The following is a 121,896-nucleotide window of genomic DNA, read 5'->3' on the forward strand; positions in this document are numbered from 1 at the left end:
AGTTGTTGGGTTTTTTTCATCTGCTTTTGTGTACAGGGTTCAAGTTGGGGGTTGGCTGGTGGTGCTCTGAGATGGTTCAAGGCAAACTTCTGACTGGGTTCTTTCCTTAATTGGGTTACTTTTGACCCAGAAACAAAGCAGGCCACATGCAGTGGGCGCTGGGGTAGCTGGGCAGTGGTGGCCATGGCTCACTTTTGAGTCCTCGGCCACCTGGCTTGAGAAGCAACAGTCCCTGTCAACTGCAGGACTGAATCTGGTGGTCCAGGCAGCCTTTGAAACTACATTTGCAGGGCAGAGGGTTCCCCAGCCCCCCCCCCGCAGGGGGGGCTGTGGGTGCGTGCTGACCGCAGGGTGGGTCCTCTGACAAAGGGGGCGCCTCCTGGTGGGTCTGGGTGTTTTGGACCTTGTGCTGCTTCCCTTCCCTGCACACTGGAGTCCTGGAAATCTGCTTGTGTGTGCGTCATAGTCCATCCTTTCCTGAGCAGGTAAAGCAGGTTTGGCCTCTAAAGCAGAACTGGTGGTGAGCCCAGGGCAGTGTGCCCGCTGGGCTGGCTGGCTCCTGAGCCTGCTGTGCTGGAAGGCGCCGGGGAGGGTTCTCCGCGCTGTGGAAGGCTGGTCACTGGTTGACGGTGACGGACAGGAGTGGGGTGACCGGCCCACCGTAAGACTTGGGGCTCCAGGCAGCCTTGGTGGGTGAGCGCCCCATCCACACACCCTCAGCTGTGCAGTGCCGACTGCCCGTGTCCACTGATAGTTGCTCCCGTGCCATCAGGCCAGAGCCAGCAGCCTGGAGGGACTTGTAGGCACAGCCACCAACCTGTGGAGATGGGCTCGCCCAGCACGCTGTGGGAGGAACCAGGAGCCCGCCCCTGGGGTGGGCGCCAGCGTGAGGCCGGGGCAGACAGGAAGGCCTGGGTGAGCGCCAGGTGAGGGTGGGGTCTGCTCACCGACGTGTCCCCGAGATGGAGCAGTCTGTTTGGACGCTGGGGCTTCAACTGGTGCTTCCTTGTTGGGCCTGTTTTGTCACTGCACTCAGGTTAGGGTTTGGGCAAGAACGTTCTCTAATCCCGGCCTTGACACCCGCGCCTTGCTCTGAGCATTCCAGAGGGACTCTGTGGCCAGAAAGCTCACCTTGGACGCCGACAGGGAGGCATCGTCCCCTGGCCTCACTCTGACAGTCAGCCGGGTGGCACAGACCCTCCCTTTTCCCGTGCTTCTCTCCCTGTGCCTGTCTTGGCTGATGAACTTGAGAACACAAAGGGAATCTTTGCGCCAGAGCTGCTCCCGCCGGAGTGAGGCCCTGCCTCTTAGCTTTGCTTGTCTGCTAAGGTGCCTTGTAAGGTGCTGGGTCCTGCCTGGGAGCCTGTCTCCTTTCTGAGTTAAAACCAAATGGGGAGGGGGACTTGGCGGTGCAGTGGCTAAGACTCCACGCTTCAGATGCAGGGGGCGCGGGTTCGATGCCTGGTTGGGGAGCTAAGATCCCACATGCCATGCAGCACGGCCCCCAAAAAAATCCCCCTGGGAGCACAAAAGGAGGGGCACCAGTGGCCGGCTCTGCCTTGCATCTCTTTCCTCCCAGGAGTTTGCCCAGCAGTCCGGTCTCCGCTGCCTTGAATGCATAACAGCTTTCCTCTTGGAAGGAAATGCCGAGCCTGGAGGTTCTGGGGTGACCTCGCTTCACAAGCCTTCCCTGGTACCTATGCGTGCGGCCCCTCGTGCAGCCGCTGACCAGGCAGCTCTGAGCCCCGCTCCCGGCGGCCGCCTGGTGTGCGCAGGGCGGGGGCCCCCACTCTGGGGACGGCACCTCCACAGAGCAGCTGCCTCCAACCAGCTCTTCTTTTCCCCACCCCTTCCTCCTAAGGGTGAGCCTGGCGGCCACAGACTGTTACATCGTGCATGAGATCTACAACGGGGAGAATGCCCAAGACCAGTTTGAGTACGAGCTGGAGCAGGCCCTGGAAGCCCAGTACAAGTACATCGTGATCGAGCCCACCCGCATCGGTGACGAGACAGCCCGCTGGATCACTGTGGGCAACTGCCTGCACAAGACCACCGTGCTGGCGGGTACTGCCTGCCTCTTCACCCCGCTGGCGCTGCCCCTGGATTACTCCCACTATATCTCCCTGCCTGCGGGTGTGCTGAGCCTGGCCTGCTGCACCCTCTACGGCATCTCCTGGCAGTTCGACCCCTGCTGCAAATACCAGGTGGAGTACGACGCCTACAAACTGTCCCGACTGCCCCTGCACACACTCACCTCCTCCACCCCGGTGGTGCTGGTCCGGAAGGACGACTTGCACAGAAAGAGACTGCACAACACGATAGCACTGGCGGCCCTGGTGTACTGTGTAAAGAAGATTTACGAGCTCTGCGCTGTATGATCGGGGCAGAGTAAGGGGAGCAGGCAGCCCGGCAGCGAGGTGGCAGAATGGAGCCCGGGAAGGCATCTGGCTGCACGTTTGTTATTTTAAAGAAATAACAGATCACAAGTGTACCACGGGTTTTTTCAGCTCATCACACTAAGATGTGGATTCCCATAACCCACGGGGGCCTGAGGCTGTGGAAGGCTGACCAGGCAGCAGGATGTGATGGAAGCAACGCTACTGAGGGGATATGAACGCGCTTGGGGGGTCGTTAAGTATGTTGTTTAGCTGTACCATCCAGAGCCAACCAGAAGCTATTGACCATTAAAATTATAAGAATTTCATCTCCAGGTGTCTGCTCTGTCCGTGATGGTCCTGGTGGGAGCATGCAGGCGGCAGGAGGGGCACCACCTGTAGCGCAAACAGGCCCAGCCCCTCCCAGAGCGGCGTCACACCTCGCTCACCTTGGCCTTGGTCCAAGGCAGCGCAGCTCAGTGCCGCTCAGAGGTGTGGCAGGACAGGTAGGTGGCGAGGCCTGGCAGTCACTGGGTCTCCATTGGGCTCACCTGGCGAGCTGGGGCCTGGGACCTCTTGTCCAGATTCTGATTTAGGAGAACACAAACTAACATCTGTATTTTTTTTTAAAGCACCGAAGCTGTCCTGATGTGTCCTGAGTTCAACCTGCTGCCCCCTTCGTGTTCCACAGAAAAGGGGGCCATGCTGGCCCGAGGCTCTGCTCGGTCATCCCTAAAGGGCACTTTTCTAAGCAGCAACCAGACTGATGTTCACGTAGTTTTAAAGGATCCCTCAGGAAGATCAGACACCAAAGAGTAACAAGGGGTGCAGGGAAGGTGTCAAAAGGGTGTATGGGGGTGATGGGGCCATCTGTTCATAGGGGGAGAGCCAGAGATTTTAGAAGAGTGAGAAACTTTGACTTAATTCCAAGGGGCCTGGAAATGCTGGTCCCTCAGTTGGGTGCTGGGTGGCAAATGGTCTGGAACAAGGGTAAACTGGCAGTGATCCTAAACAGACCTGTCTTGACCGTGCAGTGCCCACCACCCTCCCGAGCCTGTTGGGTGGGACTGGGAGGTGTTTCTGTAATAAACAGGCCAGATTTGGAAAGGGAGCCTGTGATGTGCCTGCAGATCAGATTCATGGGTGAGGCAGCTGGAGACGGACAAGCTGTGGCCACCTTGGGGCAGCTGAGCAGAAGCTGTCACCAGAAACAAGCCAGGTGTGGATGGGCGGCTCCAGCACACTGAACGATGGGACACGTCGAGAAGCCAGTCACATGCTGATTGTTGGCCACGCTAAACAAGATGCTGGGGGACCCTGTGAACAGTGTTAAGGCGGCAGCAGCCTTCTCCCCGAGCCCCAGGGATGGGCTCTGCCCCCAGCGCTAGGTGAGTCAAATACGAGAACTGGGTCAGATGACAGGATGTCCTCTGATCTCAAGACCCAAATTCAAAGGAGGTGTGGTTCTGCCTGCCCTCAGGGATCACAGCTCCACAGCTCAACCCTTTACTTCACGTCCCAGAGTTTAGATCCAGCTGCATTTTACCCCTCCCCCCGGAGGAAGCCTGTCCTCCTCCAGCAGGACAGGCTGGCGGTCTGCGGGAGAGGCGTGACTCCCTCCCCCTCCTCCCCATGAGGCAAGAATCCAGTACAGTCCACGCAAACACACCTGTCCCTGTGGAGCAGCGGTGCTGCCGCGCCACCTGCCCGGACAGGCACTAGCAATGCTTGGGTTTCCGCTCCTTCCTGGCCCGGGAGGCCATGAGGCTGAAGAAGAGCCTGGGAGCCAGAGTCCGCAGGTAAACAGCCAGGGAAGGCGCCACATCGGCCAGGACCACATCCTTCTTTTTCTTCCCCACGGCAGCCAGCACATCTCGGGCCACCTGCGAGGGGTTTCGGCCCTGGGCCGTGGTCTCGTCCATCACTGAAATGAAACGAGAGACTCACTGAGCTCGGGTTCATGCCGAGTGAGGTCAGTCGTCAGTATATACGACCAACGCCCACGTGTCAAGTGGTTTAGTTTTAAACTTATTTTCTGAAAGAACATGAAAACGATCACAGAATCATCAGGTGGCTTTGCATAGAAGAAAAGCAACACCAGGGCCTAACCTCCGTACTTGGACCCGTCGGCCGTGACAGCGTTGAGGGAGAGGTTGGTGTGGATGTATCCGGGGCTGACGACGGTCACCTCGATGTCATGCTGCTCCACCTCGGCCCGCAGACAGTCGAAGAAGGCCTGGGTCGCGTGTTTGGAGGCCGCGTCTGCAAAGGTCGGTGGCCAGAGAGGCAGGTGAGTGAGGGGTGGGGACGCATTCGTTCCCTGAGTCAGAGGCGCCCAGTCTGGGCCCTGGACAGGCGCGGGGGTGTCAGGTCTCCTGCTCTCGTGTGGTTCAGGGAAAACACTGTACACGATACACTGACATACAGGTACGCTCACACACAACATGACACAGCGCACATGGTCAAATGTGAACCACTGGGAATGTGTAGGAAGGGTGCACGGGTGTTCTTTGTACTGTTCCTGCAAGGTTTAAGTGTGAAATTAATCTAAATTAAAAGTTTTTTTAGGGCCTCCCTGGTGGCGCAGTGGTTGAGAGTCCGCCTGCCGATGCAGGGGATACGGGTTCGTGCCCCGGTCTGGGAGGATCCCATATGCCGCGGAGCGGCTGGGCCCGTGAGCCATGGCTGCTGAGCCTGCGCATCCGGAGCCTGTGCTCCGCAACGGGAGAGGCCACAACAGTGAGAGGCCCGCATACCACAAAAAAAAAAAAAAAAAAAAAAAAGTTTTTTTAAAAAAAAACAATGCCTACTGGGTAAAATATTCAAATAGTTCAGGAGGAAATAAAGTAACCAAGTGAAAGTCTTCCTCGTGCCTTCCAGTACAGTTCCCCAGAGGGAGCCAAGCTGCCGGTTTCTCAGCATTCATTTCTCACATCAACCAGGTACCTACACGGGGTGCGACACAGGAGTCCTATTTGTGCGGACATGGCCTCACGCTGTGCCTGTTTCCGTGTCATTCCTGCACGTAGCTCTCTCCAGCGGGGGACAGACGGGGCGGCTGCCGTGCCCCTCGTGGTCACAGGCCACACTGCAACAGTGCGTCCAGGGAGGCTCCCTGCACGTGCAGGAGCGTGTGTACAACCCCACAGCTGGCCTTCTCACGTCTTTTGTCTGACAGCTTCCACAGGATGGCCTTTCATGTGGAAGAGCTGTCCGGGCCCCCTCCGCTCCCCAGCAACAGCCTCTCTGCACGGCGTCAGGTGCTCTGAGGGGACAGAGGAACCCTACGATGGCACTCCTGGGAAACGGCATCTCCACTGACGGTTTCCAGATTTGGAGTCCACACGTTCGAGCCTGAGGAAAGGGCATCCATCAGCCACTTAACTGTAGGTCCTGTGAGCAGCCCAGCAGCGTCCAGACTCTGCAGAGACTCTGGAGGAGCGGCCTGGCCAAACGAACGCTCTGCGGGTGGGTGGCTCGAGACACGCTCCTACCAGCCATGATTCCAGAGGCACGGCCCAGGCCAAGGCCCGAGAGGATTGAGCCACCTGGGGGCCTCCCTGACCTCCGGTCTCCACGGCTCTTGGGCTGTATGTAGGTCCTCGGCCAGGCTGTGCTAACCTAAACGCCGTGACTGTGGTCCCCAGGGCTCCACGTGCTCTACACACATCCTGGATCCTCCCACTCGGCCTCACAGCAGCCCCGAGAGGTACACGAAGCCACCCACACTTCACGAGTGGGGAGACTGCTGCCCGTTGGGTTGGCCGACGTGCCCAGGAGGCGCCGCCTTGTCTGGCCTGGTGGTTATAAAGCACCCAGAACAACCAAGTGTGACCTACGCAGTCACAGCCAAGGGGAGGACAAAACTCAGTGGCACTAAATCCAAGTGAAGTTTGGAAATAATTCAGTACAGGAACACTTTGCAAAGAACTCCTTTACCCTGCATATCCTTTTCCCTATTATTGCCTCATCTGCTCTGTCACATGTGATGCCTGCATATCTATTCCTCAGGAGGCTGTCCTGTTCCAGCGAAGTGAGACAGAGAACTGGCAAAGGGAAATAACCGCCCCAGAAACAAGCACGGATACGGCGGGTGTCTCACGTTGTCTTGAGCACGGCCATGGAGACTGTCGGATGACATGAGGGGGCAGTGTGGGCTCAGACGAGTCCCACAGCTGACCCAGCCACACAGCCAGCACCAGAAGGATGGCTGCGCTGCGTTCGGGCTGACAGGTGGTTCCCAGTTGTCCAGCTGGGTGTGCGTGGCTGTGCTTTCACGGTGTGGAGGCGGCTTCGCCCCTCCCCTCCCTTCCCGTGGCTACGTTGAGCATCTGGAGAGGGGGAGACTATTACAGCTGAGCATTTCCTTGCAGACGGTGGAGCAAAGAATGCAGTTCCCAGGACAGTTTGTGAAATCATCTTTCAGATCTTTAACAAAAGTAGAATAAGCTTGCTGGTGCTTGTGATGGCGCAGTCTCAACATTCTGGCGTAGCCATTCATGCAGGGAGTGAGAGTCGGAACTGAAGTCAAGCTGGCAGCGTTAATTTTTTGGTCCTATGTCCACTTTTCAGAACTAATCTTACTGAAACGCTCCCATGAGCGCCCAGAGATAAAAATACTGAAGGATGCTGTGCACAGCACATCACTGCTACCAGTCACCAACTGAAGGGACGCAAATCCTCATGTGTCACGAAAACTACTAAGGAAATTATGCCACATCCATTCGATTAATGACTGCATATCCACTTAAAGGAACTAGGTAAACCCATATGTGCTGATGCAGAAAGATACACTGCCAAATGGAATAAGCGAACCACAAAACCCCAGTTTTGCACATTTGATCCCATGTAGAAGAATTCTGGAGGCACATGTGGTTAAGTGGTGGCGGGGCAGCACCTGTGGGCCGACACTCGGGAGGCACAGCACGGGGGCCACGGCACAAGGTCGCACGTGGCACGAGGAGCAGAGCTGGGGCTGAGCTCAGGCCTCTGCTCAGGAGCACACGCTGATGACGCCCCTGCACGTTCTGTGCTGAGTGCTTCTCTAACGTCTGAGTTCTGGACAGTAAACGTGTTGTTTTTATAACAGGGAGAAAACAATAAAGGAAACGTGGGGAGGAGAAGGAAGTACTCACATGCAGATCGGAAAGGAACGCTGATTTTGCCCTGGATACTGCTGATGGCGACAATGTGGCCCTTGCGCCTTCTGATCATAGAGGGCAGGAGCGCTGTGGGGAGAGGGCAGAGGTTGCTGCAGCTCATGCTGAGAGTCGTGGGGGGGACTGTTTACTGGAACTCTTAGCCCCTGCGCCCAGGAGGGGAGGGAGGGCCTCTCCCTGGAGTGAGAACCGTGGCTGGACGTCAGAATGCCCCACTCTGTAGGTGTGCAGACAGTGGAAAGACATCACTGTGCAGATGAGGCTGTTGCTGAGGAGAACATCTCGATGTAAGACCATAAAGCAGTGGAAGAAAATGCAAATAAAAGCCCAGAAAAGCCAACACCCAGGATGTAAGGACACTACTGACTCCAGGGTCAAACGGATGGGACAGGCCAGGTCTAGGAAGAAGGAACCAAGGGAAATACAAAGAATGCCGACGTGCCTGTGCTCATCTTCCTTTTCACCCACAACCGTTACCTTTCGTCAGAGCAACTGGACCAAAGTAGTTTGTCTCCATGACTCTCTTGTCCACGTCCAGGCTGGTATCCACAATGGTGCCGCGGTAGCTGACCCCAGCGTTGTTGATGAGCACATCCACATAGCCAAAGCACTGCAGGATCTCCGCGGCAGCCCCCACTATGGCCCCAGGGTCTGTGAGGTCGAAGGTCACCGTGCAAGGCTTGTGAGTCTGCACCTGGGCAAGAATGACAGAAGCCAAACGTAGCTTCAGAGCAACGGGCATGGGAGCCACAGGCCCTGCTTCTCGGTGCTGGGAGGGCCTGGCCGTGAAGGGACAGGTCACAACACTTCTCTGAAGGATGTGACCTGGAGGAGCCTGCCAACCCTGCTCATACCTGACTTGGGCAGCCTTTCTCCTTAACTGACTGTAAATGCCATGGGGCAGGGGTCACGTATGATGGAAGCATGGCTCCCCTTGCCGCCCTGTGCCAGCCTGGCGCTGCACTGTCCTACGTTACAGAGCTGCTATCCTTCTCAGGCCAAATCAGTTTCATTCTTCATTCACAAAACGTTTTTTTTTTTTTCTTTTTGCGGTACGTGGGCCTCTCACCGCTGTGGCCTCTCCCGTTGCAGAGCACAGGCTCTGGACGCGCAGGCTCAGCGGCCATGGCCCATGGGCCCAGCCGCTCCGTGGCATGTGGGATCCTCCCAGACTGGGGCACGAACCCGTGTCCCCTGCATCGGCAGGCGGACTCTCAACCACTGCGCCACCAGGGAAGCCCCCTATATGCTGTCTTTAAGAGACTAACTTTAGATCCAAAGACATGTTGACAGGAAAAGGATGAAAAGAGATAGTCTATTTAAATAGTAACCAAATAGAGAGCTAGGGTGCCTAAACTAATATCAGACAAAAAAATACTTTAAATCAAAAAAGGTTACAAGAGACAAAGAAGGACATTATATAACAATGTTAAAAGGTACATTACAACAAGAAGGTATAACAGTTATAAACACTTATGTACCTAATAACAGACCCTCAAAATATAGGAAGCAAAAATCAACAGAATTGAAGGGAGAAACAGACAGTTCTACAATAATATTTTGATATTTCAATACCCCACTTTCAATAATGGATAGAACAACCAGACAAATCAATTAGGAAATAGATGACCTGAACAACACTATAAACAAATTGGACCTAACAGTCATATTTAGAACGCTCCACCCATCAACAGTGTAATACATACTCTTCACAAGCACACATGGAACATTCTCCAGGACAGACCACATGTTAGGTCGCAAACAAGTCTCAACAGATTTTAAAAGATAAACATCATAAAAATTATCTTCTGCAACCACAGAGTGATGAAGCTAGAAACCAATAACACCATGCAAACTGGAGACAAGGGGACATTAAACAACCACTGACTCAAAAAAGAAATCACAAGGGACATTAGAGAATATTTAGAACAAAATGAAAATGGAAACATAACATACCAAAACTTACAGGATGCAGTGAAGGCTATGCTAAGAGGGAAACTTATAACTATAAATGACTACATTAAAAAAGAAGGGGATTTCCCTGGCAGTACAGTGGTTAAGACTGTGCCTCCAGTGCAGGGGGTGCAGGTTCGATCCCTAGTTGGGGAGCTAAGATCCCACATGCCATGCAGTATGGCCGGGGGCGGGGTGGGTGGAAAAAAACTCAAATCAATAACATATCTTTAACATATCTTTGCATCTTAGGGAAATAGAGCAAACTAAACTCAGCTAGCAGAGGAGGGAAAGCAGATTAGAAAGAAGATAAACAAAATACAGGGGACTTCCCTGGTGGTCCAGTGGTTAAGACTCCACACTCCCAATGCAGGGGGCCCAGGTTCGATCCCTGGTCAGGGAACTAGATCCCACATGCTGCAACTAAAGATTCCACACACGGCAATAAAGATCCCGAGTGCCTCAACTAAAGACTCGGCACAGCCAAATAAATAAATAAATAAAATATTTAAAAACAAACATATATATAGAGAGAATAGAAAACAAAGAAAATGAATGAAATCACAAGTTGGTGTTCTGAAAAGATCAACAAAATTGAGAAACCATTAGCTAGACCAAAGAAAAAAGAAAAGATGCAAATAACTAAAATTAGAACTGAAAGTGGGACCTTACATAGATAAAAAAGATTATAAAAGAAGACTATGAACAACTGTATGCCAACAAATTAGATAACCTAGAAGAAATGGACAAATTCCTGGAAACACACAAATTACCTAAACTGAGTCAAGAAGAAACAGAAAATCTCAGCAGACATGTGACAGGTAGAAATTGAATCAGTAACCTAAAACCTCCCAACAGAAAATATCCTGAACCAAATTCACTGGTGAATTTTATCAAATTTTAAAGAAGAATTAACACCAATACTTATACTCTTCCAAAAAACTGAAGAGGAGGGACTTCCCTGGTGGTGCAGTGGTTAAGAATCCGCCTTCCAGTGCAGGGGATGCGGGTCTGATCCCTAGTCAGGGAACTAAGATCCCACATGCCACAGAGCAACTAAGCCTGCACGCTCTGGAGCCCGCGCAATGCAACAAAAGATCCCGCATTACGCAACTAAGATCTGGCGCAGCCAAATAAATAAATAAATATTTAGAAAACAAAAAAAACCCAAAGAGGAGAGAACACTTACTGATTCATTCTGTGAGGCCAGCATTACTCTGATACCAAGGCCAGATAAAGACACCACAAGAAAATTACAGACCAAAATCCTTTATGAGTACCAATGCTAAAATCAACAGAATACTAACAAATCAAATTCAACAGCATATTAAAAGGATTATTCATCATGAACAGGCTAAATTTATCCTAGCAAATGCAAGGGTAGTTTACCGTAAGGAAATCAATCAGTATAACCCACCACATTAACAGAACGAAGGGGGAAGGACCACATAAGCATCTCAATTGACGCAGAAAAGAGATCTGACATAACCCAACACCCTTTCATGATAAAAACTCTCAGAAAACTAGGAACAGGGGGGAAATTCCCCAAGGTATTTATGAAAAACTTACAACTAACATCATGTCCAGTGGTGTAAGACTGAAAGTGTTCCTCTGTGCTCCAGAACAAGACAAGGATGTCTGCTTTCACTGCAGCTATTCAGCATAGCTTGTTGTTCTGATCGGAGCAGTTAGACAAGAAAAAGGATAAAAGGCACCTCAACTGGAAAGGAAATGTTAAATGTCATCTTAACTTAAAGTGTCAAAAGTCACCGCCAGTCTCCCGGCTACCACCGCCAAGAGGTGAATAGGTATTAGCGGAGACATGGGGGAGGAAGAAGGCACTCAGAGGGGCCGCCCTCCCTAAACTCGCGGCGCTGCGCAAGTGGTGGATTTGAGCCCAGCTGGCCGACCGCGGCTGCCCCTCTTCCCCACGAAAACCACCCCTGGGCTCACCTCGGTAGCCCGGGAAGCAGCAAGTTCTCGGGTGAGCTCCTCCAGGGCCTCGGCGTTCCGGCCACAGAGCACCAGCTTAGCACCGGCAGCATGGAAAACTCTGGCACATTCTAGAGGAAGAAGAAAGCAGTGTGGCAGCTGGGGAGGCCCAGGCCTTCACCGTCAGCTCAGCTCCCAGCTCCCCAGCCCCAGACCACAGGGCTACTTCTTCCGCAGCCATCGGCACCGGCCCGCTGTGGAAGTCCGTGGGGCAGTTAGGGACCCGGCACAGGGAGCTCTGCTGTCACCACTGCGGAGCCAACGTCCGGGGCTGTGACAGACGTCCACGGGCAGGAGGAAGGCAGCAGCTAGGGGACAGGCTGTTAGGTACCAGGCTCAGAACTTTCCAGCATAACCTTTAGCTCTGATCCACCCTGCGAGCAGTATCTCCCCACTTTCATGGCGAGGAGCTCAGTGAGGCAAGGGATGTGCCCGACGGGGAGGCGGCGCCAGCTCGGGGATGCCGTTGCCTCAACACAGCAGGCACACACCTGCCGGGGCTGCTTCTGTGGTTCTGTGGACGCACGGGGGACACAGGACTCTGGTGAGAAGGGGCGGAGAGGCTCCCCCGAGGCCTGAAGCCCGCAGGTTCTTCCTCCCGAGAGTACACAGGCCCGAGGGCTCGTGGACACACGCAATGGGGACAGAACGTGGGGAGGCTGACAGCCTCGCGAGGAGGTTAAAGAGCTAAAGCATGCCGAGCACCCACGCAGCAGGGCGGCATTAAGGGTGGCATCATTTTTTTTTTTTTTTTTTGCTGCGTTGGGTCTTTGTTGCTGCGCGCGGGCTTTCTGTAGTTGTGGCGAGCAGGGGCTACTCTTCACTGCGGTGCACGGGCTTCTCATGGCGGTGGCTTCTCTTGGTGTGGAGCATGGGCTCTAGTAGTTGTGGCTCTTGGGGTTAGTTGCTCCGCAGCATGTGGGATCTTCCCAGACCAGGGCCTGAACGTGTGTCCCCTGCATCGGCAGGAGGATTCTGCGCCACCAGGGAAGTCCAAGGGTGGCATCATTTTAAAAGGTTCCCTCCTGCTGGGGGTTCCTCTGAGTCACTACAGCATCCAGGTGACAACTGACGAAGGCCATGGTGGGGGGGGTCCAGAACTATCTGGGCACCTCTCTTAGTCAATATTCTTTGGTGGAAGGAAAAGAGACTCAAGTCACCCGGGGCAAAGCAATAAGAGGATTTATCAGGATTCCAGGGTAGCTCAAGGATTAAGGGAAGGAGCTGAATGGTTCAGATGGGAAGGACAGGAGTGCTGGTGGCCCAGGGTCCTGGACAGTAGGAATCAAACTCTCTGAATGCTAGCAGGTCCCTTCCCCACTTCATTCCCAGCCTGGCCTCTCCACCAGATGGGGGCGGGCTGCAGACAGTGCAGCGTTCCCGTGGACACCACTCCCCGGCCAGACAAGGGTGCCCTTGGCCCGTTCCCTCGAAGCTCTGGTGTCCAAATCCTTGGGAGGGACCAGATCAGCCCTGGTGGGGGCAGCATTACTAGGACTAGGCCAGCCAGGGTCACGTGTGAATCCCAAGGCCACTACAGGAGGGGCAGGGAGAGGGAGGAAGCAGGGGCCGAGGTCCTCTCGCCCTGCCCCCAAACACAGCCGAGTGCTTAGTGCCCCGAGGCTCACAGCCCACGGAGAGCAGCACAGCCCTGCGGTCAAGAGGACGGACACGAGCGAGACTTCCTGTGTCCAACTCAGACTCCCAACCCTGACTGGCCCTGTGATGTGGGAAGTTTCGACCTCTTTGTCCCCACTTTCCTCTTCTGTAGGTGCAGGTCAGCAGCGCTAGGACTGAGCGGGTTACAGCGGCCAGGCCAGCACCGCGAAGAGAGAAAGCACTGCACAAGTGCTGCGTCGTGCTTCTAAGCTGCCTTCTTAAAATGTTCTAAAGACTGACTGTTAGTGCGAATGGAAACGTGGGGCTTAAGGGGGCATAGTCTGTCCTCACTAGAGGCTCTTGAGGTCTCCCTCAAGAGCAGGTGTGCCCAAGAGCAGGTGTGTGCGGCCCCCGCGGCCCCAGCTGACCATGCGGCCACCCCCAGGGCCCAGACTGAGCCTCGGGGGCCGGGTGCTCAAGCGGAGTCTTGGTGCCACGGGCTGCTAGGAGGGCAAGGCCGGCCCCAAGAGCCCACCAGAGGGTCAGGGATCCAGGAAGGGAGGAGGCTCGGGGGTCCAGGCGGGGTCCTTCCCCCACCCACGCCTCGAAAGCGAAAGCGAAGCGGTGAGAATGCCAGCGTCCCTCAGGGAAGGAGGGAGGAGGCTCCCTGGCAGCAAAGCCTTCTTTCCAGACGCGGTGCCTCCTGCACCTTCACTTGCTATCCCGGGACCGGCGCCTCCCAGCCTCACCCAGATGGAGCTTTCTGGAAGGAGGTTCAAGTCAACTAAACCGGTGCACTTCCAGGCGTGCGGTGTTGTCTCCTCTGAAGCTCACCCTGACCAAGGGCACAAACCCAGACGGAGCCACAGCCCCCGCTCTGGCCCCAGGGTCTGCTTGGGTCACGGCCCCCATCCCACCTGCCCTGCAGAGCCTCCTTGGGGGTGGGGCTGGGGGCAGGCACTCCTGAGGCCCGTTTCCTATCACTCCCGAAGCCCTGCTGGCTTCCTCACCCCATTTTGTCCCGGCCTGGCCACCACGATGGACATTCAGTGAGGTGCCACCAAGATCCAAGGTGGGGGACACACAAGTGTCTGAACAGCTCTGGAAACTGGTCACCCGCGTTCTGCTTAAGCTTTGCTTCCCAAGGAAAGCCAAGGGAGGAAATTAAAGTTCGTGTAGAGAATGACATAAATGCCAACAGGCTGAGAAAATTCCATTTTCATTTCTTGAAAAAAGGTGATATAGAGGCAAGAGGGTGGGGAGAAAGAGGAATACATTTATCTTGGGCTGTCAGCCGGTCCCCAGGCCACCAGCACTACTGGCTTATAAGTCCAATAGGCTCGTGGCCTCGGGGCCGAGACGTGTCCCTTCACCCAGTGTCCTGCCAGTCCACAAGGACAAGCCAGGAGACAAGGCAGGAGAGACACGAGAGCTGTCCGAACACTCAGCACGCCACCCAGGCCTCCAGGGAGGCCGACAGGGTGGGCAGAGCCATGAGGGTGGCCAGGGTCTCCTCCCCACGCCTCCTGGGCGGTCGCTGAGGGGTGTTTGTACTGAGACAGCCAGAGGGGGGAGGGATACACGCCCTCCTGGCCCTCCGATGGAATCTAGGAGATGGTGGAAAGAGCACGGACGCACACAGACAAGTGGGCTTTGTGTCTTCCATCCCCTTCCCGGCCCTGGTGTCACAGGAGGAAGCGCGGATGGAGAGAGAACAGCACCTCCGTCACGCGTGTGCACGTCGGCGCCGCAGTGTGCCTTTCCCTCACAGCCAACCCCAGACACACTTCAAGGACGTTAAAAAAAATGCTTCTCTCTGTGGTGGAGCAGCGGCTGCTGACACCCTATATTTAGCAGCTGAGTAAGGTCAGAGGCCGGCTATGGCTTGGGGCCTGGAGATCTGATGGCAGACCCTGGGTCACCCCGAGAGCTCACCTGAACGCCACGCTGGTGCACGCACGGACCCTGCTCCCCGCTCTCTGCCCAGGTCCCCTGGCAGCCTGCCGCCACTCCCCGTCGGTTCCTCTGTGTTCCCGCAGATCTCAAGTGCCAGCAGCCCCTGCATGACCCTACTGCTCACGGCCACCCTGCCCCCTCCCCCAGGGAGACAAGACGAGGGCTTGAGTCCTGGCTCCGCGCTCCTGCCTACAAGTCACAGGGCAAGTCACACCGTCTCTGAGCATCAGCTGTGAGGACTCAGGAGATAAGCCCAAGCCAGCACGCACATAGGTGCCTCCCCTGCCAGCCCGCTGGGAACACCCGTCCTGAAAGGGCAACACACGGAGAGAAGTCCTTCCTCTCTGCACAGACCACGGGCTCCCAGAGGGAAGGGACCCTGCCTCACATCCGTCTGTTCCAGCACCTGGCCTAGGGGCCAGCACGTGGCCCTGGGCCACACTGGCTGTACTCTCACCGGCCAGGAGACGCAGGAGCGCTAGGTGTACCCCAACTCAGGGCGCCTCTCGGCCTCGTTCCATGGAACTGAGCGTGAGCGTGCGGGGCATGCGGGGGTGGTGCAGAGCATGTGCGGAAGCTGATACACCCGCATCTGCCCTGGTACACTGCCACGGTTGGCACAGGCGCGTGGGGTGGACCTGGGACCCAGCAGCTCCACGTGGCCACTAGGTTAGATCTGAGCTCAACTGGAGAACCCGGCTGAGGAACAGCTGAGGCCTCACTGCTCCTGTCCCCACCTGCCAAGGTGCCAGGGCACGGCTGGAGGCACGGCCCCATGAGGGGACGGCAAGCTGGAGGTTACACCAAAGCCGTAAACCTGGGATGCTCGCTGAACTCAGGAAAAGGAACGTTTTGTTTGGCCCTAAGTTAGTGTCCATTTTTGAAAGTCTCCACATACAAGTGCCTGTTTCCACACCGACTGGCACTGAGGCTGCCCCACGTGCACAAGCGGCCCCCTCCCTGGCTTCCGCCTCCGGCCCCGGAGCTGAAGGTCAGGGCCGTCTCTCCCTGCGCTTAAGCTCTCCGTCTCCATCTGGACCAAGGGCAGTGCCGCCCTTGCCGCCCAGCTGCCGGCCCGCCTCGCGTGTCTGCACCCACGCCGCTGCCCCCCGCCCGGCACTGCCCCACCACCCACCTCGGCCCAGGCCCGACGTGGCGCCGGTGATGACCACCACAGCGTTCTGGACGCAGGCGCCCGTGCGCAGCCACCGCAGCAGCTTGCAGAGGCCGAAGACGCCCACGCAGCCCAGCAGCAGGGGCAGGATAGCCGTGGAGGTGATGCAGTCCATGACCCTCGCCCTCAGCAGACTCCTTCTGGAAGAACAAAGCAGATAAATTAGTGACAAGGTGGGACGACGCCAGGGACTCACCAACCCTCCTCCCTCAAGTCTGACACAGACCCCAGATCTCTCGTGCGGACCTCAGCTCTGAGTCTGTCAGTGTCTCCCCAGGCCCGCGCCCCGTGTGGACCGTCCAGCATGGTGGGACCAGTGTCCTCTCCGCACGGACACGAGCGGGCCGCAGGGCGCAGACGCACGTCGCCCAGACAGGCTGAGGACCAGCTCCTGAGGGGCGTCAAGGAGGCCCCAAGCCTCCTGCAGAAATCTGTTTCAAGGAACTTAATATCACCCAGTATCATTTTCAATTCCTGATATTTGTGAAACTAGAAAAGTTTTTCTAAAAACTTTTTTTAAAAGGAAAAAGGAGCCATACCGATCGATCTTTACACTCCTCCCTGGACAGGCTCCTCCACGGCCACAGGCCTCCGGATGCCTGGGGGACTCATGGCAGGGCAAGCAGCCCTCTGCCAAGTGGGCGCAGACTCAGGCCGTGGAGTGGAGGCCCTGCTGCACTGTGGCCCGTGCCCACCAAGTGCCCCTGGCGAGCTGCGTCAGCCTGACCAATCAGGAGCCCACGGGAGCGTGGTGAGCGCTACCATGCGGGGTCCATGCTTAGGAAACATCCGTTCCTTCTACAACTGCCCTTCCCTTCCTCATTCCCACCCTCCACGGCCCTGGGCCCAGAGCAGCAGCCAAGAGGGCAGACACGGGGTTAAAGGAACGCTGAGGAGGAGCTACGGGGGAGCAGCACCACACAGCCGCCTTGAGATGCCCACCCAGGCCCTCCAGACTATGATGTTAGAAGCACGTCAGCTTCCAGGGGAGGAAGGGGCTGGGAAGTAAGCGCACAGCTCTGTGAACAAGCCTGCAGCCTTCAATCACTCATCACACCGCGGTGACCGAGTAAAGCCCTCGCCCACCCCCCAAGCCCTCAACTCCGCATATTTAAAAGCATATCTCTGCTCCCTTCCCAAGACAGCACCCACTGTGTGGATACCGTGAAGCCAAGAACACACACATCCCAGCACGGATCCGCCTGTGCCCTGAGCTGCTTTGACTCTGAAGTCCAGGTTTGGGAGGGGCCGTCCCGATCTAAGTTAAAAGGTTCTGCTCCGGTTTGAACTGTCAACTAAGCTAGTTTAGTATTTAGCTTAATTTTTCACCTCCCTTTCCAAATACACCCAAATTCTTGATCACTATAAAAAATTAACAGCCTTGGACGAACATCTGCAAAAATGACTCTTTCCTATCAACCTCCACTTAATCTACTCCTGAAAGACGCCGGCTACTGTCTGCTAAGTGAACACATTTCCCTCTTACCCTACACTGTGCCAAACCCACACGTGGATGCCCTGGCAATCCAAGTGGATTGTGAAGTGCCGAGCTCTTTACCCGGGTACTACTGGCACCAACCCCTGCCCTCAACTGGATGTTCAGGCAGGGCCGAGTCCCAGGGGAGAGGTGAGAACCCAAAGACCCTTTGTGGACTTCCCTGGTGGTCCAGTGGTTAAGAGTCCGCCTTCCAAAGCAGGGGACGCGAGTTCGATCCCTGGTCAGGGAACTAAGATCCCACATGCCGCGGGGCAACTAAGCCTGCATTCTAGAGCCCGTGCACAACTAGAGAGGCCCGTGTGCCACAACTACTGAGCCCACGCACCCTGAAGCCTGTGCACTCCAACTAGAGAGAAGCCCATGTGCCGCAAGAAGATCCCGCATGCCGCATCTAAGACCTGACACAGCCAAATTAATTAATTGATTAATTAAAAAAACAAAAAGATCCTTTGTTTGGCACCTGGTAGTACTGAGAGAGGCTTAGAGCGGGCAGGAGCACCTCCGCCGTTCTGTGAGTCTGTGGGTGCTGCCTGGGGGCCTTCACAGGGCACAGCCCCTGAAGACGGCAGGCTGTGGGGTACATTTCAGCCCAGCGGGACAGCTGTGCGGGAAGAGCTTTATCCCCAGGGCAATCCCAGATCCTCATACCACGTAGGTCCCAAGGTGGACCACCCTGCTTGGCTCAAATCAGCCGGGGCCCAGACAATGCCCAGGAAGCCCAGGGAGGTGGGGACACTGCTCAGGAAAGGACAACCAGCTCAGCCTCTGGGTCTGTGGAGTCTGCCTGTCTCAGACCCATAACCTGGGGCTAAGTCAGAACTTCACTGAAGGCTACAAGGGATCAAGCACCAATACGCAGCCCTATTGCCTCTAAAAATTCAGAGGTTTCAGAGACTACCTGGAAAACACCAACTAATGGAGTGGCAGCACAGGGTCGCCTCCTGGCCGGGTTCACATCCTGGGTCAGGGCCGCACCGCTGAGGCCTCGGCACCTCTGTCGGTAAAACAGGTTCGTTGGCATGGCCAAGAAAAAGAAAGAAAGAAAGAAAAGGAAATGTGGCCAAAGAAAACCTAAAGTCAGCAGAAAGAAGGAGATAATAAAGGTCAGAGAGGAAATAAATAAAATAGAGATTAAAAAAAAATAGAAAAAAAAAATCAATAAAACCCAGAGCTGGTTCTTTGAAAGGGTAAACAAAAATTAACACACCAATGGCCAGGCTCCCTAAGGAGGAAAGAGAGAAGACTCAAACAAAATATGAAATGAAAGAGGAGAAATCACAACTGATACCACAGAAATACAAAAAAAAAACATGAGAGAATACTATGAACAATTATATGCCAATAAATTTGACAACCTAGAAGAAATGGACAACTTTCTACAAACATACAGCCCACCAAAACTGAATCAAGAAGAAATAGATAACTTGAACAGACCGATCACTAGAAGTGAAATAAAATCTGTAAAAACAAATGAACAAACAAAACTCCCTACAAACAAAGTCCAGAGCCAGATGGCTTCACAGGCAAATTCTATCAAACATACAAGGAAGAACTTACACTGATCCTGCTCAAACACTTCCAAAACATTGAAGAGGAAGAAACACTCCCAAAGACATTCTATAAAGCCACAAGCACCCTGATACCAAAACCAGACAAAGATACTATCAAAAAAGAAAATTATAGGCCAATATCTTTGATGAATATAGATGCAAAAATCCTCAACAAGATATTAGCAAACCGGGGCTTCCCTGGTGGCGCAGTGGTTGAGAGTCCGCCTGCCAATGCAGGGGACACAGGTTCGTGCCCCGGTCCAGGAAGATCCCACATGCCACGGAGTGGCTGGGCCCGTGAGCCATGGCCGCTGAGCCTGCACGTCCGGAGCCTGTGCTCCGCAACGGGAGAGGCCACAACAGTGAGAGGCCCGCACACCGCAAAAAAAATAAATAAATAAAATAAAAAATAACAAGGTCCTACTGTATGGCACAGGGAACTACATTCAATATCCTTTGATAAACCATAATGGAAAAGAATATGAAAAACAATACGTGTATCTATAACTGAGTCACTTTGCTGTACAGCAGAAGTTAACACAACATTGTAAACCAACTACAATTCAATAAACTTAAAAAAAATAAAAAAGAAACAAACAAAATGCGGCCAACACAACAGTCATGGAGGCCAACACAGCAAAGAGAGAGCAGACAAGGGCCACAATGTCCTGTCCACCCCTTTCTCATACCCAGGGGAGGAACAGGATGAAGATAAACCCACCCAGCAAGGCGCCCCACTCAGACAACCACAGCTCCATGCACCTGTTCAAAGCTCCAGCTGGCAACCCTTGATGTGAAGAAAAGAGAAACCACACACCGTCTTGTACATGTCTGGTATTCCTTGAGCACCTGACCCAACATCGCGAGCCAGCCTTGGTCTCCTGGCCCCAGGGACCACTCTGCCCGAGGCAAATATGGCACCAGGTTAAGGGGGTCCATCCTCAGCCCACTTTCTGTAAGGAGAGTGCATCTGCATTCAGTCTGGCAAGTTCTCACAGAATCAGAACGTAAACTATAAACCAGTGCAGCTTTGCCCAGTAACTCAGGATGATGGTGGGAAAAGACACCCCAGAGCAAGCCACTAATTTTAGAGTCAGGTTCAACTTCAGCATAACTCCCCTGACCAGGTGAAGCTGCTAATATAGACAATCTCAACTCTTTCTGGGAGTTTTTCAAATTCTTAAAGATCTCCCACCTGCCATTCTGCTCTGCAGTACACATCACCACACCGATGGGCCCCGGGCCTCCCAGACGCTCAGAGGTCGCTGTGCCAACTCCTTCCTGTCTCCCCCTCAGCAGTTATGATGGCCAGGAGAGCTAGACAAAGAAGTAACTCAGACCCACTGACTTGCTGTGGTGTCTGGGGGCCTTCTCCGAGCAAAAGGGGCTCCCAAGTGGAAGAAAGGAACTAAGTCTTGGCTGGCCACATTTCCAGATCAGGAAATAAATCTCCTATGTAAAGCAAGGTCAAAAGGGGCCTAGTTTTTTTTTGAAAATGACATATAACATGCTTATAAATTTTGTATTTTATACCAAAATGTTTCTTAAAACTGCTGGTTTCAGATATAACTGGAAGATAAGACTGGTGGTAAAAAAAAAAAAAAAGGGAGTGGGAAAAAAATCTTGCTCACGATTCCCAGCATTTGGAGATGAGCTTATAGCACAGAGGGACAGTCAGCCCAGCAGTGCTGTGAGCCAGAGCCAAAAGCAGGACAGGCACGTGGCGAGAGGGGAGGCAGGCTCCGCCCGCCCACACCAGCCACACCCACTCACTCCCCACACAGGAAGTGACCAGAGAGAGGAAGTCACAAGCCCAGGTGTCTGCTTGTGTTTTCTCGCAGCACACACAACGGAGCTCCAGACCTAAGTCAAAAGAGTGTGAAGGTGGAAAAGCACCTTCACAGGTGCCTGTTACTTGGGCCAGGCGGCCGGAAAGTTTGTGGGTCTGCACTGCTCTCCTACTTTCTACTGAGGCTTTTGAAACCTCAAACTAGAAACAAGACCGTCACCGAGAAACCAACTCGGAGCAGGCACATCACCTCTTATGCCATCTGTTCCATTCTCCACCCTTTAGCCAAAATTCTACATTGCATTTCACAGATGGAATCTGTTCCAAAGATTCCTTTCTTCTCTGTTACAAAAATAAAATAAATTGAACCGTCAATAAAAACAAGTTGTTAGAATCTACTCAGAAACCACACATATAAATTAAACCATTAAGAGCTACATCTGAAAATCAAAGGAGGGGATCTGAAAACCCTCCAAAGTGAAAAATGATAATGAGGGACTTCCCTGGTGGTGCAGTGGTTAAGAATCTGCCTGCCAATGCAGGGGACACGGGTTCAAGCCCTGGTCCGGGAAGATCCCACATGCCGCGGAGCAACTAAGCTTGTGCGCCACAACTACTGAGCTTGCGCTCTAGAGCCCGCGAGCCACAACTACTGAAGCCCACATGCCACAACTACTGAAACCCACGCCCCTAGAGCCCATGCTCTGCCACAAGAGAAGCCACCGCAATGAGAAGCATATGCACCACAACCAAGAGTAGCCCCCGCTCGCCGCAACTAGAGAAAGCCCACGCACAGCGACGAAGACCCAGCGCAGCCAAAGATAAAATTAATTAATTAATTAATTAATTAATTAATTTTTAAAAATGATAATGAGTTCAGGTCTGGAAGGATTAGTCATGAAATAAGCTGCCATGTTATGCACAAGAAAATCAGGCTAAAGGGCAGAGAGGGGTTCCAACTGGACGGCAGGACACTGAGGCCACAGGGCAAGGAGGGGCTTGGCAGCAAAAGCAGTCAGGCTCAGTTCCCACAGCCCACATCCACTTTTGTGTGTTAGCGCTGACAGCCAGCTGTTCTATTACAGGTGACGTAAGCTACAGGTCATGCTTATGACCCATATCTGAAAATACGTATCTAATTTCAGAAAGTAAAAGCAGAGTAAAGCCACTCTTTCTTGGTCTCAAGCGTATGAGAAGCAGCAGCTAAGGCCATCTCTGACTGAAAAGAAAAGATAGCATCCTACCTCAGACAGCAGATACTTCACCAGTGGCAGTTCCCAGCACCCATGTCTACTCTGGTCTTTTGACCCAGGGCAGAGTAACTTGGACCAGAGGCCAGAGGATACCTTCAGGTCAGCAGGCCCTCCCTGGAATGCTGGAACGAGCCATGAACGAGTGGTCTATGGGGTGTATTTTGGGATGCCAGCCTTAGGGCCCCCAGTTTAAAGGAGTGCAGGCTGGCATTAGTGAAGGCAGAACCAAAAGGAAAGCCTACGAGTATTTCAGACCAGGTCCTGAGCATCCAGTCCTGGAGAAGCGAGCACTGCTCTCCAGTAAGATGCTGGGCCCCTGCTGCACAGCATGCCCAGCCTGGGAGGGTGGGATGAGAGGTGCTGAGCACAGCTCCAGACCCTGCAGCACGGGCTCCTGACACGAGGACAGGGTGCTGGAGGCTAACGTTTATTATGGGCCAAAGTCTTTGTTCAGTTTTTAAAAACAGCACTTACGATAGCAACCTAGACACCTTGTCACAAAAAACAATTTTGGTCTTTTTTTTTTTTTTTTAGTTTATTATTTACTATTGGCTGTGTTGGGTCTTTGTTGCTGCACACAGGCTTTCTCTAGTTGTGGTGAGCGGGGGCTACTCTTCATTGTGGTGCACGGGCTTCTCGTTGCAGTGGCTTCTCTTGTTACGGAGCACGGGCTCTAGGCACGCGGGCTTCAGTAGTTGTGGCTCGCGGGCTCAGTAGTTGTGGCTTGCGGGCTCTAGAGCTCAGGCTCAGTAGTTGTGGCGCAAGGGCTTAGCTGCTCCACGGCATGTGGGATCTTCCCGGACCAGGGCTCGAACCCGTGTCCCCTGCATCGCCAGGTGGACTCTCAACCACCGCGCCACCAGGGATGTCCCACAATTTTGGTTTCTAATGTGCTTTATAAAATGAATTTAGTATTACTGGAAGATGCCTGAGTGATCTTGCCCTCTTTCCCAGAGCACACAAGAGGCCCAGACTCCTCGACGGAAACCACACAAGGCGCTCACCGTGGATGTAAAGCAGAAAAAGCACCAAGTTGGCACTGGGGAGCAGGGTTCAAGTTCACACTGTCATGTCCCTGCTGTGTGACGCAAGCAGATTTATTCTCTGCAACTAAGTGTTCTAACTTCAAAATGGGGGTGATTATTCCAATGAGAAACCACATGGGAAGCACTTTGTAAATGCTAAGGTCCTGCTGACTCATAAGCTAACTGAAAAAAAAGCAATAAAGCATTTCCAGAGAGGATCTCAGACAGGAACTGAGCAAAGGCAGCCAGGCAGGCAGCTGGGTTTTTTTGGCTGCACCATGCGGCATGTGGGATCTTAGTTTCCTGACCAGGGATCAAACCTGCGCCCCCTTCATTGGAAGCATGGAGTCTTAACCACTGGACCACCAAGTAAGTCCCCAGACAGGCAGCGTTAACAGCGTTTCGTAAAAAGACCAAGCTCCCTACTTTACATCCACACCTCACGTGCTGAGCCTCCTTTCAGCTCCAGGATGGCTCTGGCTCACCTGTTCACCTAAGGCACATGAGATGACATTCACACCGGGTGCTGGCGGGGCCGGGGTTGCAGGGCGATGGACCAAGAAGACGTGGGTTCTGACCTCATGAAGCTCACCTCCTAGACAGACAAAGTGGCGATAAACAAAGAAACACAAAAATTAAATGACTAGAATTGTGATAAGGTGGTCTGTCTAGAGGATGAGCCTCACCTGAAGCTTTGATTCAAAGTCAAAACCACCCAAGTTGGTGTGCTGGCCACATGGCACACAACCGGCCCAGGGCAGCCCTAGCTAGTGACTCCTCCGTTTTAGGAGAGAACACTTTCTAACCCATTCCATGAGACCAGCATTACCCTGATACCAAGAAAAAACACTGTAAGAAAACTATAGAACAATATCCCTTTTGAAGAGTGACACCAAACTCCTCAACAAAAAAAAACTAACAAACTGAATTTAGCAGCATAGTAAAAGGATTATACATCCTGACCACGTGGGATTTGTTCCTGGAATGCAAGGATCCTACAACATATGAAGATGATCAACAATATGCCACATCAACTGAAGGAAAAAAACCACACGATCAACTCAGTTGACGCAGAAAAAGCATTTGATAAAATTTAACACCCTTTCATGATAAAAGCACTCAACAAATAGGAATACAAGGAAACTACTCAACACAATAAGAGCCATACATTAAAAACCTACATCAAACATCAGACTCAGTGGTAAAGACTGAAAGCTTTTCCTCCAAGATCAGGAGCAAAGCAAGGATGCCAACTTTCATCACCTCTATTCAACATAGTACTGAAAATTCTAGCCAGACCAATTAGGAAAGAAAAAGAAATAATAGGCATCTAAATTGGAAAGGAAGAAGTAAAATTATCTGCAGGTGATATGATCTTGTATGTAGGAAACCCTAAGGACTCCACAAAAATGTGTTTAAAATGTGTTAGAATAAATTTATTCAGCAAAGTAGCAGGACACAAAGTCAACACAAAAAAATCAGTTGTATCTCTATACATGCAAAAACAATTCCATTTACAATAACAACTAAAAGAATTAAATACTTAAGAACTAACTTAACAAAGGAGGTGAAGACTTGTACGATGAAAACTGCAAAATATTGCTGAAAGAAATTAAACAAGACAAATGAATGGAAATACATCCCATGTTCATGAAGTGGAACACTTATTACTATTAAAATGTCAATACCAATCAAAGCAACCTGCAGATTCAATTCAATCCCTATCAAAATCCCAACAATGCCTTTTGCAGAAAGAGAAAAACTCATCCTAAAATTCACGGAATCTCAAAGGTCCCTGAATAGTCAAAAGAATCTTGGAAAAGAACAAAGAAGCTGGAAGAACCACTTCTTGATACCAAAACTTACTATAAAGCTAGAGTAATCAAAACAGTGTGGTGCTGGCACAAAGACAGACATAGACCAATGGAATAGAGAGGCCAGAAATAAATCTTTGCATATATGGTCAAGTAATTTTTGACAGGAATGTCAAAACCATTCAATGGGGGAAAGATAGTCTTTCCAACAAATGATGCTAAGAAAACTGGATATCCAGTGACTTACCTGGCAGTCCAGTGGTTAAGACTGTGCTTTCACTGCATGGGGCATGGGTTTGATCACTGGTTGGGGAAATAATACCCCACATTCTGCATGGCACAGCCAAAAAATAAAAAATTTAATTTAATTTAATTTTAAAAAAAACTGGATATCCACTTGCAAAAGAACAAAATTGGACCCTTATACAAAAATTAACTCAAAATGGATCAAGGATCTAAATGTAAGACCTAAAACATGTTTCTTACAAGAAAACATAGGCAAAAGCTTCATGACATTGGATTTGGTAATGATTTCTTGGATAAGACTCTATAAATGCACAGGTAACAAAAGAAAAACTAGATAAATTGGTTCATGAAAAATTTTAAATGTTGTGCAGTAAAAGACACTATTCACAGAGTAAAAAGATAACCCACAGGGTCGCAGAAAATATTTTCAAATCATATATCTGATAAGGGAGCAATATCTAAAATAGAGAACTCCTAAAATTTAAAACAAAACAAAAACAACCTGATTCAAAAATGGGCAAAGGGGGCTTCCCTGCCGGCGCAGTGGTTAAGAATCCGCCTGCCAATGCAGGGGACACGGGTTCGAACCCTGGTCCAGGAAGATCCCACATGCCACGGAGCAACTAAGCCCGTGCGCCACAACTACTGAGCCCACACTCTAGAGTCTGTGAGCCACAACTACTGAGCCCATGTGCTACAACTACTGAAGCCCGTGCATCTAGAGCCCGAGCTCCACAACAAGAGAAGCCACCACAATGAGAAGCCCGCGCACCACAGCTAGAGAAAGCCCTCACGAAGCAATGAAGACCCAATGCAGCCAAAAATTTAAAAAAAATAAATTAATTTAAAAAAAGATGGTAAATTCAAATTATGTATATTTTATTACCATAAAAAATTTTTTAAGTGTGTCATTCATAAAGGATTAAACATTAAATGCTGTCTAATTTCAAGTAGGCTCATGGTTGAAATCAGATTATTTTAAAATTCTAACAAATTAGTTTCCTCATGAATTTGGATAAATTATTTGCCTCTGCCCACTGTTCTCTCTCTTAGACAATTTATTTAGGATGATGGTTCACCCTGAGTTCCAAGGCTTTTTTTTCTATTATTAATTTATTTATTTACTTATTTGGCTGTGCTGGGTCTTAGTTTCAGCATTCAGGATCTTTAATGGCGGCATGCAAACTCTTAGTTGTGGCATGTGGGAGCTAGTTCCCTGACCAGGGATCGAACCCAGGCCCCCTGCATTGGGAGTGCGGAGTCCTAGCCACTGGACCACCAGGGAAGTCCCCCAAGTTATTTTTGGAACTGGAAAACATAATTGTGAAATTTAACTAGGAAATGCCCTTTACTCTGAAGCAGTTTTTAATAATGCTTCCACTTAAAACTTAAGAGTGTCCTGACTTTAATGCCAGAAAACACATGGAAAGGAATCTCACGTTCTGGAGGACTAAAGGAGGAGGGAAGCATAATAACCTGAGAGGGTTTTCCAGAGCCAACTTCTAAGCTTTCATTTAAAAATAGCCTAGCCGGTGACCTATCACTTTATCTCCCAGCAACCCCCCAAACAGCTCCCTAAGGACATGGCCACATCGCCTCAGGACATGTCCACAGTAAGCCATCAAACGATCTGTTTATTTCACCAAACACTGTTGGCAGATTTACTTTTCCGCATACATATTTCCCTCCTTATTCCTCTCGCAGAGCCTTTTCAGGATTGAAAAAAATTACTTGGAAAATTCCAGAGCCCATATTAAAAGAAAAAAAAATACCTTAAATCGAAAACGTATTTTGTGCATTCACCATGTTTATTGCTAGGGTATGTAATAGCGTAAAGGCTTTTTTTTTTTTTTCCTATTTTCTAAGTGCTTTTATTATAATGGGTATTGAATTTTTTGACAGGCTTTTCAGCATCTAGAGAAATAATCATATCATTGTTCCTAATACTTAATAATGCTGTAAAAGATACTAATCAGTTTCCCAATATTGAACCAACCTTGCATTCATGGAATACATCCCACCTGCTCATTTCATTTTCTTTGAAACAAAAGGAAAAAAACCACTCAAGGAGAATTAGGCAGTTACCTAAAAAAAGACTGCTCATAAGCCATTTCCCATAAATGAAATAGAAATCTTTGAGCAATCAAGTGAGTTTTTAAAGAATGGCTTTGACTTTTACATTATGGTAAATTAATGGGCAAAGAACAGTCTTTTCAATAAATGATGCTGGAACAACTGGATAACTTTATTAAACTGAAGAATAAAGTTGGAACCTTACAGAACACAATATATAAAAATTAACTCAAAATGATCAAAGACCTAAATGTGAGAGCTAAAATTATAAAATACTTTAAAGAATATTTAAGTGTAAATCTTCATGATCTTGGATTAAGCAATGATTTCTTAGCTATGACACTACAGCAAAAGCAAGAAAAGAAAAAGATAAATTGAACATCAGAATTTAAAACTTCTGTGCTTCAAAGAAAACTATCAAAAAAGAAGACAACCAACAGAATGGGAGAAAATATTTGCACATCATGTATCTCATAAGGGTAAAGTGTCCAGAATATAAAAAGAACTCGTGCAACACAAGAATAAAAGATAACCCAGATAAAAAATGAGCTGCTTCTTCTCTAAACTTTCTTTTCCAAAGAAGATATACTAGGTGAAAAACTGAAAGCATTTCCTCTAAGATCAGGAACAAGACAAGGATGTCCACTCTCACCACTACTATTCAACATAGTTTTGGAAGTCCTAGCCATGGCAATCAGAGAAGAAAAAGAAATAAAAGGAATACAAATTGGAAAAGAAGAAGTAAAACTGTCACTGTTTGCAGATGACATTATACTATACATAGAGAATCCTAAAGATGCCACCAGAAAACTACTAGAGCTAATCAATGAATTTGGTAGAGTTGCAGGGTACAAAATTAATGCACAGAAATCTCTTGCATTCCTATACACTAATGATGAAAAAAGGCTGATAACAGCAAACAAGTTCAAACTACTGGTAAGCAATGTTCAATCATTTCAGCTGCCATCAGCGGTCTCTCCCTCCAGTAAGCAGTTTAGTGGCCAAGTCTCAGGTTACCGTGAACTTAAGAAGATGGAAGGGATAGCTCAGGTAGGATCTAACGGAGAGTTTGTTGCATTTACTACGTCGGTGAGTGGAAAGCAGCTTCCAAGCTGAATTTACCTGCCATTCAGTCTCAATTTCCATCCCCACATTTATGACCTTCCAGAATAAATTAGTGGGGAGTTCATTTCTGCATTAAAATCATAACTTTACCTACCAAATATCTCATATATGAAGAACTGGTGTTAAAAACAAGAAAATATGCTCAAAGTGGAGTCACCGATGCTGAGCCCCACATCACCAAACTTCACTTAATTAGTTTCAGCCTCTCCCAGAAATGGAATCTTAAACCAGGGAATCAGGAATCGCCTGGTCAGCACAGTGAGGTCATCTGCCTGGTGGACCCCTGCATCCCTTAAAGGGGGGTGACCTTGCCACAACCAACCCGTTTTTTTCCCAAGTAGAGCTTCCTGTTCCCGCTCCTTCTGCCTGTAAAAGTCTTTCACTTTGTACAGCTCCTCGGAGCTCCTCTCTATCTGCTAGATGGGATGCTGCCCGATTCATGACTCAAAGAAAGCCAGTAAGATCTTTAAAACGTACTCAGTTAGGGACTTCCCTGGTGGCGCAGTGGTTAAGAATCTGCCTGCCAGTGCAAGGGACACGGGTTCGAGCCCTGGTCCGGGAAGATCCCACATGCCGCGGAGCAACTAAGCCCGTGTGCCACAACTACTGAGCCTGAGCTCTAGAGCCCACGAGCCACAACTACTGAGCCTGAGTGCCACAACTACTAAGCCTGCGTGCCACAACTACTGAAGCCCGCACGCCCTAGAGCCCATGCTCTGCAACAAGAGAAGCCACCGCAATGAGAAGCCCGTGCATGACAACGAAGAGAAGCCCCCGCTCACCGCAGCCAGAGAAAGCCCATGTGCAGCAACAAAGACCCAACATAGCCAAAAATATATATATATATTAATTAATTTTAAAAAATTTACTCAGTTGAATTTTATGTTTTTAACAATGGGTAGGAGTGAGAAATTACATTATTGACATTAAAGAGGACAAGTCCTGGAAGGGTTAACTACCAGAGACAAGAGCTCTGGCTGGAAACCAGCAGGATCTGTATCTATATTTTTCTTTAAATCAATGTACAAGAAATTATGGGCTAGATTTGACCACCTGCAGGCATCCTAACTATGCACAACTACATGGAACTCACTTAAAGATTATCTCCAGAACAATTCCCATACTGTGAGAGCTCCAGTCCAACATTTTACTGCACTGTTTAATTTTTTTGTTGTTGTTGTTACGCGGGCCTCTCACTGTTGTGGCCTCTCCCGTTGCGGAGCACAGGCTCTGGACGCGCAGGCTCAGTGGCCATGGTTCACGGGCCCAGCCGCTCCGCGGCATGTGGGATCTTCCCAGTCCGGGGCACAAACCCGTGTCCCCTGCATCAGCAGGCGGACTCTCAACCACTGCGCCACCAGGGAAGCCCTAAGTAAATTTTTTAAACTGACTTTTCCCTGTTGCAAAAAGGGAAAGAGATTTTTCTCTCTTTTTCTTAGAGCATTTCTTTGAAAAACCTAGAGTTTGTAAATCCTTCCTCTGTCCCTTTGGTATGTAAGCAAACCTTTTTAAAGGCTAAATAAGCTAGCTCCAGCCACAAGTAAAACCCAAGAATTTTTTTCTGAAGGGCCTGGGAGCCATCTCTCTTAAGGTAACATTGCGGGAGTTTAGCCTAGGCACCTCGACTACCTGCTCATAGAAATTAAGGATGTTTTATTTTTCTTTCAGAGAAAGGCAACTGACTAGCACAGACAGCCACCCCAATCACCAGGTAAATTCAGGATGAAAACACATACAGCAAATGGTGTTGTCCAGTCTTTATACAAGAGAACAAATTACCATTAATCTTGAGATTATGTATGTAATGGGCTGTAAATGGTGGGGTTTTTTTTTTCTTTCTGTTTTTGTAGTCTCATTTGCAGATTACCTGTGTTGTATCCCAGTTTCGGTTAATGCTTGAAAAACAGAATTTTTTTCTTTCCGCATTTGTGGAGAGCATTTCCTAGGTTGGCAGGAGATTTTATTTTTACCTTTCCCCAACATAAATGTGGAGAAACTCTACTCTCATTGGACCACCTCACGGGTCCCACCTTGACAGCTCCCTCAATAAGGAAAGGTGGGGACTTGCCTGGCGGTCCAGTGGTTAAGACTCCACACCTCACAGGTTCGATCCCTGGTCAGGGAACTAAAATCCTACATGCCCCACAGCACAGCCCCCCCCCCAAAAAAAATGGGAAAGGTGTTCATTCCTCTCTGACAAGAGTTTTAGAGACTCAGCCATTCCGGTCATGTGAGTGCCAGACCTGCCTACATCCCTGCCTTTGTGACACCCCACCGGGATCATTTCAAAGACGTCTTACTCAAAACTGAACTCATGTCCTTCCTCTGAGTTCCGATCTCAGATACACAGGCCAGAAAACGAATCAGCCCTGAACCTCCCTCTTCCATCTTACCCCAGAGTGAACCTATTACCAAGTCCCACTGATCCTACCTTTTAAACAGCCCTCACACCCATCGACTTCCGCCTCCGCAGAGGGAGAAGCCAGAGTGATCTTTCATAAACACACACCTGCTGGTTCTACTCCCTGACTGAGACTCTTCAGTGGCCTCCCACCATCCTTAGGAGAAGCCCCAGATATACTTGGCATGACCTGTGAGGCCTGCATGGTCTGACCCCTGCCTACTTCTCCAACCCCATCTCCCTGAGTCACTCCCCCTCCCTCTCCGTCCTCCAGCCCCAACTGGGAGCTTAAGCTCCAGGAGGACACAGGCCATGTCTATTTGCTCATGCTATGTCCCTAGCACAGTGCCTAGCACATAGTAGATGGTAAACAAACACATCTGAAGAACAATATTGTTAAAACAACTGTAGCATCTTAAATGGAAAGCAAATAAAACATGAATTAAATTAATAACTATCCTTACACGTTTGTATCCTAGGTAGCTAACATAGGACTTGGACCATCGGGAGACTAAAAAATGTTAAATAATTTTGCAAACCAGAGACAAATAGGGTGAAATACAATACAGGCACTCCTGTCTATTCAGCTTTGCCACGCAAGTAACCAACACTGAGCAAGTGTCACACTGAGGTCTCTGCCCCTCCGCACATCCGTCCCCACCCAGGGCAACCAGAGGCCTGACCATGTCTGAAGAAGGAGGCCGAGAGCTGGAACACAGACACAGTTTGTGGAGATGATTATATGTGCTGGGAAGCAAATAAACCCTGGGGCGCAGCACTGCTCGGATGGGATCCAACCTGTGTCCGTTTCTGCCTTGGACGCACTCTCCACTGCCGGCCACATGGGTAGCTCCGAAACTACAAGACACAGCGCCTCCGACCCTCGAGGCCTCACGTGCGTCCCTCCTCTTCACTCTTCTCTTTGCCCATTTTTCTTTTTTTTTTTTTTTTTTTTTGTGGTACGCACAGGCTCCGGACGCGCAGGCTCAGCGGCCATGACTCACGGGCCCAGCCGCTCCGCGGCATGTGGGATCTTCCCGGACCGGGGCACGAACTCGTGTCCCCTGCATCGGCAGGCGGACTCTCAACCACTGCGCCACCAGGGAAGCCCTCTCTTTGCCCATTTTAACTCCAACTCGGTCCTTATGGTCTCAGCTGACTACTATCTCCTCAGGAAAGGCGACCCTGTCCCTCTTCACCCGGCCTGCTGCCACTGACCCCATTATATATTCTTACAGCGCCCTCTACTGTCTCCTATGGCGGGTACCACGACCACAGCCAATATTTAGTTGGTCATTTTCTATTATCTGTGTCTCCCTTGCTAGACTCACTGCTTATGAATTGCTACTTCAACTCAAGTTGCTACCTGAAGACAGAGGCTGTGTCTGCTTTGGCCATCAGTGTATCCCCAACACCTAGCACCTGCTGGTACAGACCAGCTGTTCAATAAATATCTGTGAAGTGAAGGAATTAATGAAATACATAGACAAGCACTAGCTTTTGGAGTGACATGGAATTGGCTCTGCCCTTACTAGTTCAGTGCTAAATTTCTTCCCATCTCTGAGTCCATTTCTTCTACTATAAATGAAGACAGGACTTCCCTGGTGGCGCAGTGGTTGAGAATCCATCTGCCAACGCAGGGGACATGGGTTCGAGCCCTGGTCCGGGAAGATCCCACATGCCGCGGAGCAACTAAGCCCGTGCGCCACAACTACTGAGCCTGCGTACTGCAACTACTGAAGCCCGTGCACCTACAGTCCGTGCTCCGCAACAAGAGAAGCCACCACCATGAGAAGCCCGCGCACCACAATGAAGAGTAGTCCCCTCTGGACACAACTAGAGAAAGCCCACGCACAGCAACGAAGACCCAACGCAGCCAAAAATAAATACACTTTAAAAAAATATTTTAAAAAAATAAATTCTTGAGCAAGGACCTCTTCAGAAGCAACCCCTGTACTAGAATGAGTTTGTTTTATACAGAAGTCTAGTTTTTTTTTTTTTTTTTTTTTTTTTTGCGGTACGTGGGCCTCTCACTGTTGTGGCCTCTCCCGTTGCGGAGCACAGGCTCCGGACGCGCAGGCTCAGCGGCCATGGCTCACGGGCCCAGCCGCTCCGCGGCATGTGGGATCTTCCCAGACCGGGGCACGAACCCGTGTCTCCTGCATCAGCAGGCGGACTCTCAACCGCTGCGCCACCAGGGAAGCCCAGAAGTCTAGTTTTAAAAGCCTGCTTCCCTCACTTATTTGCTGTGGGTGCTCTCAGCACCCAAAACTGGGCTGGAAAATATGGTGATACCACTCACTATACTATACTCTCTCGTGCTAAGGAATAAGAGATATCTACAACAGTCATTTTGGTGGGTGCTCAAAAAAGTTAGTTCCCTGCCTATCCTTAAGAATTAGATCACTTTTGCTAATTCTATCCCTGTATCACCAAGTTGAGGATCCCTTTTTCTATCTGCCACTTTTCTAGAAACTGACTTCCTGTTTTCCCCATACACGGGTTGGAAGACGTGAAAAGCACTTCCTGGTAATTCCATTAAGAGAAGCAAGTATTATGTTCACTGAACACACGTGTATATGAAGCTCAAAAATTACTTCGTTAACTATTTCGTAACAAAAGTAACTCGTCAATTCTCAAATCACCATAGCAAAGGAAACTAAAAAGAGGGTTGTATGGGTACCATTTGTTGAGCACCTATTCTGTGCCAAACGCTTGCTGAGTACCACCCATGCGCAATCTCACCATGCTTCTCGACAAACTCATTGTGGGGGGGGGAGGCATTTTATTCCCAAAGTTACAGCTGAGGATACTGGTCCAAGCCGCACAGCTTGGGAACGGCAGAGCAAGGGCAGGAGGAGCAAGAGATGCCGTAGCCACACCGCGGGTACGCAGCAGGCAGCACCCCGCCCTGCCTCCGAACAAAGGTACCTGCTGCGCTAACTCTGCACCGGCCAGGTGCCGCCAGCCTCGCCCGCGCACGGCGTGGAATCGGGGAAATCGGGTCCGCCGCCTGCCTACACCCACTTGCAGCCGCGCAAACCGAGGCTCAAAGCTCAGCGAAGGCGCGGCTCCCCATCCAGAAAACGCTGAGCCCGGAGCCTCTCCGGGTCCGCGGCCTCCGCTCGGCCTCCACACCACTTCTCTCCCCTCAGCGGGCGGGACGAGCTGGAGCCGGGACCTGCCGCGCGCCTCAGCTCGGGGCGGGACCTCGCGCCCCTCGCCACCGAGGTTCCCCCGCCCGCAGCCCTACCTGGTCGGGGCGGAGGCCATGGCGAATCAACCCCATCCTCCCGCCTCTCCGGTGACGTATTTTTCCCTCGCCCAGTCGTGAGGTTGCGCATGCGCGCTGGGCGGGCGCGCCTCGAGGCGCAGGCAGGAGGGGCTGGATGCGGAGGTCTGAATTGCGTCCTCCAGCCTAAGTGCCGTCCTTCCATCTTCGGGGGGAAATTCGGAAGGTCACGGTTTGAGTTCCGTGCACTCTTCGGGAAGAGGGCAGGGGACACAAAGTTGAAGAATGTGTGCTACGGAGTATAAAGCCTTAGTAATTAAAGCGGTGTGATACTGGCCCAAGGATAAATAAAAAGATCAATGCAAAAGAAGTGAGAAGCCAGAAACAGACCCACTGGTATGTAGTTACATGTCTTCTCCCCACAAAAGAGCCACTGTAATGAAATAGAAGAGTTATTTTGAAGGAAAAGTGCTCGATCAATTGAATGTCCTTGGCGGGGTTGGGGGACGAACCGTAACCCCTACCTCACGCAAAAAAATCAATCCAAGCTAGGTTGTAGGCCTAAATGTGAAAGACACGACTCTGGAAAATAACAGCCAACAGCGGAATATCGGGGGTTTTTAGTTTTGTTTTGCTTGGCTGCGTCGCGCGGTTTGGAGGATCTTAGTTCCGGGACCAGGGATCCAGCCCTGCCAGAGCAGTGAAAGCGCCGAGTCCTAACCACTGGACCCCCAGGGAAGTCCCAAACAGCAGAATATCGTGACCGTGGGAGAGGAAAATACTTTTTAGCAGGACATTAAAAACTACCGACCTTAAAGGGAAATGCTGATAAATTGGTCATCGTTAACTTTAAGACGTGGAAAGACACCATCAAGAGAGCAAAAGGCAAGCAATAGAGTGGAGACGATATTTGCAATACGTATATCTGAAGATGACTTTTATTTAGAATATATAAGTAATTCTTGCAAATAAATTTTGTAAAGATGTCAAGTAGTAAAAGAGGAAGCATGGAAAGAGGATGTGGAGAGAGAAACTGGGGGGAATTCTCATGATTCAAAATTCAAGAGATGGCAAAAGTGTATAAATTGAAAAACCTCCCTTCCTTTTTTTCAGGCACCCCTTTCTCCTTCACCTTGGTAACAGTGCCAGCTGTGCTTGTCTTTCCAGAGCCATCTTATGTGTGGTCAAGCAATTATGTATATGTTCAGCATTCTCCCCACCGTCCCTTGTTATACAAACAACATAATACTCTACACACTGCTTTTATTCGCTTTAGTCAATTAACATACCATGGAAGTCCTCACAAGTATCCACAAAATCTGAAAACTAGAGCGAAATTTTTTTTTTTTGATGTTGGGGGTAGGAGTTTTTATTAATTTATTTATTTTTGCTGTATTGGGTCTTCGTTTCTGTGCGAGGGCTTTCTCTAGTTGTGGCAAGCGGGAGCCACTCTTCATCGCAGTGCGCGGGCCTCTCACTATCGCAGCCTCTCTTGTTGCAGAGCACAGGCTCCAGACGCGCAGGCTCAGCAGCTGTGGCTCACGGGCCTAGTTGCTCCGCAGCATGTGGGATCCTCCCAGACCAGGACTCGAACCTGTGTCCCCTGCATTGGCAGGCAGATTCTCAACCACTGCGCCACCAGGGAAGCCCTAGAGCGAAATTTTTTTTTTTTTTTTTTTTTTTTTTTTTTTTTTGTGGTACGCGGGCCTCTCACTGTTGTGGCCTCTCCCGTTGCGGAGCACAGGCTCCGGATGCGCAGGCTCAGCAGCCATGGCTCACGGGCCCAGCTGCTCCGCGGCATATGGGATCCTCCCAGACCGGGGCACGAACCCGTATCCCCTGCATCGGCAGGCGGACTCTCAACCACTGCGCCACCAGGGAGGCCCTAGAGCGAAATTTTAATGACAGCAGATTTTGCATTAGAAACCCAGAAGCCAGAAGAAAGTGACACACTTTTCAAGTGCAACTCAAAATTCTACATCCAGCAAAAGTATCCTTCAGGAATGAAAGGGAAACATACATTATCACATGAAGGAAAACTAAGAGAATCTGTCGCCAACAGGCCTACCCTACAAAAATGACTAAAGGAAGTGCTATAAACAGAAAGGCAATGATAAAGAAGGAATCTTAGAACATTAGCCTCTAAGATATAGAAAGAAAGAACACTGAAAGAGTAAAGATATGGGTAAACAAAATAGACTTCTCTTAAATTTTCTAAATTACGTTGAATTGTTGAAGGAAAAATTATAACACTTTCCAATATGGTTCTCAGTGTATGCAAAGGAAATATTTAAAACAATTACAAATGTGAAGGGACAGACATAAAAGGAGGTGAGCTTTCTACACTTCACTTGAACTGATAAAATGTAGACAACAGTAGACTGTGATAAGTTATGTATATATAATGAAATCCCTAGGGCAACCACTTAAAAAGTTATACAAAGAGATATACTAAAAAATACTATAGATGAATCAAAACGGAATCCAAAAATGTTCAAATAACCACGGGAAGAAAAAAAGCCAACAAATCAAACAAACAAAAATGGAAAGCAAAGAATAAAATGACACACTTAAACCTTAACATATTAATAATTACAACATTAAAAGAGGTCTAAATACAAAAAAAGAGATTGGCAGAAGTGGATAAAAATAATATAACCAAACTCTGCTAGCTACAAGAACCTCAATTGTATAGGTAGGTTGAAAGTACAAGGATGGAAAAAGATAAACTATGCAAAAGTTAATTAAGAGAAAGCAGGAGTGGCTATATTAATACCAGATAAAATTGACTTCAGAGCAGAGAAATATGTATATGTATAGCTGGTTCACTTTGTTATAAAGCAGAAACTAACACACCATTGTAAAGCAATTATACTCCAATAAAGATATTAAAAGAAAAAAAAGAGCAGAGAAAATTACCAGGGACGGAAAGGTACCTTACATACAGAAGAGTCAATCCCTAAGAAGACACAGCAACCCTAAATCTTTATGCACCAAACAACAGAGGTGCAAAATATGCAAAGAAAAATCTGAACTAAAAGGAGAAATAGACAAATCCACAATTACAGCTGAAGACTTCAACACACCTCTCTCAGTACTTGATAGAACAAATAAAAAGTCAGCAAAGATTTGGAAAGGCTTAATGATACCATTAACCAACAGGACCTAATCAAGATTTGTAGAACACCTGCTAACACCAGAGACAACACATTCTTTTTAAGCACTCACAGAACATAAATCAAGATAGACCATATCCTGGCCATAAAAACTAACCTCAACATATTTAAAATAATTGAAATTTTATAGAGTGTGCACCAACTACAATGGGATCAAACTGGTTATCAGGACTTCCCTGGTGGTCCAGTGGTTAAGACTTCGCCTTCCATTGCAGGGAGTGCGGGTTCAATCCCTGGTCAGGAAGCTAAGATCCCACATGCCCTATGGCCAAAAAAACAAAACATAAAGCAGAAGCAATAGTGTAACAAATTCAATAAGGACTTTAAAAATGGTCCACATCAAAAAAAAAAAACTTAAAAAAAATTGGGTATCAATAAGAGAATGATAACAAAATCCAAAAACTTGGAAGCTGAACAGCACACTTTTAAATAATCTATGTATCTAAAAGGTAGTCTCAAGTTAAAAATACATTGAACTGAATGAGGGACTTCCCTGGTGGTCCAGTGGTTGAGACTTTGCCTTCCAATGCAGGGGGTGAGGGTTCAACCCCTGGTTGGGGAACTAGGGTCCCACATGCCTTGCAGCCAAAGGGCCAAGAAATAAAACAGAAGCAATACTGTAACAAATTCAATAAAGACTTAAAAAAAAATGTCCACATCAAAAAAAACTTTAAAAAATAAATTAATTAAATAAAATAAATAAAAATACATTGAGCTGAATGAAAATGAAAATAGAATACAAACTACCTCACATAAAATAGATGAGCAACAAGGATATACTGTATAACAGGGAATTATATTCAATATCTTGTAATAACCTATAATGCAATATAATCTGAAAAAATATATAACTGAATCACTCTGCCATACACCTGAAACTAACACAATATTGTAAATCAACTATAATGTTTTAATAATGGAAATACTTAGGTATAAATAAAAGATGTATAAGGGCTTCTCTGGTGGCGCAGTGGTTAAGAATCTGCCTGCCAATGCAGGGGACACGGGTTCGATCCCTGGTCCGGGAAGATCCCACATGCCGCGGAGCAACTAAGCCCGTGTGCCACAACTACTGAGCCTGTGCTCAGAGCCCACAAGCCACAACTACTGAGCCCGTGAGCCACAACTACGGAAGCCCGCACGCCTAGAGCCCACACTCTGCAACAAGACAAGCCACCGCAATGAGAAGCCCGCACACAGCAACGAAGACCCAATGCAGCCAAAACTAAATAAATTAATTAAAAAATAATAAATAAAATGTATGTGGAAAGGCAAAGGAACAACAATAGCTAAAACAATTTTGAAAAAGAATAATAAAGTGGGAGGAATCACTCTACCTGATTACAAACCTTATTATATAGCTCAAACTCTGTGATGTTGAGGGATGGACACATGGATCAATGGGACAGAATTGAGGACCCAGAAGTAGCTCCACACAATTATGTCCGTCTGATTTTTGAAAAAGTTGAAAAAGCAATTCAGTGCAGAAAGGATAGTCTTTTTCAACAAATGGTGCTGGAGCAATTGGATATCTATAGGCAAAACATATAATAAATAAAAAATAAAGAACATCAATCTAAACCTCACAGCTTTTGTAAAAATTAATTCAAAATGAACCAGATTTAAATGTAAAACATAAAATTATAGGGTTTGGGGTTTTTTTGGCCACAGTGCGCAGCATGTGGGATATTAGTTCCCCAACCAGGGATGGAACCTGTGCCCCCTGCTGTGGAAGCACGGAGTCTTAACCACTGGACCGCCAGGAAGTCCCTAAAATATAAATTTATAAGACTTTTAGAAGACAGGAGAAAATTTGGCAGAACTAGGAGTTGACGAATTCTTAGACATGACACTAAAAGTATGTTCCATAAAAGAAAAAATTGATAATGTGGACTTAATTAACGTTAAAATCTTTTGCTCTGCAAAAAACCCTGTTAATGGGCTGCAAAAACCAATTACGGACTAGGAGAAAATATTTGAAAATCATATATCTGAAAAAGGATTCATATCTAGATTACATAAAGAACTCTCAAAACTCAACAGTAAACAAATGGACAATTCAATTTAAACACGGACAAAGAGGGACTTCCCTGGTAGTCAAAATAAGGTTTAAAATTAAAATTAAAATTATTCATTCCAAATAAGGTTTAAAATTTAAAAATAAAATACCCCACATGACAGATGTTGAGTTTCTTACCACCTGCAACCTCAGGCTTCTCAACCTAAAATGAAGATAATAAAGTGTGAGACTCAGAAGAGTTCTTGGCCTCCTTAACCAGTAGAAATTGATCAGAGGGCAGACAAGAAATTCAGGCAAAGCTTTATCGGGGCCGCTGATGCAGCAGCGGGGAGGGAGAACAAACAACAGGTTCCCTTGTTTGCCAGCTCCCTGAGAGGGAGCGGGCTTGTTCCTCACAGGGGGTGAAGGTAGGGGTGTGTCCAGGGGTCGGGTCAGAGGGGTGGCTTAGCTGTTTTGCCCACCCCTCAGGTGGTGTTGAGAGCAGGGGGCATGCGCAGTACGCTGTTTTTGCTCCTGGCTCTTCAAAAGTGGCAGCTGGGTTTTTTGGTCTCTTTGTATCTTTTGTCCAGAATTTACCCCAACTGTGCATGCACTCAGTTATATTTAGTCCTATATAGTTTCCTTGTATTTTGCTGCCGGAGGAGAGGTGTGTCCAGGTGCAAGCACTGCAGCAAAGGGTCCCAGGTCCCTGCCTGTCTGAAAGGCAGTTGTAAAGAACCACGTAAGCTGTGATCAGTAAACTGTAGCTGTTGCTTTGATTGCTGTTGGTGGGGTGATTGTTGCAAGAATACGAAGTTGCATAAGTGGGCTTTCCTCTGATGAGGGCGGAAAAGAAAACATGTTTTCCTGGTACCTACAGAGGTTTCCTGTAATTATAAGAACTTCTCTTTAGTGATGTGCTTTGTATGATGCTGCTTGGAACTGGGGGATGATGACTCGAGGCCCCTCCTCAGTGGTGTGCACGTGTCAGACCACCCCTTCCTCCCGGAAACCTCCTGCCCAGCTCCATGTTTTGCCGAGGTTACTAAATGGTCAGAAGAACAGGGATCTGATAACAGAAGAAAGCTGTTGCTGTGTCAGCCAGAGACACAGACACGCGTTCTGTTACTTGTGGTTCCTAGGACATGTTCAGCCTCTTGGCAGGAAGGGGAGTTTTACTGCACCTCACTGAAACTTAAGAGAAAAGCGACTGCTGTGACTCCCAGAAATAAGAAAGGTGATATTCCTTCCCTGGAAGGAAGGGTTGAAGACTTTTTAAAGTGTCCTGTAGTGTTCTGTTGCCTATTCTAACAAATAATATCTACACTGTATTTCTTCAAATCCTCAATCAGATGTAATATTCAAGAGGAATATCCATAAAGGCTGTGTCAAATGCAATGAACATTTTAATAAGACCGACTCTTCCACAGGAAGCTCGTGGCATCTAGGGCTAGAACGGTGCTGTCCAGGACAGTAGCCACTAGCTACCCATGGCTCTTTAAATGTAAATTAATTCAAAAAAATTTAAAAATTCAGTTCCTCAGTCGCACCAGATGCAGAACATTTCTACCACCCCAGAAAGTTCTGGAGGAATGTGCTAGATGAGTCACAGCGAGGGCACATTACCCTTGACAAACAGCCCTTCTGCCCTCTGTTATTTCCACCAAGTATCTCTAGTCCTGTGGGAGACATCTGCGTGTCAGACAGTGAGCTGTTGTCAAATGGAAAAAACTAAAAATTGGTCACTGGGAATTGAACCCGGGAGTCTGGCCCAGAGCATATCCCTGGAAACAGTCATGCCACCCGGCCCTTCCGGGAAGAGAGCGCGGCGCCAGGACGTGGCCGTCCCCACTTAAAGCCCAGGGAGTCAGCCCTCTGACTTGGTCCTGTGGACGCAGAAGCATCCCCCCAACACACATGCGCACGCACAGACACGCACACGCCTCAGGTGTGTGCAAAAAGTGTGGGAGGCCTCCTAAGAAGCCAACCCAATTTTACGTTCACCAGGAACAATTTGGGTTTTGTTTGAATCAAAATAAATCAATTTGACAGTTGCTGCATCTGAATCTTGGCTTCATGAGACATGGTCCGACTTGCTTCTCTCTCCTATATTCAGTCCCAGGACTTCCACTTTCTGAGTCTCTGGGTGTATTTAATAAATGGAAAAAAAAATCCCCTAATGGGATTACAGTACTTATGGAACACTTGTAAGTTTTCCATTTAAGAAATCACGCAATTTAACACGCAAATACAGTGTGATGTGTTTGTGTTATTTACAGAAGTACAGAATTCACGGGAAATCTACTCAAAGACAGCTGCCCCAGAGGCTGTGCTGGGACAGGAGCGCAGATGCCATGAGGAGCCACACCTGTCTCTGTCCCGTCAGTGTCGCTGTGACTCTGCAGTCAAAACGTGAGGAACTTTTGACTGTGAAGCCAGGACAAAGGCCTGGCCCGGCTGCCTGGGGCTCCAGCGTCAAGTGGGGCACGGTGCCTGCAGATGGTGCCACTTAGAGCGGGCCCATTCTTCTTCCACCGGCCACTAGGAGGCGTCTGTACTGAGACTCCCGGGGGAAGTTGCTAGTCTGTCCCTTTCTTCCAGTCTTACCAGCTACTCTTGCCAAGTGCCTCTCACTAGAATTGTGCATAAGTAATGCTGGCTACGCAGAGTAGACTCTTTCCATTCTTTATATTCTTCTAAAGAAACCCCTTCCTAAAGCAATTCCATTTCCCCTTCGCTGTTTATAGAGGACATTTAAGGAGGCCAAGGAAAAAGAGAGCTGCTCACTTCAATATTTCTCTATTGTTTTAGCACAGACTTATCCAAAAAAGAGACTTTATATTTCTAAGCATGTCTGTATTCCTGAGATGGTCACATCCCTCTTTGAGGCAGGGAAATTCTGTCTCTGAGATTAAAAAAAACAGCTTTGATCTCAAGGTTTCTCCCAGGAAGGCAGCAAGTTGTCAGGGCTCAAAAAGCAGCAGCCTCCGCCATTTAGCAATTTAGAGACTTTCAGCCACTGAGAAGGTATTTTGGGTTTTTGAAAACACTTACGACTCTCACACATTCTGTTTAAGTATCTATAAAAACCTATTTTGTACCCTTGCTGCCCACAGACGCCCCATCAGCCATGGCACAGCAGGGTCCATGACATTTCTCTGTCAGTTAAACCATCTGATCTATGAGATAAAATGGGAGGGGAGGGAGGGGTGGAAAAGCACACAGTGTGAGCCCAGGAGCCTGGGGCTCAGCTCCGTGGAGCCCAGGAGTCCAGGCCTGGCCTTAGGACATTGTGAGCGCTCAGAGGAGTACTGACAGGCGCTCTCCTGGATCATGGTGTCGCCTGTGGAGAAATGCACCACATTTCCTCACTTCCCATTTCCTTTGTATTCATTCAACCAATGCTTATGCAGCACTTACTGTGTGCAGGGTACTGTGGGAGCACAAGGAAAATACGGGCACAGCTCTGGCCCACAAGACACGCATGACCTGGGGAGAGAGAAGACATGTCCACATGTAGCTGGGGCAGGAGGAAATGGCATGCAGTGTAGGGGAGTTTCAGTCACATCGCTGTGGGAATCCAGGAGATGGAGCTAGGAAGTGCATCCAAGAAGGCTGCATGGAAGAGGAGACATCTGTGTGGGACTTCGAAGGATGGGAGAATTCGGACACGTCCATTTCACCCTTGGACGTGTCCGAATTTCACATTAGCAAGGGCACAGAGGAACAGACAGAATGGTCAGTTCTTTAATTTGGCTACTGTGAGGATGAGACATGAGATGTGGGGAAGTAGATCGGGTCGGACTGGACTCTTTTCAGTTGGCAGTGGAAGCCACAAGTGGGTTTATAGCACTGAAACCGAGCAGGACCCTGCGGGGACTTCCTGGGGACATGTCCCCCATGTCTCCTGCTTCTTTTTTTTTTTTTTTTTTTTTTTGCGGTAAGCGGGCCTCTCACTGTTGTGGCCTCTCCTGTTGCGGAGCACAGGCTCCAGACGCGCAGGCTCAGCGGCCATGGCTCACGGGCCCAGCCGCTCCGTGGCATGTGGGATCTTCCCGGACCAGGGCACGAACCCGCGTCCCCTGCATCGGCAGGCGGACTCTCAACCACTGCGCCACCAGGGAAGCCCCTCCTGCTTCTTGTTTGTAGAAAAGCTTTAGCATCCTAGGCCTTCCCCAAGTCCCAAAAAGAAAAATTTAATCAGAGAAGTTAAAAGAAAAAAATGGGACTTCCCTGGAGGTCCAGCGGTTAAGACTCTGTGCTTTCACTGCAGGGGGCGTGGATTCGATCCCTGGTTGGGGAACTAAGAACCTGCATGCTGTGCAGTGTGGCCAAAGGGGGGGGAAAATATATATATATATACACACATACACACATATATATATACACACAGAAACAAAACAATCAAGCAAGACAAAATAATAATAGTTTAGCAATAAAACAAAGTCAAGGACATTTATTTCCCCCTCAAGGGCTGTAGACAAGATCCTGAGCCATATTCTTGAACTATTTTGCCTGTACTAAAACCGCCACCAGGTGGAAGAAGTTAATTGCATACTGACCACCAGCATGTAGACCCCAGCATAATTGGAACCAGAAGGTTGATAATGTTAATTTCCAAAACATCACCCTGTCACCTCACCACCAACCAACCAGAAAAATGTCCACGAGCTGATCACATACCCTACAACCCTCACCCCAACACTGTCCTTTAGAGGGACAAAATGGTAAGTCACAATATATCTTACTGACTTCCATATAAAGTTAACAAAGCAGAGTGAGGGACTTCCCTGGTGGCACAGTGGTTAAGAATCCACTTGCCAACGCAGGGGACACGGGTTTGAGCCCTGGTCCGGGAAGATCCCATATCCTGCAAAGCAACTAAGCCCGTGCGCCACAACTATTGAACCTGCACTCTAGAGCCCGCGAGCCACAACTACTGAGCCTGCATGCCACAACTACTGAAACCCGGGCTCCGCAATAAGAGAAGCCACCACAATGAGAAGCCCGCGCACCGCAAGGAAGAGTAGCCCCTGCTCGCTGCAACTAGAGAAAGCCTGCATGCAGCAATGAAGACCCAATGCAGCCCAAAATAAAAATAAATTAAATTAAATTAAAAAAATAAAGTTTTAAAAAAAGAATAGCAAGAGTAAGGAGATGTTAGGGAGGAAAAACTTAAAAAAAAAAAAAGAGGCTGGTGCATCAGTGTGAAATAGAGTTAGTCTTGGTAACCGCTTCATTGGGCTGTTAGGAGGGCATTTATATCACAAACAGTGCTTGGTACTTAGTAAGTATTAAATAAATATTAGTTGTTGCCATTACTATTCATATCACTGCCCTCCTCAAAGCCTCACAAAACCAGGCTTCCAGTCTTCATTCTGCCACAAAAGCCCTGAGCGTCATTGAGGCCCCTCATGGGCAACGTGGAAGTTAGTGCCTGCTTCCCAGGGCTGCTGTGACAATTACACAAAGGTGTGGATGGGAAAGTGGTTGTCAAGAAGCATGAGGGGTTATTACTATCTTGAGCGTTTTCCAAAAGAAAGTTAAATATAGGAAAGCCCAATTAGTTTCAAAGAAGAAAATTTCTATACACTCTTCACTTTCATTTTACTATTTTTCTTTTAGGTATAAAAATTATATTTAGGGCTTCCCTGGTGGCACAGTGGTTGAGAGTCCTCCTGCCGATGCAGGGGACACAGATTCGTGCCCCGGTCCGGGAGGATCCCACATGCCGCAGAGCGGCTGGGCCCGTGAGCCATGGCCGCTGAGCCTGTGCATCTGGAGCCTGTGCTCCGCAACGGGAGAGGCCGCGATAGTGAGAGGCCCGCGTACTGCAAAAATAAAAATTTATTTATTTATTTATTTATTTCAACCAAGGAAAGAAATCACAAGTTACGAATTTTAAAAGCTGACCAACATCACAAAATCTGTAACTGCCTGACACACGTCTGTAATACTTTTTAAATTTTTTTATTTTATTTATTTTTTTAAATAGCAGGTTCTTTTCGTTATTAAGATCCATATTCAGTCTTTGCTCCATTTCTGCCAGCAAAAAGGCACTTTGCAGGTATGTTCTTTGCACGAGATGCTGAATAAGAGGCCATTTCACAGCCAGGCCTTAAAAACTACAAGTCTTAAAAACTAACAGGGACTTCCCTGGTGGTCCAGTGGTAAAGAATCCGCCTTACAATGCAGGGGACGCGGGTTTGATTCCTGGTCAGGGAACTAAGATCCCACATGCCTCGGGGGCAACTCAGCCCACGCGCCACAACTACTGAGCTTGGGTGCCCTGGAGACTGCGTGCCACAACTAGAGAGAGAAAACCTGCATGCCACAACTAGAGAGAAGCCCACGTGCTGCAATAAAGAGCCCACGCAGTGATGAAAGACCCAGCATGCGGGCTTCCCTGGTGGCGCAGTGGTTGAGAGTCCGCCTGCGAATGCAGGGGACATGGGTTCGTGCCCTGGTCCGGGAAGATCCCACGTGCTGTGGAGCGGCTGGGCCCGTGAGCCATGGCCGTTGAGCCTGCGCGTCCGGAGCCTGTGCTCCGCAATGGGAGAGGCCGAAAAGACCCAGCATGCCTCAACGAAGATCCCACATACCGCAACGAAGACCTGACGGACGCAGTTAAAAAAAAAAAAAGAACAAAGGGAGTTTCAGAAAGAATTGAAGATCTAAGGGTTAGAGAGAATGTTGTGCATCATAAAATATTTTAAATAACCTATTTTAAATAATCTAAACTATTTAAACAATCTGTTATAATCACAAACAATTTAAAATAATCCAATTTGATAGGATGGTAAGTTAAGAGTGGTCACAAGATCCTATCTTCTGATGCAAAATTGGGACTGGTGTGAATATAACAGTTTCCAACTTCTGTCCGTGATTAAAATAAATTTTTTCTTGCATGTGTTACTCGAACACAGAAGCTTTAGAAATTGTTTTCACATTCTGCAAAAACAAAACAAAACAACCTACAGGAAGGACATTATTTCTAGAGGGTTATCTTGGTTGATAGTTTGTTGCTCTGGAGGGAGTCTTGTAACTGAGTCTCTGTATTCTTACTAGATACTTCCAAGATTTATCTGTTACATCTGACCACAAGGATCACTGGCCTCTTTCACTTTTCCCAAATGCATGATGGAAAATGTCCAACTCTCCTGGGTTTATTATTTAACAATGAGTTTGAGAGTTTAAATGAAGAATGTGAACTCTGCCGATTAAGAAATTGTGATCATTCAACCTGCTCAGGACAGAAGTTAACACTTGTTGCATCTAGAAAAACTTTTTCCCTAAGACATAACAGTTTTAGTGTTTTATGTAGTGGGCATTACTAATTTCAAACTGAAAATAAATAATACACTTGGAATTACTTTATTAACAATTCTGGTTGGAAAGTTGTAACATGATTTGGTGAAATTTTAACATTTCAGGGTATTAATCACCACACTTATCTAAAATAGCCGGGGAGGGACTTCCCTGGTGGCACAGCACTTATGAATCTGCCTGCCCTTGCAGGGGACACGGGTTCGATCCCTAGTCCGGGAATATCCCACATGCCACGGAGCAACTAAGCCCGTGCGCCACAATTATTTTTTTTTGTTGTTGTTGTTTTTTTTTTTGCGGTACGCGGGCTTCTCACTGCTGTGGCCTCTCCCGTTGCGGAGCACAGGCTCCGGACGCGCAGGCTCAGCGGCCATGGCTCACGGGCCCAGCCGCTCCGCGGCATGTGGGATCTTCCCAGACCGGGGCACGAACCCGCGTCCCCTGCATCGGCAGGCGGACTCGCAACCACTGCGCCACCAGGGAAGCCCGCGCCACAATTATTGAGCCCATGCGCCACAGTTACTGAGCCCGCACGCCACAATTACTGAGCCCGCATGCCTAGAGTCCGTGCTCCACAACAAGAGAAGCCACTGCAACGAGAAGCCTGTGCACCACAATGAAGAGCAGCCCCCGCTCGCCACAACTAGAGAAAGCCTGTGTGCAGCAACAAAGACCCAACGCAGCCATAAATAAATAAATAATAAACAAACAAAATAATAAGGAGGGACTTCCCTGGTGGTCCAGCGGTTAAGACTCCGCGCTCCCAGTGCAGGGGGCCTGGGTTCGATCCCTGGTCAGGGAACTAGATCCCACATGCCGCAGCTAAGAGCCCGCGTGCTGCAACAAAGATCCTGTGTGCCACAACTAAGACCCAGCGCGGCCAAATAAATAAATAAATATTTAAAAATAATAATAAGGAAAATAACATGCTGGTGAGAATGTGGAGAAATTGGAACACTCATACACTGCTGGTGGGAAAGTAAGATGGTACAGCTGCTGTGGAAAACAGTCTGGAGGTTCCTCAAAAGGTTAAACATAAAGTTACCATGGACCCAACAATTCCATCCCTAGGTATCTTCCCAAGAGAACTGAAAACAGCCTCACAAAAATTTATAGGCTAGAACAAATAATTCTAAAATTTGTATGGAACTACAAAAGATCCTGAATAGCCAAAAAAAGAAAAACAACAACAACAACAAAAAACCTTGAGAAAGAAGAACAAAGCTGGAAACTGGAGGCAGCACACCCTGACTCCAAACTGTATCCCAGAGCTAGGGCGATTAACAGTGTGGTATTGGTATATAAACAGACACCTAGATCAGTGGGACAGAATTAAGAGCCCAGAAGTAAACTCTCTCAGACATGGTCAATTAACCTACGACAGAGGAGCCAAGAATATACGATGGGGAAAGGACAGTCTCTTCCAAAAGTGGTGCTGGGGGCAATCCCTGGCGGTCCAGTGGTTAGGGCTCCGAGCTTCCACTGCAAGGGGCGTGGGTTCAGTCCCTGGTCGGGGAACTAAGATCCCGCGTGCCACATGGCGCGGCCAAAAAAAAAAAAAAAAAGAAAACTGGACAGCTATATGCAAAAGAATGAAACTGGACTACTTTCTTACGTCACACACAAAAAGACTTGAACTTAAGAGCTGAAATCACGTTTCAGCTAAACCACACCATTTCCATATCAAGCAACGTGGGTAAACTATTGGATATTTAAAAAAACAGAAAGTTGTTTTTTTTTTTTTAATTTAACCATTTCTTGGGCAGCAGCTTAAATCTCCACTCATTTCTTTTCGTTCCAGTTGAGCTGCTAGAATTTGCCCCCCACACGAGTGATTCAGTGGTCAGCTTGGACGTGGTTTATCCACAGACTCTGGGGCTCCCCTTCCCTGACTCTGTCCTCGCTTTTCAGTGGCTTTAGCTGTTCTGTGCTCTGTTCTCTAATTCTTCAGTCCAGAAAGACTGCGTTTTCTATCAGAGCTTCAGCCTCCCTGTTTGGGCTTCTGCTAGCGTGCCCTGTCCTCAGTCTATAAACCATAAAAAACAGGTCTCTTCGTCTGGGCAGGTCCCTTCTTCCAAGCGTCTACTTCCTTACAATTTCGCTCATTCTCCAATGCCTTCAGGTGTTTGTGTTTGTATTCTGTCAAGAGTTCATAGTTGTTATCTGAGAGAGGATTATAGGATATATTTGACCATGTTGAAAGCATAATTCCATGGATGTTTACATGAAAAAAAATTGAAAACTAAACAAAACAAACAAAAAACAGATATAGAGAATAACATTTTAGGCCATGTTAGTCCCATGGGACTAACATGTGGGAAATGCCTTTTGAGGCAAATACCTGACCATATCACTTTTTTTTTTTTTTTTTTTTTGGCTGTACGCGGGCCTCTCACTGCTGTGGCCTCTCCCGCCATGGAGCACAGGCTCCGGACGCGCAGGCTCAGCGGCCATGGCCCATGGGCCCAGCCGCTCCGTGGCATGTGGGATCCTCCTGGACTGGGGTATGAACCCGTGTCCCCTGCATTGGCAGGCGGACTCTCAACCACTGCGCCACCAGGGAAGCCCCATATCACTTATTTTTAAACTGGCCAGCTCTTGCCCATCCTTCTACTCTTAGGTCAGGCATAGGAAACATTTCCGGATCCCCTCCACTGCAACCGCCTGGGCAGGGTTAGGGTGAGAGGTGTCTTGGAGTGTTTTCATTTTACCTGGACTTTCCTCTATCTCTGCAATTTCATCCTTCAGTCATCCCTCAGTAACCTCAAGGGACTGGTTCCAGGACGCTCTGTAGATACCCAAGCCTGCAGATACTCGAGTCCCTTATATAAAGTGGTATATAACCTACCCACATCCTCCTGTATACCTTAAATCATCTCTAGATTACTTATAATACCTGATACAATGTAAATGCTGTGTAAATAGTTGTAAGTACAATGTAAAAGCTATGTAAGTTGTGGCCAGTGCACGGTTTGCTTTTTGGAAATTTCTGGCATTTTTTTTCAAATATTTTCCATCCGAGGTTGCTTGAATCCTTGGATGTGGTACCTATGGATACACAGCAATGGCTGTACTGAAATTGCCTGCTAGTGTTCCTATTTATCCCACTACACTGTGGGATTCTTAAAGTAGGATTTTGTCCATCGTTTCAATGCCCAGCAACTTCCAGATCAATTGCTAATGTTTCTTTTTTTTTCTTTTGCTGCGCTGCTCTGCGGCATGTGGGATCTTAGTTCCCCAACTAGTGATTGAACCCAAGTCCCCTGCAGTGGAAGCGTGGAGTTTTAACCACTGGACTGTCAGGGAAGTCCCTGTTTCTCAAGCCCTTAATAAACAACAGGCACGTACTAAGAGCTTGGCATGGATTACCATTTATTCTGTGCTGTAACCCTTTAATGTAAGCACTGAGTTGGTGTCACCCCAATTTTAACAGATAAGCAATCTGCCTGTTACACAGGCAGAAAGTGGTGGAGCCAGAACTCAAGGTTAAGAGTCTGACTTGTTTTCTGGGTGGATGGATGAATGGAACTTCTGGACCTGTTTTCTAGATGCTGTGGAACTTGAGCAAGTCCCCTTTCCCCGCCTTAGAACATTTTGTCATTTCAAGTTTTAGTGATTTTTTAAGTATGAAATACTACGATTAATTCTTATTATAAAATAATTCAAATGCCATAGATGAAGTTCTCCCTCACCAGACATTAACTATGATTGATTTGTTTGTTTCTCCCAGCCCTTTAATAGATACTCACGTACAGTATTATTTTTCGGTAAATGTCACCATACTATCTGTATTTTTCTGCAACTTGTTTTATTCATGTATGTTTTATAGACTTTCCATATTAGTACTTAGAAACCTAGATCATTCTTTTTACAGCAGCATAATAGTTTACTCAATCATTTGCCTATTAATGGTCATTTAGGGTGTTTTCAGCTTTTTTCCCATTAGAAAAAAAATGCCGTGGTAAACAGTTTCATCCATGACTCTTCTCGGAACTGCTTCTCAAGGATATAACATGTTTTAATCTTATTTATGTATGAGGCTGATTACAGGGCATTTCAAATCATTATTTATAATCCAAGTAGAGAGCACAGAAATTCTCCCAAGGTTGGATGACCATACTGATAAAAAATGTGATCAATAGATATTAGGGGCCTGAATTCTAAGGGCACATTCTTTTTTTTTCTTAATATTTATTTATTTATTTGGTTGTGCCGGGTCTTAGTTGCAGCAGGCAGGCTGCCCATGCGAACTCTTGGTTGCGGCATACAAGTGGGATCTAGTTCCCTGACCAAGGATGGAACCAGGGCCCCCTGCATTGGGAGTGCAGTCTTATCCACTGCGCCACCAGGTAAGGCCCTAAGCGCACATTCTTGAAACCGAATCATATTTGCAAGGACAGTAAAACTAAAATACTCATGACATTGAATATTAATAGAGGTGAATCACATATAATTTGTAATTCCCATTTCTGAGTTTACTTTTTATTAAACGGATACATCTTTCTTTAACATATCCATAACGTGCCTTACTTCGCCTGTGCTTTATTCTGAGAATGATCTTATTAGATTCTCCTATAAAAGTTTGTTTGGGTTAATTAATTAGCTAATTAAACATTTATTTTTGAGAACCTGCATATAACTAGTACTACTCTGGTCACTGGGCGATACTGACGTTAATAAAACACAAACATCATTATCGTCATGGAGTTTCCAAGCTACGTTGGGAATAGTTAATTTAAAAACAGGGCAGGGAAGTCCCTGGTGGTCCAGTGCTTAAGACTCCTCCCTCCCTATGCAGGGGGCCGGGTTCCATCCCTCGTCAGGGGACTGGAGCCCACATGCATGCCACAACTGAGTCCGCATGCCAACTAAAGATCACGCATAGGGCAAGAAGATCCCACGTGCCACAACTAAGACCCGGTGTAGCCAAATAAATAAACAAATATTAAAAGAACAAGTAAATAAATTCTTTGGGTAAGGAGATGAAAAATTTAGGGGGCTCGTGAGGTCCAGTAGGGTGGAGGAAAAGGCCTCGCTGGGCAGGCGGCGTCTGATAAAGCCACGGGCTGGGGGCGGGCCGGCTCCAGGAGGAGGGGCTGCAGGCACCAAGGCCCTAGGCCAGCGTGCCGGCCAGTGTCCCGACCAGAGAAGCTTCACCCCATATCCCTCCCGCCGGGACCTGAGCTCTAACTGCCGCGACAGCATATTTATTTCTGCGTCTTTTCGCTGCGGAGGTGGGCCGGAGCGGGGCGCAGTGAGCAGCCCCCGAGAAGCTGGCACCTGTCTTCACGGACCTCCCGCAGGGGTCCGCCGGCAGGAGCACAGCCCGCCCGAAGGACGCGGGACTCGAGCTCCCGGAGCCGTGAATGTGCGGCTCGCGAGCTGGACGGCGACGCCTCGGCGAAACCTGATCGAGCGCGCGAGTCCGTGGTTCCCTGCTTCCCATCGTGAAGACCAGATTCCACGCGCGGGCGGCCTGACCGGATTCACCGGACTGCGACCTGGTGGGGCCCAGCGACCGCCGTCCCCCAACCCTGCCAGCTCCGCCCCTGCGGCAGCGCCCGCCGGCGCAAACAGGTCCAGTCCCGCCTCGCCCCCTCGGAGGGCGGGACGTCACGCGGCCGCAGCCGACCAATGGCGAGGGCGAAGGGGCGGGGCCTCGCTAGCTCCACCCATCGCCTGCCCAAGCCCATGGGGAAGGGGGCGGCGGGCGAGCCGCTGGCGGCTGGCGCATGCGCCGTGCGCCCCGGCGGCGATGACGTAGCCCTCTTGCGGCCTCGGCTACCCGCGAGCACAGCGCGGGCGGCGCCCACCACCCCGGTTGCGCCGCTCCGCTTTGTCCCGGGCCTGTCTCTTGGCCCTGCTGCCCACAGCCCCGCGTCGCGCTGGCGTCGTCCTCGTCTCCGCCGGCGCCCCGGCGCGAGCCGGACGGCGAGGCCATGGACGCGGAGCTGGTGGTGACGCCTCCGGGCTGTGCGCACCTGGGCAGCTTCAAGGTGGACAACTGGAAGCAGAACCTGCGCGCCATTTACCAGTGCTTCGTGTGGAGCGGCTCGGCGGAGGCCCGCAAGCGCAAGGTGCACCCCCTGCTGCGCGGCCCTGCGTTGTGGGGGGGACTCGCGCTTCGCTGTCCCCTCCCCCACCTCCTGCACGCCGGGCGGGGGCGGGGTGGGCGCGGCTGTGCGTGCGGGGGGCGGTCTCTCCCGGGGCTGCTGGGTAGGAGGGGGAGGGTCCCCGACGCTGCAGCGCGGGGCGTGTCTTAGGGACCCTCCGGGCGGGGTGGGGCTGGGGACTGAGGCGCTGAGAGGGAGAGGACGCCGCTGCCGAGGACGCGGCCTGTGCCGCCCACGCTGTGCAAAGCCTCCGCTGCCCTGGCTGGTGCCTGAGGGTTGCTGGGTCGGAGGCGCGTGGTCACCGGGAAGCGGATACAGCCGCCGAGCGCCCAGAGTTCGCAGGGACGCCCGCCCCGCCCTCTGAGTGCGGTGCGCCCCCGGGCCCAGGGTCCGCAGGGACGCGCGCCACCCATTTCAGCGCGGGGCACCCCCGGGCCCAGGGTCCGCAGGGACGTTCCGGGACGCGCCAGCTCCCCGCAGGTGTGCACGGGCGCAGGTGCAGAGCGCCGCGAGTCCTAGAAACCAGCCGGCTCTGCCGCTTAGAGTCGCGTGTTTCCCGGCACGACGGGCATTGGAGGTGTCCCCATTGGCTGCGCAGGAGCGGGTTTAAAGGAAGGACTGTCTACAGGCAGGTGGGACTGGGGCGCCTCCCTGAGGTACTGAGGGAACGGTACACAGTGTCCTGTTTTTCGGGCGTAGGTACCGTCTAAGCGATTAGGTTTATTAGTGACTTGGAAATCAGAAAATGACATTTCTTTATCTTACCTGAAGAAACTTTTTACCGTGTAACGCGATTTTGCAGTTCGCAGCCTGAGGGCAGGCGCTGTGTTAGGCAGTGTCCACCTTGAGTAGCATTTTTTATGCGAAAACTAACATCAGCTGAGCATGTAGAGAATGTTAAGCACCAGTTTTCTCTATTTTTATCAGTATTGGTGTTGGTAAGCACTGCCTGTTAGAATGAACTAAAATCGGAGATGAAACAGATTTCTACTAGGATGGGAGTGAGATTCTTGCTGGTGGAATTGTGTGCCCTTAAAATGAAATCGCCTGGTTGATACTGTTTTTCAGGTGATAATCGTGTTACTGCTCCACATTGTTTGTTGGTCGATATGCATGTGACGCATCTCCACATTGGGTTGAGGAAGGAGCCCCTGCCCTTTTACTTTTTCCCTCCTTGTCACCCCCCACCCCTGTAATTTTTAACTTGAGTCAAGTTTAACCCATCATTAACTTTGCCGAATTTCCTGAGGAAAGGATCACTTTTTCTTTTTCTTTTTCTTCTTTGCTCGTATGTGGCTTGGATTAATCTTTAAATGTCAGTTGCTTAGTTTGAAATCTGTTGAACCACGTCTGTATTACTTACTAGTAAGAACTTGAGCTATAGACAGACAAGAAGTGGTGCGAGAACCTGTTCAGAACTCGGGTCTGTCATGCTGCAGTGCTTTATGGTCGTATCCCAGCAGTGAACCCTTATGTCCTCCATCTGTCATTCCCTGAACGTGCATTTCTACAACCCTGGTGGCCCAGCCAAAGAGGATTTGGTTTGAGGAATGGTGAACAGTGAGTAATGCACGTTTGGCAGTTTGCAGAGGTTTCTCAGCAGGTGTGCAGGCTTAGTAGTTTGGTTTTAACACCAGGAAGTTGTCTATAAAATATTTCAACCTAAGTTAAACTTCTTTGAGGTTGCTCAAAGAAGCTGCAGTGAGGTCTCAGCTACAGTGAAATTACAGGGGTTAAAACTCTGTCTCCTCTAAGTAGAGGTGGTTTATGATTTTTATATCCAAACTTTGATTTTCCTTTTGGTGGACAGAGTGAGAAGAGCGTGATCAGATTTGATAATTTTCTGAATGGAAAAATGTTCCCCGATTGAGAACTCAAGAGCTACTGGATGTCTCTGGCATGTGTCTTACCACTTGAGGGTTTGTGTGTGAAAATGAAAACGGGAAATGAAGACATCAGGAATTTTCAGTTCTTCTGGTTTTTATAACTTAACCCAGCCTGTGTTCTATTTTGAATATAAAGACACTTTGAGGGGCAGGTAATGTTGTTTTAAATAATCCCTTCTGTCCTCTGAACGGTTTCTGTGATTCTAAAATTTTTCAGCAGCTTGTCCTCAAAAATACGGAGCACTTGTATCCGTGGTAAATATTTTTACCAAAGTACGTCACCACAAAGTGGAGAAGCATTGGCACTTCTGGACCATTACTGATTTTGGTTTAATTTGGACAGTAATCTGGAGGACAGGAAACCATCTTGAAGCTTTCTTAGCACAAAATTTGGGGACTAAGGCAACCCTTTGGGTAGAAAATCTATGAGAGGTTTTTTGTTTGAGAAAAGGGGCTGGAGAGAAGGGACTGTTTCTAGATGCTCTCAGGCACAGAAGTCAGACCTTGCCTGCTCCAGCATTTTTTCTGTTTCTGCATTTGTGGGCTTAATGCTGCTATTTAAAGAACCATGGACCGGGCACCCTTTGGAAGAAAGTGGGCTGATTCCATATTTTTTTAGATCTCCCATTTTCTCTTCAGTCCAGAGTCAACTAACTCTTTTTTTCTTTTTTATTAAAGTATAGTTGATTTACAACGCTGTGCCAATCTCTGCTGTACAGCAAGGTGACTCAGTTTTACACATATAGACTTTCTTTTTTTAAACATTTTTTTTCCCATTATGGTTTATCCCAGGAGACTGGATATAGTTCCCTGTGCTCTACAGTAGGACCTTGTTGTTTATCCATTCCTAAATGTAATAGTTTGCATCTACCGACCCCAAACTCCCAGTCCATCCCTCTCCCTCCCCCCTCGGTAACCACAAGTCTGTTCTCTATGTCTGTGAGTCTATTTCTGTTTTGTATATAGGCTCATTTGTGCCATATTTTAGATTCCACATATAAGTGGTTTTATATGGTATTTTTCTTTTTCGGACTTCACTTAGTATGATAATCTCTAGGTCATCCATGTTGCTGCAAATGATATTTCGTTCTTTTTTGTGGCTGAGTAGTATTCCATTGTATATACGTACCGCATTTTCTTTATCAGTTCATCCGTTGATGAACATTTAGGTTGTTTCCATGCCTTGGCTGTTGTGAATAGTGCTGCTGCTATAAACATACGGGTGCATGTATCTTTTTTTTTTTTTAACATCTTTATTGGAGTATAATTGCTTTACAATGGTGTGTTAATTTCTGCTTTATAACAGAGTGAATCAGTTATTCATAAACATATGTTCCCATATCTCTTCCCTCTTGCGTCTCCCTCCCTCCCACCCTCCCTATCCCACCCCTCTAGGTGGTCACAGGGCACAGAGCTGATCTCGCTGTGCTATGCGGCTGCTTCCCACTAGCTATCTATTTTACGTTTGGTAGTGTATATATGTCCATGCCACTCTCTCACTTTGTCTCAGCTTACCCTTCCCCCTCCCCATATCCTCAAGTCCATTCTCTAGTAGATCTGTCTCTTTATTCCCGTCTTACCCCTACGTTCTTCATGACCTTTTTTTTTTTTTTTGCCTTAGATGCCATATATATGTGTTAGCATATGGTATTTGTTTTTCTCTTTCTGACTTACTTCACTCTGTATGACAGACTCTAGGTCCATCCACCTCACTACAAATAACTCAATTTCGTTTCTTTTTATGGCTGAGTAATATTCCATTGTGTATATGTGCCACATCTTATTTATCCATTCATCTGTTGATGGATACTTAGGTTGCTTCCATGTCCTGGCTATTGTAAATAGAGCTACAATGAACATTTTGGTACGTGACTTTTTTTTTTTTTTTTTTTTTTTTTTGGCGGTACGCGGGGCTCTCACTGTTGTGGCCTCTCCCGTCGCGGAGCACAGGCTCCGGACGCGTGGGCTCAGCAGCCATGGCTCACGGGCCCAGCCGCTCCGCGGCATGTGGGATCTTCCCGGACCCCGGCACGAACCTGTGTCCCCTGCATCGGCAGGCGGACTCTCAACCACTGCACCACCAGGGAAGCCCACTTGGCTCTTTTTGAATTATGGTTTTCTCAGGGTATATGCCCAGTAGTGGGATTGTTGGGTCGTATGGTAATTCTATTTTTAGTTTTTTTAAGGAACCTCCATACTGTTCTCCATAGTGGCTGTATCAATTTACATTCCCACCAACAGTGCAAGAGTGTTCCCTTTTCTCCACACCCTCTCCAGCATTTATTGTTTCTAGATTTTTTGATGATGGCCATTCTGACCGGTGTGAGATGATATCTCATTGTAGTTTTGATTTGCATTTCTCTAATGATTAATGATGTTGAGCATTCTTTCCATGTGTTTGTTGGCAATCTGTATATCTTCTTTGGAGAAATGTCTATTTAGGTCTTCTGCCCATGTTTGGATTTGGGTTGTTTGTTTTTTTGACATTGAGCTGCATGAGCTGCTTGTAAATTTTGGAGATTAATCCTTTGTCAGTTGCTTCATTTGCAAATATTTTCTCCCATTCTGAGGGTTGTCTTTTGGTCTTGTTTATGGTTTCCTTTGCTGTGCAAAAGCTTTGAAGTTTCATTAGGTCCCATTTGTTTATTTTTGGTTTTATTTCTATTTTTCTAGGAGGTGGGTCAAAAAGGATCTTGCTGTGATTTATGTCATAGACTGTTCTGCCTATGTTTTCCTCTAAGAGTTTGATAGTGTCTGGCCTTACATTTAGGTCTTTAATCCATTTTGAGCTCATTTTTGTGTATGGTGTTAGGGAGTGTTCTAATTTCATACTTTTACATGTCCCTGTCTAGTTTTCCCATCACCACTTACTGAAGAGGCTGTCTTTTCTCCGCTGTATATTCTTGCCTCTTTTATCGAAGATAAGGTGACTGTATGTGCGTGGGTTTATCTCTGGGCTTTCTATCCTGTTCCATTGATCTGTATTTCTGTTTTTGTGCCAGTACCATATTGTCTTGATTACTGTAGCTTTGTAGTATAGTCTGAAGTCAGGGAGCCTGATTCCTCCAGCTCCATTTTTCGTTCTCAAGATTGCTTTGGCTATTCGGGGTCTTTTGTGTTTCCATACAAATTTTGAAATTTTTTGTTCTAGTTCTGTGAAAAATGCCAGTGGTAGCTTGATAGGGATTGCATTGAATCTGTAGATTGCTTTGGGTAGTAGAGTCATTTTCACAATGTTGATTCTTCCAATCCAAGAACATGGTATATCTCTCCATCTATTTGTATCATCTTTAATTTCTTTCATCAGTGTCTTATAATTTTCTGCATACAGGTCTTTTGTCTCCTTAGGTAGGTTTATTCCTAGATATTTTATTCTTTTTGTTGCAGTGGTAAATGGGAGTGTTTTCTTTCTTTCTTTTTTTTTTTTTGCGGTACGCGAGCCTCTCACTGTTGTGGCCTCTCCCGTTGCGGAGCACAGGCTCCGGACGCGCAGGCTCAGCGGCCATGGCTCACGGGCCTAGCCGCTCTGCGGCATGTGGGATCTTCCTAGACCGGGGCACGAACCCGCGTCCCCTGCATCGGCAGGCGGACTCTCAACCACTGTGCCACCAGGGAGGCCCAATGGGAGTGTTTTCTTAATTTCACTTTCAGATTTTTCATCATTAGTGTATAGGAATGCAAGAGATTTCAGTGCATTAAATTTGTATCCTGCTACTTTACCAAATTCATTGATTAGCTCTAGTAGTTTTCTGGTAGCATCTTTAGGATTCTTTATGTATAGTATCTTTTTAAATTATAGTTTTTTCCGGGTATAGCCCAGGAGTGGGATTGCTAGATGGTATGGTAATTGTATTTTTAATTTTCTAAGGAACCATCGTACTGTTTTCCATAGCGGCTGCACCAACTTACATTCCCATCAGCAGTGTAAGAGGGTTCCCTGTGCTCCACATCCTTTCCAGCATTTATTTGTTTTTTATTCATTTGGCTGCACTGGATCTTAGTTGTGGCACATGAAGTCTTAGTTGCGGTATGTGGGATCTAGTTCCCTGACCAGGGATCGAACTTGGCCCCCTGCACTGGGAGCGTGGAGTCTTATATACACTGTGCCACCAGGGAAGTCCTCAGCATTTATTATTTGTAGAGGTTTTTAAAAAAATATTTCTTTGGGCTTCCCTGGTGGCGCAGTGGTTGAGAGTCCGCCTGCCGATGCAGGGGACACGAGTTCGTGCCCCGGTCCGGGAAGATCCCACATGCCGCGGAGCGGCTGGGCCCGTGAGCCATGGCCGCTGAGCCTGTGCGTCCGGAGCCTGTGCTCCGCAAGGGGAGAGGCCACAACAGTGAGAGGCCCGCGTAACAAAAAAAAAAAAAAAAAAATTATTTAATTTATTTTTTTGGCTGGGTCGGGTCTTCATTGTGGCATGCGGGCTTCTCTCTGTAGTTGAGTTGTGGCGGGGGCTCCAGGGTACGTAGGCTCTGTAGTTTGCAGCCCACAGGCTCTCTCGTTGAGGAGCGTGAGCTCAGTAGTTGTGGCACGGGCTTAGTTGTCCCAAGGCACGTGGGATCTTAGTTCCCTGACCAGGGATCGAACCCGCGTCCCCTGCATGGATTCTTTACCACTGGACCACCAGGGAGTCCCCTTGTAGAGTTTTTAATGATGGCCGTTCTGACTGGTTTGAGGTGGTACATCACTGTAGTTTTGATTTGTGTTTCTCTAAGAATTAGTGATTTTGAGCGTCTTTTCACGTGCCTCCTGGCCATCTGTATGTCTTCTTTGGAGAGACGTCTATTAAGGTCTTCTGCCCAGCTTTTGATTGGGTTGGTTGTTTTTTTGTTGTTGAGTCAGAGCCAACTAACTCTTAACCCCAAGTTTCTGTCTCGAGGAATTGAAATCATAATTTTTAAAGGCCATTTAAATAGTAGGTATCAAATAGCAAGATACTAAATACCTGCCTTAAAATTTACAGTATTTGTAGATGTCCAATGGCAGTTCCTACACATAAGATAATTGTAGCCTAAACATACGTGAAGGAATGTGTAAATAATTCTAGATGCTGAGATGTTGATTTTACTGAGAAAGATTAAAATTCGTGAATCTACATAGTTTTAAAAAGTAATTGCAGAAGTAATATGAATATGTTCTTAGTGTTTAAAAAGAGAACAGTTCAGGACTTCCTTGGTGGTCCAGTGGTTAAGACTCCATACTGCCAGCACAGGGGGCATGTGTTCCATTCCTGGTTGGGGAAGATCCTGCATGCCGTGTGGTATGGCCAAAAAAAAAAAAAAAAACAGAACACTTCAAAGCCAAAGCCGTATACAGCAAAGTTACACATTTTTGTTTTTGTAAATATACATGTTGGGTATACTGTTTCCTTTTTTCATTTGTTCCTAATGCATACAGATCTCACTCTGTTGAACTGTGCAATTAATATTCCATTGGATGGAAATGGCATTGTGTATTTTGCTCTCCCCCCACCCCCCAGGCTTTCAGTTTGGAGGATTTACTAAGAATTTGTAAAACTTAAGCCTGGTAATCAGTTTTAAGAAGGAATAATCTTGGGCAAGACCCTTTTAACTGCATGAGTTTTGGTTTGCTGAGGGATTGAAATGTGATTTGTTTACTTGATATAAACCTGAGATGCATTTAAAAAGTGCAGTTTTATGTAAGGGAAACAGAGTAGAGAAATTTTTAAAAAGTGTAAAATGTAAAAGTCTAAGATAACATACTTTCATAGAGTACAAGTGGAATGCCCTAACTTCCATTTCGTATCTTTACAAAGGGACAGTATAGCTTGTCAGCCTATGAACACTTGCCTAAGAGGAGGGAAGCTTTTGTAGTCAGTATTTCATTTTATTTTCAATTTATTTTACTGAAGTCTAGTTGATTTACAATGTGTTAATTTCTGCTGTGGAACAAAGTTACATTCACACATATATACATTCTTCATATTTTTTTCATTCTGGTTTATCACAGGATATTGAATATATTTCCCTGTGATACACAGTAGGACCTTTTTTATCCATCCTATATATGCTAGCTTGGATCTGCTAATCCCAAACTCCCACTTCATCCCTCCCTCCCCCTTGGCAACCACAAGTCTGCTCTCTATGTCTGTGAGTCTGTATTGTAGATAAGTTCATTGTGTTGTCTTTTAGATTCCATATATAAGTGGTACCATATATTTGTCTTTCTGTTTCTGAGTAGTCAGTATTTTAGAAGCATGGTTCAAGCCTTTGGTTGCGGTGTGGAAAGGGAGGTCATTTCAGGTGGAAAATGGTCTTACTTATCTTGAGTCAGTGTTACTTTACTATATGTGTTTTTTTTTAAGTAATTTATTTAGTTTGGCTGTGTTGGGTCTTCGTTGCTGTGCGCGGGCTTTCTCTAGTTGTGGTGAGCGGGGGCTACTCTTCATTGCAGTGCACGAGCTTCTCATTGCGGTGGCTTCTCTTGTTGCGGAGCACGGGCTCCTAGGCACACGGGCTTCAGTAGTTGTTGCCCGCAGGCTCTCGAGCGCAGGCTCAGTAGTTGTGGGACACGGGCTTAGCTGTTCTGTGGCATGTGGGATCTTCCCGGACCAGGGATCGAACCTGTGTCCCCTGCATTGGCAGGCAGATTCCTAACCACTGCACCACCAGGGAAGTCCCTACTATGTGTTTTAGAAGATTTATTCTAGGGTTCTTACTGGTCATCTCTTTTTATCAGTGTTCCTTCAGTTCTAGAGTCTGAGATCTGTCTCCTGAGATCTGAATGAATCCCTTGTGTTTGAACTTTTTAGTAGAAATGATCTTTGGAGAGTAACAGTTCAGCTGTCACTGGCTTAGAAAAAATACCTGAAGTGACAGGACACAGCGTCTGGTAGGTGGTAGACCGAGAGCTGTGAAAAGTCCAGCGTTACTGGCTCCACCAGTGACTAAATTAGTATTTTTTGACTCTGCCAGGCACTTACGTGATGGTGATGAGAATGCTGCAGAGAGCTGTCTCCTGTCCGTCATTTTTTTTTTTAGTTCATTTTTTAGATATGTCCATTTTTTAAAGTAAACTCTTTTCCTTTTCAAAACTTCTTGCTTTGCAGAATTGACCTTTGCTTTATTTATTGATGAATTGGATCTTCTCAGTCATCACAACAAAGCTTTGCAGCATTTATACTAAGCAGGGGACAGGCCATTCCAAGTAAAAGATCTAAAATGAAAACAGTTTCTTTTGAGGTAATTGTAGATTGACCAGCTGTTGTGAAAAATAGCAGAGAACCGGGTTTCCCTGTTGGCGCAGTGGTTGAGAATCTGCCTGCCAATGCAGGGGGCATGGCTTTGAGCCCTGGTCTGGGAAGGTCCCACGTGCCGCAGAGCAGCTAAGCCTGTGTGCCACAACTACTGAGCCTGTGCGTCTGGAGCTCGTGCTCCGCAACAAGAGAGGCCGCGACAGTGAGAGGCCCACACACCACGATGAAGAGTGGCCCCCGGGGCTTCCCTGGTGGCGCAGTGGTTGAGAATCTGCCTGCCGATGCAGGGGACACGGGTTCGTGCCCCGGTCCGGGAAGATCCCACATGCCGTGGAGCGGCTGGGCCCGTGAGCCATGGCCGCTGAGCCTGCGCGTCCGGAGCCTGTGCTCCACAACGGGAGAGGCCACAGCAGTGAGAGGCCCGCGTACCGCAAAAAAAAAAAAAAAAAAGAGTGGCCCCCGGGCTTCCCTGGTGGCACAGTGGTTGAGAGCCTGCCTGCCGATGCAGGGGACGCGGGTTCGTGCCCTGGACCGGGAGGATCCCACGTGCCGCGGAGCGGCTGGGCCCATGAGCCATGGCCTGAGCCTGCGCGTCCGGAGCCTGTGCTCCGCAACGGGAGAGGCCGCGACAGTGAGAGGCCCGCGTACCTCAAAAAAAAAAAAAAAGAGTGGCCCCCGCTCGCCGCAACTAGAGAAAGCCCTCGCACAGAAACGAAGACCCAAACGCAGCCAAAAATAAATAAATAAATAAATATTTTAAAAATATATATATATAGCAGAGAAACTTTATCTGGTTTCCCCTGATGGTAACATCTAGCGAAACTAATACACTGTTACAACCACGAGTCAGTATCGATACAATCAGCCCAATTATTCCTATTTCCCCAGTTTTTACTTGTGCACATCTGTGTATTTAGTTCTATGCAAATTAATAACAGAGTAGTTTTAGAGTTACAGAAAAGTTATCAAAAATAACACAGAGGGACTTCCCTGGTGGCGCAGTGGATAAGTCTCTGTGCTCCCAATGCAGGGAGCCTGGGTTTGATCCCTGGTCAGGGAACTAGATCCCACATGTATGCTGCAACTGAGAGTTCGCATGCCTCAACTAAGCAGCCTGCTGCCACAACTAAAACCTCACGCAACCCAAAAAAAAAAAAAAAATACAGAGAGGTCCTGTATCAACCCCCCATCTCCTCAGTTGTTAACTTTTTACATTTCTCTGGTACGTTTTGTCACAGCTAATGGCCAAGCTTGATACATTATTATTAACTAAGGTCATACTTTATTCAGATTTGATTAGTTTTTCCCTGATCCATCCCAGAACCCCCTCTGGGATCCCACCTGAGGTTTGGTCTGAGTCTCTTCAGGCTCCTGTGTGTGTGACAGTTTCTCAGACTTGCCTTGTTTTTGATGCCCTTAGGGGTTTTGAGGAGTGTTTGAGGAGTATTGCTCAGGTATTTTGTAGGACGTCCCTCGATTTGGGTTTGTCTGATGTTTCCCTCATGGTTCGCGGCTGTGGTTCCAGGTTTGAAGAGGAAGCCCAAGCCTTTATTTATTAAGGTCTGCACTTGGTGCGGCAGGTGCAGGTGAGCAGCGTCTGCCACCGCGAGCTTCACAGAACACCACACCCTCGACCCCGCGCTTCACCCGCTCAGCTCTCTCCCAGCCTTTCGTCCCTGGGTGGGGTCCCCTCGTGGTTGTACCGATGTGTCTCGGTCGCCTCACCCCTGGTCCGCACGTGGCATCTGCTGAAGAGCTTGCGGCTTTGCCGGGTCTGGATTTGCTGGTTGCAGGCTTGGGGCACGAATTCATCTTTCGTTCTATTTCCTGCAAATTGGCAGCCGATTCAGAGGCTGCATCAGACCTGAGTTGAGCGCTCGGGCGAGATCTGAAGCAGTGCTGTGTCTTTCCTGAAGGTCCTGCTGCCTTGAGTGCCCAGACCTGAGGAGGCAGGTGTCAAGCACATGTTGAGAAGCTGAGGTTTCCAGAGACTGAGGTGACCTGCCTCACAGATGCCTGGCCTCATCTTAACCTGGCAGCACCTGTAGAGGAGGGTGTGGCCGTCACTTTCATCACATGTTAGCAGTTCTGGGGAGGACAGCGGGATCAGGAGGTTAAATGAGGTTCTAGGATAATCTGATGGCTTCTTGTGGGCACTTGTGATGGACAGTTGGGAAGTGATTGGGGCAGGGTTGGGGTTGCTTCTGCCAGGTGTGTGCCCTTCGACCTTGGACGGCTCCATGTCTCTTGGGCTCACCTGTTCTTCATTTATGATTATCCTACTTTGTATTTACATAGCATTTTGCGTTTTGTAAAGCATCTCACGTAATTTTGTTTTGGAACTCACGGTGCACTTTAGGTGGCCTTGGCAGTTAAGTCTCCTGCCCTGTACAAGGTCACTGATTAAATAAATGCCAGTTCTGGGTCTTGAAATTAGGTCAGTCTGACTCTGAAGTGCATGCTCCAGCTAAATTATTTGGGCATGTTTTCCAGTGCGACCGAGTAATTCTCCAGTCTCAGCTGACACCAGCTGGGCGTCACACAAATCTGACTTGTCTGACTCGTCGACCTGGGGTTGGCGGCCAGTCCTGTAGGTTGAGGGCTCAGCCCCACAGGATGCGCCCACTTCAGACACCAGTCGCAAGGCTGTGCTCCCCTCCTTGGGCTCACAAGGCTCAGGGAAACATTTACATATGTTTACCCATTTATTATAAAAGTTATTGTGAAGAATACAGGTGAGCAGCTAGATGAAGAGATCCGTAGGCTGAGGTCTGGGGGGTGCTGAGCAAAGGAGCTTCTGTCCCAGTGAAGTTAGGGTGCATCACCCCCCAGCACAGTGATGCGTTCACCTACCGAGAAGCTCTCTGAACCATCATTTAGGGTTTTTATGGAGGCTTCATTATATAGTCACGATTAATGGTGGTGCAGTGGTTAAGAATTCGCCTGCCAATGCAGGAGACACGGGTTCAAGCCCTGGTCCGGGAAGATCCCACGTGCCGCAGAGCAACTAAGCCCATGCGCCACAACTACTGAGCCTGCGCTCTAGAGCCCGCGAGCCACGAGTACTGAGCCCGTGTGCTGCAACTACTGAAACCTGCATGCCTAGAGCCCGTGCTCCGCAACAAGAGAAGCCACCGCAATGAGAAGCCCGCGCACCGCAGTGAAGAGTAGCCCCCGCTCGCCGCAACTAGAGAAAGTCCACGCACAGCAGTGAAGACCCAATGCAGCCAAAGTAAATAAATGTATTTATTTAAAAAATAGGCAGTGATTAAATCATTACACAGGTGTGATTGATTAAATCATAGGTTGTTGATGGAGGTTGGGGGATGGAGCTAACGTCAGAAATGAAAAGATAGGGGCTTTCCTGGTGGCGCAGTGGTTGGGAGTCCGCCTGCTGATGCGGGGGGTGCGGGTTCGTGCCCCGGTCCGGGAGGGTCCCACATGGCGCGGAGCGGCTGGGCCCGTGAGCCGTGGCCGCTGGGCCTGCGCATCCGGAGCCTGTGCTCCTCAACGGGAGAGGCCACAGCAGTGAGAGACCTGCATACCGCAAAGAAAAAAAAAAAAAAAAGAAAAGATAATGTGAAAAAGAAATTCATATTAGTTTATAGGTAGAGCAATTCTGTATTGATAACAAAGAAGTAGCAGTGTGATTGCTTTATGGTAGCTGAGGGTAATCACATCAGTACAGTAGCTTGTACAGTAATGATTGAATAATTGTAAAATGTCTGTGGTACACCGCATCGCAGTCATGTTCATAATACAGTATTGGAAACATTGTTAAATTAAAAAGTTACCCGTGATGATAGACTGATGCACAGTATCTCCGATTGCGAGGAGAGGGGGAGCAAGGGGTGCATACTGTATGGTAATTCTTTGAAAGCAAAGTTTTAAAACAGTAAGAAATGAGCACTTTATTTAATATTAAACATCCCTTACCTTATGCCTATGTGAGGATAGGCTGTCCACTTCACAAGTCTTGCATATAATGTTCTACACACATATATTTTGTATATTTATTGAAAATCCACATATAAGTGGACCCGTGCAGTTCAAGCTTGTGTTGTTCAAGGGTCAGCTGTACATTTATATGAATTCATAAGTTTTTCCTTTTGGGGATGTTAAGTTTGGTGAAGGCCGTCTTGGCCAGAGTTCTCTTTTGCAAAACATAACCTTTTCCCGTTTAATTAACAGAAGTAGTCTCTGGGGTGATACTTTGAAAATATCCAACACCCCAGTATACATACATACCTGCATATGTATACACACGTGAATACTTTGATGTATTTTTTTTCTTTATTGAGGTGAAATTCACACAAAAATTAACCACTTTAAACTCCCAGTGAGTTCCCAGCATTGTATGATCACCAACTGCCTTTGTTAAGCTTCAAACCGTGTCACCTGCTATCCACGCTCCCTCCAGCCCCCGGCAACCTCTGATCTCTGTTCTCTCTCTAGTTTTGCCTATTCTGGACATTTCATATAAACGGAATCACACAGTATGTGACTTTTGGTGTCTGACTTTTCTCACTTAGCATGTTGTGAAGGTTCATCCACATTATAGCATGAATTAGTACTTCGTGTTTTTTTTATGGCTGGGTAGTACTCCGTTGTGTGGATACACCATATTTTGTGTATCCATTGATCCATTAATGGAGATTTGGGCTGTTTCCACCTTTTAACTATTGTCAATGACCTAACATTTTTTCACCCCCATTTTTTTTTTGCCTGAATCAGTTGTTACTATGATGATTATAAAATGAAGGCTTTGTAGTCTTGTCTTTTCTACTACGGTAGGTGGAATCCTCCTATGAAGAAGACTGCGCAGTGTGTGCATACAGTGTCAGTTTCAGAGTGGACTTGGGGGATTCTTTTTTTGTACAGTGTATATAACCCATTCTTTCTGTTACTCATTTTTGTGCTCAGATAGGGCCAGAATTGCCCAGCGGGAATTCCCAAGCTGTCTCCCCTCCCTCCTCATGCCCGTCATGCTGGAGTCACTGGCTTGTGGGAGCTGCTGTTCACGGAAGCACCAGCTAAGCCAAGCGTTTCTGCCTGGGGCAGGTGGCGCGTCTTTGGTGTTTATGGAAAATAGGTTTAGTGCTTGGGACTGCCTGTCAGTGGAGCCCTAGTTATAAAATCTGATTCACGGCCTTAAAATGAGTCCTGAGCATGGGCTTTATTTATGTGAAAAAGGTTTAGTCAAATTGTATGTGTGTGTTTAACCTGGGGCTTTCTTTTCCAGGACCTGTTTCAGGATGTGACCAGTTTCTTTGTTTCTGGTTGTAGCCCATCTGCCTCTGTTTAATTTCTGTAGTTCTTTTTTTGTGCAGCTAAAATTTTTGAAGCCTTTATTCTTTTGTGAAGTTCTGCAAGAGAACAGGTGATACAGATTTACATTTAAAATTCAGGGCTTAATTTTGATCTGTTTTTAAAGCTTTTGTGTGTTTTAAGGGGAAAAAATGATGTGTTAAAATCATATACTAAGCCTGATACGTCTGTATTTTCAGGGTAATGCTAGTCTTGAATTCTTTCTCGAATTATATAAACAGAATTGGATTTCTTGTTAAGTTCATAGAGGAATTTTAATAAAATTATGATCACACATTTAATATATCCTGAGTGATAAAAATAAGGGATATCTCTTAATCTTTTCTTTACATCTGTAGCTGTAGTAAGCAGTAAACAGATTCCAGGAATCTGTTCCTAACAGTATTTATATAAAGAAAAATTTCAAGGGTACTGGGAAGCATTACTTATTACACATCAAGTAACTATTATGTAACTTAGAAATTTCCTTGTGTTAAAAAATAAGTAAATAAAAATGTCCTGTGTTACTGAGGACGAGTTAGTTGTTAGTTCCTTAGATTGATCGTTGGAAGAGTAAATAGGTGATACAACTACTGTTTCTAGCATTTTAGACAACTCTTTCCAGTGAACCTCGCACTCCTGTGGAATTGTCCCAGAGCAGGGGTTCCTGCTGGGAGGGGGCAGGCGCCCCCTGAGACCCAGGGTGGAGACCAGGGATGTCGCTGGACATCCTGCCATCCATGGGAACACCGTGCGCCACCAGAGCAGACACACGGGTCCCCTCTGCTGAGGCCTGCGTTGGGGCTTGACCATGCAGGGTTTGCAGAGGTAACCTCTTCCTGGTGTCAAAAAAAGGTAAGTAACTAGCCATTGAGAGCGACTCTTTTTTTAATTATTATTATTTATTTAATTAATTAATTTTTGGCTGTGTTGGGTCTTTGTTGCTGCGCGTGGGCTTTCTCTGCTTGCGGCAAGCGGGGGCTACTCTTCGTTTCGGTGTGCGGGCTTATCATTGCAATGGCTTCTCTTGTTGCGGAGCACGGGCTCTAGGCATGTGGGCTTCAGTAGTTGTAGCACGTGGGCTCAGTAGTTGTGGCTCGTGGGCTCTAGAGCGCACGCTCAGTAGTTGTGGCGCACTGACTTAGCTATTCCGCGGCATGGGGGATCTTCCCGGACCAGGGCTCGAACCCGTGTCCTTTGCATTGGCAGGTGGATTCTTAACTACTGTGCCACCAGGGGAGTCCCAAGAGCAACTCTTAGTCAAGAAGAAATACGGTGGTAATGATCAGAGTTGCATTTGGGCCCAGAGATAAATTGTACGTGGAGGTGAAAGATCAGCCTGGGCGTGAGGTTTTCCTGAGGCTGTGCTTCCAGGACAGGGCCTGTTGGCCTGTGGCTGCCCTTGAGGATTTGTGTTTCTCAAGCTGAATCCCTGGCGTCGAGGAACTTGGTGGTCTGGCCGCCCTGTGTGCCTGTTGCCAGCCGGTCTGCTCTGTCCTCAGACCCGTGCTCCAGTCTCGGGGCTCTTGTCTTGGGGGAGCATCCACACACCCTCCCCCAACTCCCCTGCACCACTTCCTGCTCTTCTGGAGGCTGGAGGAGTTACTAAGTCTCTGTGCAGCTTTTCCTGGTGGAAAAACTGTGACTCGAGTTTCATGTGAAGAGAGGTTTGTGACTGGTCCTCAGGCCATGCCCTCCACGCCTTCCATCGAGGGTGGACAGTCAGCCTGGCCCCCGGGCGGCTCCTGCCTTGGTCTTGTGTGTGCAGATTGAGGCTCGGAGGGGCTGCTTCTGGACCCAGTTGGGGAGTGTGGGCCTGTGGGGTCAGGAGGTCCTAGTGCACGTGCCGGCTGTGTGGACACCAGCAGACGCACGTCAGAAGGGCTCGCGGCCTTCCTCGGGGCTGGCGGTGAGGATCAAACGGCATAATCGCTCCAGTACCCGGCGCCAGTGTCTGTGTCACGTTTGTGCTGCTATCCTTTGTTTCTGAGCCTTTTCTGTTCTAACCTTATCTCCCAGGCCCTGTTCATCTTCCACCTCCCTTCACCCCAAGCTCCCTGCACCCCATCTGAGCAAGAGGGTTATGTCGTGTGGTGTCAGCACAGAGGCTGGGAGTTCAAGCTGGTGACCTGCAAGGGTTCACAGTTGGCACTGGTGTAATTGTCGTGCCGGGCGTTCCTGGGTGGTCTGGGGGGACGAGAACTGTTAACCATGGTGCTCATAATCGCTGAGGTTAAAACTTTAGGTTTCTGTGGTCTGGTTCTCGGACACAAACCGTTTTTTTTCTTGTTTCTGTGTATTGCTTTGATTCATATTCATCTGGATTGATTGATTATAGGCTTACTGTGGTCTTGGAACCTGGAATACCAAACTGGAAGTGAAGTGCAGGTTAAAGGTGACCTGGGGTTGGGGGCCCTGTTGGATACGGAAGGACCTCTACTGCTCCTGGAGCTCCAGGCGCTTTGTCTGAGCGGCTTTGAGTTGGAGAAGGGCCGAGGTCTCTTACACGGAGCCACTTCTGAGCTAGATGACCTACGTGCCTTTTGGGGGGCAACGGAGAGGATTAACGAAATGACCCTTTAGGCAGTGAGACCTTGAGAGGAAACCCGGGCTTTCCCTTCCTCCCGAGCTATGTCCGTTGGGATCTACCTTGCCCTGGTGTTTCTGAGAACCCCTGGTTTCTAACTCTCTCTTCTGAATTTCAGGCGAAGTCGTGCGTGTGTCACGTGTGCGGCGTCCACCTGAACCGGCTGCACTCGTGCCTCCACTGCGTCTTCTTTGGCTGTTTCACGAAGAAGCACATTCACGAGCACGCCAAGTCGAAAAGGCACAACCTGGGTAAGACCGCACGACGCCTCCTGGGCTTTGGGGTCACCTCCCTGACTCTCCTTCTGTGAATTTAACCTTCTACTCTCTTGGGAGTCCACCTTTGTCTGAAGTAGCTTGTGCTCTCCTCGTGGAACTCCAAGGGGAGGGAAAGAGAGAAACTGAGCCCACGAGGGGCACGTGCCCAGCGTGCCTGAGGTCACATAAAGTCGTGTAACCCTGAGCGATGACTTTCTTTAACGGGACATCAGAGACCCATCTTTCTCTGAAAAGCACGGTTAGGTATTAGGTCAGGCAGAAATTTGCACAGGTCTTAAATGCAGCTTCAGGTTGTCGGTGTCAGCGTGGGGGTGGGGGGTACTGGGTGAATTTAGTGGTTTCTGTAACAGGTTTGCAGTGTTTTCAGTGTCTGCGGAGAGGCTGGCGTTGAGGTGAGCTCACGTTTCCTAGTCAGACAATAGTGCCTTCCAGAGGTGACGACGTGAGGCTAAGTTTTGCTCTTGGCTTGATTTTCTGACTGTCGTCACTGAATGTGTTTCCCTCGTTGAGAATTGTGTTTTCTGTCAAACGATGCTGAGGTTGTTAGGATATCTGTAAGAAAATCACTTTCAGAAGGTCCAGACCACAGACCCTTTTCTAGAACATAGCTTGGTGTGACTTAGCCTTCCGGTGAAAGATGTTCTCAGGACTTTTAAGTAGTAGGAATGGGCTCATCCAAACTCGGTCGTCTCCAGAGGTCGTGCCTCAGTTCACTTGCAGGTGAGAACTTGCAGCCAGTGCTGGGGGTCAGCCTGTTACCAGGAGCTAAGTGGCCTTTTTGGAAGGAGAGCTGGCGGCCCTGGTGGTGCTTCACAGGCTGTGAGTGAGCGGCTGCCCGGCAGGGCAGGGGTCAGCAATCCCGTCTCCCCGCCCCCCCCACAAAAGTTGAGAAATTGGTGTGTTTATTAATTTTATCAACCTGATTGATAAACTCTGCCTCTACTTTGGCCAGAATGAATAAGTTTTAGAAGGTTTTCTTCAAGAGACAAAACCACAAAATGGGAGAGCCCAGGAGTTTATTGCAGGTTGTGTGTGTGAGCGTGTGTGTGCGTGTGTGTTAACAACGCTAAAGCTTAGCTTTCTGTGTCCAGGTGGCAGGGGAGGGTGCGGGAGAGGAGCCCTGGCGGGCAAGCGGATCGCCCACCCCCGGCCCTGCATCTCGAGCTGCTCTAGAGCCCCGTCAGAGTGGCGGCTTGATGTTTGAGGGCCAAGGAGCCATGATTCCTGGGCCGAGTCCTGCCTCCGGGAGCCCCACAGACAGAATAACACGGGGGCCTGACGTGGATTCCTAGAAGGGTTTCTCCCAGGGCTTGCGGCTTCTCAGCGGAGGAGCACGAGAGGCCCACGGAGAGTCTTGTCTGAGTATTTGCTTTTTTGTGAGTGTTCAGTTAAAACCAGGACGTCGGTAGCTATGGGGTCTTTGCTGGCGGCCTGTGGGAGGACGAAGCTTCTGCTCCTCTGTCCGACCTGCCCTGTGACCCTGCCTGGTGTAACGTGGCAGAAGTGGCCCCCAGGAGGAAGGGCCCATCCTGACCCACTGCTGGCAGGTTTGCTCTGCAGGACGGTGTTCGGATCCAGGTCATTGAGTAAGATTTGGTTTCGTGCTTCTTCGTTTCATACAGGTTTTTGTTTGATGTCGAGTTACAGGGGCCCGTGGATGTTGCCTGTGTGAGCCACAGAGGCTGTAAAAGGAGTGCTTTTAGCTTTGTGTCTGCCTCTAGGAAGAGTTATTTTACTTTTCCCAGAGGGTGTGAGGATGTATGTGGGCATGAGAGGGGCTATCGGCTCCTCTCTGAATGGGTGACGTTTCCCTCCATCTCAAGATCCTCCTGTGGCTGGAGGGAGGGGGACACGCACCTGCCTGGTGCCCGTCAGCTGGGGGTTCCCGGGTGAGTGGGTTGACGGCCTCCTCTCTTACTGGGAGCGTCTCGCCCGCATCCAGGCAGCTGGGTTCCTGGGCAGCTGGCCCTTTGTTTCCATGGGTTCTGCACCTGCAGATCCAGCCAACCTCAGATCGAAAAACAAATTCCAGAAAGTTCCAAAAAGCAAAAATTGTATTTGTCTGGTCCAGGCAGCTAGTTACATGGCATTCACGTTGTATTAGGTAAAGCAACCTGGAGGTGATTTAAAGTGTGTAGGAGGATGTAGGTTATATGCAGATACCACACCATTTTCTACAAGGGGCTTGAGCATCCTTGGATCCTGGTGTCCGCGGGGGTCCTGGAACCGGCCCCACCTTGGGTACCACGAGACCACTGACTGTCTACTCAGCCTTTTGTCCTGATGCAGTCAAGCCTTTGTCCTTGGTTATCTTGACTGTGAGATAATTTTCTGGAGGAACTACCTTGACTGTAGGTGTTGCATCGGGTTTTTGAATTCCATATTGAGACGAAATTCAGAGAACACACAATTAACCATTTCAACCAGTACAGTTCAGTGCATTCAGTCACTTGCCATGTGGTGTGTGGAAATACCATCTCTCTTTATTTTCAAAACTTTTTTGTCTACTCGAAGAATACATGTCTCTGTTACATAATCCTCTCCGGGCCCTGGCATCCGCTGATCTGCCTTCAGTTGTGGATTTGCCTGTCTTGAATATTTAATATAAAAGGAATCATACAACACACGGCCTTTTGTGTCTGTTTCTATCTCTCGGCAGGTTTTCAAGGTTCATGAAGTGTCAGTTCATTTCTTTGTGGTTGAATAGCATTTCTTTGTGGTTGAATTGCATTCCTTTGTGTTGATATCCCAGAGTTTGTTTATCCAGTCATCCACTGATAGACATTTGGGTTCCCACCTTTGGGTTTTATTAATAATGCTGCTATAAACATGAATGTGTGAGTTTCTTTTTTTTTTTGCGGTACGCGGGCCTCTCCCGTTGCGGAGCGCAGGCTCAGCGGCCATGGCTCATGGGCTCAGCCGCTCCACGGCATGTGGGATCTTCCCAGACTGGGGCATGAACCCGTGTCCCCTGCATTGGCAGGCGGACTCTCAACCACTGCGCCACCAGGGAAGCCCCCATGTGTGAGTTTCTTTGTGGACATATGTTTTCATTTCTTTTGGATACCAGCAGACCTTGGAGATACTGTGGGTTTGGTTCCAGACCACCTCAGTAAAGCAGATATCTCAATAAAGCGAGGCACACAAATGTTTTGGTTTCCCACTGAATATAAAAATAATGTTCACACCATACCGTAGTTTAATTGTGCAATAACAGCATTTCTCTTTGGTTGTTCATGCTTTTTCGGTGTCAGACTAAGAATCCATTGCCAAACCTGAGGTCATGACGCTTACCCGTTTGTGTCTGAGTTTTTATACTTTTAGCTGTGATTTAGGTCGCTGACCATGTGGAGTGAAGTTCTGTGTGGGGCTGGGGTGAGGCAAGCCTCCTCCTTGTTTCATCCCGGGGCCCCAGCGCCCGCTGTCGGCCCCCGCCCCTCCTGGTGGTCCCAGCCCCATGCAGTGGGTGGGAGGCAGGCTCGTCTGGGGACATGGGGCCTCCCTCTGCCCTTGCCGTGCGCCTGGCCTGTTTCTCACTGAACCCCGCTGCTTCCCTGAAAATGTCTCTCCTCCCCACCGTAAGCCCGCCTCTGCCAGCTTGCTCTGGTCCCCGGGGCAGAAGTGACACTGCTCAGGAGCGGGCAGAACGCAGGGCAGCTGGCCCCGGCCTCCAGAACAGCCTCGACGTGGACTTGCAGAGACTTGGTCGGAATTTTGTAGGCTTTTAGTGAGGGGCAGGAGTAGGCCTGGGATTCTCTAAAATTGCTACTTTGAGTCTTGATAGATCTGCTTTCGATCCACCACAGTATCATTGATCTGCGTCTTTGTACCTTAAGACATGAAATATGGGGGTTTCCCTGGTGGCACAGTGGTTAAGAATCCGCCTGCCAATGCAGGGGACACGGGTTCGAGCCCTGGTCTGGGAAGATCCCAGATGCCACAGAGCACCTAAGCCCGTGCGCCACAACTACTGAGCCTGTGCTCTAGAGCCCGTGAGCCACAACTACTGAGCCCGCGTGCTGCAACTAATGAAGCCCAAGCGTGTAGAGCCCGTGCTTCGCAACAAGAGAAGCCACCGCAACGAGAAGCCTGTGCACCGCAACGAAGAGTAGCCCCCACTCACCGCAACTAGAGGAAGCCTGTGCACAGCAACAAAGACCCAACACAGCCCCCTAAAAATAATAATTTTTAAAAAAGACACGAAATATGATAAAAGTCGTGACTTGTTAAGACATTACCATTTACCAGGAGGTGTGTGCTGCTTAGTGGTTTGTATGAACTTAGTGACCATGCAGACCTGTGTCAGTGCTGTTGCTGTCCCTGTTATACCACAGGGGATGTGGGTGAGCTCACAGGTGCTCAGAGGTGCGCAGCCGGCAGGTGGCGGGGCCAGGTTTGTGCTCTGAGCTGCGTCCCATCGCCTGGCAGACGTCTGCTGTCACTTGGTGAGTCTGAGTCAAGGGGATTCTCTCTTTTTTTTTGGAATTTTATTTTGTTTATTTTTTGTATGGCAGGTTCTTAGTAGTTACCTATTTCGTACGTACTAGTGTATATACGCTAATCCCAATCTCCCAGTTCATCCCCCCGCCCCCTGCCACTTTCCCCCCTTGGTGTCCATACGTTTGTTCTCTACATCTGTGTCTCTATTTCTGCCTTGCAAACTGGTTCATCTGAACCATTTTTCTAGAGTCCAGACATATACGTGTTAATATACAGTACTTGTTTTTCCCTTTCAGACTTCACTCTGTATGACAGTCTCTGGGTCCACTCATGTCTCTACAAATGACCCAGTCTTGTTCCTTTTTATGGCTGAGTAATATTCCATTTGTATATATGTGCCACATCTTCTTTATCCGTTTGTCTGTTGATGGGCCTTTAGGTTGCTTCCATGTCCTGGCTGTTGTAAACAGTGCTGCAGTGAACATTGGGGTGCATTTGTCCATATAGTTCAAACTTTAAAAAAAAAAAAAGACACACATTTATTTATTTATTTTTGGCTGCATTGGGTCTTTGTTGCTGCATGCCGGTTTTCTCTAGTTGTGGCAAGTGGGGGCTACTCTTCGTTGTGGTATGCAGGCTTCTCATTTCTCATTGCGGTGGCTTCTCGTTGCGGAGCACAGGCTCAGGCGTGAGGGCTTCAGTAGTTGTGGCACGTGGGCTCAGTGGTTGTGGCGCACTGGCTTAGTTGCTCTGTGGCATGTGGGATCTTCCCGGACCAGGGCTCGAACCCGTGTCCCCTGTGTTGGCAGGAGGATTCTTCACCACTGCGCCAGCAGGGAAGTCCCCTAGTTCAACCACTTTGAACTATGTTTTTCTCAGGGTATATGCCCAGTAGTGGTATTGCTGGGTCATGTGGTAATTCTATTTTTAGTTTTTTAAGGCACCTCCATACTGTTCTGCATAGTGGCTGTATCAATTTACATTCCCACCAACAGTGCAAGAGGGTTCCCTTTTCTCCACACCCTCTCCAGCATTTGTTGTTTGTAGATTTTCTGATGATGCCCATTCTCACTGGTGTGAGGTGATACCTCATTGTAGTTTTGATTTGCATTTCTCTAATAATTAGTGATGTTGAGCAGTTTTTCATGTGCTTCTTGGCCATCTGTATGTCTTCTTGGAAGAAATGTCTATTTAGGTCTTCTGCCCATTTTTGGATTGGGTTGTTTGTTTTTTCAGTATTGAGCTGCATGAGCTGTTTATGTATTTTGGAGGTTAATCTTTTGTCCGTTGATTCGTTTGCAAATATTTTCGCCCATTCTGAGGTTAAGGAGAATTCTTTTTAATTGTTGAATTGAGCGAGTTCCTTCCAGGTGCTTTGAGGACTTTTCTCTTGTGGAGGATGCAGTTTAGAAAGCGCAGGATCTGCTCGCTGGGGGCTCTGGGCACGCCCTCCAGGCTGTCTGCTTGGGGCCGTGCTGCCCGTCTGGACGCCACGAGTCCTCATGGGCTGATAGGAATGCGAGTTTCCCTTGTTTCAGAGGATGGGCGGCGGGTCCTGGTACCTGGGGGTTGGGTCCTTCGTAAAATATGGTCGAGGCACTTCTTTCTCCCTCAGGTTCCTCAGCCCATGGCGGGAGCTTCCAAAAAAAGTTCACGTGCCTCATCTGCTTAGGATACAGCATCGGAAGTGGGGGGGCAACCTTTTGTAATAATGGGATTCTCTGCTTTGAGAAATGGTGCAGTGAAATGCCTAAAAAACGTGCTTGTGTAATTTGTGTCCTGAAGCATTACCTTTCGACTTTTTTTTTTTTTTAACCTTTCAACTTTTAATTAAATTTTGTCTCTTCCCTCTTTTCTCTTTTCAGCCATAGAGCTTATGTATGGAGGTATCTACTGCTTTTTGTGTCAGGACTACATTTATGACAAAGACATAGAAATCATTGCCAAAGAGGAACAGCGGAAAGCTTGGAAAATGCAAGGTTTGGTTTTCCTGAGATCTGTATGCCTGCTTGTGTCTTAGCCCTGCATTCCCTGCCCCCTTGTCTGTCAGGGCATGGTGGGGGGGTGGGGAGGGAGGGGGGTGGCTCTGTTGAGGAGGAGGAGCCCCTGCACCTGCCTGTTCCCTCCTGCAGGCTCACGGGGGGCCAGGGGAGGCAGGTGCGGTGCCCACAGCTTCCTGGATCCGTCCTCCTGCCCAGGTGCCCACAGGCCTGCGACTGCTGTGAGGGCTTAGCCGGGCTTGAGAGAGACACCCCCAACCTACCCTCTCCGGTCGACGGGTGTTTTTACAGACACGGGGCTGAACCAGGCACAGTGTCCTAAGGGCCCTGGCCCGTCTGGTGGACGAGGGATTTTGTGCTTCCACGTCCCTGGTAGCTGCCCAGAAAGCATCTCCTCAGTAACTGCAGGATGTGTACGCTGATTCCTTCCAGGAGGATAGACTATTTTTTCATTAAATTACTGTTGAATCTCTTTTAAAACTCTTAACTGGAAAAAAAAAAAACAAACCTCTTAACTGGTTAGGTTATGCTAAATCTGTGTCAGCACAGAATTAAACTTTCCAGATGAAAAATTCAACAATCTACCACTGAAGCACCTTAGTTCAGGAGTGTGCTCTCCTTCCCATGCGGTGCCTTTGTAGCCATAAAGCGAGAACTCCAGGCCTTCCTTCTTGTGTAGGAACAACCCAGCTCTTCCCTGATGAGTGTTTCTCTCCCGTGAGTCTCCTTTACTTGCACAGAACCCTTCACACCTGGCACTTCTGGTCACCAGGTGTTTTTTTGGGGGGGTCAGTTCCCTGCCAAGAAATTCACTGTGGCGCTGGCTGCGTATCCTACGGATCAACTCAGTTCTGACACAGTCGGCCTGGAGGTGTCAGGCCCCACGAAACCCCCTCCCCAACTTCAGATGCCGGAGTCTCAAGTCCAGGTTCTCATCTGTGCTCCTGACCATCCAGCTGTAGATGGGAGGCTCCCAGGACCCCCCTGGACTGGAGCATTTGCTAGAGCAGCTCACAGAACTCATAGAGACACTTAGGTTCACCAGGTCATTAAAGGATGTGACAGAGGACACAGATGAGCAGCCAGATGGAGAGAGAGAGGCACGGGGCAAGGCCGGGGAGGGTCCCTGTGGAGTTGGGGTGCATCACCCACTCGGCGTGGAATGTTCACCCACCTGGTTCGCTCCCCGAACCCCGTGCTACTGGGATGTTATGGGGGCTTCTTCCTGGAGGCCTGATGGTTCATTAACCCCATTTCCAGCCCCCTCCCCTCTTTGGAGGAGTTGGGGCTGGTCTTGTGAGTGCTGCAAATTCCAAGCTTCCCTGGTCTTTCTGGTGACCAGTCCCCATCCAGGAGCCCACCCGGAGTCATCTCATCAGGACAAGAGGTTCCTCTAGTGCCCTTCCCGCTAAGGCGCCCTTATTATCAGGGCGCGGGGCTCGTGCGAGGGACGGGGCAGGGGCGGCACGTGTGTCCCACTGGCTGTGCGGTGGCCGTGGAGCCGTGCCATCACTCCCGTCCCTGCACTGGCACATAGCGGCACATGTGAACATTATGCAGCTCTTTTCTTTTTTGTTCAGCTACCTGTTTTTGGTTTCCCTGATATTTTTTTCTTTTTTGTTCTCATTTCCAGCACACGGTCATGGGTCACAACAGTAAGAGGTGTAGAAAGCCCCACTGGCCTGTGACCATCTCTCCACAGAGAACATACAACCCAGCATGTGGTTTACAATTTTTTGCCTTAATTGTGCCCCTTTATAAACGTGCCATGTTAGAGGATGGAGCACAAGCCAGGGCTGTCGGTCATCAGAGCCGCTGAGCCCATCTTTGCTGGAGAACAGTCTCTTTAGTCCACTTCCTGTTCTCTTCCACCTCCAAACTTTAGTAATGTTGCAGGTGAGGCTGAGGCTGAGGATGTTATTTCTTTGTGCAGAACAGTTAAACCACAGGGCTAAGAAATGCACGTCCCAGGAAAAAGTAGGGTTCTTCTAACATCATTCCACAATTCCATCTGTCAGCAGGATGGTGCGTCTTTCAGAGTGTGTTGAGTTTAGGTCCGTGGAGCCAGTAGCCTCTGAGGAGTAGGCTGTGCACTGGGGTGCAGGTGGCCCTGCTACTGTCCTTGGTTTAAGTCTCTGGTGGGTACGGCCGTCCCTTCATCCCCATCGCCACCCAGCGCTCCCTGTGGGCACTGGTGCAGTGGTCCCTCTGCTCGGGGCGTAATTAAGGCTGAGGAGACCGCTGGTGCCGGGGCAGCTGTCACCAAAAGTCCTGCTCTCCTCTCCTCCTCTGGGAATGTGGTTCATTCACGGCACGCTCTCTGGAAGAAGCTCCTTCCATTGTCTGGAACAGGGTCTTAGAAGGACCCTACGTTGCCCACCTTTGAAATACAATCTGATAAACCCTGTGCTGCCACCATGCTGGTTCGTAGACACACGACCAGAGTGTAGCTAACGGCACCTTCTATCCGTTTAGGCGTCGGGGAGAAGTTTTCAACGTGGGAGCCGACCAAACGGGAGCTCGAGCTGCTGAAACACAACCCCAAGCGACGGAAGATCACGTCCAACTGCACCATAGGTGGGTGGGCGCGGCCGGGTGGAGGCCCGTTCTCCTGCAAAGCCTCGGAGTTGCAGCGTGGCTGTCAGCTTGTTACAGAGGCTCCTCCCTGACCTGCCCTGTTGTTACTGGGAGCCTTTGGGCAGTGAGGGCTGGTGGGGGTGGGCGTGAGCACACCTCGGGATGTTTCCTACGGGTGGGGCACAGAAGTTAGAAGTAGGTTCCTTCCGTCCTCTTGCTTCTTGAGGGAGCGGCAGGCCCGGCCAGGGCCCTGACAGCCCCACCCTGCGCTCTGCCTGCCAGGTCTTCGCGGCCTCATCAACCTCGGGAACACGTGCTTCATGAACTGCATCGTGCAGGCGCTGACACACACGCCGCTGCTGCGCGACTTCTTCCTGTCAGACCGGCACCGCTGCGAGATGCAGAGCCCTGGCTCCTGCCTGGTCTGCGAGATGTCCTCCCTCTTCCAGGAGGTGCGCCTGGGCTGGGAGGGGGCCGGGCCGTCACGGGGTGGGCTCTGAACATCCACAGACGTGCCGACTGTGGAATCGCACGTCCTTCCCAAGAGGGATCGTTGGGTGAGGGACTTGCGTCATCTGCAGAGGCTCGTGGCTGCCTCACAGGTGCACGTGACAGATGCCAGCCCCTCCCCGTCACCTGCCGCTTTCTGGCTTTGTCCACAGGACGGGCGGGTCTCCTATTGCCGGCCCTGCTGACTATGTGTCACCAGAAGCCTCTCTCTTTGGGCCCCTGCCGTGGACATCAGGTTCTGTCCCGATGGGCTCGCAGGCTGGGACTGCAGCCCAGCTGCTCCCTCAGGTGCTGCGGGGAGCCAGGGGTTCTTCACGTGTCGGCCCCGGGCCAGCAGACTCGGCTGGGTCTGGTTTTGTCAGCCTTTGATCACATCCTCTCGTTTTCCCTGTTGGGCCCCGGCCGCCTGAGCCCATCTGGCTGCGGAGCTGGAATGATTCATGGTCTGGCCCTTTTCAGAAGTTTCCCGACTCCTGGCCTGGCTTAGCCAGTCCCCACATACCTACAGCCTAGCCTGACAGCGGCTCCTGGGGTCACAGGAGTGAGCAAGCTGAATGATATCGTTGGGCCAAAACGGGGACACGGGTGCCGTGGAGAACGGGCTGATGGGGGGCCTCACTAGGGCACTGTTGGTGGTGAGTTCATCTCTGTCAGGTTGGTTTTTAGGTTCAGGTTTATGGGGGTACGCGTTTCACATGGCACAAGTCACCTTTTAGTGTATGTGTGTGTGTTTGACAAAAGTTTGTCGCCATTCATCATTTTGGCTTATTTCTAGAAAACAGATGGTGGGAATGGAGAAAACTAAGAGCAGACTCAAAGTCCACGTGAAAACACAGTTTGCCTGAAAAGGAAAAGAAATGACTTGTCTGGGTCGCGCTCGCCAGCAGAGGTTCTGGGCGGCTGTCAGACGTGCGTGTGTGCGTCTGTGTTCGAGGGAGGCATGTGCTCCTGATGAGGGTGCTTTTCCTTCTCTCCAAGCAGTTCTACTCGGGGCACCGGTCCCCCCACATCCCGTACAAGCTGCTGCACCTGGTGTGGACGCACGCCCGGCACCTGGCGGGCTACGAGCAGCAGGACGCGCACGAGTTCCTCATCGCGGCCCTGGACGTCCTGCACCGGCACTGCAAAGGTGAGCACTGCACAGGTGAGCGCTGTACAGGTGGGCGCTGCATAGGTGAGCGCTGTACAGGTGAGCATTGTACAGGTGGGCACTGCAGAGGTGAGCGCTGCACAGGTGAGCACTGCACAGGTGAGCACTGTACAGGTGAGCGTTGCATAGGTGGGTGCTGCAGAGGTGAGCACTGCATAGGTGAGCACTGTACAGGTGAGCATTGTACAGGTGGGCACTGCAGAGGTGAGAGCTGCACGGGTGAGCACTGCATAGGTGGGCACTGTATAGGTGAGCACTGTACAGGTGAGCGTTGTATAGGTGGGTGCTGCAGAGGTGGGCGCTGCAGAGGTGAGCACTGCATAGGTGAGCACTGTACAGGTGAATTGTACAGGTGGGTGCTGCAGAGGTGAGCAACTGCACAGGTGAGCGCTGCAGAGGTGAGCACTGCATAGGTGGGCACTGTATAGATGAGCACTGTACAGGTGAGCGTTGTACAGGTGGGCGCTGCAGAGGTGAGCACTGCATTGGTGAGCACTGCATAGGTGAGCACTGTACAGATGGGCGCTGCAGAGGTGAGCACTGCACAGGTGAGCGCTGCAGAGGTGAGCACTGCATAGGTGGGCACTGTACAGGTGGACACTGTATAGGTGAGCATTGTACAGGTGGGCGCTGCAGAGGTGAGCACTGTACAGGTGAGCATTGTACAGATGGGTGCTGCAGAGGTGAGCACTGCATAGGTGAGCACTGTGCAGATGAGCGTTGTACAGGTGAGCACTGCACAGGTGAGCACTGCAAAGGTGAGCAGTGTACAGGTGAGCATTATACAGGTGGGTGCTGCAGAGGTGAGGGCGGGGGCTGTTTCTCAGGGCCTGTTACTGGGCCTGCCAGGTGGACGGCAGGGAGCTCTTCACAGGGAGGATCAAGGGGGAAAAACTGAAAGCACACGGCGTGTCCCTCCCACGCCCCTGTGGAAACCTGGACCCTCCTGCTGCACCAGCCCTGCCCCTTGGGCCAGTGGCCTGGCAGTGGGCTGCCTTGGGGGCCCAGGGTCACAGAGCCGCCGTCTCTTGCCAGGCGATGACAATGGGAAGAAGGCCAACAACCCGAACCACTGCAGCTGCATCATAGACCAGATCTTCACCGGGGGGCTGCAGTCTGACGTCACCTGCCAAGTGTGCCAGTAAGTGCGGTCTCTGCAGCCCTGGTGCTGCTGGCCGAGCGTCGCGGGGCCTTGTCACTGCGCTGCCCCCGGGCCATGGTGCTCACCTGTCCCCCCTGCTTGCTCCTAGTGGGGTCTCCACCACCATCGACCCCTTCTGGGACATCAGCCTGGACCTACCTGGCTCTTCCACCCCCTTCTGGCCACTGAGCCCTGGGAGCGAGGGCAGCGTGGTGAACGGAGAGAGCCACGCGTCGGGAACCACGACCCTCACGGACTGCCTGCGGAGGTGAGGCGTCCGCGCCTTGTGGGGAGGGGGCCCTTCCTCGTGGCTGCTCAGGGAAAGTCCTGGTAAAGCCAGCCCCCCCAGGGCCCCATGTTCCCGCATGAAAGCTGAGGGTAGACGGGATGGCCAGCAGACGAGCTGTTTCTGTCCCTGAGTGCCCCGCACCCTGGGCAGAGGCTGGAGGTCCGCGGCCTTTAGTGACTAACAGCCAGAGTCACACCCAGCAGGGCCGCCCTCCTGCTGTGGCTCGTGGTCTTTTCTGAAGGTGATTTAAACATTTTTAATTAAACTTTTTATTTTGAGATAATTGTAGTTTTGTGTGCAGTTGTAAGATACAATCCAGAGAGATCCTGTAACTCTTTCCCCAGTTTCCCACAGTGGTAACATCTTGTAAAATTATAGCACAATGTCACGGTCAGCAGGATCTCGACATCCCTGCAGTCAAGATGCAGGGCACTTGCATCCCCGCAGGGTCCCTCACAACCACACGTCCTGCACCTCCTACCCCTGTTGCCTCCTTAACTCCTGGCAGCCGCAAATCTGTTCTCCATTTCTAGAAATTCCACATTTCAAGAATGTTATGTCCATGAAATCATACATCATGTAACCTTTCAAGGGTTGACTGTTTTCACTCATCCTAATTCTTTGGAGATTGATCCAGGTTGTGTGCATCACCAGTTGTTTCCTTTTTATTGCTTACTAGTATTCCATGGTGTACACGGCTTAACCAGGCTTAACCACTCATTCGCTGAAGGACATCTGCATTGCTTCCAGGGTTTTTTTTGGCCTTTACAGATAAAGCTGCAGTAGCCACTCATGTACAGTTTTTGGGTGAATGCTGGTTTTCACTTTTCAGGGACACATTTGATTGCTGGGTCTTAACAGTAGTTAGAAAATTATTTTGAGTTCACCAGACTTTCATCTTCCAAAAAAGTTGAGGATAAATATTTTTTGAAGTGATAGAGAAGAGAAAGGAAGGAATAGCTTTTTCATTGTGAAGTTATAAACGTCCCTAATTGTGTGTGTGTTTTTAGGAAGGAAGTGAACCTCATGAAAGTGATAAAATAACTTTTCTTTTTCCTCTCTTACTGCTGCCATCTTTTTTCCTAAAAATACATGTTTTCAATGCGTTGCAGGTTTACCAGACCAGAGCACTTAGGAAGCAGTGCGAAGATCAAGTGTAGCGGTTGCCATAGCTACCAGGAGTCCACAAAGCAGCTCACCATGAAGAAGCTGCCCATCGTGGCCTGTTTCCATCTCAAAGTGAGTTCCCTGAGCACGTCCAAGGCCTGAGGGTGGGTGGGTGTTCAGCATCCATCTGTGCTTGTGGAGCAAAGAGGATGGTGCCTATAAATTACTCTGCTCGTGTCTGTCGCCGGGGGGTTTGCCCGTGAATCAAAAAGTAATTGTTTCATAATGAAAACAGGGTGAGTTACTCTCGGTGGGTGGTGGTTAGGGATTTACTGCTCCTCCCCTCCAAGTTCTTCTGTCCTCAGCCCAAGTTTTCTGATTTTCTTTTACTTAAAAGCAAGGACCCTTAGCATTAAGGTCTCGTCTGGAGGTCAGCACGGCTTTCCTGTGAAGGCCCAGTAGCAAATATGAATCATGTGTATGATGTATTACAAAATATGGCAGCAGAGATGGCGTGTGTGCTGGTCTTGGGTATTTGCGATCTGATTTTACATGTAAAGCATACAGTCTCTGTTGCTCATTCTTTTATTTCATGACCCTTTAAAGATGTAAGACAGAAACCAAATCCCCAGCCCTACCTGTTTCTCCTACCGGGAACTGTGCTAGGTCCACACCTGCTGTTGGGCCCATCATTTCAGGGCTGGGCTGAGCCCTGTGGGTTATGTCGCCCTGTGGACTCTGAGCTCTAGCTGTGGCCAAGGGCGGTTCAGAAAATGCAGGAAAGGCCCACTTAGGGAGCCACAGAGGCTGTGCTGTCGGAGGAGCCCTACAGCCTTCCCACCCCCACTTCTGCAGCGATTCGAACACTCCGCCAAACTTCGGCGCAAGATCACCACCTACGTGTCCTTCCCCCTCGAGCTGGACATGACCCCCTTCATGGCCTCCAGGTTCGTCCTCTGTGTCTGTGGTCGGGTGGGCGTGGCACCAGGTCCCTGATGAGGCCCCAGTGGGCCCTGATGTCACTTCGTCCGTGACCCCTCACTGTCCTGATCTCATCCCAGGACTGTCCCTGTGTGAGGGAGGCTGTCCTCCTACCAGCTGGTTCAGGGCAGCATTTCAGGCGTTTCAGCCACAGGCACTGAGATTGGACACAAATCAACACAGTGGTTTTGTGGTTGTAGGTTTCATTTATCTTGTTTTGGAGTCTTTGTATCAGGGACCCGCTTGAAATTCACCCTTGCAAAATACGAGGCCGCTTCCTGGTAGGAGGGCTGCTGTAGTGAATAATAACCACAGGCGGGGCTGCTTAAAGCAGCAGAGGCCTGAGTCCAGTATTGGCGGGGCCTCAGGAGGATCTGGGGAGGCTGCCTGCCTGCCTGGGGGTTGGCGGGGAGACGTGGGTCTGGGTGGGCTCTGAGCCTCGATCTTGGCAGTCTGCTTCCCAGCCTGGCCCTTGGTTTCCCCACCATAACTCGGGGGTCATCTCTGCCTGAGATGGAGCTGTTGGGAGAAGCGGACCCATGGAAGCCGCACCAGCACGGCGTCCGGGGTCGCGCATCCCCGGTGCCCACGATTGCGTGTGAACTGCGGGTCATTAGTGAATTGTTTTAATCGAGCCTGAGTTTGCGCCGTTTGTTCCAGCAAAGAGAGCAGGATGAACGGACAGTACCAGCAGCCAGCGGACAGTCTCAGCAACGATAACAAGTGAGTGGTCCCTCATGCACCTCCTAGTGTCTCGAGCGCAAGCGGGGCTGGGGGCTTCGCGGGAGGCCCACCTGCGTCTCCCGGGAGATGCTGCGTGTGAGGGGCAGCGTCGGGGCCTGCTTGCTCTTGGCCGCTGGCCTGCTTCCTGTCGTGCTGGCACCGACCCTCTGTCAGGGAGGGGCCTCCCCCCCGCGTCGTGGTGAGGCCCCTCTGCCCGTGCCTCCTGTTGGTGGCGGCGGGGAGGGTGGAGCAGCAACGGCGCCTCCCGGGCGGGCCTGTTCCCGTTTCCCTCGCGCTGCTGTCGCCTGTCAGCGTTTGCTCCTGAGTGGCCACCCGGTGGGGACTGTAGTCCCTGGTGGGAACAGGGTCGTGACCTCCGTCTCCCGCCACCGTCCCCAAACCAGGTACTCCTTGTTTGCGGTGGTCAACCACCAGGGGACCCTGGAGAGTGGCCACTACACCAGCTTCATCCGGCAGCACAAGGACCAGTGGTTCAAGTGTGACGATGCCATCATCACCAAGGCTAGCATTGCGGACGTGCTGGACAGCGAGGGGTGCGTCCCTTGGGCCCCCGGGGCCGTGTCACCCTCTGCGCCCCGTTCGCTCCTTCCAGCTCACCGTTGCCTCCCTCGGTCTCGAGACCATCCGCGGGGCTCCTGCCCCCGCCCCCTGCAGCTGCCCTGAGCTCCAGCAGGCGTCTGGGCTTGGAGCCGCGAGCAGTGGGGCAGCCCTGAGAGGCTCTGCGGTGGCTGTGAGGAGGCCGGGCAGGTGGACTGGGGCTGGAACCCGGGGCTGGTGTCCTTCCGAGAGGGACCGTGTACAGGGCCGGGGGGCGGCCGCAGCCAGGACCCAGCAGGTGGACGGAGGCCGGGCTGGTCGTGGACTGGGGGCCCTGCCGCCTCCCTGCCGTCTCTTCTCTGTGGTGACAGGCTGAACGCGGCTGTCCTGGTCAGGGTGGTTTTGCTCCGACGCCCCGGGGGGTGGAAGTAAGCGTGCTCTGTCCTCTCTCCTCAGGTACCTGCTCTTCTATCACAAACAGTTCCTGGAGTACGAGTAGCCGTCGGCGCACCGGCAAGTGCCCCGAAGTCATCCGGGTGCCCGGGGTCGTGCTGTGTGGACACTTGACGAGGTGGGCTGGGGGTTGGGGGGCAGAGGAGATGTGCGCCGGAGTGTCTCCTGTGTCCCCCGCGAGCCGGGGCAGGCGCAGCCCCCGCGCCCGCCGTTCCACGCTGTGGCCCCGAAAGCAGGAGGTGGAGGAGACGCAGGCCTCGCAGGTCTTCCTCTTGGTGAGTTTGGTGTCTGTGCGCAGCATGGACTCGGGCGTGAGCCCCGGAGCCTGTGGAGCTGAAGACCCCGTGGGGCCTCCGAGCACGTCTATCCTGCAGACGAGCAGCGTCATCCTGCATGTGGAAGCAGCTCCCCGTTTTCTAGAAATAGGCGTTTGCGTATGGTCCCCCTTTCTTTTTCCACGATGGTGAATCTCTTAAATGTAATGATGGTAACGTGAATGAATTACTGAGTTCAGGCTGAAATTTAGATCGTTTTCCTTTTATTCTGGAGAGTGGATCTTGCTTTTTCATCGGTGCTGTTTTTGTTTGCCCCCCGCCCGCCCCCGCCAGGCATCTTTGACCTGGTCAGAGCTGCCTGGCTCAATGGAGGAGAATCAGGCTGCGCTGGGAATGGTCTCTGTCGTATTAATCTTTTAGTAACTGAAGTGTTTCCAGTGGTTTCACTGTTTTCCCTCCCATGTTTCCTTCCTGGCCACCTGTCCCGTGAACTCTCCTGGTCGCTGCTGGGTGGCGGGTGTGTCGGATGATGCGGGCGGCCTCCTGGGGGGCTGCATCCTGGCTCTGGCCTCTGCCGTGCGTTCCGGTAGCTTCTGTTGCCGCAGGACAGACGACCGGGACTGAGCTGGTGGGAGGGGCTGATGGGGGAGGTGCAGCATCGTTGTTCCTTGTGAGCCGTCTCGCATGCATCTGTCTGTTCACACCCAAACTTAGATTGTCCGTCTCTGAGAGATTCCAGCCCAGAGACGGGGGGGTGAGCCAGTGTCCCCTGAACCGTGAGGTTTCTTTCCTGCGGCAGGGTCAGCGGACTCTCTGCAAAGGGCCAGGTAGTAGATGTTTCTGGCTTTGTGGGCCCTGTGGTCTCTGCTGCAGGTAACGTGGATGAGTGTAGCTGTGTTCCAATGAACTTTACATGATCACGGAAAGTTGAATTTCATATACTCTAACCACATCACAAAATTTCAACCGTTTTCACTCTTTAAAAACGTGTGCCCGGTTCTCAGCCGACAGACCGTGAACCAGGTCCAGCTCATCAGCTGCTCGGGTCTGGGCGCGGCGTGGCTCCTGCCCCCTGTGGAAGGTGCTGGGGTCCTGCGGCGGGGGTGTCGTATCCGGCAGAGTCCTCAGCGACGCAGCTCAGGCACCTGCCCTGCGTGGCCCGTCCGCTGTGGCTGCTCTGAGGACCCTGGGCTGGAGGCGGCCCTGGAGTCCTGGGCCTCCGTGCAGAGTGGGGACAGAGTAGATGTACTGGCTGCGGGGTTTCTGACGGGTCGCCTGTGGTCTGGTCAGCCCTGCACCCCTCCCCTGCTGCCTGCTCACGTGCAGGGCTCACCTGCTCCAAGAATGTGAAGATTCAGGAGACAGGCCGTTTCTCTTTTCTGGGTGTTTTTTTGAATTTTTATGTCGAAGTTAACCCTCTGTTCCCTCTGGCCTGGTGTTCTAAGCACTTATCTCTCTGTCTGCTGCTGAGATTCCCCTGTGGCTGGAAGAACTACCTGGGGGGGGACGGTGAGGCTTCAGCTGCCTGCACGTGCACCCACCCCCCGTCCCGTGCACTGCGGTCCTGCTTTGACGTCACCTCGGCAGGAACAGAGAACTGCGTGATGGGTTGGGGAATTTGTTTTCTTTCAGCTCCCGATGGGGCTACTAAATACGGGAAAATGGTTTCCTGTTTCAAACCACCACCCGTGTCGATGTCCAGACCACTAGGAATCCCTGGGCGACCCTTCCTCCCCGGCTGGTGTGTTTACAGTGACTTGTGTTTGTGAGACGTTGGCGGCCGTGTCAGCGCTGTACAGTGAGGCGGGGGGCTGGGCCCGGGCCCTCCCCAGGCCGCCTCGGGCCTCCCGTCGGCGCCAGGATGTCCAGGACGCTCCTCCTGCATCACGTACACTCGTGCTGTTGTAGTTCTGCTTGGTGTGGATGCTTTCGTCGTATAAAATTGCCGTTCTTTTGACAATTCAAGTGACTGTTTCGTTTACTATAACTTTGAAAACAGAAATCGTAAGAACAAGATTCCAATGATTGTGCTGTGGATTTTATTACTGGGATGTTTCCGTGTCCCTTTCACCTGTCGTTTTGAGGGACTGTTTGGCTCTTCTCCCTAATGGCTTGTAGTCTTTTCCTGTGTCGTAATAAAGCTACATTTTATTCTGAAAACTGGCCCGTCTTCCCTTACTAGCACCCGAGTCCCATCTGTGACACCAGCCCCTTCTCGGTTTGTTCCAGCCCAGACCTGCCCTGGGCCGGGAAGTCCACGCCCCCTGTGGCTCGTCCTCCCAGCGGCAGAATGGTGACAAATCGGGGACTCAGGACACCGTGGGCTGTCAGACTTTGACGAACTTAAAAGTCACCCGAGGGGCTTCTTTAAACGCAGGAACCCCTGCTGGAGTTCGATTACAGGACCTGGGATGCGGTGCGGCGATACGGGTGTGCGGCTCCCCGGGCGCTGAGAAGGCGGAGGGTGTGGTCGGAGGGCAGCCCCCGACCTGCTCAGTGCTGTTCCGACTCTGCCCACCCCCCCAGTCCACCCTTCATTTCTGAAGTGTGCTGTTTTTGGATGCCTCTCGCACGTTCCTTCGCTTCACGTACGCGGAAACATCAGGAAGTGCCAGCGAGTGCCCCTGGGTTCCAGAGCAGCAGTCCTCCCCGGGGGCCTCTCCACATTCAGGAGGACCGTTGCTGCGTGCCTGCAAGCAGCTACCCCGGGGCTCCGAGACCTTCCCACCAGAGTTTTCCAGGCCTGGAAGGAAGACGCGTGGTGGGGCTGTTGGTGTGAAGCTGTGGAGCGCCAGCCCAGCCCTAAGCCCTGCACCCCAGGAGCCGCACGCTCCGGTCGCAGGCTCTGGTTAAAAGCGTTAAGCTGTCCTGGCAGGCAGACTCGTGCCTGCGTCTCAGCAGGGAGCCATGTGGACACGAGGCCCCTGCTCTGTGTCCTGTGGGTCTTGTGGACTGTCGTCGCCTAGGGTGGTGCCGACAGGCAGGGCAGGCAGATCCGCATCCAGGAGACGGGTTCGATCCCATGAGGACGCGTCTCTGGCCTCCGTGTAGTGGGCCTGCCAGCAGGTGGCCGGCTGCTCCTGGGCCTCGGTGCCGGTCCAGTTGCCAAGTGGGCGCCTGGCAGGGCTAGCTGGTGAGCCAGGGCCAGGGCCCGACATCGAGCCTGTTCAGACAGCCCCGTCCCCATCTCGATGGCCCCTTTGCTCATGGAGTGGGGCAGGGGTTCTCAGCGAGCTGTCTGCTCCCACAACTGGCCGTTTTGTCCACCTGGCAGTGAGTGTCCTCTGACGGGCTTCTCCTTGGTGAGCACAGTCTGTGCCCGTTTGGTGAGGTGTGTCCCCACCCGGATCTTCTGTCGCCAGTCCTTAAATCCTGTTGCTTCCGAATCTTTGACCATCCAGCCGAGCTGAACTTTGAAAACAAAGTTACAGGAAACAAGGATGGTCCTCGGGTCCCTGGTCACAAGGGTACTTGCGGTTGTGCAGCAGGTGTGTCTGTGGATGTCACAGCCGCCGGCTCCTGCTGTACCTTTGCACGTGAGTGTCCGTCGCTGCACACCCAGAGGTGGGCCAAGCGGCCGACAGCACTCACTGTGTCCAGGGCACTCGGGCCACGCGGTCACTGATGTCCGAGGTTAGGCGCTCAGCCCGCGTAGCGGAGGCTCTTTCTACGGAGGATCAACACCCACGGAGGAGGACAGGTTTGACGTGCCTGGAAGGTCTGTGCTGGTGTCCTTTGGTCCCTGCTGGAGGCTGTGACGCATCCTCATTTGCCACAGATGTTGAGTTACTAGGGGTCTCTTGCATCCTCAGGCTCAGTGGTCATGTAGCATTTTCAAACTCATTCGGGTCCCTCTAACTGGGAGCCACATGCTGCCTGTGTAGACGGATGGAATTAACACACCCAAAATGGTTTGTGCTGCTTCTCAACCCAGCAGGGCTGCTTGTTCTCGGGAGGGTGTGGGAGATCCAGTGCCCTGTCTTCTTGCTTCAGAGCACGGAATCCACAGGAATGCCATTGAGTTGGGGACCCCTGAGTTTGGGACGCTTTATATCTTGTGATGGATTGATTGATTTTAATTTTTTTTAATTATCTTTGTTTATTTTTTAACTTTTATTGGAGTACAGTTAATTTACAATGTTGTGTTAGTTTCAGGTGTACAGCAAAGTGGATCAGTTACACACGTGCATGTATCCACTCTCGTTTAGATTCTTTTCCTATCTAGGTCATTACAAAGTATTGAGTAGAGTTCCCTGTGCTCTACAGCAGGTCCTTATTAGTTATCTATTTTATATACAGTAGTGTGTACGTGCCAATCCCAATCTCCCAGTTTATTATCCCCCTCTTTTCCCCCTGGTAACCATAAGTTTGTCTTCTACATCTGTGACTGTATTTCTGTTTTGTAAATAAGTTCATTTGTGCCATTTTTACTTTTAATCTTGTGGTTTATTTAGTTAACTGTTATTAAATTGTCTGCTCATCAGATCCAGTCAGCAAAATGTCACCACTGTGGTGGATGGGAGTGACGCTCTGTGCGGCACGAGATGGTCTGCGTGTCTGGACTCAACAGCAGAAGCAGGGTCAGTGTAGCCCTGAGGCTCCATCGGAAGGAGTACTGTGGGCTCCTGCTCCGGGGAGGGAGGGGCACTGGAAGGGCACGGCTCGGGGCGGGGTGGGGGGAGGGCAAGCGGGACGGGACCCCAGGGGAGGAAACACTGAGCGACAGGGGCGTCTACCGCTGAGGAAGGGCAGGAAGGCACGCAGCTGCCAGGGAGCAGCCCCCCCCGAGAGTGTGACCCCACGGGGCCAGGTGAAGCCATTGGGGCCCGGGGGTGATCACAGCGACGACAGAACCCAACCAGCTCAGCCTGTGACTCGGCCCCCTCACTGACGGCCTGGAGGAGAAAGGCCGGCCAATTCCAGGCATAAAAACTTGGTATGTCAGTCTCTGCCGTCCCACACAGGTCTGGAATTTGGTAAAAAAAAAAAAAAAAAAAAAAAAAAAAAATCACAAGACACACAAAACAGCAAGTAGAAACACTGCCAAGAGACAAAGCAACAGAACCAGACTCAGAGATGATCTGAATGTCGGAGCTGTCAGGCGGAGATTCTGGATAATTAGGGTTAGTGTGTTGACGGCTCTCTGGGAGAATGTGTGGAACGGGCGGGGGCCTTCAGCGGGATGGGGGTTGTGTGCGGAGGGGCCACGTGGATGGAGGTGCTGGGAGCCAGGATCGTGGTGACAGGAAGGATGTCCCTGACAGGCCCGTCAATGACCTCACAGCTGAGGGAAGAGGCATTGGGGCCACCCAGACTGGAACAAAGAGAAGAATGGGGGGAAAGAATAGGGCACCTGGGATGTGGGGCAGTACCGGACAGTTTGAAGGGATAATGGCCAGTAATTTTATAATGAAAAACGTCAAGCCACAGATGCGAACATTTCAGAGAACCCCAAGCAGGATAAATAACAAACCTACCCATAACAGAAAACTCCGGGGCACATAACATTCAAACCTCTAAAAAGTTAAAGAGAAAAATTTGAAGGCATACGTTGCAAAGAAGCAAAGGTAGGAATTACAGCAGCTGTCTTTTCAGAAATTGTGGGAGCCGGAGAGAGTGGGGCGATGTCTCTGAGATGCTGGAAAGAAAAAACTGGCATCCCAGAGTCTTCCCAGAAAAATCTCTCAGAAATAGACTTTTGAAGCAAACAGAATTCATCATCTACAGACTCACACAAGAGGGGCTGAAGGAAGCTCTTCAGACAGAAGAAGTGAGAGATACCAGACAGACCTAGGTCTACACACAGAAAATGAAGATTTTTAGACGTGAAGGTAGATCTAAAAAGCATTGTTTTTGTTATTTTTAATCATTCTGTACGCTACTGAGTTTCTAAAGCAAAAACAGTAGCGACGGATCGTGGGCTTCCAGGACAGCAGCACCGAAGATGGGGCGGGAGTGAGGCGATGCTGTTTGCAGACAGCTCTTCAGAAAACCGTAGAGAGACACACAGAGGCCAGTGTCTAGAGAAACAGTAGGTTGTGGTTGCCAGGGGGTTGGAAAGGGGGAGATGCTGGCCAAAGGGCACAGACTCCCAGGGGTGAGACTGACACGTCCTGATACTGTGTCACGTGCTTGAGAGTTGCAGAGAGTAGATCTTACACATTCTCACCACACGGGTGACTGTGGGCTGGAGTGGAGGAGTTCCTGATGCCACGTGGGGAGTGTATTACAATGTACAGATGCATCACCTGGCAACTCACAGAGTTACGTGTCATTTATGTCTCAGTAAAGCTGGAGGTAAAGGCCCGAGTTACGGTGCAGCAGGGCGGGGAGGGCGAGCTGTGGTGCCTGGTCTGAGCCGCGTCTGCAGAGCCCAGTCTGACCCACCGCCTCCCCTGGCTCTGGCTGCCTGGGCACAAGCGCGGCAGGGCTGGGTGAGCGCTGAGTAGTCGCCGAGAGTCTCTGCCGTCTGGTCCTTTTCAGAGGAGCTTGCTGAGCCCTGGGCAGGGTGCACAGGGTGGATTCGGGGCTGGCGTCGCGGGAGCTGGGCTTGGGGCTGTGGCAGGTGGCGGGAATCAGAGTGTATTTTGGAAGTAGGACCAGCAGAACACAGAACGTGGATAAACTTGATGGTATTTAGAGTTCCAGGTTTTCTTTGCAGCAGAGGATCCTGGTCTTTAAAAAAAAAAAAAAAAACCTGCCACATCAACTTACACTAAAGACCAATTGAGAAACTGACCAAAAAAAACAGGTTATTTTTGTGGAAAGCCGTAGTCAGGCACACATTTCCCTGTGTTTTCGGCAGCCTTCACTCCCGCCACAGTCCAGAAGCATCCCCCAGGGCCCCTTGGGCTCAGATGAGCAGAATTTGAAAACAGCTGGAGGAGTTTGCACACGTTTCGGATGAGGCTTTGCATCCCAAGTGCGTCCGTGCAGCTCAGAGATGTGCTGGGACTTTGCCAGCATCTGGCAGGCAGCTACACCAGGTACAGGGTCCATGCTGCCAAGAGATGCTGCCGTGGGCTTGGTGACCGGTGGACACTGCACCAAGGTGTCCCCATTGCCACCTTGGGCCCACTGAACACTGGGTCAGACGCTTGTCTTGGGCGGGTGCTTGTTAGAAGCTAACTTGGCTTCAGACCGCGTTGAAGCGAGACTGGACTTGGGAGGACCTGTGTTCTGGGCTGAATGTGTGCCCCCAGATTCATGGGTTGAGGTCCTAACCCTGAGAACCTTTAAGCGTGACCCTATCTGGAGATTTACAGATATGATCAAGTGAAAATGAGGTCATTAGGGTGACCACTGTCCTTATAAAAAGGGAAGATTTGGACAGACAGACACGCATCAAGGGAAGTCGGCCGTCTGCAGCCCTGGGGGCGAGGCCGGGGCAGTTCTCCCATCACGGCCGCAGCAGGACCAGCCCTGTGACACCTGGGTGGGCTCCGGCCTCCACACGGGGGACAGGAGATTGCGGTGTTGAAGCCACACAGCGTGTGGGGCTTTGTCCAGCAGCCTGGGAAGGTAGCAGGGCCCGTTAGCCAGTGGATGGTGAAAGGATGGAGCATCAGGCTTCTTATCTACACCTCCCAGAGTGTGTTGTGTGAACCTTTGGTGCACATAGGTACGCCAGGTGGTTTCCGGATGAATGATTTGCATAATCTTGTGTTTATCTGTGTAGCTGCTGCTTAAAATAGTTATGTATTTTCAGGTTTAAATGCTCCTCAAGTATAGACTTCGCTGCAAATACAGATATAAAATATATGTAGTATCAAAAATCTGTGAATGTGGGACATCCCTGGCGGTCCAGTGGCCAAGACCGCGCTTCCATTGCAGGGGGTGTGGGTTCAGTCCCTGGTCAGGGAACTAAGATCCCACAAGCCACATGGTGTGGCCAAAAAAACAAATTGTGTGGGCTTCCCTGGTGGCGCAGTGGTTGAGAGTCCGCCTGCCGATGCAGGGGACACGGGTTCGTGCCCCAGTCCAGGAAGATCGCACATGCTGCGGAGCGGCTGGGCCCGTGAGCCATGGCCATTGAGCCTGCGCGTCCGTTGCCTGTGCTCCGCAACGGGAAAGGCCACAACAGTGAGAGGCCCGCGCACGGCAAAAAAAAAAAAAATATTGTGAATGCTCAGATACAGTGTTATCAGTCAGAATCCGAAAAATTTAGCATATAGGTCTGGAAGAAAAGGTAGGTGGATGTAAAGAAAAATATTAAACAGTAGTGCAGGTTGGTGTCCAAATGAGAGCACTCCTGAGGTGATGCAGGGACGTGGTCCTGGGCTTTGAGAGCAGCTGGATGCCTGGGCTCAGCCCGCCTGCCCTCTGTCCACCCCACACCCCGTGACACACGTGGGAGCAGCATATGCGTGCACACACGTGACTATACACGCGCACACACAGTCACACTGCTTCACGCCTTCCTGAGGAGACACGGGAGGAAATTGGTTTTCTGAGATGAACACGGGCGGGCCCAGCCCTAGGGCCCCACCATCAGCCAGCTGCTTTCTCCAGGTGACGGGACAGCAGAGCCTGCTTCTCAGTCCACACACTCGCTCAGATCCTTGGAAACCAGGCCTGGAGCCCAGGGGCAGCGGGAGAGGTGGGGTGGGGCAGTCACCACGGGGAGATGCGACCCAAACCAGCCGCAGTGAGGAGTGGGCAGTGTAGGGGGTTTTATTTCTGCAAAAGGTGCCCGGGGCTGGGTCCGGCAGGTGTGGGTGCTTTTACTGTAGGTGCGTTTAGGTGCCGCTGACCTACAGTGGAGCCCTGGGGTCAATACAGTGGCCCTGGCCCTTCTGCCAGTTGATCCCTCCAGTCCCCTCCCCCTTCCCTGTCCTTTCCCCTTGCTCTCTTCCTCTGTCCCCAGTCTCCCCCACCGACATTTCTCTCTCCCATCACCATTCCCCCTCAGCACCCCCAGGTTCATGTGGCCAGGCCTCCTTCTTGGGCGGGCGTGCACACGACCTCAATGCCGCAGAGGCCGCCGTTCGGGGCGCGCACGCAGGGCTGTCCGGCTGTGCTCTGGCCATGGCGCGCCCACCTCCCAGCACGCTCGGGCGCCCTGCACTCCGTGAAGCAGAAGCTGCACGTCTCCGTCGGCTCAGGCGTTGCCCCTGCAGCGCTGCCCGCTTCCATCCAGTGATCTGCTGAGGGGGAGAGGGCGTTGACCTCGGCCTGGACCCCTCCTCCCCCGCCCTGCACTCCCAGGAGCGGGCCTCACAGCCTGCCTGCGCCCTGCACCCCCAGGGGACCACCTCCGGTTTTAGTTGCCCTCTCCTGGCAAGTGGGACAAGCCCCGGGGCCCAACACCCACCCTTCCTCAGGGCTCTGTCTCTTCTTGCCTTGATGTTTGACCCAATTTCATCAAGACAGGAAACTGTAGGAACTGGCGCCAGGCTGCTCCCCGGGAGAACTGGCAACCGCTCTCCACTTAGAAGCGGGGGCAGAGCCAGGACAGGGATGTCCAGGACCCCACTGCGTGCTCACCCTTGGAGGACTTGTCCTGCATCCGACATGGCCCGGGGGGTGGCTGGCAGGAGACCTGGTCCCCCCTCCTCTTGAGGAAGCAGGCCACGGCCAGCAGGAAGCAGCAGATGATGGCACAGAGGCAGAGCCCCAGCGTGCTGTAGACCAGGGCCAGCTGGTCGGCGCTCAGCTTTAGCCCTGGGGGTGCTGCAAGACAGCGGGGGACCCAGAGTCAGGAGGGACCCCTCCCTGAAGCACCCCCTCCGGCCAGCAGCCCCTCGTCCTGCTCGCTTGCTTTCTCCTCGTGAGCCCCAAACAAGCCATGCGGTCACCCCCACACCCCCTCGGAGGGCCAGGAGACCCCGGAGCTGGACGCCCTTTGTCGTTCTCTCTCGCTGTGGGGTGTAGCTTGGGACAGTACCAGAGGTGGACGGGTGAGCAGGTGGACAGTTGTCCAGGGAGGATCTTTGACCAAGGAGTACGTGCTTGGAGAGAGACGGTGTTGCTCCTGAGCCTGGGGGGCAGGTGTAAACCAGGGGGGCCTGGGGAAATGGAGCGCAGGGCCCTGAGCCAAAGCCCTGCCCTCGAAATCTGTCCCGGGCCCTGGGATTGGGCGCCCCCAGCCCGGGAGGAGGGGCTGCTGGCCGCCTGCTGGTCTTGCTGCACGCAACACTGTGTAGTGTGTCCCTGACCCTCGTGCTTCTGTGAAGGAGGGTCGCTTGCCCCCTTTAGGGGTTGAGGTGTAGTCCACATGCTGCCAGGCTCACGGCTGTGAAGATGAGGGGGAGTGGTTAGTGTGTTCTCAGGCTTATGCAGCTGCTGCCTGTGCTCCTGGGGTGTGTCCGGCACCGCATGACGCCCCCCGTCCGCCCCAGGCCCCGGGCACCACCACGCTGTCTCTGTCGCCTGTTCTGGACACTTCACACCAATGGAATTGTGCAGCACAGGACCTTCACGTCCGGCCCCTCCGCGTGTTTGCAAGGCTGAGGCGTGTGGCCACGTGTGTTGGGTCTGAGTAACGTTCCACTGTGTGGATGCACCACATCGTGTGTCTTTGTCCACGATGAGCATTTCGGTTTCCACCCTTTGGCGGCTGTGAAGGCTTGTGTGCAGGTTTCCGTGTGCACGTGTGTGTGCAGCTCTCATGGACGCGTCCTACGAGTGTAGTTGCTGGGTGAGGTGGCGCCTCCTTGCTGAGCTGTTTGAGGATCCTGCAGGCTGTTCCCGCTGTGGCCACACCATCTTTTTTTTTTTTTTTTTTTTTTATTTATGGCTGTGCTGGCTCTTCGTTTCTGTGCGAGGGCTTTCTCTAGTTGTGGCAAGTGGGGGCCACTCCTCATGGCGGTGCACGGGCCTCTCACTATCGTGGCCTCTCTTGTGGAGCACAGGCTCCAGGCGCACAGGCTCAGTAATTGTGGCTCACGGGGCCAGCTGCCCCGCGGCATGTGGGATCCTCCCAGACCAGGGCTTGAACCCATGTCCTCTGCATTGGCAGGCAGATTCTCAACCACTGCGCCACCAGGGAAGCCCTGGCCACAGCATCTTATGCTCTGTTTTTCAAATGACAAAACTGAGCCTCAGATCTGGTCACAATTGCAGAGCTGCACCTGGGGGCAGGTCTGATGGGCTCCATGCCGGGGTTCCAGGCCAGCCGCGCACAGATGGCGAGGTGGACACTGTTCCTCTTCGTTATGCACGCTCCTTAGAGGCAGAATTTTATGAAGTGACAGCTGGCTGGCACCACCCTGACGTTCACAGAGCTCTGGGTGGGCTGTTGGCGCCGCCCCCCCCCCCCCCGGCCAGCGACGTCCATGTGTCCCAGCTCCCGGGCCCCCTTCTGCCCACCGGCTCCTGTGTGTCCCTGGGATAAAATAAAGCCGTCGGCCTGGCCGGATTAGCGGGGGAGAGGCTGGCAGCCTTCACATGGGAGGTGGAATTCCCAGCTACCAGACGCTGCTAAGTACACAGTGAACTGCTGGGTGGATTTGAGACCAAACATCTGCATATTTCAGGTGTTTTCAGCTGAATTCTAACACTCAAACTACCTCGAGGCTGGCTGCTGGCATTCGGAGATGGTCCTCGATTCCTGCCCTTCAAGTCGGGCTGGGCTGGGCTCCCCTGCACCCAGCAGTACGCAGTACAGGGGACGCAGGGCCTGGCCTGTGCCATGACGAGGCCTGGCAGCCTCTGCTCTGCTCTCCCGGGCGCCCTGAGCCACCATGTGAGGAGGGTGATTTGGGGCTTCCTGAGGGAAATGGAACCAGTTCCTGCCTGGTGACCCGCTCCTAAACATGCTTCGCAAAGGCCCTGGATCCAGAGGAGAGGTGCAGTTAAAACTACGAAAGATGTCACCTTCCGCCTCTGTCCCAGGCTGGCGACACAGGCACATCTGGGTGGGGTGGTCTCCTCTGAGGGCCACGTACAACCACCTGCCAACACGGACACGCCCTTTCCAGGCTTGTGGACTCACCTTCACTTCTAGGCACGTGGATGCAGGCATTTGCGGGGCTTTGTTTACAGTGAGAGCCGGAGACCAGCTCCGTGGTGAGTCCTGAGATGGGCTGAGCCTCAGGAGCAGGAAGTGAACAGGGAGAGAGAGGTGGGCGCCCGGGATTCTGCCTGGTGTGAAATATGCTTAGACGAGACCATGTGGGAACCGACAAACCCAGGCTGCAGCAGGTGTTGCTCCTGGGGAGAGACTTTCCCCAAACCTCGCTTTTTTAATAACCTTCTTTCTTCCGTCCCATTCCCTGTGTGTCGTCCTTTCCAAATGGGAACGGCAAGGAGCATGCTGGCTGCCTCGCTTGTTAAAGCCGAGTCAGAGGCTGGCCAGGTGGGGGGATGGGGTCCCCAGCCACTGCTGTGCTTCCTCTGTTCAGTCGCCAGCTGTTCAGGTCTGCAAGCTCAATCGCTGCCCTCTGTCGGCCCTCAGTGACCTAGCCCCGGAGCGGAGCGGCCTCGCCCAGTGCCTCCCTGTCTGCTGACTCCGGTGGGTGCAGGGGCTTCAGTCCGGAAAGGATGTGAGCTCTGTCCTTGCCTGAGAGCCAGGCCTGCGGCGCAGTTCTGAGCACCGCCACCAGGGGGCACCGCGGATGGTTTATTTCCAAGCGGGTTTTCCATTAGATTTGTTCTGTGCTTGTACTGTTTTCAGAGTCAGTCTCGCCTAGAAACAGGATTTCCCCGACTGCTGCTGCTGGGCTGGAGCTTGAGCTGGCCAGGCGGCAGTGCTGTGACCTGTCTTGAGGGGCCTTGATGTAGCCATGACAGGGCAGGTTTTGAGCCTGGGCCCTGCGGCCACCCCTGCTCACGGTCAGGCCTGCCTACCTTCTGGTGAAATGGGACGGACGCTCCAGCTTCTGCGCTGTTGGTAGCAGCTTGACCCAGTGGAACGTTCCGCCAGCATCCCCATGGCCCCAGCCCAGCAAGCAGGCAGGTCAGGGGAGGGGTGAGGTGGGCTCCCGAGGCTTTCTGCCCCCTTTCCCTAGCCTCAGCCCTGGGGATGAGGGGGGGCCTGGGGCAGCCACCACGGTAACATCTCTTGCAGCCGTCGGGGGCGGATGGGGGCGGGCGTGTGTGGGAAGAAAACGCTCCACACCCTGAGATAAAAAGCCAGAGACAAGACCAACCCCCAGGCCGCCATGCAGGATGTGCTCCCAAGGTGGGCATCACCCTCCCACAAGGGGCCTGGTAACCTGCACGTGGGACCTCATGACCTGATTTGGGGAAAAAGCCTATGCAGATGCAATCAAGTTAAGGATTTGGAGCATCAAGGCCCAGGGTCGCTGAGGCCCCACAAGAACCCTGTGAGGGGGGTGCCGGGCTGACTGTCCCCGGTGGGGACAGGGAGATACAGAGTCTGGAGACGTCCCAGGTCACCCGTGCTCACACCACCCAGAGCTCTGAACCCGGGACCCAGGAGGCTCTTGAATAGGGCCTGGGGGCTCCGTGGGCTCGGATAAGAAAAGCAAACCTTAATTTTCACTAAAACTTAGTCTTTGCTCCCACTGTTTGTAGCAGTCGCAGCCCCAGTGGTACTAGCAGTGGCTGTACCCTGTCCACAGAGAATCCGTGTGTTTCCGCTCCCAGCCCCTCCCAGCACCTGCACATGCTGTGCCCTCTGCCTGGAACACCTTTCTCCACCTCGTCTCTTAGATGTATGCTTTCCTTTTAAATGAGCAGTTACTACGTGCTGATCCTGACACGCAGCACAGCAACCCGGTGAAGGCAGATGATCTCAGTCTTACGGAAACACTTAACCTCAGAGAGGTTAAGTGACTTGCTCAAGGTCACACGGTGGTAGTTGGAACCAGGGGTCTGGTCCCCAGTCTACCTTGAAAGCCTCTCCTCGGGGAGACCTTCCTCGCCCCATCACACCCTAGCTGGGGGATGTCGTCGCCACGCACTGAGGTTACTCAATCACTTGTCTTGTCTCTCCCATCAGACTGTGACTTCCGTGGGGTCAGCGACAGGGTCTGCCTGTCTCTTGCACCGGCCCCCCAGGCACAGCTGAGCCCTCCACAGTTACCGTGAAATGAAGGAACGGCCATTCCGAGAGATGTGGAAGGGCCAAGGTGGGGGCTGGCAGGGCGGGGAGTGAGAGGGGGGGACAGGTCAGCCCCGCTGCCACGGGCAGTGTCCTGCACGCCCTGCCCTCAACACCCAGGGTGTGGGCCCGGCACTCCCTGCTCACAGTCCCCACCAAACCCAGCTCTCGCCCCACCTGCATGCCCAGCTATCAGGACACAGTGGGACACACATAAGCCCCAGACCTCCAGAGGGACACGGGGCAGGGGCAGGTACGGCGAGGCGTCACCCAGCCCCCAAGGCTCAGGAGGCCGCACCATGGAATGACTGGGACAGCGGTCATGTCAGACGTGGTCACACTGACCCCACTAGCTCCTGGAATATCTGTCCACACTTCCTGGGGGATTCGTACCTGGAGGGTCCACCCCAGGCCCTCTGGGGAGGGGGCTTGGCTGGTGGTCACAGACAGGAAGGGCTAACGGTGTCACACTGGCAAGAGGTCCCCCTAAGTGGGTGACGGTGCCACAGAACACTGTTCTGGGGCTTGGTTCTTGCAGAGTGGACAGACTTTGGAACCCTCAGGCCGGGCCCGAGTCCCCACTCAGCTGTGCACTGACTCTCTAGGTTTTGAGACTCAATTTCTCTGTCTGTAAAGGGGAATCTGTGGCATCGGAGGTGGACGGGGTTCTGGGTTTGGCTGGAAGAGTCAAATACGTCACTGCAGGGCAGGCGTGGGGGTCACCAGGCCTTGGAGAGCAGCCCCCTTTGTGGTTCTGTTCGTCACCCCCTCCCCCCATATCCACGCCCTCTGTGTGTGAATCTGCATTTCCTCTCACAAGAGGCTGTGCTGGATAAAAACCGGCCACAAACCCCCCACAGCTACAAATCCTTCGCCTCTCCTCCACCCGAGAGTGGGGTCTGTCTCCCCCGCCTTGAATCGGGCTGGCTTTGCATCTGGAGGGATAGGATGCAGCAGATGATGGGTGCCAGCTCTTGGCCGAGAGGTTCAGAGGCCCGTGTGTCACCTCTGATGCTCCTGCCCACCCGCTGGTCCCAGGGGAGGATGAGAGACTCAGGAGCAGAGCCCCTCCAGCTGACTCCAGCCAAGCCCTATGCCATGAGGAATAACACGCCGTGGAATCTGGGGGCTGTTTGTTACACGGCAGCAGCTTACTGACAGGAGAGTAGAACAGAGTAAGAGACAACAGTCTAACTGAGAAGAACCAGGCTGGGCACTTTGTTATCAGGACACATGAAGCCTGTTCTCATGGAAGTGATGTCATGAGGAAAGTCACAGAAAAGGAGGAAAACCAGCCAGCGCCTGGCAGACCAAGAGCACCATAAATATCAAGTGTTTGGGTCCACATCCCCACCCAAGCCCCGTCCTTTCTGACACCACAGAGCAGAGTTGCTGAGCCAAGAGGTGTTTTCTGGGAGGATTAATTAGGTCATTTCCAGTGCTCGGCGCTTAGTAGGTGCCCAGTTCAAGGGACCCCTCTCACATATCTAAGGAGGCCCATCTCCACCGTGAGCTTTTTTGGTAGTACTTTTCCTTCTCATTCTTGGGAAGTCTCCATTGCCTCTAAATGGAGTGGGGGTCTTGCTCACAGGTTAGCTGTGCTGTCCACTCGCTGTCCTGTGTTCTCAGAATTCATTCAGCCACCATTATGAGACTCCCAACTGTCAGGTCTTTTTTCTTCTTTTGCTTCCTTCTTGCCCACAGACTTCTGTAAACTTTGCCTAATTTTTTTTTTCTATCCTGTGATGATCCCCCCACCCCCCTGGTTTCTGGCCATTTGCCTGCACTGGACTTCCTGCTTTGCAGCCTCTCCTTATTGAGGCCTGGTGCCTGCCTTCCACCCACTCTGACCCTTGGACACCGCGCAGGCCAACCTTAGGTGGCTTACCTGGACCCATATCCGAGCCTCTGTGCTCTGATCCCTGGTACCTCCTTAGGTTGTCTGTCCGGGTCAAGGCCTCTCCGGTCCGCTGTCTCCTGACCTCTGGTGGGAGGTTCACTTGACTCCTGAACTTGTTCTCACAGAAGTGTGTGCATTGCTTGGGGTGACGTCCACAGATGGAGGCACAGCTGATACAGTCCCCCAGGAGCTGGTCATAGTACCTGCCTTGCTCTTTGCGGCAGCTGAGTGACTCTGGGAGACAGAGATGCGTGATGCTGCTGGGTGACAGACGCAGGCAGGAACTGGGGGTCTGGCCTCAAAGGGTATCAAAGTTAAAAAAAATCCTAGTCCAGTTCCCCAAAAGCAGTTCCAGGGTAATCCAAGCCCTCTTCCAGTATGCAAATGTAAGACTATACGTTGTTCTCTAAGTACTGTTTTAGCTGCATCACACACATTTTGACATGTAGTATTTTTTCTATACCTAGTTTAGAATGTTCTTATTTTTCACTATTGTTTCTTCTTTGACCTATATATTATTTAAAAGAGCATTTCTTAGTACTAACTGTATAAGGGTTTTCTAGTTATCTTTTAAGTTATTACATTGTCACATAACTTCTTTACTTGGGTTTTTCAAACCTCATAAGGGAGAAACATATTTCATATAAACATAAGGAATGGAGAACAAAGCCAGAATCTGCCTTAGCAAGTTGGGGAAGGGGACTGGAAGGAAGGTGAGAAAGCTCAAATTAATAGTGTTTTTTCTGTCTTAATAATAAATGAGAATTTCAGGAGCTTAACCGGGCATCAGTGCCAAGGGGAAGAAGCCAAGCAAACTGAAGCCCATTCACACTTGCTGGAGAGAGCAGTTTTGAGTGCCATACAGAAACCTATATTTTCACAGTGTAGGTTTCCCTTGTCTCTAAGATTCATTCATACGAAAATGTGACTCGCATGCAGGTTTTCAGGGCGCATTTTGGAGGCAGCACAAGACAGAGGCCAAGAGCCCAGACCTTGAAGCCACGAGGATTTGAAGTCCCCAGCACAGTGCCTGACACATAATGAATAATGCTCAAGGTTTAAATAGAATATTCACTTGTGCCTCTTTGTGTTGCAAACACGCCAACACTTACATCCTTTTCAGAGTAGAAGACAAAACCAGGAAGGCATGCATTTGGGACCTCAGGGAAGACTGGGGTGATCCTGTCAGGACCAATGACCACCCCTTGCCCTTACCCTGCTGTGGCCCTGGACCCTCCTGACCCCGACACTCACAAGGTGGAGTTAGCCTGATGGCAGCAGTGTTCCCGGGTTTGCCGTGACCTCCTCTCCTTCTTGGGAACCCCCATGTGGCTGTGCAGGTGACAGCTCCACAGACCACCAGCCCTCACTGCCTGACCTCACAACCTCCCCTCTGGGCCTCGCTATTCCCTGTTGTATTTTCCCGCCTCCATGCCTTTGTCCACGCTGGTCTCTCCTCCAGGGGTGCCGTTCCCCCTCATCTGACTTCTGCATCTGTGGACTCTTAACGATCCATCTCAGGTGTGGCTTCTTACCAGAAAACTTCCTTGCTCCCCAACCCATCAGCCGGACGTGGTCTCTCGCAGCTGTGACGTTTTACGGTAGTTCAGCTTTTTACCATGAAGTGGAGTCATTTCTCCCACTAGATAATAACCTCCTTGAAGGGTCTGTCAGACTCCTCTTTCCAGGGGTTTGTGGGTCAACACAGTGAATGTCCACCTCATTAATGGATAGTGGCTCAGAGCCATGGTGTTGCAGACTCAGAAAGTTGTTGTTCAAATCCTAACTCTTCCATTATTGTGCTGTGTGATCTTGGGCAAGTCACTCAGCCTCTCTGAGTCCCACTCAGCCAGTATTTATCAAGCACTTACTATGTGGCAGGCACTGTGCTAGGCTTAAGAAAGGAATTGAGCTCTCAGTCAGGTGGTTGAGACACATGAACACACAGGAAAGAACGTGTGGTACAAGCTGTGATAAGTTCCATCAGGCAAAGAACAAGTTACGAAAAAGCAAGCAAAAGACACTTTTCCAGACAATTAGAGAAAACTGGATATGGCCTGAGTGCAGATGATATTAAGGGATTATTGCTGGGAGTGATAAAATATGGAGGTTATATTTTAAAGGCCCTTATGTGTTAGGGATTCGTGATCCAGTATTTACAGGTAAAATAATACGAGTTCTTGGATTGGCTTTAAAATACACAAGTAAAAAAATTGGGGACTGAAAAGGTGGAATTTCTAAAGCTGCTGATGGGTAGACAGGTTTATCATGCTGTCCTCTCTCTCTGTCATAATTTCTGTAATAAAAAGTTTCAGAAGAAAGAGCAGAGAATGATGAAGGAGGGGCCCTCTTTCCATCCGGCAGTCAGAGAGGACCTCTTGATTTGGGGCTGAGACCTGAAGGCCGGGTAGGAGGGAGCCCAGGGGAGAAGGTGGGGAAATGCATCCCTGTGCAAAGGCCCTGAGGCAGGAAGGAACAGAGCATGCTTGGGAAGCTGCAAGGAGGGTAGGAGGGTCGAAAGGTAGAAGGTGCCACATTGTCCATCTCCAGTCTCCCTCCACCCCTCCTCAGGCCCCAAGTGCAGGCCAAGGGCACCTCCGGGGGCAGGAGGGGCATCCAGCCCAGGCTCGGGCCCCAAAACTCACTGCAGAAGGCTGCACAGGTGCGTGGACTCTGATTGCTGCAGATGGTTTTGCAGGAGACACAGGTGTTCAGCAGTGGGTCCCAGTACTGCTCTTCGGGGCAGGGCTCCATGGCCACCCCCAGCCGCAGGCCCTGTGGGGCTGAGAGGCAGGGAATGTGAGGGCAGCTGGCACCACTGGAGGCCGGAGCCCAGGAGGCCTCTCCCGCTCACGTTCCCTAGGGGGAACAGAGAGAGTTGGTTTCTGCCCCAGTTGTACTTGCTGGGCAACCTGGGGCTGACACCCTGAGCCTCAGTTTCCCGTCTGGGGCACGGCAGTTCTGAGGCCCCTCTGGCATCAGTGCAGCCCTGCTCGGCCCTGTTCTCTGCCCTCATGAACGTGCACACGCCTCCTGCCACGGGGTCTTTGCATGTGCTGGTCCCTTTGCACCCCATGCTCTTCATGCTTCACGACTGGTCATTTCCTCCTGACCCCTCAGATGTCTGTTGCAACTTCGTTTCTTCAGGGAAGCCTTTCTGACACCCTCCCACCCTGGATTGGGACTTGCCCCTTCTTCTGCACTCTGATATGCTCTTATCACTGTTGTCACTTGACTTTTGTGATGCAATTATTTGATACTGTCTCCCCATTAACTGGGAGCACATAGTAGGTGCTCATTAAATGAATGAAGTAGAAAGAAAAGCAGACCTAGCCAGTGCCTAGCAAACAGCAAGCACTCAATAAATGTCCGTTTCCTTCCCTTGCTCTTTTGCTGAGATGTGAGACACACACAATGACAAATCTCAAGAGTACAGCTTGACAAATCTTTCCACGTGTACACACCTGTGTCATGACCACCACGTCAAGGTGGTGAACATTTCTTGCACCCTGATGACTCCCATGGGCCCTTCCCACCCAACATCCGCTCCCAGAGGTAACTTCTGTTCTGAGTTTGAACGCCACAGGGCCATAGGCTGCTGGTACTGCCCGTTCTTGAACTTTCATTGTCTGGATTCTTTGGCTCTGCAAGGCATCTGGGACTCATTCCAGATGGTTGTGTGTTGCTGAGTCTTCTGTAATTTTCTGCCTAATTTCATGGCATTTTCCTCCCCAACAACTTCTTTTAAACATTTTTTGAGGCACTTGTTTATTCTTTAATGGAAGTCCACTGAGGAAAGACCAGTGGCTCCCACTCAACCCGGCAGCTTAACCACCTGGGTTTATCCTCCTTCCCTCTTGAAACCAAACTGAAAGGGCAGGAAAAGATAGTTGTCCTCAAAGATGGAATGGAAGAAATGACTGCAGCAGGGGACAGGTGTCAGCAACGTTTTGGAAGACGGAAGGCAGAGGGCCTGGGGTGACAGGCTTCAGTTGAAGATCTCTCTCGGTTGAAGCTCACGGGGAGGAAGCAGAATTGAGTTGCCGAATGCTAGGAACCTCCTGGAACTGGGGCACTAGGACCTCTGACCGTGGGGGATAGGAGGGCAGAGCAGTGAAATAGGGTTGGATGGAGACTTACATAAAGAGGGCTTGACCCCAGGCAGGTGACAGCCCCTCACCCACCCGAGCAGGAGGTTGGGGTCTCCTCAGACACAACTGAGGAGGGGTGGCAGTGAGGTCCACTATCCCCCCAGCCATACCTCAGGAGTGCTGTGGCCAGGTTTGTAAAAGATGTGTCCTTCCCCATCCTCCAACTGGCAGGAAACCAGATTCTGCTCTGGAAAAACTGACCCAAAGGAAAAGCTGTGGAGGCACTCACTGGGAGATTCTTTCAAGAAAATGACCATGCCGCTGCCTGACCACTAGAGCAAAGCTTCTATGTGAAAACCCCGTCCATTTACCCAGAACTTCCAATCAGCCATTACTGCCTCAATGTGAATTGTGAACCGCAGCCAAGGGTCACCTGATATTGGAGCACCACCTCTGCATGAAAGAGACCTTGGACGATGCAAGCAGAAGAAATCCATCCAGAGCCAATAGAGACAATGCAGGGAACAGAAGAAAACTACAAGATGACAACAAGACATCCTTAGAAAGAGAAGAGAACTTCTATATCCACGAGAAAGAATGGTGTGCTAATCTGTTTTTTTTTCCTGGCTTGTGGGATCTTAGTTCCCCAACCAGGGGTCAAACCCGGGCCCTCAGTTCCCCAACCAGGGGTCAAACCCGGGCCCTCAGCAGTGAAAGTGTGGAGTCCCAGTCACTGGACTGCCAGGGAATTCTCAGTGATGTGCTACCTTTTTTTTTTTTTTTTTTTTTTTTGCGGTACGTGGGCCTCTCACTGTTGTGGCCTCTCCTGTTGTGGAGCACAGGCTCCGGATGCACAGGCTCAGCGGCCATGGCTCACGGGCCTAGCCATTCTGCAGCATGTGGGATCTTCCCAGACCGGGGCATGAACCCACATCCCCTGCATCGGCAGGTGGACTCTCAACAACTGCGCCACCAGGGAAGCCCAGTGATGTGCTACGTTTGAAGAACTGTATGCATAGAACAAATAAGAATGACTAGGAATTTTAAAATATAATAGCCAGAATAAAAACATCTGTTGAAGGGTTATAAGATGTAATTGAAGAAATATCCCAGAAAATTGGAAAAGATGTGAAAAATATGGAATTATATCAGGACGTCCGGAGGTTGACTGATGGGAGTTCCAGAGAAAACAGATTTGAAAGACAGCCTCCAGATTCAAAGAGCCAATCAGGTGTCCTGCACAATAAATTCTCTCAAACCAAGACCCACCATCCTGAAATTCAGGAGCAATGGAGACTTGGAGGAGATTCTAAAGCCTCCTTGAGAACAAGCAGGTCACCTACAGGGAGGGCTCTGTGAGTTAGGAACTCTGTGGACGTTTCAAATCAAAGTGGGGGCGTGAGAGCGATGCCAGGGAAGATGGCCAGGAGGAAGCCCCAGCGACCTGCTTCTCCCCTAGTGGCCATCAAGCTGGCAGCCTTGGCTGAAGTAACGATATTGGAGCTCTGGGGTTGTCTATGGGACAGTTGGGCAAAGAGGTAGATTTGGGGGAGTTTTGGTGCCTTTCAGCCTGTCGTGGGGTGGTGGCTGCTCATGTCCCTGGGGCAACTTGCTGGGACCTGGATGGGCAATAAGGACCTTGTCCTCTGAATGTTGGGATTGTGGGTTCTAATCGCTGGTTGCCACTTTTGATCACTGAGGAGCCAGCACAGAGGGTGGTGGGCATTGTTTCAGCCTCCCTGGCTGAAGTGGCTCCCAGGGGATTGAAAGAGATCTACTGCCCCCCATTTGGGGAGTCACACATTTAGGAAAATCTTTGTCAGGTCACTGGCTGACTGCAGAGATGAAGGAACAGAAACTTTGGTGACTACACACAAGGAATACATACTTTGCAAAAACAGTTTGGAAGAGTCACAGACTCCAGCTCTCAGCAACAAAAAATTCAGCAATCCCTGAGGAGTGAGAGAGTTAAATTTCCAGACTTACCACAATGTAATGCTCAAAATGTTCAGTTCTCAAAAAACTTACAAAACATACAGAGAAACAGGAAAATATGGCACATTCACAGAAAAAAAGACTTTGACAGAAAACATCCCTGAGGAAGCCTAGACATTGGAAATATTAGTCGAAGATGTTAAATCAACTGTCTTAAATATGTTCCATGAGCTACAGGAAACCACAGACAAAGAACTAAAGGAGATCAGGAAAATGATGTAAGAACAAAATGAGGATATGAATAAAGAGAGGTTGTAAAAAAGGAACCAAAACTTGGAAGCAATCCAGATGCCCTTTAGTAGGTGAACTGATAAACTGTGGCATCCAGACAATGGAATTTATTCAGCACTAAAAAGAAATGAGCTCTCAAACCATGGAAAGACAAGGAGGAATCTTAAATGCATGTGACTGAGAACAGCCATGATAAAAAGGCTCCACGGTGTATGATCCCAGCTCTGTGACATTCTGGAAACAGAAGAAAGATCAGTGGTTGTCAGGGGTTGAGGGGGAGGGAGAGAGAAAGGTGGAGCACGGGATTCTACAGAGCAGAGAAACTGTTATGTATGATACTGTCATGGTGGATGCAAGTCATTATACATTTGTCAAATCCCATGGAAAGTACAACACTGAGAGTGAACCCCAGTGTAAACTATGGAGTTTGGACAATAATGATGTATTAATGTAGTTACTCAATTGTAGTGGATGTGCCACTTTAGTGCAGGTTATGGATAGTGAGGGAGGCTGTGCATGTTTGGGGACAGGGGGTATATGGGAATTCTCTGTAATTTCCATTCCATTTTTCTGTGAACCTCAAACCACTCTAAATAATCTATTAAAAAATGGAAACAAACTGAAATTCTGGAATTGAGAAGTCCATTAACTGAAATGAAAAGACTCCCTAGAGGGGTTCAATAGCAGATCTGAGCAGCCAGAAGGAAAGGATCAGTGAACCTGGAGATAAGACTATTGAAATTATTTAGAATAGGAAACAGAAATTTAAAAGAATGAGAAAAAATAAACAGAACCTGAGGGACTCGTGGGAGCCCATCAAATGTAACACCGTATGCACATAGGAATTTCAAAGAGAAGAGAGAGAGAAAATATTTGAAGAAATAATGGCTGGAGACTTCCCAAATCTTAGGAAAGACATGAATATACATGTTTGAGAGTGTCAGTGAATAAGCAGGATAAACTCAAAGATGCCCACATTGAGACACATTGTAATAAAATTGTGGAAATGCAAAGATGAGAGAATTGTGAAAGCAGCAACAAAGAAACAATTGTCATATACAAGGGATCCTCAATAAAATTAATAGCTGGTTTCTCCTTAGAAATCATGGAGGCTAGAAGTGAGCTGTTACATTTAAAGTGCAAAAAGGAAAAAAAAAACTATCAACCAAGAATTGCATATCTGGCAAAACTATCAGGAATGAAGGAGAAGTTAAGACATTTCCAGATAAGAAAAAGCTGAGAGAGTTTGTTTCCAGTAGACCTGTCCTACAAGAAATGCTAAAGGGAGTCATCCTTCATGCTGAAATGAAAGTGCACTAGACAGTAACTTGAAGTCATAAGAAAAAATAAGGAGCACTGGTAAAGGTAATCTATGACAATATCAATAGCAATAGGAAGGGACAGAGATATAGAACAGTGTTTGTACACTACTGAAACTAATTATTATTGAAACTAAGTTGTTAGAGGTTTAAGACATTGTAATCCTCAGGGTAATCACTTAAAAAAATAACTAAAAACATACAGAAACTGAAAGAAAAAGGGAATAAAAATGGCACACTACAAGTAATCAACTAAATACAAAAGAAAAGTCACTAGTGGAGGAACTGAGGAACAGAAAACATAAGACATACAGAAAACACATAGATAAATGGCAGAAGTAACTCCTTTATCAGTAATATTAATGTAAATGGAGTAAACTCTGCTATTACAAAAGGCAGAGACTGAGAGATTGGATTAAAAAAACAGTATTCATCTATATCCTGTTTATAAGAGACTTACTTTAGATAAAAGGACAAAAGAGCTTGAAAGTAAAACAATGGGCAAATATCGTCCAAGCAAATAATAACCAAAAAAGAACTGAGGTGGCTATATTATTATAAGACAAAGTAGTTTAATCAGAAGAGGTTACAAGAGGGCTTCCCTGGTGGCACAGTGGTTGAGAGTCCGCCTGTCGATGCAGGGGATGTGGGTTTGTGCCCCAGTCCAGGAAGATCCCACATGCCGCGGAGCGGCTGGGCCCGTGAGCCATGGCCACTGAGCCTGCGCGTCCAGAGCCTGTGCTCTGCAACGGGAGAGGCCACAGCAGTGAGAGGCCCACGTACCGCAAAAAAAAAAAAAAAAAAAGGTTACAAGAGACAAAGACAAGATATATTGATTAAAAGTTTGATACAGCAAGAAGATTTAACAATTATAAACACGTGTGTTACAACAGGGTGCAAACATATGAAACAAAAGTTGATGGAATTGAAGGGAGAAATAGACAGTTCTATGATAATATTTGGATATTTCGATTCCCCACTTTCAGTAGTGGGTAGGAGAACTGGACAAAAGATCAATGAGGACAAGATGACTTGAGCAACTCTGTAAAGCCACCATATAACAGACATATACACAACACTGTACTCAGCGACGCAGACTACACATTCTTCTAAAGTGTCACTGGAACATACTCCTGGACAGACTATATATCAGGTCACAAAACAAGTCTTAATAGGTTCTAAAAGATTAAAGTAATTCAAAGAATCTTTTATGATCAAAGTGGAATGAAACTAAAAGCCAATAACAGAAGGAAAATTGGAAAGTTCACAAATATGTGGAACTTCAACAACACATTTTTTTTTTTTTTAATTTATTTGGCTGTGCCGGATCTTCGTTGCAGCACGCTGGATCTTCGTTGCAGCATGCAGGATCTAGTTCCCAGACCAGGGATTGAACCCGGGCCCCTTGCATTGGGAGCAAAGAGTCCTAACTGCTGGACCACCAGGGAATTCCCCCCAAAACACTCTTAAACAACCAATGGGTCAAAGAAGAAATCACAAGAGATATTAGAAAATATCTTGAGATAAATGAATATGAAAACACAATGTACCAAAAGTTATGGGATAGAGTGAATGTAATGCTAAGAGGGAAATTTATAGATACAAATGGGTACACTAAAAAAGAAGAATTTCTCAGATCTTAACCTATCTATACCATGAGGAACTAGAAAACAAAAAGCAAACTAAACCCAAAGCAAGCATAAAGAAAGATTAGAGCAGAGATAAAAAGGAGAATAGAAAAGCTGTAATAGGGACTTCCCTGGTGGTCCAGTGGCTAAGAGCCTGCCTTCCAATGCAGGGGGCACAGGTTCAATCCCTGGTTGGGGAACTAAGATCCCACATGCCGTGGGACAACTAAGCCTGCGTGCCACAACTACTGAGCCCGCACACTCTGGAGCCCACATACCGCAACAAAGAGCCCACGTGCCGTGGCCAAGATCCTGCATGCTGCAACTAAGACCTGATGCGGCCAAATAAATAAAGATAGAAAGAATTGATTAAAATAATAATAATAAATTAAAAAGAAAAACTATAGTAGAGAAAATCAACAAAGCCAAAAGTTGGGTTTTTGAATAGATTTACAAAACCAACAGACCCTTAGCTGGATTGATTAAGAAAAAGAGACGAAACTCAAATTACTAAAATCAGAAATGAAAGTGGGGCATTGGTACATATTTTATAGATTATAAGAGAGTACTGTGAACAATTGTGCACCAACAAATCAGGTAATCTAAATAAATGGACAATTCCTGGAAACGTACAATCTACAAAAACTGATACATGAAGAAAGAATATCTGAATAGACCTATAACAGGTAAGGAGATTGAATCAGTAATAAGAAACCTCCCAACAAAAAGCCCAGGACTGGGGCTTCCCTGGAGGCACAGTGGTTAAGAATCCACCTGCCAATGCAGGGGACGCGGGTTTGAGCCCTGGTCTGGGAAGATCCCACATGCTGTGGAGCAACTAAGCCCATGCGCCACAACTACTGAGCCTGTGCTCTAGAGCCCGTGAGCCACAACTACTGAGCCTGTGTGCCACAACTACTGAAGCTCGTGTGCCTAGAGCCCACATTCCGCAATGAGAAGCCACAGTGATGAGAAGCCCGCACACCACAATGAAGAGTAGCCCCCGCTCTCCACAACTAGAGAAAGCCCGTGCACAGCAATGAAGACCCAACGCTGCCAAAAATAAAGTTTTTTTAAAAGAAAAAATGTGATCATTTTAAAAAAAAAACAACTCAGGACCAGATGGCTTCACTGGTGAATTCTACCAAACATTTAAAGAAGAATTAAAACTAATCCTTCTCAGACTCTTTCAAAAACATTGAAAAGGGAGCACTTCCTAAATCTGTGAGGTCAGCATAACACTGATGCTGAAGCCTAATAAAGATGTCATAAGAAAAGAAAATTTCAGACCAATATGCCCTGTGAATATAGATGCAAAAATTCTCAACAAAATATTAGCCAGTCAAATCCAACAGCATATTAAAAGGATTATACATTATAACCAAGTGGGATTCATTTCCAGAATGCAATAATAGTTCAACACATGAAAATCAATAGATGTAATACACTACAAGAATGAAGGAAAAAACTACATGATCGGGCCTCCCTGGTGGCGCAGTGGTTGAGAGTCCGCCTGCCGATGCAGGGGATACGGGTTCGTGCCCCGGTCTGGGAGGATCCCATATGCCGCGGAGCGGCTGGGCCCGTGAGCCATGGCTGCTGAGCCTGCGCATCCGGAGCCTGTGCTCCGCAACGGGAGAGGCCACAACAGTGAGAGGCCCGCATACCAAAAAAAAAAAAAAAAAAAAAAAAAAAAAAAAAAAAAAAAACTACATGATCATTTTGAGGCAGAAAAAGCATTTAACAAAATTCAGCACCTTTTCATGATAAAAACATTCAGTGAAGTAGGAATAGAAGACAACCTCCTCTACATGATAACAGCCGTTTATGAAAAACCCACAGTTGACATCACACTCAGTGGTGAAAGACTGAAAACCCCTCTCCTATGACTAGTAACAAAACAAGAATGCCCACTCTTACTACTTCAATTCAGCATAGTACTGGAAGAGCAATTAGGCAAGAAAAAGAAATAAATGTATTCAAATTGAAGAGGAGAAAGTAAAATTATCTGTTCATAGGTGATATGATCTTATATGTAAAATCTCTAAAAATTTCACACACTAAACACTGTTAAAAATTCAGCAAAGTTGCAGATACAAAAGCAACACAAAAAATCAGTTGCATTTTTCATATACTTGCAATGAACAATCCTAAAAGGAAATTAAGAAAACAAATCCATATTCAGAGACATAAAAATGAATAAAATACTTAGGAATGAATTTAACCAAGGTGGTGAAAGAAGTATACCCTGAAAACTACAAAACATTGCTGAAATTAGAGAAGATCTAAATAAAAGACATCCCATGTTCATGGATTGAAAGACAATGTTAAGATGTCAGTACTACTGAAAGTGATCTACAGTTTCAATACAATCCCTAACAAAATCCCAGTGACTTTTTTACACACAAAAAGAAAAACCCGTCTTAAAAATTCATTTGACCCTAAATAGTCAAAAAACAATCTTGAAGAACAACAAAGTTGGAGAACTCACTTCCTGATTTCAAAACTTACTACAAAGCTAAAGTAAACAGTGCGATAATGGAATAAAGACAGATACTCAGAGCAGTGGAATAGAAAGGAACCCAGAAATAAGCTCTCCACCTATGGTCAGTTGACTTTCAACTGATGGAGGAGGGGGGAAAGCAGGGTCCATCTCAGCCAAGAGGGAAAGATAGAAGTTCTCAGAATGATGGTGAAGGGAGTCCCTGGGACATGGCCTGGAGGCCAAGGGGGAGCCCTGTCTCAACTAAAATAGGAGAAAAGCAGGAGGAACATCTCCAGTGGAACCAGGGAACTGTATATAAGCGAGTCTGCTTGACCAGTTGACAGGCTGGATCTGCCCCAGAGCTGGGGGTGAGTTACTGAGACATGCAGAGAAAACCAAGGAGTTTCAACTCCAGGGAGGTCACATGGCTCAGCTGTGAACAAAATTTACATCGTCATGTTGAAGTGAACAACAATCAGAGAATAACTCTGACTTTGTGTCTACAGTAGTCACTCACTTGTGAGAGGGGACACCCCTAGACCACTGTCAGTGAACAGGGCAATGACAGGACTTATAAGACAGGGAGGAAGGAGAGAGAAAAACTGCAGAGTGTTTTGCATTTGGAGCAAATGGATTAGCTGGCAGCAAAGAGGGTGGTCTCTCCTTGAGCATGTGGTGGGCTAGGGGGTCCGAAAGAGTTTCAGCAGTTTCCACATTCTGGGTGACAGGTGAGAGAATTACAGTGATCGTTTACAGTCTCTCTGTTATGAATCAGGAAGAAAGAGGAAGAGAGAAAGGTGGGGATGACCGTTTCTTCCCATTGTAATTTCTGCCTCCTGTTGACTCATTCTGAAAACCGATTTCCCATGGTTCAGTGACAGAATGTGTGTGAGCGTAGCCGTGCCTGTGGAGGACAGCACAACTCTGAGTCACCAGCCAGCCAGCTTGGGAAAGGCTGGCAGCACAGCCTCGGGTTTTCTTTTCTGTAAACGGGGACTGTGGGTGCTCCTTTGCAGAGGAGGTTTCCTCGAGGACGTGCACATGACACGCGTGGAACTGGCCTGAGGTGTGGTTGCCAAGTGGTAGTTATTTGGATAAAGTGGTTTAAAATATAATGGATTAATTATAATCATTTCATAATCAGCAAATCCGCACTCCAGGCCTGGGAACTGCCCCCAGAACCTCAGCCTCTGGCTGAAGCACTATAACTTCCCAAAGACACTTGTCCCTGTATGCTGCCGTGTCACCTGACCTCTCCTCTGAGATGTCTCAGGTGTGCCGTCCTGGATGGCCATGTGGCCTGAGCACCTTCTACCTGGTGATGTTTCTTACTTTGTAATTTGACATCTGAGGGTGTAGCCATCTACCTCCTTACACTGTCTCATTCATCTCTGAGCCCAGTGCTTCTGTAATACCAGACACACAGTAGGTCCTCGGCCAGTGCTCACAAATAACCAAATACTTTATACAGAGCTGTCCTCAGTGAAGACATGTGGAGTAGAAAGCAACCCTCGTTCTTGCGCTGTGTTGGCATTGCGTAATGTCTGAGTTTTGTTCTGCCCCCTCCCCTGCCTGCATCTCCTCCCTTCAAGTAGGACTCAGGGCAGAGCTGTCCTGAGGTTGGAGTGTGGGGTGGGAAGAGCAGAAACCCTGGCTTTTGCTTTCAGAACTTAGAGGAAAGGATTCTTGGCACAAAATGATTGGGCCAGAAAACAGCACAGAAAATAATTTCCCCTAGATTGAAAACACAGCCCGAAGATTTAAGTGTGAAAAAGAATAAAATTTTTAAAACTTCTAGAGAAGAAACCATTCAATAACTTCTTTGTAACCTTGGAGTATGAAAGGCCTTTCTGTGACCCCAAATCCAAACTCTATAAAATAAAAAATTGATAAAATAGACTACACAAAACAAACAACTTCTGCATGGTAAAAAGCAGCTTAAGGAGGAAAGTCCAAAGACAAATGAAAAACGGGAACAAAACATTTGCAACTTGTATCTAAAGAGTAAGCAGATGGCCTTCCCTGGTGGCGCAGTGGTTAAGAATCCGCCTGCCAGTGCAGGGGACACGGGTTCGAGCCCTGGTCCGGGAAGATCCCACATGCCGCGGAGCAACTAAGCCCATGCGCCACAACTGCTGAGCCTGTGCTCTAGAGCCCACAACTACTGAGCCCAAGTGCCACAACTACTGAAGCCCGTGAGCCTAGAGCCTGTGCTCCGCAACAAGAGAAGCCACCGCAATGAGAAGCCTGCGCACCTGCAATGAAGAGTAGCCCCTGCTCGCCACAACTAGTGAAAGCCCACATGCAGCAACAAAGACCCAACACAGCCATAAATAAAAAAATAATACAAAAGGAGAAACACAGATATAAAAAAAAGAGTAAGCAGAAAGGAAAAGGCCAGCCACCCGACAGAAAATTGGGCAAAGGTAATGAACAGACAGTTCACAGACAGGGACGAACAGCATAAATTTGTCTGGTCTCATTCCTAAGAGACAAGCAAATTTGAACTACACTGAGACCATCTTCCCCCTAATAGATTGCTAAAAATCCAGAAGTTTAATAACACCTCCTGTTGGCAAGGTCACAAGGAGAGTGGCACTCATTCACTCTGGAAGGAGAGGAATAGGGATAACCCTCAAGGGGGAAGATTTGGCAACATTAGTCAAAATGACTGATGTTTTTACCTGCTGATACAGTGATTAAACTCTGGGATTTATTTCAGAGTGCAAAATGATAAATACATTGCAGCAATGTTTGTAATAGCAGAAGATTGGAAGTAGCACAAATGTCCATCAGTAGGGGATTGACTGAGTAAATTATATACACTGGACTATTACGCAGCTGTAGAAAAGGGGTGAGGAAGCTCTCTGTATGTTGCTTTAGAAAGAACTCCAAGATATATTAAGTGGAAAAACAAACACAAGGAGCTTCCCTGGTGTCACAGTGGTTAAGACTCTGTGCTCCCAATGCAGGGGGCCCAGGTTCAATCCCTGGTCAGGGAACTAGAGCCAACATGCATGCCGCAACTAAGAGTTTGCATGCCACAACTAAGGAGCCCGCCTGCCGCAACTAAGACCCGGCGCAACCAAATAAATAAATAATTGTTTTAAAATAATAAAAAAATAAAAACAAGGTCCATAACAGCATGGTTCATAGTCTCCCTTCCTTTCTTTCTTTCTGCAAAAAGGGAGAAAGTTCTAATTTAGATTTATAGGTATTAGTATATACATAAAGAAACACTGTAAGGAAACATAAGAAACCAAAAACGGTGTTTTAAATAAAATACTGCAGAATAAATTGAACAAAAGAAGTACAAAACTTGCACATTGAAAACTACCAGACATTCCTGAAAGAAGACCTAAATAAATGGAAAGATATTCCATATTCATGGATGGAAAGACTTAATATTGTTAAGCTAGCAGTGCTCCCCAAATAATTCTACAGATTCAGTGCAATCCCAATCAAATTCTCAGCTGGCTTTTCTGCAAAATTTGAAAAGCTGATCCTAAAATCATATGGAAATGCAAGAGACCCAGAAGAGCTGAAACACTCTTGAAAGAGAACAAGGTTGTAGGACTCACACTTCCCAATTTCAAAACTTACTACAAACCAACAGTAAATAAGACAGTGTAGTACTGGCATAAGGACAGACGTGGGTCAGTAGAGTAGAATTTAGAGTCAAAAACTAAAGCCTAACATTTATGGTCAATTGATTTTCAACAAAGATACCAAGAAGATTCAACGGGAAAAAGGATAGTCTTTTCAACAAATGGTGCTGAGACAACTGGGTAAGCCACCTTCAAAAGAATGAACTGTGGACCCCTAACTCACACCATACACAGAAAGTAACTCACAGTGGGTCATAGACCTAAATGTAACTAGACAACTCTTAGAAGAAGACAGGAGTAAATCTTCATGATTTGGGGTTAGGCAGTGAGATGGAATGCACAAATGATTAAAAAGAAGCTTGAGAGATTGGACTTCATAAAAATTTTAAACTTCTGTGTTTCACAGAACACCATCAAGAGAATAAAATGATATTCCACAGACTTGGAGGAAATATTTCCAAATCATATATCTGATAAGGGATTTGTATCCAGAATATATAAAGAACCTTTACAACTGAATAATGAAAAGACAAATAACCCAGTTTAAAAATGGGTTAGGGTGCTGCCCTGGTGGCGCAGCGGTTGAGAGTCCTCCTGCTGATGCAGGGGACACGGGTTCGTGCCCCGGTCTGGGAAGATCCCACATGCTGCGGAGCAGCTGGGCCCGTGAGCCATGGCCGCTGAGACTGTGCATCCGGAGCCTGTGCTCCGCAACGGGAGAGGCCACAGTGGTGAGAGGCCCACGTACCGCAAAAAAAAAAACAAACAAAAAACAGTGCAGCCGCTTTGGAAAACAGTCTGGCAGCTCCTCAGAACATTAAACACAGAATTACCATATGGCCCAGCAATTCCACTCCTAAGAGAAATTAAAACATGTCCACCCAAATACTTGTACCTGAATATTCACAGCAGCATTGTTCATAATAGTCAAAAAGTAGAAACAACCCAAATGTCCGTCAACTGATGAATGGATTAGTAAAATGTGGTCCATCCGTACAACGGAATGTTATTTGGCCACAAAAAGGTATGGAGTACTGACACTCTACCACATGGATGAACCTCAAAAACATGCTAATGGAAGAAGCCAGTCACCAGACAGCACATGCCATTTTTATAAAATGTCCAAAGTAGGCAAATCTATAGAGACAGAAAGTAGGTCAGTGCCAGCCTAGGGCTGGGGGTGGGGAGGTATGAGGAGTGACAGGGGTTTTTTGGGGATGATGATATGTTCTAAAATTAGATTAGTGTGATGGTTGCACAGAGCTCTTAAACAGGTGAACTTTGTGGCACGTAAAGCATCTGAACAGAGCTGTTTATTCTAGAGGGGCCAGGAAAGCTGGGCAGACAGAGGACCAGGAGGAAAGGAAGGCTGTGTTATGTACCTTTTTATACTTTGTGGGCTTCCAGCCTGTGACTACCATCTGTTCACAAAGCAAACTTATAAAGCAAGAGGCTTGGGAATTCCCTGGCGGTCCAGTGGTTAGGGCTTGGTGCTTTCACTGCCGGGGCCCCGAGTCGATCCCTGGTGGCGAAACTAAGATCTCACAAGCCACACGGCACAGCCAAAAAATATAAATAAATAAAAGCAAGAGGACCTAAATTAGGAGTTTGGGATTGGCAGATACACACTACTATATATAAAATAAACAACAAGCTCCTACTGTAGAGCACAGGGATCTATATCCAATATCCTGTGATAAACCGTAATGGAAAAGAATATGAAAAGAATATATAGGTGTATAACTGAATCACTTTACACCAGAAACTAACACAACATTGTGAATCAACTATACTTCAATTAAAAGAAAATAAGCAGAGGACCACACAAAACTGAAGAGACCCCTGAGCCTTCTCTCATTTGGGGAGAGGAGGGTGGAAGCTGCCACCACCCCACCCACAGGGAAGCGATGGCCAGTGGACAGCAGGTTGGATCAGACGAGGGCAGCCTAGGAAGCCTCAAAGACCCATTCCTGGTCAGAGGGCACCAAGCCACTGGATCTGACAGGGACACAAGAGCCCACTTGTCCAGATGGCAGACACCCAGCCGACCAGATGTCTGCACTGTCCCTGCCCACCCCTCCTCCAACACCACCGGAACCTACATAAAGTTCCAGAACCATCATCCAGCCCCAAAGAAGGGCAGGAAAAGCCCCAAATTGACACTGGCCAGCAGAACAGAAGCCGTTTTGACCACGGGAAGAAGGGGAGAGCTCTCGCAGGCCTGGTTTGTGGACTGGGCTCACGGCCCGGGCTCTCCTGCACCCCAGCTGTCTGCCCATCTCCCTCACGTGCCTGGCTTTGTAGGTGCTGGACCAAGAAGGGCCTCTGTGGTCAAATTAGTTTGAAAAACATTGGGCTAAAGAAAGCCAAAGTTTTGCTGTTGTTTTTAACTGCAGCCCTTCTCAGCGCCTTTGCCTGTGGCTCTTCAGGAGGAGCTCAGGCAAGTTCAAAGCCTTTCTGTGTTTTTCTCAGGGACTTCTGGTGGGGGAGAGGCTCTCCTTCATTTTACGACCGAGGAAATGGAGCCCAGAGAGGTGAAGGGGCTCCTCCAAGGTCACACAGCGAGTCGGTGGACAAGGGGAGGCAGGCCCGACTCTGCTGTTCCTGGCGGCCTCTGTCAGCGCCCGGTCCCAGTTCTGACAGGTTCCCGACTCATGGGCCTGGGCCTGGGCGGTTCCATCCTGTGTCAAGGCAACCTCTTGTCCCTTCCTGGTCCAACTCGCTCAGAAATCTTATACATCCGAGCCCTTAGCTGGGAACACATCTGGGGATGTGGCTGCTTGACACAAAGAATTCCCATCCAAAGGATTCACAGAGGAGATGTACCCCCTGCCCGGCGTGTGGTGGACAGAGCAGCCGTGGCCCCTCCAACCCGGCCGTGGGTCCTATCTGCACAGTGAGGGGCCTGGACCCTTCCACCTGCTTTAGCACCCACGCTTCCAGATTTGGGCCTTTGAACAAACCTTCAAAACTGCCCTGATAAAAATTCTGTAGGATAAATGATCTGGTTTCTTTGATAAAAAAATTAAAAAAAAACAGCAAGGGAAAACAGAGTGGGAATGTTCTAGATTAAATCATATAACCAAAACGGTGGTGTTTGGATCCTGATTTGAACAAATCATCTGGAAAAGACATTGACAAGACAGTCGGGGATGTCTAAACATGGGCGCTTTGGTGACACTAAGGAATCATTCTTTGCAGAAGTCGTCATGGCATGAGAGTTTTGGGGGGGGGTGTTTTTTAAGGAGTTTTTGTTTTAAAGGGAGAAATACAGAGGTATTTACAGATCAGTAACACGCTGTTTGGACTTGTCTCTAAAGTGATCCAGCGGGGCATGGGTAATCCTGGAAGTGTGGACACTGGTCGACGTCTGCAGGAGGGCCTGTTAAACACTCTTGATGTTTAAAAAACGTCCTGGCCCATCTGGCTGTGGGTCCTGGGGCCAGCTTGGGGTGGGAGGGAGGGAGAGGGACTTCCTGCCTGTGAGGCCGACCCTCCAACCTTGCGGCTGCTCATAGGAAAGCAAGGCCAGACCCCCAGGGCCCCAGACCCAGGGCTCTCCACGTGCACGGGCACGAGAGGCCCCGGGGCAGCCCGAACTTGCCCTGTGTCCCCGATGCCACACAGAGCCCCAGGCGGAGCCCCTTGCACCCACCCCCACCTCCCCGGCTACTCACATGGCTCCTCCTGGCCCACCCGGCTCCGGCCACTTCACCTGCTCCGGCCCAGGCCACTCATTACTCAGGACGTTTATTATTAGCCTAGATTTGATTAGTGCCCGGGCTGCACTTCCTGGGTTTCCCCCCCACCTGTAGGATGTAAATCAGCGGCTCCCCTCCCTCCGCGCTTGCGCCCTCTGTCTCAGGAGCTGAGGGGTGTGGGCCCAGCCTGATGCTCCAGGACCGCCCCCCCACGCTGTCTGCTGAGCCCCCAGGGTGCACTGCCCACCGGGCCTGGTCTCCTGCCCCATCACACACATCAGGCTGCAGCCAGGGTGGCCTAGCCTCCAGGCATTGCTCAGGGCCCTTCCCTCTTCCTCAACAGCCCTTTCCCATTTCATTGCCCCATCAGCTCCTCTTCTCCCTTCTTCAGGCTCCACTGAGGTGTCAGTTTCTCTGGGAAGCCATTCCTGACTGCCCGAGGCCAGGTGAGGTGCCCGTTCTCTGTGCTTCCTGAGCCCTGGCCTTACCCCCATCAGAGAACTTGAGAGGCTGAACTAGAGCCAGACAGACTGGGCTTGAGTCTCGGCTCAGCCACGTACCAGCAGGAAGCCTTGGTGGCAATTTACTTAACTTCTTGGTGCCCCTGTTTCCTCTTCTGTGAA

The 121,896-nt window shown here is 49.8% G+C and overlaps 4 protein-coding genes across 4 annotated transcripts; 2 read left to right on the forward strand and 2 right to left on the reverse strand.

Moving 5' to 3' along the window:
* Window positions 1–825: 825 nt before the first annotated feature.
* TMEM11 (transmembrane protein 11) lies at window positions 826–2,704 on the forward strand (the record flags this gene model as incomplete). The annotated part of the gene is made up of 3 exons (XM_079725545.1): window positions 826–915; window positions 1,580–1,693; window positions 1,776–2,704. 3 exons carry the CDS (start codon window positions 826–828, stop codon window positions 2,376–2,378), a joined length of 807 nt encoding a protein of 268 aa, XP_079581671.1. The 3' UTR covers window positions 2,379–2,704.
* A 1,114-nt stretch (window positions 2,705–3,818) lies between these two features.
* Window positions 3,819–16,348, reverse strand: DHRS7B (dehydrogenase/reductase 7B). The gene is made up of 6 exons (XM_079725699.1): window positions 16,170–16,348; window positions 11,441–11,550; window positions 8,012–8,228; window positions 7,511–7,603; window positions 4,485–4,637; window positions 3,819–4,299 (listed from the first exon to the last, which is right to left on the reverse strand). The coding sequence occupies exons 1-6, from the start codon at window positions 16,321–16,323 to the stop codon at window positions 4,094–4,096; spliced, it is 933 nt and encodes a 310-aa protein (XP_079581825.1). The 5' UTR covers window positions 16,324–16,348; the 3' UTR covers window positions 3,819–4,093.
* Window positions 16,349–52,642: 36,294 nt separating this feature from the next.
* USP22 (ubiquitin specific peptidase 22) lies at window positions 52,643–86,547 on the forward strand. The gene is made up of 13 exons (XM_079725649.1): window positions 52,643–52,792; window positions 69,944–70,076; window positions 76,409–76,522; window positions 79,019–79,120; window positions 79,403–79,572; window positions 80,612–80,759; window positions 81,816–81,921; window positions 82,031–82,189; window positions 83,323–83,449; window positions 84,173–84,264; window positions 84,959–85,021; window positions 85,426–85,575; window positions 86,036–86,547. The coding sequence occupies exons 1-13, from the start codon at window positions 52,655–52,657 to the stop codon at window positions 86,076–86,078; spliced, it is 1,545 nt and encodes a 514-aa protein (XP_079581775.1). The 5' UTR covers window positions 52,643–52,654; the 3' UTR covers window positions 86,079–86,547.
* Window positions 86,548–95,229: 8,682 nt separating this feature from the next.
* On the reverse strand, window positions 95,230–121,310 carry TNFRSF13B (TNF receptor superfamily member 13B; the record flags this gene model as incomplete). Its single annotated transcript, XM_079726251.1, is given in 6 exon segments — window positions 95,230–95,450; window positions 95,794–95,979; window positions 102,204–102,449; window positions 104,861–104,998; window positions 121,250–121,283; window positions 121,287–121,310. Coding segments are annotated over 6 exon segments (849 nt in total).
* Between the last annotated feature and the right edge of the window lie 586 nt (window positions 121,311–121,896).

The sequence above is a fragment of the Hyperoodon ampullatus genome (assembly GCF_949752795.1).
Source record: "Hyperoodon ampullatus genome assembly, chromosome: 19".
In the NCBI taxonomy this organism is placed as follows: domain Eukaryota; kingdom Metazoa; phylum Chordata; class Mammalia; order Artiodactyla; family Ziphiidae; genus Hyperoodon; species Hyperoodon ampullatus.

Coding starts and splice junctions, on each gene's coding strand:
- USP22 (XM_079725649.1), top strand. CDS start 52,655: ATGGACGCGGAGCTGGTGGTGACGCCTCCGGGCTGTGCGCACCTGGGC. Junction 79,121..79,402: donor CACGTCCAACTGCACCATAG/GTGGGTGGGCGC, acceptor TCTGCCTGCCAG/GTCTTCGCGGCCTCATCAAC. Junction 80,760..81,815: donor CCTGCACCGGCACTGCAAAG/GTGAGCACTGCA, acceptor GTCTCTTGCCAG/GCGATGACAATGGGAAGAAG.
- DHRS7B (XM_079725699.1), bottom strand. CDS start 16,323: ATGGACTGCATCACCTCCACGGCTATCCTGCCCCTGCTGCTGGGCTGC. Junction 7,604..8,011: donor TCCAGTTGCTCTGACGAAAG/GTAACGGTTGTG, acceptor CTCTCCCCACAG/CGCTCCTGCCCTCTATGATC. Junction 4,300..4,484: donor CGACGGGTCCAAGTACGGAG/GTTAGGCCCTGG, acceptor GTTTCATTTCAG/TGATGGACGAGACCACGGCC.